Here is a 144,179-nt window from a genome sequence, read left to right on the forward strand (position 1 = left end):
CTCACATAAGGAATGCCCCAGGAAAGGAAGACCAAGAGTCACCTCTGCTTCTGAGGATAAGTTTATCCGAGTCACCAGCGTCAGAAATCGCAGGTTAACAGCAGCTCAGATTAGAGACCAGGTCAATACCACACAGAGTTCTAGCAGCAGACACATCTCTTCAACAACTGTTAAGAGGAGACTTTGTGCAGCAGGCCTTCATGGTAAAATAGCGGCTAGGAAACCACTGCTAAGGACAGGCAACAAGCAGAAGAGACTTGTTTGGGCTAAAGAACACAAGGAATGGACATTAGACCAGTGGAAATCTGTGCTTTGGTCTGATGAGTCCAAATTTGAGATCTTTGGTTCCAACCACCGAGTCTTTGTGCGAGGCAGAAAAGGTGAACGGATGGACTCTACATGCCTAGTTCCCACCGTAAAGCATGGAGGAGGAGGTGTGATGGTGGGGGGTGCTTTGCTGGTGACACTGTTGGGGATTTATTCAAAATTGAAGGCATACTGAACCAGCATGGCTACTACAGCATCTTGCAGCGGCATGCTATTCCATCCGGTTTGCGTTTAATTGGACCATCATTTATTTTTCAACAGGACAATGACCCCAAACACACCTCCAGGCTGTGTAAGGGCTATTTGACCAAGAAGGAGAGTGATGGGGTGCTACGCCAGATGACCTGGGCTCCACAGTCACCAGACCTGAACCCAATCGACATGGTTTGGGGTGAACTGGACCGCAGAGTGAAGGCAAAAGGGCCAACAAGTGCTAAGCATCTCTGGGAACTCCTTCAAGATTGTTGGAAGACCATTTCCGGTGACTACCTCTTGAAGCTCATCAAGAGAATGTCAAGAATGTGCAAAGCAGTCATCAAAGCAAAAGGTGGCTACTTTGAAGAACCTAGAATATAAGACATATTTTCAGTTGTTTCACACTTTTTTGTTAAGTATATAATTCCACATGTGTTAATTCATAGTTTTGGTGCCTTCAGTGTGAATGTACAACTTTCATAGTCATGAAAATACAGAAAAATCTTTAAATGAGAAGGTGTGTCCAAACTTTTGGTCTGTACTGTATATATATATACTAGATGGTGGCCCGATTCTAACGCATCGGGTATTCTAGCATATGTCTCCTGACCCTCCTTTATAATGCCCCATGCAGGAAGTCACATCACCCGTATATAATACCCCATGCAGGATGTCACATACCCCGCATATAATGCCCCATGCAGGAAGTCACATCCCCCGTATATAATACCCCATGCAGAATGTCACATCCCCCGCATATAATGCCCCATGCAGGAAGTCACATCCCCCGTATATAATACCCCATGCAGGAAGTCACATCCCCCGCATATAATGCCCCATGCAGGATGTCACCTCTCCCCCATATAATGCCCCATGCAGGAAGTCACATCCCCCGCATATAATACCCCATGCAGGAAGTCACATCCCCCATATATAATACCCCATGCAGGAAGTCACATCCCCCGTATATAATGCCCCATGTAGGATGTGACCTCTCCCCCCTTATAATGCCCCATGCAGAATGTTACCTCTCCCCCCATATAATGCCCCATGCAGGATGCCACCTCTCCCCCATATAATGCCCCATGTAGGATGTCACCTCTCCCCCCCATATAATGCCCCATGTAGGCTGTCACCTCTCCCCCCCATATAATGCCCCATGCAGGAAGTCATATCCCCTGTATATCCATCCCCCCATAGTGCCCCATGCAGGTCCCCTATGGCCCCATACAAAAAAAAATAATCAAATACTCACCTCCCTTCTCAGCTGCTTCTCTGGACTCCAGCGTAGCCGGCATGTTGACGTTGTGCGCTGTGACCAGTCAGGAGAGAGCGCGGTGTACAGACGTCACCGCGCCCTCTGACCTGAGACGTCACAGAGCATCAGCGGAAGACACAGGAGCTGCTGCGGAGGCACGGGGAGGGGTAAGTATGACGCCGGTGCCGGGGTCCTGATCGAGCGGGGGGAGGGACGGGAGGAGAGGGGAGGGACGGGAGGAGAGGAGAGGGGAGGGGAGAGGAGGTGAGAGGAGGGGAGGGGTAAGTATGACGCCGGGTGCCGGGGTCCTGATCGAGCGGGGGGAGGGACGGGAGGGGAGAGGAGAGGAGGGGAGGGGTAAGTATGACGCCGAGTGCCGGGGTCCCGATCGAGCGGGTGGAGGGGAGAGGAGAGGAGGGGAGGGGAGGGGCGTCACACTTGTCCTCGGGAGATAAGCGGCCGTAGCCGCTGATATCCCGATGATAGCCGCATGTAGGTCAGCGTCGCCTGCGGTCGGGAACTTATGCTGCGAGTAGCCGGCTGCATCTCCCGGCTGCATCGCCGCTAACTTCCGTGCTGCACATGAGCCGCTAACGGCCGCCATGTTTTTCAGAAATGCCGCATCGCTGATTGGCCGCGGCCGGACCAATCAGCGACCCGGGATTTCCAGGACAGACAGACAGACAGAAAGACAGACAGACAGACGGGATAAGACAATTATATAGTAGATATATACATATATATATATATGTATATATGTATATGTCCTCCATTCTGATATATATGACATCCATCCTGGTATATATGTTCAACACCCTGGGCCTCATTCTGTTATATACAGTTATATGAAAAAGTTTGGGCACCCCTATTAATCTTAAGCTTAATGTTTTATAAAAATTGGTGTTTTTGCAACAGCTATTTCAGTTTGATATATGTAATAACTGTTGGACACAGTAATGTTTCTGCCTTGAAATGAGGTTTATTGTGCTAACAGAAAATGTGCAATCTGCATTCAAACAAAATTTGACAGGTGCATAAGTATGGGCACCTCACCAGAAAAGTGACATTAATATTTAGTAGATCCTCCTTTTGCAAAAATAACAGCCTCTAGTCGCTTCCTGTAGCTTTTAATGAGTTCCTGGATCCTGGATGAAGGTATTTTTGACCATTCCTCTTTACAAAACAATTCCAGTTCAATTAAGTTTGATGGTCGCCGAGCATGGACAGCCCTCTTCAAATGATCCCACAGATGTTCAATGATATTCAGGTCTGGGGACTGGGATGGCCATACCAGAACATTGTAATTGTTCCTCTGCATGAATGCCTGAGTAGATTTGGAGCGGTGTTTTGGATCATTGTCTTGCTGAAAGATCCATCCCCTGCGTAACTTCAACTTTGTCACTGATTCTTGAACATTATTGTCAAGAATCTGCTCATACTGAGTGGAATCCATGCGTCCCTCAACTTTAACAAGATTCCCGGTGCCGGCATTGGCCACACAGCCCCAAAGCATGATGGAACCTTCACCAAATTTTACTGTGGGTAGCAAGTGTTTTTCTTGGAATGCTGTGTTTTTTTGCCGCCATGCATAACGCCTTTTTGCATGACCAAACAACTCAATCTTGGTTTTATTAGTCCACAGGACCTTCTTCCAAAAAGAAATTGGCTTCTCCAAATGTGCTTTTGCATACCTCAGCCGACTCTGTTTGTGGCGTGCTTGCAGAAACGGCTTCTTTTGCATCACTCTCTCATACAGCTTCTCCTTGTGCAAAGTGCTTTGTATAGTTGACCGATGCACAGTGACACCATCTGCAGCAAGTTGATGCTGCTGCTCTCTGGAGGTGGTCTGAGGATTGTCCTTGACTGATCTCACTATTCTTCTTCTCTGCCTTTCTGATGTTTTTCTTGGCCTGCCACTTCTGGCCTTAACAAGAACTGTCCCTGTGTTCTTCCATTTCCTTACTATGTTCCTCACAGTGGAAACTGACAGGTTAAATCTCTGAGACAGCTTTTTGTATCCTTCCGCTGAACAACTATGTTGAATAATCTTTGTTTTCAGATCATTTGACAGTTGTTTTGAGGAGCCCATGATGCCACTCTTCAGAGGAGATTCAAACAGGAGAACAACTTGCAAGTGGCCACTTTAAGTAGCTTTTCTCCTGATTGCATACACCTGGCTATGAAGTTCAAAGCTCAATGAGGTTACAAAACCAAAAAAAGTGCTTTAGTAAGTCAGTAAAAAGTAGGTAGGAGTATTTAAAACAAGAAAATGATAAGGGTGCCCATGCTTATGCACCTGTCAAATTTTGTTTGAATGCAGATTGCACATTTTCTGTTAGTACAATAATCCTCATTTCAAGGTAGAAACATTACTGTGTCCAACAGTTATTACATACATCAAACTGAAATAGCTGTTGCAAAAACACCAATTTTTATAAAACATTAAGCTTAAGATTAATAGGGGTGCCCAAACTTTTTCATATAACTGTAGTTATGTATGTTTCCCATCCTGGGCCCATTCTGGTATATATATGTCCCCCATCCTGGTAAATATGTTCCCCATCCTGGTATGTATGCCCCTTTTAGTGGGCCACACCCTGGTACATACAGTACAGACCAAAAGTTTGGACACACCTTCTCATTTAAATATTTTTTTGCATTTTCTTGACTATGAAAATTGTACAATCACACTGAAGGCATCAAAACTATGAATTAACACATGTGGAATTATATACTTAACAAAAAAGTGTGAAACAACTGAAAATATGTCTTATATTCTAGGTTCTTCAAAGTAGCCACCTTTTGCTTTGATGACTGCTTTGCACACTCTTGGCATTTTCTTGATAAGCTTCTAGAGGTAGTCACTGGAAATGGTCTTCCAACAATCTTGAAGGAGTTCCCAGAGATGCTTAGCACTTGTTGGCCCTTTTGCCTTCACTCTGCGGTCCAGCTCACCCCAAACCATCTCGATTGGGTTGAGGTCTGGTGACTGTGGAGGCCAGATCATCTGGCGTAGCACCCCATCACTCTCCCTCTTGGTCAAATAGCCCTTACACAGCCTGGAGGTGTGTTTGGGGTCATTGTCCTGTTGAAAAATAAATGATGGGCCAACTAAACGAAAACCGAAAGGAATAGCATGCCTCTGCAAGATGCTGTGGTAGCCATGCTGGTTGAGTATGCCTTCAATTTTGAATAAATCCCCAACAGTGTCACCAGCAAAGCACCTCCACACCATCACACCTCCTCCTCCATGCTTCACGGTGGGAACCAGGCATGTAGAGTCCATCCGTTCACCTTTTCTGCGTCGCACAAAGACACGGTGGTTGGAACCAAAGATCTCAAATTTGGACTCATCAGACCAAAGCACAGATTTCCACTGGTCTAATGTCCATTTCTTGTGTTCTTTAGCCCAAACAAGTCTCTTCTGCTTGTTGCCTGTCCTTAGCAGTGGTTTCCTAGCAGCTATTTTACCATGAAGGCCTGCTGCACAAAGTCTCCTCTTAACAGTTGTTGTAGAGATGTGTCTGCTGCTAGAACTCTGTGTGGCATTGACCTGGTCTCTAATCTGAGCTGCTGTTAACCTGCGATTTCTGAGGCTGGTGACTCGGATAAACTTATCCTCAGAAGCAGAGGTGACTCTTGGTCTTCCTTTCCTGGGGTGGTCCTCATGTGAGACAGTTTCTTTGTAGCGATTGATGGTTTTTGCAACTGCACTTGGGGACACTTTCAAAGTTTTCCCAATTTTTCGGACTGACTGACCTTCATTTCTTAAAGTAATGATGGCCACTCGTTTTTCTTTACTTAGCTGCTTTTTTTCTTGCCATAATACAAATTTTAACAGCCTATTCAGTAGGACTATCGGCTGTGTATCCACCAGAGTTCTGCACAACACAACTGACTACCTCTTGAAGCTCATCAAGAGAATGCCAAGAGTGTGCAAAGCAGTCATCAAAGCAAAAGGTGACCACTTTGAAGAACCTAGAATATAAGACATATTTTCAGTTGTTTCACACTTTTTTGTTAAGTATATAATTCCACATGTGTTATTTCATAGTTTTGATGCCTTCAGTGTGAATGTACAATTTTCATAGTCATGAAAATACAGAAAAATCTTTAAATGAGAAGGTGTGTCCAAACTTTTGGTCTGTACTGTATGTCCTTTATCCGGGGCCACATCCTGGTATATTTATCCCGTATCCTGGTTCCTTTCCTAGTATATTTATGCCCCATCCTGCTAGATATGTCACTTATCCTGGTCCCCATCCTGGTGTATATATTCCCCATCCTGGTATATATATCCCCCTTCATGGTATATAAATCCCCCCATCCTGGTATATATCCCTCATCCTGGTATATGTCCCACATTCTGCCGCTGTTCTTTAATGAATAGAAAAAAATAAATTATTCTTTTCACCTTCCCGCTGCTCCCCCGCCGTGCGGCATCCTCTTCTGAAGCCGGCAGCTGACTTCAGCGTGCAAGCGACGGGAGCTCATGACATCACTGCCACACACCCCCCGGTCACGTACACGCCAACGTCAGCTTTTGGCCTCTGATTGGATGGCAGCGTATATTGCCGCGCACGGATTCCTGAATAGCAATTCACTTCATGTGAAAGTGTGTCTGAGGACGCACATCCAGTTGAAGATTGTGCTGGCGTCGGCGGGCCCCTCACTTGCACGGACCCGGTCGTGGCCTCTGTGACCGCGATCATTATGCCCCTGCCTAGCGCAATCCATCCCATTGTTGTAATTAAGAAATCCATTATGGTGTTCATATGGTCGCAGATTTGAAAACCGCTCATACAAGTAATGTCACTTATTTCGGTGGTTTCCAAGTGGATTTTGTCTGGAAATCGTGGCAGGGAGCCACAGGTAGATCAGTTCCTTTGCATGGAGCTAATCCCGGTACAGACTTAGAGTGGAACAGACAGAGAAAAACTATACTTGAAAGATTGACACCTGTCCTGTGTTTAGGAGACACTCCTGGTTTTGATATAGAAATGCTGATGAAAAACTGATCAAAAATACTGATGTGTGAATAAAGTCTTAGGGCCCTTCAATCTGGAAAATGCACAACAGAACCAAGTGGGTCGGTCTCGGATTTCTGACAATGATTCCATTGCAAATACATGTCTGATTTTTCCCACGCAAAATATTCACCATGTAAATAGACATTAAAGACTAAGTTCACTAGTTGAGTATTAAGTGCAGATGTTCTATGTGGATTTGCATACGGAAAATCCACAGTATTATATCCCATTCACAATGCGTCTTTTTTTTTTCCTTGCATTTTTTGACCTGCGGTTCTATTTTTCTTGCTTAGTAGTACGTTAATTCTTTCAGTGTTTTTCCTGCAGTTTTTGTGTGGCGCCCCTGAGGGTTCAGTCGCCACATAGGTACTGCATCTCACCCAGAGGTGTGGTATCTCACGCTCAGGTAAGGAAGGAGTACTGCCCGGGACTCAAACAACTGCATCCAACACTACACTACTCCAGACCAGCAGGAGGGGCAAGATGCGCTGCTCCTCTGCTGAGCCCTGTCCCTGGCTGGAGTGGAGGGAACCATGTAGTGGGTGTGGGTGGAAGAAGCAGCTCAGGGGAGCACTGAAAGGAGGATATAAAAAGAGAAGCCATCTTGGGAGTTCAGTCCAGTCTGGGAGAACAGTGAAAGAAGCAGGAGCTCTGCAGGAGCTCTGCTCAGGAGGAGGGCCTAGTGAGAGAGGCCCAGGACAGACTGAAGAGAGGAGAGGAGTGAGAAGAAAGGCTCCAGTAAAGCAGAAAGGATCCTAGGGGCACGGGCAGTGCAGATGCCACCCGTGTGCCCGAACCCACCAGGAGTGGAAGGATCAGGCCGCAGAGAGGGGACCGGCCCCTAAACTAGCAGAGTTCTTCAAGTCTCAACTATATAACCGGAGGGTGCAGCATTTCAGGTGCTGCAGCCAAAAGCCACATCTAAATCTCCAAAAAGGTGGCCATAGAGGACCCAGGGGACACAGAAAATGTCGCCCGACAAGGTCCGCGGTCACTTTCTTTTGATACTGGGTGTGAGGTGCAGGGAGACGGCCAGAAGGAACACACAGAAGGGGGTCCCGTTACGTACTCCGGAGGTACCTGCGGGTTTGCTGAACCCCTCCCTGAGTAAGCACAGGACAACTTGGGAAGTTACCCTGGCCCTGGTAACTTGGAGTCTAAAAATCGTGAGTAAAACCCTGAAGACTGCACCCCACTGTCTCTGCGAATTATTACTGCGCCATCATCCCCTGCACCCCTTGCACAACCTTAAACACCTACTTCATCTATAACATCCCTGCAACGCCCTGGAGCTAAGCTCTACCTGTGGAGAGCTAAACCAACTCTGCTGCACTAACAACAGCTCCAGAGGACCTGCTCCGCAGCAGCGGCCACCTATAGCCGCATACCACAGGTGGCGTCACGAACATTTCATAAAAACTATAATTCCCTTACTATAAAATCCCCTTTTATTGACCGCCCTGGGTCACGGATCGGGTCACCGCCACTGTGACATCTCCCCTAGCAACGACCGGCCCGGCTACTGAGTACCCCACGGCCCAGGGAGCGCGTCATTTGCCTATTGGGATTATAAAAGCCGAGCAGGAAAATCACACAGAATTTCTGCTGCCTTTTCTGTTCATAGTTTGCCTTTTTCATTCATAAAAAAAAAAATCAAAACCACTATGGAGGCGATTCATTAAAGTGCTTACTCCAGGAGTCTGGTAAACACCTTTAATCAGTCGCAAAATTTTTGCACAACTCGGCAGTTACACAAAAATATAGGGACTTTTGGTGTTTACAAGCCAGCCCGGACTAGCGGTATGGGGCGTGGTCATGAATATTAATCATCATTATCAGCATATTTGAATATGAATATATGAATATTTATATTAAAATTCAATGTATGCAGTGATTACATAACAAATGGGCAATCTGTACAGGGGCCATGTCCCATACAAGGCTATGTGCTTAGTTTATACTGTCAGCTTGGGCTAAATGGAGAGATCTCCACGTGTTTTTGTGGGTTTCCTCCGGGTTCTCCGGTTTCCTCCCACATAGCAAAGACATCCTGATAGGGAATGTAGATTGTGAGCCCCAATGGAGACAGTGCCGATAACGTATGTAAATTGTCTGAATTGTAAAGCGCCGCGGAATATGTTGGCGCTATATAAATAAAAAGATTATTATTATTATGGGTCACAATGAATTGTCAGAGGCTTTTTGAGGTATTCATGTGTTTGTCTATAACTGATTTGACTATTATAACATCCGTGTTTGAACATGCTCCTACTACATCTGAATTTGTGACTATGGCCACATTCACACCTTCAGTATTTGGTCAGTATCTTACATCAGTATTTATAAGCCAAAACCAGGAGTGGGTGATAAATACAGAAGTGGTGACGTGTTTCTATTATACTTTTCCTCTGATTGTTCCACTCCTGGTTTTGGCTTACAAATACTGATGTAAAATACTGATCAAATACTGAACGTGTGCTGAGCGACCTTAGCATGTTTCAGTTTAACTTTCGTATAGCTGGGACTTGTTCATTCCCCCTAATCATCTGTGTTTTGCAGCAGAGGGCTGGTTAGTGTAAATAGCTCATGAGTGGTGCTCCTCCCTACTTACACCCCCAGCAGTCAGTCTTTGGCTGCCAGTTATAGGTTTCACTTACTCTGGTTCACTCATGCTACACTTCTCTGACTGTTTATTCCAATTAGCCTTGGCTTGTGTTTTGAATACCCGACTGCCTCTCAAATTAGTTTGTGACCTTGACCTCCTGTTTTTGACCCTTCATTCTGACTATCCTCTACCAGCCCACTCCCCTAGTTAGCAGTTATTCCATGAACACAACCCAGGGGTCCTTGCGTAAGTCCAGATTCCGGCACATGGGCTGAAGTGTGAAGGCCAAGGTTCCCCTGGGACCTGCCAGAGTGGCTTAGGCAAACCTGACGGTGAAAGCCCTTTTTAAGAGCTGCCAGACTTACACTGACATTGCTCCATTACAACTATCATGGGCCTAAACTATGATGGACCTAAGTAAGGGGGTGATGTAGCTTAGTTCAAAATGGTGTAAATAGTTGGTCCACCATCTGACCAAACATAGAAGACATGTCCTGGTAATACAGCATTAATGTCTGTCCTGACGCAACTCATTCAGCTCCGTTACATGAAGATATAAGAAGGTATTGAGAGAGCATGCAAATGGATGTCAGGGTTAATTTTTTTTTTTTAGATGTAAGAAGATGGAAGTTTTGCCCACATTCCCCCTTGAAGACGTGTATCAATGTAATGTGTTTAGTAATATGCATTATTAGTGATAGAGTATGTTCTGCAGAACCCCAGATAGTTGATAAGGATGGGTAGAGTTGATGTTTGGGACTAGCCCAAAGTGAAGAGACAGAGAGAGTTTCCTGTCAGGAAGGCAGATAGGGCCTAGCGTGCAGGAGAAGCAGACCCATGGTCTGACCATCGAGCAGATCGGCATGAAGTGGGTGTTCCTGAAGTGAGAGGAGACAGAGGCAATGGATAGCATGATCCAGAGTCGAGACGAGGAAAAGTGATAGAATGAGTCAGTGATTCTCTGGAGACGGGATCTGGGGCAGGAAGCCTAGCGGGATGGTCCTGAGTTCACAAGCCAAGGAGGCAACGGGACAAACCAGAGCAGGGAATGCGAGAGGAAGAGAGTGCCCCATTTGGTAGTTCCAAAGTATCAGCAAACAGAGAAGCTAAGTAACAGCCATAGTGGCACAAGTAGGTCCCCTAAGGGGAAAAGGACGGAGAACCGCGGGTTGAGAAATAGGACTCTTGTTTACTGGAATGTAATGCCGTTATAGGCTACAAGGGGCAGCATTGAGTTGGGTTGTGGTGAAGGCAGAGAAACCAATTGAGTCAAAACCGAGTGAGTTTAGGATGGAAAGAAAGAATGTGTATGAAGATGTTCTTTGTGTTAAGAGAAAAGTCTGTGAAGTTTTGAACCCACTATCCACTGTACATACTCTTCCCTACGTTTTTGTTCAGTAAAAGACAGTTTATTTTTAAGTGGTGGTCTCCCTCATTGAACTTTACAACACCTGGTCCTGGACAGCTGAAGTCACGGGCATCATGAGGTCTGCAAGGGCGTAGCGCCCCTACAGCTGAAGCCCACACACCCAGCCAGGACCCCCATTTTCCTGTAGTGTGCCGGGGCGTAGAACACAAGTACCTCGCCCACCGCTGCCGCCCGTTGCCACGTTACATAAAACCCAAAAATCGTGTTTATACTTTGCTTTGTAGATGCTGATTACCTCCATGACTAACCAAGGACCAGCAATGTTGTGGAAGTTGTATGGTTGGATTCTGATTTTTTTTCGCGTATTTCTGCTCCTTTCACCACCCCGGACAAGATTTGAAGAGGATAAGTTGATATCTCTTTTAGTTCAGGAGATAATTGAAAACATTTATGATATGTGCAAAACTGGCTCCCAATGGCAAGAATGAATGGAAAAATTCATATATATATATAGGAGGTCTTTTTGCTTTTTTTTCTAGGCGTTAGTCGCACTTAGGTTCTTGCAAAATATGTAATAGGCCCCAAACTATGACATTTCATTGATGGTACTAGTCTCCTCTTATGGGGGAGAAGGATCCTTGGGCCCATCCACTGCCTTGGGTGCAATACACAACCTATGGTTACACCCCTGATGGCCACTTTTGGACAAGAAAACAAGTTTTGGAATATATAGTCTTAAAAAAAAGTTATTTGTGGGCCTCAATAAGAAAATCAAGTGAAAATTGAACTAAATCTTGAGGATTGGTCTTTGACAAGTTAATGTGTTGATTTACGAGAGGTTGTTACGTCAATGATGAGACTAATTTTGTAAGTTCCATAAAATCCTCATACTATTAGCTTCCATTGATGAGTGACTAAACTGGAGCTTACCTCCTTAGCTTTACACAGCACTTTTACAGACTTCCATATTCTCCTGAGTCAGCTGCTTTAAAGGAGTGATGTATTTCATAACCGCATCAAGAAGAACAGGAATATCTTGAATTTGGTAAATCCGCCTTCCTGCAGCAATTTCTAGGACTGGCTCTTCTAAAGAGATATATGACAGGTGTAGTAAAACAGTTTCTTGTTTGTTTTCTCTGTGTCATGTGTAGAGATCTGTAAAAGATATGGTTTAATTAAAGCCCCCCCACCCACCCTGTTCGCGCCGCACTCTCAGATCTCAGCTTTAAAGTGGTTTTCAAACATTATCGTTCCGTGCCGTCCATTAAAGAACAATGATCGGTTCTGTGAAGTTCAGAGATGACCTTCCTAACCATGCCCATTGTGGATTCATCGCGTGGATCAGTGGTTAACTCAAGGATTGCAGGTTTTCGATCCCACCATAATTCATATACAGCCCGAGCCAGCTTTATTAATTCATCCTCAGCTTTCTCATGGTGGTGATTCTCGTAGGCCTTGCTACGATCAGCCTTTCCTCAGTCTCAGAGAATTAAGATTAATCTCACTTTTTTTTAAGGACGCTCTTAAACTGGCTCCAAATGAGCCTAATTCTACAGCTCCAGATGGATGGATGAAGTGGGATATTATAAACCTGTGCCAGTTCCAGCACCGAATGCCACATTGTGTCCCCTTCTTCGGGTTATTGTGGCAACCCAATGGGTACCGATAACAGGCTCTGCTGCATCAGTGATCACTCTGCTACACTAGTTTGGCATCTCCTCTACAGCCTGTTACATCTTGAACACCCCTTCACCCCGTCTGTGCCATCCTGGTGCACCATAGCCACCTGTCTGTGTTGCCGAACAGCTGCTCTCCTGGACCAGGGGCTTCGAGGGTCCACCACACCACATGAGACATAACTACCGAGGCACATGAAATCTTCACCATCCAACACCCAACATCTGTCGGCTACTTGTGGTTTTTTACAATTTATTGATTATCAGTTTGGTCAGTACTTCATTCATGGAACACTATAATTTACCACGAGACATGGGAACACAGCTTCTTCTCCACGCAGCTTCCCATATCTGTATTTTGGTGATCATGTGTCTTCTTCTAAGATGATGACCAGGCAAACATTTGTCTTATATTCACGTAGTACCATCGTAAAGTATTAGGCAATCAGAACTTTTCTGTTTCTGGGTTGCCTTCTGATGATTGCACCAACTAACGAGACGACATACAACATCTTCATTATTCAGCCTCGACATTAGCATTTTAGTGAAGGTTATTTGTGATTTGTGGTTTCTTCAAAATTGTGGGCAAGAAGAATTTTTTTTTTTTAGGTTGTCATAAATCTGAGGAAAGTAGGACTAACTTCCGAGGTTCGAGATTTAAAGGGGATCTGTCACCATGTTTTTGCTACCCCATCTGAGAGCAACATAATGTAGGGGCAGAGACACTGATTCCAGTGATGTGTCACTTACTGGGCAGCTTGATAAAATCACAGTTTTATCTGTTACAGATCTAGCAGTTCTTTGAATCCTGAGCTCTGTATAACCCCGCCCACACCAATGATTAGATACTAGCTATGTACACTGTGCATAGGTAGAAAGCTGCCTATCAGTGTTGGGGGCGGAGTTATACAGAGCTCATGAATATGGAGGACTACATGGCAGCAGGTTCACTAGTCCTTTAGTGATAATCTCCTGCTGATAACACAGGGATTTTATCAAAATTACTGCAAGCAGCCCAGTAAGTGACACATCGCGGGAATCAGGGTCTTTCCTCTTTCATTATGCTGCTCTCAGATTAGGTGGCAAAAACCTGCTGACAAATTCCCTTTAAGTATTCAACGTCTTCATCTTCCAGAAATATGACTCTTTTCTCTCTCGGTTGTCCTAAACCTTCTAGTGATGGGTCAACTACCCAGACATTGGTATACATCCTCACCATCCAGCATCTATATGTTATTGAGGGTTACATAAGGTATTTTCCAATTTAAAGATCATGAATGAGGTACCATATATCTTGTTTGCATGAATTGCTATCTGCGAAGTGGCTGAGAAGAAGGCCTCATCCATTGTTTTGGGTTGCTACAGTGGTGGCCAAAAGTATTGGCACCCCTGCAATTCTGTCAGATAATACTCAGTTTCTTCCTGAAAATGATTGCAATCACAAATTCTTTGGTATTATTATCTTCATTTAATTTGCTTGCAAGGAAAAAACACAAAAGAGAATGAAGCAAAAATCAAATCATTGATCATTTCACACAAAACTCCAAAAATGGGCCGGACAAAAGTATTGGCACCCTCAGCCTAATACTTGATTGCACAACCTTTAGCCAAAATAACTGCGAACAACCGCTTCCGGTAACCATCAATGCGTTTCTTACAATGCTCTGCTGGAATTGTAGACCATTCTTCTTTGGCAAACTGCTCCAGGTCCCTGATATTTGAAGGGTGTCTTCTCCAAACTGCCATTTTGAGATCTCTCCACAGGTGTTCTATGGGATTCAGGTCTGGACTCATTGCTGGCCACCTTAGAAGTCTCCAGTGCTTTCTCTCAAACCATTTTATAGTGCTTTTGGAAGTGTGTTTTGGGTCATTGTCCTGCTGGAAGACCCATGACCTCTGAGGGAGACCCAGCTTCCTCACACTGGGCCCTACATTATGCTGCAAAATTTGTTGGTAGTCTTCAGACTTCATAATGCCATGCACACGGTCAAGCAGTCCAGTGGCAGAGGCAGCAAAGCAACCCCAAAACATCAGGGAACCTCCGCCATGTTTGACTGTAGGGACCGTGTTCTTTTCTTTGAATGCCTCTTTTTTTTCCTGTACACTCTATGTTGATACTTTTTCCCAAAATGCTCTACTTTTGTCTCATCTGACCAGAGAACATTCTTCCAAAACGTTTTAGGCTTTTTCAGGTAAGTTTTGGCAAACTCCAGCCTGTTTTTTTTATGTCTCGGGGTAAGAAGTGGGATCTTCCTGGGTATCCTACCATACAGTCCCTTTTCATTCAGACGCCGACGGATAGTACAGGTTGACACTGTTGTACCCTCGGACTGCAGGGCAGCTTGAACTTGTTTGGATGTTAGTTGAGGTTCTTTATCCACCATCCGCACAATCTTGCGTTGAAATCTCTCGTCAATTTTTCTTTTCCGTCCACATCTAGGGAGGTTAGCCACAGTGCCATGGGCTTTACACTTCTTGATGACACTGCGCACGGAAGACACAGGAACATTCAGGTCTTTGGAGATGGACTTGTAGCCTTGAGATTGCTCATGCTTCCTCACAATTTGGTTTCTCAAGTTCTCAGACAGTTCTTTGATCTTCTTTCTTTTCTCCATGCTCAATGTGGTACACACAAGGACACAGGACAGAGGTTGAGTCAACTTTAATCCATGTTAACTGGCTGCAAGTGTGATTTAGTTATTGCCAACACCTGTTAGGTGCCACAGGTAAGTTACAGGTGCTGTTAATTACACGAATTAGAGAAGCATCACATGATTTTTCAAACAGTGCCAATACTTTTGTCCACCCCCTTTTTTAGGTTTGGTGTGGAATTATATCCAATTTGGCTTTAGGACAATTCTTTTTGTGTTTTTTCATTGAAGACAAATTAAATGAAGATAATAATACCAAAGAATTTGTGATTGCAATCATTTTCAGGAAGAAACTGACATTTATCTGACAGAATTGCAGGGGTGCCAATACTTTTGGCCACCACTGTATAAACCTTATGAAGGTCCAACTTATATGGCCCTATATATCATCCAGCACTAAACATCTGTGATTTTTACATGTCGTTTCTTCCAAACTGATGTCCATCCAAGAGGTCTATTATCCATGTCCATGTAGACTACATTGACTTTCTTTTGCTGGGTTTATTGCAATAAAAATTATGAAGGTTGGGCAAAGTTTCCGGGCAAACGTCTTAACCACCCAGCAACTAACGCACTTATTTTATTAAAAGGGGTTATCAGGGCCTTTTTTTCTCTAGGGCGCTAAGCACTTATCGGCAGGTAGTTACTAACTACTTGCCTGTGCTGCCCTGCAACGATCTCTCCCTGCTCAGAGTGGTCATGGACCACTCCATCCTGGAAGTTCTCCTTCCTGTGATGTTACACCTACAGGGCAGTGCCTTCTCTTTTACTCTGCTCTATCAACGGGGCTTCACTATCTTCGTTATGTAAATTTACACATGGCTCCTTGCTGCGTTAGGCTGAGCTGGCAGTCCATCAATATGTGGTCGGCAAAGATGCCCTGTGAACAGAGCAGAGCAGAAGAGAAGGAATTGCTTTGGTGACGTGACATCAGAGGAAGTAGGAAAATCACCGGCAGAGGAGATCAATGACTGCTCTAAGCCGGGAGACATCATTGGAGGGCAGAATCTGCATGTAGTTAGCAACTACGTGCCAATAAGTGCTTAGCCCTATAGGAAAAAAAGGCTGGATAACCCGTTTAAGTGTTGTAAATTGTTTTTGTCTTTATTCTTGAGGTCTATCTTTTTATCCATGAATTACTAACTATCAGTAAAGTTGTAGGGCGACATTTTCATCTGATCTGGTACGGTTCTGTGGGCAGCATCTTTGTTTTTGGTGTGATACAGTGGAAACATTTTATCTCTTATACAGTTATATGAAAAAGTTTGGGCACCCCTATTAATCTTAAGCTTAACGTTTTATAAAAATTGGTGTTTTTGCAACAGCTATTTCAGTTTGATATATGTAATAACTGTTGGACACAGTAATGTTTCTGCCTTGAAATGAGGTTTATTGTACTAACAGAAAATGTGCAATCTGCATTCAAACAAAATTTGACAAGTGCATAAGTATGGGCACCCCACCAGAAAAGTGACATTAATAGTTAGTAGATCCTCCTTTTGCAAAAATAACAGCCTCTAGTCGCTTCCTGTAGCTTTTAATGAGTTCCTGGATCCTGGATGAAGGTATTTTTGACCATTCCTCTTTACAAAACAATTCCAGTTCAGTTAAGTTTGATGGTCGCCGAGCATGGACAGCCCTCTTCAAATGATCCCACAGATGTTCAATGATATTCAGGTCTGGGGACTGGGATGGCCATTCCAGAACATTGTAATTGTTCCTCTGCATGAATGCCTGAGTAGATTTGGAGCAGTGTTTTGGATCATTGTCTTGCTGAAAGATCCATCCCATGCATAACTTCAACTTTGTCACTGATTCTTGAACATTATTGTCAAGAATCTGCTGATACTGAGTGGAATCCATGCGTCCCTCAACTTTAACAAGATTCCCGGTGCCTGCATTGGCCACACAGCCCCAAAGCATGATGGAACCTCCACCAAATTTTACTGTGGGTAGCAAGTGTTTTTCTTGGACTGCTGTGTTTTTTTGCCGCCATGCATAACGCCTTTTTGTATGACCAAACAACTCAATCTTGGTTTCATCAGTCCACAGGACCTTCTTCCAAAAATAAATTGGCTTCTCCAAATGTGCTTTTGCATACCTCAGCCGACTCTGTTTGTGGCGTGCTTGCAGAAACGGCTTCTTTCGCATCACTCTCCCATACAGCTTCTCCTTGTGCAAAGTGCATTGTATAGTTGACCGATGCACAGTGACACCATCTGCAGCAAGTTGATGCTGCAGCTCTCTGGAGGTGGTCTGAGGATTGTCCTTGACTGATCTCACCATTCTTCTTCTCTGCCTTTCTGATGTTTTTCTTGGCCTGCCACTTCTGGCCTTAACAAGAACTGTCCCTGTGTTCTTCCATTTCCTTACTATGTTCCTCACAGTGGAAACTGACAGGTTAAATCTCTGAGACAGCTTTTTGTATCCTTCCGCTGAACAACTATGTTGAATAATCTTTGTTTTCAGATCATTTGACAGTTATTTTGAGGAGCCCATGATGCCACTCTTCAGAGGAGATTCAAACAGGAGAACAACTTGCAAGTGGCCACTTTAAGTAGCTTTTCTCATGATTGCATACACCTGCCTATGAAGTTCAAAGCTCAATGAGGTTACAAAACAAAAAAAAGTGCTTTAGTAAGTCAGTAAAAAGTAGGTAGGAGTATTTAAAACAAGAAAATGATAAGGGTGCCCATACTTATGCACCTGTCAAATTTTGTTTGAATGCAGATTGCACATTTTCTGTTAGTACAATAAACCTCATTTCAAGGCAGAAACATTACTGTGTCCAACAGTTATTACATATATCAAACTGAAATAGCTGTTGCAAAAACACCAATTTTTATAAAACATTAAGCTTAAGATTAATAGGGGTGCCCAAACTTTTTCATATAACTGTATTTGCAAATTAGGACATTAAGAAGTCACTTTGAAGTCCATGTCTTAGGAGTCTGTTAGCTAGTGCCTGAGTCCGGGGTTACACCTTTTCTTTAGGAACTCAGAGCCACCATGTTTCTGGATGTGAACTGAGTGACTGTTAGAACCTTGCTCTTAGGTTTTTTCCTTTGCTGGTCACATGACCTTGTTGGCCTATTTAATCCTGCTCCGCCCTTCTGGCTTTGCTGGACTTCATTGTATAACTACTTTCTAGCTAGCCTGTGCTCTGTATCTAACTCTGTTAGTTTGCTTGGTCTACGGACCTCAGTGTTCTATATATTTTGTTTGTTTGTCTGTCTGCTACTATTTCTGTTAGGAGGTGTCCCATTTTCCTCCCAGTCCTTAGTACTTGTAGGGATTCCTTCCCAACATCTATAGGTCTCCGTACAGACTAGCTTAGGACTTTAGCAGGTCTGATCGCAGGATCAGGTCCCCTGTTACATCGTAGGGATAAAGCTGAGTTCTATCGTAGGGACAGATCTCCTCTCTTTCCTTAGCTCTGGTAGCAGAACATAACAGTAAGTCCAGCCTGCAAATTCTCTAAGGAAAGATTTTTCTGTTCCATCATGGTGTCGGTTCAGGGTTTGGCTCATCGCCTGCAGGGACTCTCTCTGGAGGTGGCCGAGCTCCGTCAGCACGTGAGTAACTGTCCTGGAGCACATTTCTTGGAGCCTAAGGTATGTTTGCCGGATTTATTTTTTGGTGAACACCGAGAATTTTTTTCATTTAAAAATGCTTGCTTATTGTATTTTCGTTTGAGACCCAAGTCCTCTGGGGATGAATCCCAGCGCATAGGGTTCATAATGTCACTTTTGCGCAAAGAGCCTCAGGAGTGGGCCTTTTCTTTGCAACCTAGTGATACATGCTTCAGATCAGTGGATAGTTTTTTTTCTGCTTTGGGGCTATTATATGATGATCCTGACCGTGTCGCATCAGCTGAGACTGAGTTAAGACGTTTGAGACAGGGATCAGGTAATGTGGAAAAATATTGTACTCATTTCCGTCGATGGTCTACTCAATCAGGGTGGAACGATTCTGCTCTGAAAAGTCTATTTCTTGCTGGGCTCAATGAAAGGGTTAAAGACCTGCTAATTGCTTATCCTACACCTGAAGATTTGCAACAGGCTATGCAATTAGCTATACGGGTGGATAGGAGACTGCGTGCAAGGGTTAATGAGAGCAAATCCTCTGCTATGTCAGTTTCTGGTTATGAGAATGTGTGTACTAACAGTGGTGAACCAATGGAGATTGGATCGGTGGCACCTCGCTCTCAAGAAAAAGACCGTAGATTTTTTGAAGGCTTGTGTTTCTATTGCGGAAAATCTGGTCATTTGATTAAAGGCTGTGAGCTTCGTATGAAGAAAGAAAAAAAAATGGTCAGTCATGCCCGTATTGCCTGTTTAAATTCCAAGGGTGTATTTTTAGCTGCTTCCACGATTGCTCAGGAAAAATTAATGGAATTTCGGGTGTTTGTCGATTGTGGGTCTACTCTGAATGTAATTGATGGGGGATTCTTGGAAAGACTCAATTTAAAACCCGAACCTTTATCATCCCCCATTGCTGTGGTTTCTGTGGATGGTTCCCCTTTGAAGAATATTACTCTCAAGGTCTGTGAATTTCCTCTCACTATTAATGGTGTTCACCATGAGAAATTGGATTTGGTAGTGTTGAATAACTTGCCTTCTCCAGTAATATTGGGATTGCCCTGGTTAAAATTTCACAATCCTGTACTGGATTGGTCTACCAGTGAAATTAAATCCTGGAGCCATAAATGTTATGACAAGTGTTGTAACGGGCGTATTGCAGCTTTGGATAGGGGAGAATTGCCTGTTCCTATTCAGGATTTTTGGAGAGTTTTTTCTGAGAAGGAATCGCAGGTTTTGCCTCCCCATAGAGACTATGATTGTTCTATTGAATTTGTCCCTGGAGCGACTCTTCCTAAAAGTCGTTTATTTAACCTTACTATTCCTGAGAGAAAGGCTTTGGAGGAATACATACAGACAAGTTTGGCCGCCGGTCACATTAGGCCTTCTAAGTCTCCTGTGGCGGTTGGATTTTTTTTTTGTAAAAAAAAAGGACGGCGGTTTACGTCCTTGTCTGGATTTTCGTGAGATTAACAAAATTACTGTACGCAATCCTTACCCACTGCCATTGATTCCTGATCTGTTTAACCAGTTATTGGGGGCCAAGTGGTTCTCTAAAATTGACCTTAAGGGGGCATACAATCTGTTGTGCATGAAGGAGGGTGACGAATGGAAGACTGCTTTTAACACTCCTGTGGGTCATTTTGAGAATCTGGTGATGCCTTTTGGTCTTACTAATGCTCCTGCATTTTTTCAGAATCTTATTAATGACATCCTTAGACCTTTGATCGGCAAAAATCTGGTTGTGTATTTGGATGACATTTTGATTTATTCGCCGGATCTGGAGTCTCATTGGCGGAGCGTACGTGAGGTGTTACAGTTATTAATGGACAATTCGCTTTTTGCTAAGCTGGAGAAATGTGAGTTCGCTGTACAGAGAATTAGTTTTTTGGGTTACATTATCTCCAGCGAAGGTTTTGAGATGGACCCGGTTAAAGTTCAAGCTGTACAGGAATGGCCTAGGCCTATTGGTTTGAAATCGATACAGAGGTTTTTAGGTTTCGCCAATTATTACAGAAAATTCATAAAAAATTTTTCTAGTATTGTCAAACCTCTGACCGATCTCACCAGGAAAGGTGCTGATGCGGTTCAGTGGTCTTCTGAGGCCATTGAAGCTTTTGTGTATCTCAAGGAGAGGTTCACCTCTGCTCCCATCCTTATGCAGCCTGATGTGACTAAGCCGTTTTTGGTTGAGGTTGATGCTTCCTCTGTGGGGGTTGGCGCAGTATTGTCTCAGGATAACGGGGATGGATTACATCCCTGTGCCTTTTTTTCAAAAAAATTTTCGGAGACTGAACTGAATTACGATATTGGTAATCGGGAATTATTGGCTATTAAACTCGCATTTGAACACTGGCGCCACTTCTTGGAAGGTGCGGAATTTCCCGTTCAGGTTCTTACGGATCATAAAAATCTGATATATCTTGATGCTGCCAAGCGCCTGAATGCCCGTCAGGCTAGGTGGGCACTGTTTTTCTCGCGGTTTAATTTCTCCGTTACTTACATCCCTGGTACTAAGAATGTTAAGGCGGATGCCTTGTCTCGCAGTTTTTCTCCCATAGTCGGTGCTGAGAAAGAGGAGAACATTTTACAAGAAGGTGTTGTGATAGCTGCTTTGGACCCCGTTTTGGAAGATGAGATTCTTAAAGCACAGGAGAATGCCCCATCTAACACTCCTCATGGGAGGTTGTTTGTGCCTGGGACCTTTAGGAGAGATTTGTTTGTTGAGTGTCACGAATCTCGGTTGGCAGGTCATCCCGGAATCTCTGAGACCAAGAGACTGGTGGGTCGCAGTTTTTGGTGGCCTGGATGGCAGAAGGAAGTCATTAAGTGGGTGCGTCAATGTACTATATGTGCTAGATCTAAGTCCTCACATACTCCTGCTGCGGGGTTGCTTTGTCCTTTGGAGGTTCCCAGTGCTCCTTGGACACATTTGGCTATGGACTTTATAACTGACCTTCCCCCCTCTGAGGGTTTTACTGTCATCTGGGTGGTCGTGGACCGTTTTAGCAAGATGTGTCACTTGGTTCCCTTCGTCAAACTGCCCTGCGCTAAAACTCTCGCTAAGGCCTTTGTCAAGGAAATTGTCAGACTTCATGGCGTTCCTACTGACATTGTTTCTGATAGGGGTCCTCAGTTCGTGGCTCGTTTTTGGCGTGCCTTTTGTGACATGTTGGGAGTTCATTTATCGTTCTCGTCCGGATATCATCCTGAATCTAATGGCCAGACAGAAAGGAAAAACCAGGATGTTGAGCAGTTCTTGCGTTGTTTTGTGGCAGACAATCAAGAGGGGTGGTCTGAGTTTCTGCCACTTGCTGAATTTGCTCTGAACAATCATACATCTTCTTCTGCTGGTTGTTCGCCTTTTTTTTTGTTGTTCTGGGAGACATCCGTCGTTTGGGTCGTTATCCAAGTTGGGATCTGCCGTGCCTGAGGAGGAGAATTTTTCCGGTGATTTGGAGAGAGTTTGGACGGATGTGCGTGGTAATCTTCAGGAGGCCAACAGAAAATCTAAAGACTACTTTGATAGGAAACGACAGGAGGTTTTGTTCGCTGTTGGTGACATGGTTTGGTTGTCCTCTAGGAATCTGCGGTTGAGGATTCCTTCTAAGAAATTGGGTCCCAAGTTTGTAGGGCCCTTTAAGGTGCTTCAGGTTGTCAACCAATCTGCTGTTAGGTTGGAGGTTCCTACCTCCTGGAGAATTAATCCGGTATTTCATGTCTCTCTGTTAAAAAAAGCTGTTGTGTCGGATGGTGACGCCTCTGCCTCTGTTCCTCCGGTGGTGGAGGACGGGGAATATGAAATTTCTCGCATCCTTAACTCTAGACGGTATAGAGGTAGTTTGCAGTATCTTGTGGCCTGGAAAGGTTTCGGACCCGAGGATAACTCTTGGGTGAGGTCAGATGATGTTTCCGCGTCCAGACTTATCAGAGCGTTTCACAGGAGATTTCCTGATAAGCCTGGTCCTAGGGGATCCGGAGGATCCTCTTAGAAGGGGGGGTACTGTTAGAACCTTGCTCTTAGGTTTTTTCCTTTGCTGGTCACATGACCTTGTTGGCCTATTTAATCCTGCTCCGCCCTTCTGGCTTTGCTGGACTTCATTGTATAACTACTTTCTAGCTAGCCTGTGCTCTGTATCTAACTCTGTTAGTTTGCTTGGTCTACGGACCTCAGTGTTCTATATATTTTGTTTGTTTGTCTGTCTGCTACTATTTCTGTTAGGAGGTGTCCCATTTTCCTCCCAGTCCTTAGTACTTGTAGGGATTCCTTCCCAACATCTATAGGTCTCCGTACAGACTAGCTTAGGACTTTAGCAGGTCTGATCGCAGGATCAGGTCCCCTGTTACATCGTAGGGATAAAGCTGAGTTCTATCGTAGGGACAGATCTCCTCTCTTTCCTTAGCTCTGGTAGCAGAACTTAACAGTGACCAGTCAAGGTAGGTGAAGTTAAGGTGGCTGAGAATGCATAGCTTTCTCCATAATTTGAGAATCCTTATATTTATTTTTTAAAAGAACATTTGTGTTAAATATCATTATATATGGATATTTGTGCGCAAAATTATGATACATGTGACAACATTTTTCCGTTGCTTATAAATTGTCGTAGCAGGAACATTCTTGGCTATCAATGCAACAATAATGACTACAGAAAACGAACATTTGGACCATTTTTATGAAAGTGTGGAGCACAAAAAGAAACCGTGAAACTTCATCCAAAGACCACCTCTTTTGGAAGACCCCTCCATCTATACTTCCTGGCCCTATTTGATGAGACCACCACTTTCTAACCAAACCATTTACTTTGCACTTTCTGACCCTCTTGGTACATCAAAACATAAGTGAGTCTTAAGATTTTGTTGTATTGAGTCCTAAATGTTTTTTTGGGGTTTCTGAAGCTCTGTACTCCAGCTGCAGTTTGCTTTATAAAACAAAATGCACTTTACTAACCCTCCCTTGGTCCAGCACCGAGTCTCCGCCTTCTATATATAACATATATTTCGCCTCCGCCTTCTATATAACAACTGTCGCGGCGATAACTCGCATGTCTCCTCAGTGCCCCTCTACTCACCGTGCGGTTTCCCCCCGCATCAGGCCGCCCCGCTACTCTGCTTCTTGCAGCACTGCTGCATGTGCAAGTGGAATTCATTAAAGGGGTTGTCCACTACTTTTACATTGATGCCCTATCCGTAGGATTCAATTGAATGGGAGGCGGATGTGCAGTATACCGCGGCGGCCACTACCACTTAACGGTGGAGCCCCGCAGGCGAGCACTTCCGGCCAGCGGCCGCCGCAGACACCAGTAACAGGTGATCGGTGGGGGTGCCGCGTGTGGGACCCCGGCCGATCATACATTGATGCCCTATCCTACGGATACAACGTAAAAGTAGTGGACAACTTCTTTAAGCCTTAAGGGGGTCTCTGCAGGAATTTAACCCTGCTGTGTCCTGTAGAAATTAGCTTCCCTGGCCTATCCCGTGCTAGCAGGTCCTTTATTAGGAAGCTCCTCCAACCACTCCCTGCCCTAACGTTGGTTCCTATCCTGATAGTACCTGTTCATGTGTTCCTCTGTATTCCGCTATCTGTTAATGACCCGGCTTGTTTACCCTTCCCGCCTGACCTCTCCGCTACTGACCTCGTCTACGTTTACTGATCCTGTGCTGCCTGCCTCGACTTCGGGCCATCTGACTATGCCTCTGTCTCGTCCTTCTGTACCTCGTACCTGCGCCTCTAACCTTCCAGTAAGCTGCTGCAAATCCGGGGACTGCCCTGGATTGGTACTGGCAGCAAAGCCTATCCTCACCACCAGAAGCTCTAGCGAATATCAGGTAGTCACGGCCCTCCAAGGTAAGCCCAGCCGGTGGCACAGTGGGTCCACACCCACCAGTGTTACAACAACATATGAACACTGCTTCTCCAGCCACACAGTGCCCCTATTAGTGCGAGCCACAGTTCCCCACCATTAATGCCAACCACTCGGTGGCGCAACCTTAACAGTGCCAGTGACTATAGTACCAGCCAATGATGTTTTTTTATAGCATATCTGTGCCCTGACAGCTTGGAAATTCACAAAAGTCCACCGATTAGTGAGATGCATAGAGCTCTGTGGAACTATTCATATGTAGTGAATGATTCGCAGGATAGCCCCACTTATCGGCACGTCTGTTTTTTGATGTGGATCCTTCCTTCGTCAGATGAAACCTCGTAGAAACTTCAGCTGTTAGCAGAATCTTCACCATTCCTGTTCTCCTCCAGTAATGTCATGACCTTTGTGGATGACGTTCTCTATATTTCTTTATTGACGTCAATCAAAAACTTAACCGGTGGAAGTTTTATGAAGGAAGCTAAACCCTGAGCAGTAACTTGTTCTGAAGGACTGGAGAATCAAAGAGCGTGCAGTGTGACTTTACTGGGGACAGATTGCTTTATTACCTAAATGACTGTGATGTCGAGTTAAACCCTAATCATTGTTTGCCTGGTGAGACGAGCGATATTTATAACCACCGATTATAACGAAGAGGCGGATTATAATGAAAGGCATAGGTTAGCAGTGTATGCCGGGCGCCGGCTTCTCCGGATGGTTCATAATGAGAACCCCCAGCTCCATTTAAATGAAACCAGAGAAGTTTAGGCTGGGGCTAAACGTCAACTTTGGCCACGACACCAGAACAGTGGCCCAACGTTCTTTAGGTGTCGCTGCTACATTGCAACGCAACTCAAGTGAATGAAGTTGCAGGGTCCTGTGAATACAACCAGCAAGTTGCCAAAAATCCGACCCAGTTGGATTTTTGCGACTTGCTTGTTGGGGGTTGCAGGACACTCAGGGTTGCAATTTTTCCCCATTTATTTATATTACGCTCTGATACAGTAGCGAGACCTTGCAAGCTTTGGCCGTGCGACTTGTGCTGTGGCCAAAATTGCAGTGTAGCCCCAGCCTATTATAAGGTAAGGCCCCTTTAGCATTGCGTTCTTGCCCACGTTCAGTGGTCCTGTCGGGGAATTGCGTCCTAACGCACCCCAAAACAGGATTCGGGGGGATGCGCCGACGGGGCCATTGACTATAATGGTGCCTACAGAGTCACCATGTAATTTGTCATGCATCATCTTCAGGCATATAAGCCTACTGGAGGCGGACACTTAGACATAGTAGACTGTGTCTACAGACTCAATCCGAGGAAAAAATCTTAGATGTGCACAGCCCTATAGCATAACATTGGTCTGAGTACGATCTGATATTTTGTTGGATCACATTAGGACTGAAAACGTCGCACGAGCCCTAAGGCAAGTGTGAAGAGCTGTGAGGGTGGGTGCATTTATATGTTTTGGTTAAAACATAGTTATCAGCAGCACGAGACATGCTGCCGAGATCAGGGACAGTCTATGAGTACTGAATCATCTATTACCAATTGTTTGTGCACATGGGAAGCATGGTCGGCCTGTTTAAACAGGCTAGTAAATGGCCGCCGATTGGCTTATGTAACATACCTGGCGGCGTCCTTGCATAGTGGTCCATCTCCCACTGTGCAAGAGCGCGCACTTGATCTCTAGTCCAGTCTGCTAGCCTGGCTTCCCTCCATGCTGTCTGCTTGCCTCTGCTTCTGCTGCTTAAGGGAGGCGCCCGATCACTTCCTGATTCTTGTACCTGCTGCGGGCACACCCCTTGTGCGTCCTCAGCCTATTGCAGTCTGTCACCTGGTATTTAACCCAGCTGCTCCAATGAATCCCTGCCTGAGCATTGTGTTTCATTCAGTGTGCTCTTTCACTCTGAATGTGCCAGGTCCCTTTCTGTGTTTGCTTGCCTGCCTTTCCTGGAGGCTGTATTTCCAGGCCTGTCTGAACATGCTCCTAGCCTGTTCGTTCTGCCTTCTAGGGGCCGCATACCTAGACCCGCTCCCGTATCTTGTCTGTCCTGTCTGAACACGCTCCTAGCCTGTTCCTCCCGCCTTCTAGGGGCTGCATACCTAGACCCGCTCCTGTATCTTGCTACTGTGTCAGTTCTTGTCTGTATACTCTTCTAGCCTGTTTCCTGTGTTTCTCTATGTCCGTACCTTTCCTTTTTCTGCAGAGTCTGAACTCGTACCTAACTCCTGTTCGTTGTCACTATACTTCCGTTTGGGAGTTTGTGGTCCACTCGCTACTTCACTGCAAGTATCCTGTGGGTATCTGGTTCTGCCTTTCCCTTCCTGTTTGTTCCGTGTGAACAGAGCCCTGTCCCCTCTGCCCTCCCTCGCTCTCCGCTCCTGCGGTTTTCGCCCTGCTCTGACCCTTTGCTCGCTGCTCTGGCAGTCTCGCTCTGCTCTGACCCTTTGCTCGCTGCTCCGGCAGTCTCGCTCTGCTCTGACCCTTTGCTCGCTGCTCCGGTAGTCTCGCTCTGCTCTGACCCTTTGCTCGCTGCTCCGGCAGTCTCGCTCTGCTCTGACCCTTTGCTCACTGCTCCGGCAGTCTCGCTCTGCTCTGACCCTTTGCTCGCTGCTCCGGCAGTCTCGCTCTGCTCTGACCCTTTGCTCGCTGCTCCGGCAGTCTCGCTCTGCTCTGACCCTTTGCTCGCCGCTCCGGCAGTCTCGTCCTGCTCTACTCTTGCTCGCCGCTCCAGGCGGCCTCGTCATGCTCTACTCTTGCTCGCCGCTCCAGGCGGCCTCGTCCTGCTCTACTCTTGCTCGCCGCTCCAGGCGGCCTCGTCCTGCTCTACTCTTGCTCGCCGCTCCAGGCGGCCTCGTCCTGCTCTACTCTTGCTCGCCGCTCCAGGCGGCCTCGTCCTGCTCTACTCTTGCTCGCCGCTCCAGGCGGCCTCGTCCTGCTCTACTCTTGCTCGCCGCTCCAGGCGGCCTCGTCCTGCTCTACTCTTGCTCGCCACTCCAGGCGGCCTCGTCCTGCTCTACTCTTACTCACCGCTCCAGGCGGCCTCGTCCTGCTCTACTCTTGCTCACCGCTCCAGGCGGCCTCGTCCTGCTCTACTCTTGCTCACCGCTCCAGGCGGCCTCGTCCTGCTCTACTCTCGCTCACCGCTCCAGGCGGCCTCGTCCTGCTCTACTCTCGCTCACCGCTCCAGGCGGCCTTGTCCTGCTCTACTCTCGCTCACCGCTCTAGGCGGCCTCGTCCTGCTCTACTCTCGCTCACCGCTCTAGGCGGTCTCGTCTTGCCCTGCTCTCGCTCACCACTCTGGGCGGCCTCACTCTGCTGTGTTTGTCCGCCACATCTGTGGTTCTGTTCCTGAGTCCCAGTGTGTACTGGGTCCTATCCCGCCAGTGTTCCAACCTGCTAGTGCCTCCCTGTCTGCACTCTAGCCGTGCTTGCCTGTACCCCCCTGCCTGCATACCCGCCTGCCTGCATACCAGTCGTGCCTGCCTATACCCACCAGTCTGTGTGCCAGCCTAACCCGTCTGTTCCTGTATTCCCCTGTGTGGGTCAACAGCCGTGTCCGGGGTCTGTCCTGGAGTAGCACCTGGTCCCTCTGCTCGGTTCCTCCTTGGTGCACTGGCGTCGTATGCCGTCGTGCGACCCTGGTCGGATCGGGTGAATACTTAGTTACGCCCCTCCAGGCATTCACTCTCTGGCACGGTCAAGTGGAATCACTACATATACACGCACACGCCGCTCAGCCCGGGCGTGTGCATTACAGCTTACATGCAACCACCAGGTGGTCGTTTAATGGCCACAGGTCGTGCAGCTTTAAAGTGCCTCCTTCATAACATTAGGATGTGAGGGAGCAGAAGCAAATGCTATCATGGGGAGTCTGGGGAGTTCTTGAAGTTAATGGGGACTATTCATGATGACTGGCGGATTGCAAGATTGCACTACGCCAGTCTTGACAAAGTGCACGGCGCCAAGTTATTTAAGAGGCGTATGACACTTAATGAATTCAGAGCCTCTAGTAAGTGGCGTGTGCCTCCATGCGCTGCGCCAGAAATGCTACTCTAGTCACGAACTGGAGTAGCATTTCTGGTGTAGAAAACGCGGGCAGATTTGATGAATTTGACGGGGACAAAGCCACGTCCCCTTCTGGCTCCACACCCGCTTTGCACATTTCAGCAAAGCTGATCGAAAGTAGTGTGAAAACGCCAAAAGTAACAAAATTTTTGCGCAACTCCACATTGCGCAAAAATATTGTGACTCTTCAAAGATTTTAAGCCACTCTTAAGACGTAAAAGCTTTGATGAATTTGATGAATTGGCCACAATGTGTTGTAAGCAGGAAAAGCAGACAAGTGTAAGGATTTTAGCGACTTTGACAAATTGTGATAGCTAGACATGTGGCTCTGAGCATCTGTAAAACGGCATGGAGTGATCCTGACGAGAATCTACCAAAACTAGTCCAAGGAAGGTCAACCAGGGCTCTGGTGATAGGGGTATGGGCTCATAGCCACAGACTGGTCAGAGTTCAGGTGCTGATTCCTGTCTATTGCTGAAATTGACAACATTGGGCTCATGGGAATCAGAACGGGACCAGGGAGGAATGGAAGCAAGTGAGCTGGTATGGGGAATATTGGGTCTTGGCATCATGTGGATATGACGCGTACCATCTACCTAACACTGTAAAGAACAAGTACCCCATTCATGGCAGCAGTATCCCCTTTTAGCAGTACCTCTTTCAGCAAGCTAATGCCACAAGGTAGAAATTTTAAGTAATGGTTTTAGGAGCATGACGACGAGTTCAAGGTGATGACTTATCTCCACACTGTCCACATCTCATTCTGATCGAGCATCTGTGGGATGTGCTGGAAAAACCTAAACGATCCATAGATGCCACACAGAGAAACCTTTAGAGATCTTGAGGAGTCAATTCACCGATGGATCAAAGCTGGAAACACAAGAAGAACCGCCACAATATTAGGCAGGTGGTTTTATTGTTATAGCTGGTGCATATATGACTTTAAGCCATTTTTTGGCTATTTTTACCATTACTCATGTTCTGCTATTTCTCAAAAAGTTGTAATAACAGTAATAATCACCAACTGGATTTTTACCCAAGCTATGTACTTGGTGGGTCTAATGAAAGTCTTAGAACTTCGATGTGTGAAGGGTCTTATGCCAGTCCCAGGATTTTAGCACAAGAGGACAATATCACGTTCAATGGGCTGTGCTGCGGTAAGCCTTTTGTGTTCCAAAATGGTTCTTTATTGTTACAACACGTTTCGGTACTTTTATCGAGGTAAAAAAAAAAACAAATATCTCAGCATTTTGTCATGTCTTGTATTCCAGTCCCAGATTGGGTTGTGGTGGGTCTTATGCCAGTCCTAGGACCAGGGCCGACTCCAGGTTTTTCTGGGCCCCGGGCGAAAGAGTCTCAGTGGGCCCCTTTAACACATACCACGATTCATGATGCACAGATACCACAGAGAAATATATATATAGTACAATGCAAAGATTTCACTTCTTACATTACATGAGTGATATCTATTGTAAATTCCACAATAGCTCCATACAGAATACTGGCCCCCATATAAGGCTCCATATGGAATACTGGCCCCCATATAAGGCTCCATACGGAATACTGGCCCCCATATAAGGCTCCATACGGAATACTGGCCCCCATATAAGGCTCCATACGCAATACTGGCCCCCATATAAGGCTCCATACGGAATACTGGCCCCCATATAAGGCTCCATACGGAATACTGGCCCCCATATAAGGCTCCATACGGAATACTGGCCCCCATATAAGGCCCCATACGGAATACTGGCCCCCATATAATGCTCCATACGGAATACTGGCCCCCATATAAGGCTCCATACGGAATACTGGCCCCCATATAAGGCCCCATATGGAATACTGGCCCCCATATAAGGCCCCATACGGAATACTGGCCCCCATATTAGGCCCCATACGGAATACTGGCCCCCATATAAGGTCCCATACGGAATACTGGCCCCCATATTAGGCCCCATACGGAATACTGGCCCCCATATAAGGCTCCATACGGAATACTGACCTCCATATAAGGCTCCATACGGAATACTGGCCCTCATATAAGGCTCCATACAGAATACTGGCCCCCATATAACGCTCCATACAGGATACTGGTCCCCTTATAAAGCTCCATACAGGATACTGGCCCCCATATAACGCTCCATACAGGATACTGGTCCCCTTATAAAACTCCATACAGGATACTGGCCCCCATATAACGCTCCATACAGGATACCGGTCCCCTTATAACGCTCCATACAGGATACTGGCCCCCATATAATGCTGCATGCAGGCTGTTACCCCCCACATAATGCCCCATACAGGTTCCCCCCCTTTTAATGCTCCATGCAGGCTGTTCCCCCCCACATAATGCCCCATATAGGCTGCCCCCCCCCTTATAATGCTCCATGCAGGCTGTTCCCCCCCACATAATGCACTATGCAGGCTGCCCCCCCTTTATAATGCCCCATGCAGGCTGTTCCCCACCTTATAATGCCCCATGCAGGATGTCACCCCCCCCTCTTTATAATGCCCCATGCAGGATGTCCCCCCCTCTCTTTATAATGCCCCATGCAGGATGTCACCTCCCTATATAATGCCCCATGCAGGATGTCCCCCCCTCTCTTTATAATGCCCCATGCAGGATGTCACCCCCCCCCTCTTTATAATGCCCCATGCAGGATGTCACCCCCCCCCTCTTTATAATGCCCCATGCAGGATGTCCCCCCCTCTCTTTATAATGCCCCATGCAGGATGTCTCCCTCTCTCTTTATAATGCCCCATGCAGGATGTCCCCCCCTCTCTTTATAATGCCCCATGCAGGATGTCCCCCCCTCTCTTTATACTGCCCCATGCCTCCATACATTAAAAAAAAAAATCAAATACTCACCTCCCTTCTCTTCACCTGCTACCTGCTGCCCGCTGCTCGGGTCCGAACTCCAGCGTTGTCGGCGTCTTCCCGCTCAGCGCTCCCTGTGACGGCTCAGGGGAGGGCGCGGTGTAAAGACGTCACCGCGCCCTCTGACCTGAGACGTCACAGGGAGCGCAGAGCAGGAAGACAGCTGATCTGCGGAGGCACGGGGAGAGGTAAGTATCCAGCTGCCGGGGCCCTGAGCAAGCGGGAGAGAAGGGCGGGCGCTGACACCGCTCTCCTCCGTCCATAGCTCAGGGGGGTGTGCGACCGCCAGTGGGCCCCTCTGCCTGCTCAGGGCCCCGGCACTTGCCCGGGTGCGCCGGGTGCTGACGCCGGCCCTGCCTAGGACCTTGGTGTGTAGTGGGCCTTATGCTAGTCTCAAGGCTCTAGCTGGTGGATGGACCTATGCCAGTCCCGGGACCCCTTTGTGCGGTGGTTCTTTTGCAGGTCTCAGAACTTCACTCACAAACTATCAGAGGCAAGAGAAAAGTCAGAAGTAATAGCGCAAACAGTAAAGGTTTAGAAAAACATGAACGCTACAGTTAAGAATTACCCACTTTAATGAGTCCCAGATAGGGGGTATCCAAAATCTGGCGCCTAGATAATAGTGACAGCTCTATGCCATGACTGGTTTGGTATCGAGTAAACTTGCATGCGGAGTCTAAGAAGCCATCTCGTTCTTCACTGGTAACCCATCTCGTTCTTCACTGGTGGTAACCCATCTCGTTCTTCACTGGTAAGCCCTTCGCTGAGTTTTGCATGTTCTTGGAGAAGGTTGTAGCTTCCAAAAAGTCACACATTTATGACAGGAACATCTTGTAGATTGGATGCTGAGGTCAGGGCAGGAAGGATGGACCACTGCAGAGAGGTATGTAAGATTGGCTTGACTTTCCTTGGTCTAGCAGCTGCCATGCCTAGTCCTGCCCCACCACGAATGAAGCACAAGGAGGTCTATCATTACTACAGACAAATAGTAGGGCAGTAACCTATTGTTTGACCACCTCAAGTTCAGATGCAAGATTGAAGCGAAGCCTTCGATTTAGCATAACGATTGTGTCCCACACTAGACCTGTCAGGTCCCAGCCCAGGTCTGATGTGAAGACACCAAAGATTCCAATTTTGATATTGTGGCGTTTTACATGAGTTGTTTTCTATTTTGCTGTTACACAAGACGATACAATTAGTACGTTCACTGTTATTCCGCATCATCTGTTTGCTTTTAAGTCGGATCAAATCGCCCTCGTCGGCTTTGAGACTCTATAAACAAGAGGAGATTCATGGAGGAGAGATCCAGTTACCACATCGGATGTCGTAATCACAGCCCTCGACCATTCTCTGGCAGATCTGGAATTAGTTATAAATGTCATTGACTTATGTAGACGAGGCGAGATGTTTACAAACGTTCTCTGGCGGCGGTCCACCCGAACAGCTGGCGGCGGTCCACCCGAACAGCTGGCGGCAGGCGCTCTCTGTAACACTGGGATTCCTCATCCACAGGCCGTCCACCTCTGTCCTACAGTCACCTAGAACTGCAGGAGCGGCAGCCTGCACCTCACGTGATAGGAACCGCAGCCGGGGAACAGATCAGGGATGTACCGCTGACAGCTCTAGGCCATGTGTCATCTAGGCTTTATTTCTGAGCTGTTTATGGGGTACATTGTCGCCGTCGGTACAGGATTCAGGGGGTGGCCTTCTTGCTTGAGCAAATGTTATAATAGTCTGGAGATTGCTTGTTCTTTTGTTGGGGACTGTTGTGCGCATGCTCTGTGCAGAGGTCATTGTGTTAGGAGGAGGAGGTGAGCTGTGCCATCAGCTATTGTGAATGATGGGACCTGTGTAATCTACTGTATATAGAGGTGTTATCACTCATTGTACAGGAGGAGGAGGAGGTGAGCTGTGACATCACCTATTGTGAATGGTGGATCCTGTGTTAACTACTGTATATAGAGGTGTTATCAGTCATTGTACAGGAGGAGGAGGTGAGCTGTGATATCACCTATTGTGAATGGTGGATCCTGTGTTATCTACTGTATATAGAGGTGTTATCAGTCATTGTACAGGAGGAAGAGGTGAGCTGTGACATCACCTATTGTGAATGGTGGATCCTGTGTTATCTACTGTATATAGAGGTGTTATCACTCATTGTACAGGAGGAGGAGGGGGTGAACTGTGACATCACCTATTGTGAATGGTGGATCCTGTGTTATCTACTGTATATAGAGGTGTTCTCAGTCATTGTACAGGAGGAGGAGGAGGTGAGCTGTGACATCACCTATTGTGAATGGTGGATCCTGTGTTATCTACAGTATATAGAGGTGTTATCACTCATTCTACAGGAGGAGGAGGTGAGCTGTGACATCACCTATTGTGAATGGTGGATCCTGTGTTATCTACTGTATATAGAGGTGTTCTCAGTCATTGTACAGGAGGAGGAGGTGAGCTGTGACATCACCTATTGTGAATGGTGGATCCTGTGAGATCTGCTGTATATAGAGATGTTATCACTCATTGTACAGGAGGAGGAGGGGGTGAACTGTGACATCACCTATTGTGAATGGTGGATCCTGTGAGATCTGCTGTATATAGAGGTGTTATCAGTCATTGTACAGGAGGAGGAGGAGGTGAGCTGTGACATCATATATTGTGAATGGTGGATCCTGTGTTATCTACTGTATATAGTGGTGTTACCAGTCATTGTACAGGAGGGGAGGAGGTGAGCTGTGACATCACCTAATGTGAATGGTGAATCCTGTGTTATCTACTGTATATAGAGGTGTTATCAGTCATTGTACAGGAGGAGGAGGTGAGCTGTGACATCACCTATTGTGAATGGTGGATCCTGTGAGATCTGCTGTATACAGAGGTGTTATCACTCATTGTACGGGAGGAGGCGGGGGTGAGCTGTGACATCACCTATTGTGAATGGTGGATTCTGTGTTTGCTACTGTATATAGGGGAGCTATCTGTCATTATACAGGAGGAGGAGGTGAGCTGTGACATCACCTATTGTGAATGGTGAATCCTGTGTTATCTACTGTATATAGAGATGTTATCACTCATTGTACAGGAGGAGGAGGGAGTGAGCTGTGACATCACCTATTGTGAATGGTGGATTCTGTGTTTGCTACTGTATATAGGGGAGCTATCTGTCATTGTATAGGGGAAGAGGAGGCGAGGGGTGACATCACTTATTGTGATTGTTGGATCCTGTGTTATCTACTGCATATAGAGGTGTCATCCATCGTTGTACAAGAAGGAGAGGAGGTGAGCTGTGATATTAACGGCTGTGAATTGTGCATCCTGTTATCAGCTGTATATAGAGGTGTTATCTGTCATTGTAATCATGTTGGAGTTGATAATAAGATGACTGCTGAGAAGTGATCTGTACAAAACAGCAAGTGTCAGCCTATTTTGAGGCTCAATGTGAAAATCTGCAAGATGTCAGGATGATTTTTTTTTAAATCAATAATTCGGAAAAGTACAAGTTTAACATAAAAGCTTGATTGAAACAATAGGCTGTTTTGTAATGACACATTCCTTTCATGGTATATCCACAGATGAACTACCGTAGTAGGTTTATACAAAAGGTGTCAGAGGGGTAACATGAAGCTCTAGGACCCAAAATATGTGACAAAGTTCCTCAAGTGTGATATATTTTAGTACTGGCATCCTCCTACAGGGCAGTGGATACTTTTGTACCTCTTCGGGCTCTAGGGCCTGGGTACATCCCTCAACACCTCCACTGGAAGACTCCTGAAATAGAGGAGATCTAGCCCAAACTGCTGGTTCCGACATCACCAGGCCTCATTTTTTCTTCCAGACACTTAATAACGTACAGATAATATGATGAAATATGAACCACTTTGTTGCATTTTATAAAATCAAACATTATGGGGTTTATTTCTCTTATCACTACATCTCTGATTGTCCAAGGTCGTAATTGTAAAAAATGCTTTCAGACGAAAGTTAAAGGGGTTGTTGAGGCTTGTGGTTCAAGTATGCAGTGATTCTATGTGACACATACAGTAACTGCAGACTTGTACCCCCAGCCTGGACAACCCCTTTAAGTACTGATCAAGGAGCCATGGCATAATTATAGTTAGTGCAGGAGTTGCAGTCGCACCTGGGTCCAGGAGCCTAGGGGGGCCCAAAGGTCCTTTTGGCGCATATGAAAAGACCACACTATTAAAGGCTCATGATTGTTAGGGAACCTGTTGGAAATTTTGCTTTAAGGCCAACAAGCTTCAAGTTATCACATATCTATCTATCTATCTATATATTTCTTTACGGTAAGAGCAGTGAGAATATGGAATTCACTGAGTGAGGAGACGGTAATGTCAGATTCACTACACCAGTTCAAGCGGGGACTGGATGCATTTCTAGATACCAGGCAGATTTCAGCATATACTTAAAAATAAAATAAAATAGTAGGTTGATACAGGGATTTATTCTGACTGCTGGTTTCAGAGTCGGGAGGGAATTTTTCCTCAGGTGAAGATTGGCCAAATCATTTGGGGTTTTTGCCCTCCTCTGGATCAACTTTAGCAATTACAGAACTAACAGGTCGAACTTGATGGACGCAAGTCTTTATTCGGCTTTACTAACTATGACCTATCCCATATCTATCTATCTATCTATCTATCTATCTATCTATCTATTATCTATCTATCCCATATCTATCTATCTATTATCTATCTATCCCATATCTATCTATCTATCTATCTATTATCTATCTATCCCATATCTATCTATCTATCTATCTATCTCATATCTATCTATCCATCTATCCCATATCTATCTATCTATCTATCTATCTATCTATCCCATATCTATCTATCTATCTCATATCTATCTCATATCTATCTATCTATCCATCCATCTATCTATTATCTATCTATCATCTATCCCATATCTATCTATCTATCTTCTATCTATCTATCTATCTATTTATCCCATATCTATCTATCTATCTCTATCCCATATCTATCTATCTATCCTATATCTATCTATCTATCTCATATCTATCTATCTATCTATCCCATATCTATCTATCTATCTATCTCTATCCCATATCTATCTATCTATCTATCTATCCCATATCTATCTATCTATCTATCTATCTCTATCCCATATCTATCTATCTATCTATCTATCTATCCCATATCTATCTATCTATCCCATATCTATCCATCTATCCCATATCTATCTATCCATCTATCTATCCCATATCTATCTATCTATCTATCTATCTATCTCTATCCCATATCTATCTATCTATCTATCTATCTATCTATCTATCTATCTATCTATCTATCTATCCCATATCTATCTATCTATCTATCTATCTATCTATCCCATATCTATCTATCTATCCCATATCTATCCATCTATCCCATATCTATCTATCCATCTATCTATCTATCTATCCCATATCTATCTATCTATCTATCTATCTATCTATCTATCTATCCCATATCTATCTATCTATCCCATATCTATCTATCTATCTATCAATCCCATATCTATCTATCTATCCCATATCTATCTATCTATCTCATATCTATCTATCTATCTATCCCATATCTATCTATCTATCTATCCCATATCTATCTATCTATCTCATATCTATCTATCCCATATCTATCTCATATCTATCTATCTATCTATCCCATATCTATCTATCCCATATCTATCTATCTATCTATCTATCCCATATCTATCTATCTATCTATCTATCCCATATCTATCTCATATCTATCTATCCATCCATCTATCTATTATCTATCTATCTATCTATCATCTATCCCATATCTATCTATCTATCTTTTATCCATCTATCCATCTATCTATCTATCCCATATCTATCTATCTATCTATCGGAGTTACTCATCAATGAAAAAAATATAAAATGTGAAAACATGCTTGTATAAAGTGAATACATACACTGAAGTAAAACAAGATTTTTACCATTTTATTTTGGATATTAAAATAATTATATTTATTTTTTCTATCAAACAGAAATCTTAAATTAACATTCACTCAAAAAGAATGAGGTATATTCAGATATAAAAAAATAGAATAATCTAATAAAGTGCATTATGGTAGTTACAAATCTCTAAAGTACATAGTACAGCATCTATAACAATCTGCTACTGTTCACACCTTTATAACATATGTATATATATATATAGAACAAACAATATATTATAGAAAACCTGAGGCCCTTACACAAGTCTTATACAGAAGATAAAAAAGTGTTATACTGCCCCCTGCTGATACAAATCATATCACACCAACAGTTTTTCACATATACTTCAGTGTAAATTGAAAAATTTGTGATCAATCCATCCCTCAGAAAATGATCCATACAATTAGAATGTGATTTAAAAAAAATGTTTAAAATCTAAAAATCTACAAAGTTGTATGTATAGTGTACGTATCCATAATTGTAAAATCCCATCCGTTTTGTAGTATTATTATTATTATTTATTTTTACAGTGGGGGTCTCATCTATTACTCTGATCCACTGAAAAGAGAAGCTCCTGCTCTGGAGGACTCAACGCGACCATCTATCACAGGGTTCCCTAACTCCAGTCCTCCAGGCCCACCAACAGGTCATGTTTTCAGGATTTCCTTAGTATTGCAATAATTCCATCACCTGTGTAATAGTAAGGAAATCCTGAAAACATGACCTGTTTGTGGGCCTTGAGGACTGGAGTTGGGGAACACTGATCTATCAGGTATCGTTTAGTCCATATGAATGGGCAGCCTGCAATACCATATTTCTCCTGAAGTGGCCACTGCAAGAGATCTGCGTGGCTGCTTGCAGCTTGATCTGGTGATCGCAGCTGAGCCGATCTCCTCGCAGACAAGAGTGATCGAGAAAATTCAATGCTAACCCAATAAGTCTACCTTTCAGCTTTCATTCTAAAACCCCACAGGTTAGACAATAAATGTCTAGAGGGGCATTGGTAGGACCCCCATTGATCATTAGAGCGGAGTACTGATGACACGTACTTCATCACTGTGGTCGGGATTTAATAGATCACCAGGATCGCACTTTACGCTGCCGCTCATTCATTGTCTCATACGGCGGGGCACAGAGTATCGCCGTCTCCATCAGTCCCATAGACAATGAGTGAAGCGGTAGCACATGCAGATTGCAGGATACTCCCTATATAGTGATCGCTGAAGGTCCAGTGATACATAGGTGAAGACTTTATTTTAAGGGAACACCCCTTTAAACCCGCCACCCGCCACTATTGATGAAAGCTGCCACTCATATGGTTGAAATTTCTTCTGCATATATTCACATTATAAGATCTCTATCGTGTGGCTCTCCAGGTACTGCAAAACTACAACTCCCAGAATGCACAGCTTACAGTTAAGGAGCCTCCTATTGGAGACTATTTGACTCAAAGGGGTTTTCCACCTTTGGGGACATTTTTTTTTTTTTAACTTAAATGCATGCAAATCATATTTGCAATTGTTTCTTTAAAAATTTCCACCGTTTGGCCTCTTTAGCTGCAGTGTTGTCAATGGCTGTCTCCAGAATGAGTTAACTGAGAATCCGTCAGCGAGCTCGTTCTGACAAGAGAGATTGTAATTGTCTTTTTCTGAGCTCCTCTCAGCTGATTTATGGCCTCAGTTGAATGTGCAGAAAAAAAGAGCCTGTAAGGGCTAAACGGTGGAAAATGTTTTAATCAAACCCAATTGCATAGATGACTTTTAGCCTGAAATACATGCATTTCAGTAAAAAAAAATAATTGTCCCCAAAGAGGCACAACCCCTTTAAAAGGTTCCAGTGTGGATAGTACTTATGAAAAACTAAAGAATATTACTAGTGCAAACTTGTCGTAGAAACATAGAAAAATAAAAACATTACAATATATTACATCGCAACAAACATGGAAAGCAAGTCTTACATCTGTACCTATTTATATGTATATACAATCAGGAGCAGAGAGCGCAGTACCGTGGTGATACAATGGGAGGCGCTACATTATCAGCTACCTACAGGGCTGTCAGTATCTTCTTTGCAGCCGGGTGCGAGGGTCCGCTGACAGACTACGGTGTTTTTGCGCCTGTGTCATGTGTTCGGTGGGCTGGGGTGGGAACTGCTGGACCTTCTGAAAGATACAGTAGAGGACATGCAAACATTTGCATTAGTTTTTTTTACATATAACTTATTGATTACATTTTATTGTTTTTTTTTTGGGGGGGGGGGAGAAAGAAAAAAAACTAAAAAACTGCAAAATTAAGACATTTTTTTTTATTTAAAATATTGGTCTTGTTTTTTTTGTTACTGTTAACATTTTAAGGGGTTCTCCACTCCTAGGACAACTCTTTCTGAATCCCTGTTTTCCCCCCAGTAAAATAATAACACCGGTACTTCCCCACCAGTGTCGGTGCCGTTCCGGCTGGGTCGGCACTGGCTCTCACGGGATCCCTGCGACAAATCAACGCTGGCTTCACGCTCTCATCCTTTGAACAAATCAAGACATCTAGAGGAAGTTAGAGAGCAGCCGCAGCTCTCACTTCCTCCAGATTACGTACGAAGGAGGGGAGAGAGACAGCATGGATTGGCAGCAGGGATTGCGTGACATAATAATGTCACGTAATCCCCGGGAGAGTCAGTGCCGACACAGCTGGAATGGCACTCGCACTGGAAGCGAGTATAGGTATTATTATTTTACTGGGGGAAACATTGGGATTGGGTTGTCTGAGTAATGGACAACCCCTTTAAAGTCAGTCACACCCAAAACTCAATTTAAATCATATTAATACAGGGAACTTAGCCCCTATAAATATCATACCTGTTGTACAGATTTCACTACTATTGTTTTATATAAAAAACGTTGCCTTACATATGTAAATGAGGGCTCCTCGGTGCACCTTTGGTGTGGCCAAGGGCTCAGCGCACCATTCTGCTCACTCAATAACCATCCTCCCTCTTAGTGTGATTGACAGTGCTCGCCTTAAAGTGCTGCCTGAATTGTATCCACGGCTCTGCACACAATGACACTGCAGGGGCCGGGAGCGCACACACCTCTTCCCTCTTCTGTCAGCATTAGCCACACACTACTGTGTGCAGTGAGCATCCGCAGCAGACAGGAGAGAAGGATGAGAGTGCACTTGCACTGACACAGTAAGAATCGAGCGCCCACACATGCAGTGTCAGTGTGGGCGCGCTCTCATCCCTCTCTCCTGTCTGCAGCAGATACTCGTAGTACATAGGGTCACACAGTAGTAGGCAGCTGATGCAGACAGGAGAGAGCGCACACACACTGACACGACAGGAGCCGCGTGCACACACAGTGTTAGTGTGGGCGCGCACTCATCCCTCTCTCCTGTCTGCAGCAGATACTCGTAGTACATAGGGTCACACAGTAGTAGACAGCTGATGCAGACAGGAGAGAGCGCACACACACACACACTGACATGACAGGAGCAGTGTGCACGCACAGTGTTAGTGTGGGCGCGCTCTCATCCCTCTCTCCTGTCTGCAGCGGATGCTTGCTGGGCATAGGGTCACACAGTAGTAGGCAGCTGATGCACACTGGGAAGGGGATGAGCGCGTGCACACATTGATTCAGTGTGTGCTCGGCCCCTGCAGTGTCAGTGTGTACACGCTCTCATCCAGCAGCAAATAGTTATCTTAGCAGGACAAAAAAAGTTGCAGACAACTTTTTTGTCCAGCTTAATAAATCGGATTGCACCTGGATCTGTTTATTTTTTTTTACATTGAAGTCTATGGAAAACGGATCCGTTAAATAAACAGTCACCATTTTTTTTTTCTTTCATTGAAAACGGATCAGTTTTGATGCTTACTGGATCATTTTCAAACAGATGATTACTGGACGTGGGAACCAATAGAGAGGGTCCTTTATAACTTATGGCTATATGTGGGCAATCCCTTTAATACCATTGGTTAGAGTGATCAAATGATCGCCGACTCAGGACGCCGCTAATCTAACTCAACAAGTGATCAGATGATCTGATTGGGCACCTGATCATTAATCTTTTATAATGTACGAGGTTCCTTGGATTTAATAGTTGTTAGAACTTCATACAGAATCTGATACGTAACACTATTTCCGTCCTGCGTGTTCATGAAAAGACAGACATGGGAATGGATCCTCACCAGCGGCGACTTGGGCTGGAATCCATTTGTAGTCGCTGAGGGTTTGATCGCGGTTTCTTGAACATCTAAAATAGGAAGAAAAAACAATGAGGAGATCAATCGGTTGAAGAGGACCTGCTGTGTTGTGTGAAGAAGTTGGTTTATTGTTTTCCTTGCTAATTGGGGGGGGGGGTGTCTACCTACAAACTTGGACCCAATCAGGGCTGAAGTGTCAGTTTTAGGACACCCCCATACTGACAAGAGTAATGGCAATTTTTTTACATAAATTTTCAGGAACAGTAACAGAAGAATGCGGAGTCCTATGAAAAGATAATGAAGATTTTTTTTGTCTATGAGGAACACAAGTATTTAATAAAACAGAAGTGTCCTGATGGAGAATCTTTGGTCAGGTCCAAAGAAATTGTCATAGGGAATTAGTGCTGTGCCCACCTACATGGGGCGATGATCACGTGACCGGTCGTTTGTACGAAAGTAGGGAAAATAATGACTTATTTCACCAAAGTTGTTATAAGCATTCATAGTCCGGGAACTTTTCCACATTTGTTCATGTTACGCCCACAAATTTAAATGCATTGTATTGGGATTTTATATTATATACAAAGTAGCAAATATTTGTGAAGTGTAAAGGAAATGATACATTGATTTCTAAATATTTAAAAAAAAAATACATCTGAATATTGTGAATTGCATTTCTATTCAGCCCCCTGTAGTCTCATACCCCTAAATAAAACCCCGAGTGACCAATCACCTCCAGAAGTCACAGGATTAGTAAACTGAGTCCACCTGTGTGTAATTTATTCTCAGTATAACTACAACTGTTCTGTGAAAGCCTCAAGAGGTTTGTGTGAGAACATTAGGGATAAAATAGAATCATGAAAGTCAAGGAGCCCACCAGACAGGTCAGGGATAAAGTTGTGGAGAAGAAGAGAGCAGGGTTAGGTTATAAAAAAAATAGCCTAAGCTCTGAACATCTCACAGAGCACTATTCAATCCATCATCCAAATATGAAAGGAGTATGGGACAAATGCAAACCTACCAAGACATGGCCGTCCACCTAAACTAATATCTCAAGAAAGGAGAGCACTAATTAGAGAAGCAGCCCAGAGGCCAATAGTCACTCTGAAGGAGCTGCAGAGATCCACAGCTCAGGTGGGAGAATCTGTCCACAGGACAACTATTACTTATATACTGCACAAATCTGGCCTTTATGGAGAAGTGGCAAGAAGAAAGAGATTTTTGAAAGCAATCTGTAAGAAGTCCAGTTTGCAAATTGCTATGTAGGGGACACAGTGAGCATGTGGAGGAAGGGCCTCTGGTCAGAAGAGACCAAACTAGAACGTTTTGGGCTAAATGCAAAATGCTCTGTATGGTGGAAAACTAACACTGCACATCACCCTGAAAACACCTATCCTCCATCAGACATGGTGGTGGCAGCATCATGCTGTGGGGAGGCTTTTCTTTAGCAGGGGCAGGGAAGCTGATCAGAGTTGATGGGAAGATGGATGGCGTGAAATACAGGGCAATTCTGGAGAAAAGCCTGTTAAAGGCAGAAAAAGACTTGAGACTGGGGTGTAGGTTCACCTTCCAGCAGGACGACCATAAACATCCTGCCAGAGCTACAATGGAGGGTTTAGATCAAAGCGTATTCACATGAGTGAACGGCCCAGTCACAGTCCAGACCTAAGTCCTATTCAGACTTGAAAATTGCTGTTCACAGACGCCTCCATCCAATCTCACAGAGCGAGTGAGCAAAGAACAAGGGGCAGAAATGTCACCTCTAGATGTGCAAAACTGGTAGAGAAGGACCCCAAAAGACTGCAGCAGTAATTGCAGTGAAAGGTGGTCCTACAAAGTATTGATTCGGGGGGGCTGAATACAAACGGATGTCACAATTTTCAGATTGATATTTTTAAAATATTTAGAACACCATGTATCATTTCCTTTACACAAATACTTGTTACTCAGACTTGGTATTTCACATAAAATCCCAATAAAATACATTTAGGTTTGTGAGTTTAACGTGACAAAATGTGGAAAAGTTCACGGGGTATGAATACTTTTTCAAGGCACTGTATGAGGAGTTACATCATCGATCGACCAAAAAGCACCAATTGAATGAGGCCTTAGACACATTCCAAATCTTTAACATAGGAAACTGCACTTGGTCTTGTAAATTGTATTTACTGCTGATGTATAAATACGGATGGCGATACAGATGAAAAATCATGTTTATTCTGGATGAAAATGGTATGACTGGTGTGAATTTAGGGGAGATATGTCTGGGCTGGCACAGCGGCCCCCGGAGCAGGGTATGTACTGAGTGTTCGCCTACCCGCTGCACTTACTCTGCAATCTCTGATTGAGGCGATTGAGTGACTGCAGGAGCCTTTGTTCCTCTATAGAGAGGGCCGTGTGCGGAGCTCTGTGCGTGACGGCGCTCTGCTTGTTTGCTTGCATCGCTTGCATGGCAGCTAGAATTTCTCCATCTGTTGCGGATGTTTCCGCCAGATTCTCCGCCAGCATAAACTGAGCCGTGCTTTCTGAGACTATGTAAAAAAAACATTGCAATTAGCCACGAAGAACGTCCCTCCGGCATAATACATTGTATATTGCCAAAGAGCAAGTAACTACTCTGTCCGAGGACGGGACACACGCCGCAGCGTTCATCATCTCCATTCACTTACAATGGGACGGTTACAGATTATTCCGAGATTTCTCACAGTGACTCCTTCTCTAGTCTGTTCTGTCCCCTATAGAAAAAGCAAAAAGCTAAAAAAGTCCCGGGGAGAAGTGTAGTCGGCTGCTTCAGACGTCCGTGCAAGTCGGTCTGGGCACGCGACGCACTGCAGGGACTGGCCGTGGATCTCATAGACATATAAGAAGCTGTCGGACCTGGGTCGACAATCCTGCGGCCAGTCAGTACTGAAACTGATTTGCACCGACGTCAGAAGCAGCCTTAAAGGGGTATTCCCATATCCAAGATCTTATCCCAATATGTAGTAGGTGTGATAATAATATTAGCAAATACCTCCAATTAGAAATGTAGTATAGTTCTGCTGATTTGCCATGTCACTTACCCCATGTGCAGGGCATTGCAGTAGCTTAGGTATCCATGGTTACAACCACTAGCAACTAACTGTCACTGTATCAGTGGTTGTAACCATGCATACCTAAGCTACTGCAATGCCCTGCACATGGGGTAAGTGACACCACTTATCAGAAAAACTATACTACATTTCTAATTGGAGGTATTTGCTAATATTATTACACCTACTACTTATTGAGATAGGATCTTCGAAATGGAAATACCCTTTTAACTGTGAGGCAACTTGATGCAACATCAGCCCTTCCCCCGTCTGAAAGCTTTTTAAAAAGACAACAAAATGGTTTCTTCCACAATGTATTTTAAGAAGATCACTGCTCCCCATCCTCCTGCTAATCGGGGTCAGTGCGCTCCTGCTTGATTGACAGCTCGAATCAGCAGCATCATAGCGCCACTGCAAAGAGCTTGTAAGCACTGTACATGCTCTGCTGCTGCTGGTAGACAGCAAAGTTGGGCAATAACTAAGGTAACGAGCCATAAAAAAATTGTTAAAAAAATCAGTTCTTGAGAAAAGCAAATAAACCACAAAGCTGCTTGTTTTTACAAAGAATTTACAATTTTACCCAAGAAGATGGGAATAACCCATCTGACCATGTAGGAACATACTCTGATCATATCACATCTCCTGGGCAGGTGGGGAAGCAAAAGAGTATACAGACAGGACAGCAGGGGAACGCATGAGAGTATACAGACTGTACAGCATGGGATCTCAGCTGATTCTTTCGGTAAGAAAAAACATTTTCCTGCCAGTTTAAAAACTTATTTTACCTCCCAGAAAGAATCAGCTGTGATCCCTGGTTGTCCTGTCTGTATACTCTCATGCGTTCCCCGGCTGTCCTGTCTGTATACTCTCATGCGTTCTCCTTCTATCCTGTCTGTATACTCTCATGCGTTCCCGGCTGTCCTGTCTGTATACTCTCATGTGTTCCCTGGGTGTCCTGTCTGTATACTCTCATGCGCTCCCCGGCTGTCCTGTCTGTATACTCTCATGTGTTCCACTGCTATCCTGTCTGTATACTCTCATGCGTTCCCCTGCTGTTCTGTCTGTATACTCTCATGCGTTCCCCTGCTGTTCTGTCTGTATACTCTCATGCGTTCCCCTGCTGTCCTGTCTGTATACTCTCATGCGTTCCCCTGCTGTCCTGTCTGTATACTCTCATGCGTTCCCCGGCTGTCCTGTCTCTATCCTCTCTCGCATTCCCAGCTGTCCTGTCTGTATTCTCTCATGCGATCCCCTGCTGTCCTGCCTGTATACTCTCTTTAGCTTCCTCCCCCGCCCAGGACACCCAGGAGCTGTGGTATGATCAGACCATGTTCCTGCATGGTCAGAGAAAGCCATTACACAGTACACAGCAGAGGCAAATTTATAAGATTATTTCAGCACAGGAACATTTTTTGAAATGCAACCAATTGTAGAACTTATTATTATTACAAAATATATTAATTAAAATGTACTTTGTTCTTGAAAAAACTCATTTAAGCATTACTTACATGGATCCGTTAAACTCAGTAGTAAAGAAGTATGGCTGCGAGTGAGGTCTGACACGGTACGTACCTTCAGCAGGATGTGTGGCGCTGTGCGTGTGCCCGGGCTCGTGTGCACTTGGGAATGGATTTATCTTCATGGCGTTCATGTTCTGTTCATGGAAAAATATTGTGAAAATTATTCTAGCTGCCAAATAAAAAATACTTAAACGATATCCCTGAGGATCACACAAGCACCATCCACAACCTATTTTAGGAGAACCTCACTGTTTTATATCATGATGGATCTGTATGAAGAGGCCACCATCCGACGCCAGGAAGTACTGGCCACGGGTCCTATTCTATGTGATATACTAATTAGATACTTGCTGGACGTCAGATGGTTGCCGTATCAATTGTACCACTAAGTGGCATGTGCGTCTGTCCACGTCTGAGGTCAGATCAGGTAGAAAATACAGATGTACTAGCCAATTAAATGGAATCTGTCACCAGGTTTTTACTATGTAATCTGGGAGCAGTATAATGTAGAGGCAGAGCCCTGATTCCAGCGATGTGTCACTTACTGGGCTACTTGCTTTAGTTTTGATAAAATCACTGTTTTATCTGCTGCAGATCTATCAGTTCTCTGAATGCTGAGCTCTGTATAGCCCCGCCCACACCACTGATTGGCAGTTTTCTGTGTACACTGTGCATAGGCAGAAAGCTGCCAATCAGTGTGGGGGGGTGGGGTTATACAGAGCTCATGAATATGGAGGACTACATGGCAGCAGGTTTATTAGTCCTCTAGTGATAATCTCCTGCTAATAAAACGGATTTGTATCAAAACTACAGCAAGCAGCCCAGTAAGTGACACATTGCTGGAATCAGGGTCTCTGCCCCTACATCATGTTGCTCTCAGATTAAGTGGCAAAAACAGATTCCCTTTCACATCATGGCAGAGCTATGGGTAGGAGGGTATAATAAAAAACAGGGATAACGCCTGGGCAGCATATATATATATATATATATATATATATATATATATAAAATTCTTTACTTGAATACATGTATTTTGGGCTACAGATAATTTTTTAACTGAGGTTTCATTGTACATTTTGTACCGTTTGGCATTTACAAGCTATTTTTTCTCTCTGCATATTTGCTGCAGAATGAGTTAACTCAGAATCCATCAGAGAGTTTAATAGGTCTTAATCTGTCTTTTTATGAGCTCATCTCCGCTGATTTATGACCATAAATCACACTACTACCTCTACACCTTCATGGTGGGGCTGAGAAACACATGTGACTCCTGAGCCAGTGACTGACAAAAAGCAGTGATGCTTTGTCCCCGCCAGCCTCCCTTTATATTATGACATACGTTATTGATTACCTTTAGTTAATAAAATTGCATTTTTCAATCTGTAATCTTAATTCCTTCATTCACTTTCAGACCCCCTTATATGCAATTTGCATCCTGATCCAAGTTTCAGATTTTTCTCCTGTGGGAGTTTCTCTTCCAGTAATATAGGCTGGATATGAGCTCTGTGTAACTGTCTTCATTAGTTTATATATCAGCACAGCTTCTATCCTGCACTTATTTCCTCCAGACTATTTTCTCCACCATTGTTATGATCTGCAAACAAGAACTAAGGAAAGAAAGGGAAAGCTTTCCCTACAGTAAGACTAAGCTGAATCCCTACGATGAAGCGGGCTGGCTGTTCCTAGCGAACAGACCCTCCTTAGTCCTAGGCTAGTCTGAACGAAGACCTATAGAATAAAGGGAAGGGGTCCCTAAAAGAACTAAGGACTGGAACAAAAATGGGACATCTCCTAAACAGAGAAAGTTGTTGCAGAAAACAAAAGATAGACTGACAAAAAGGTACTAGAGGTCGCAAAGAACCAAGCGAACTGAGAGATATAGACACCGAAGCACCTGGCTAGCTAAACAGTCAAACACTGAAGTCCAGCACAGCCAAATAGGCGGAGCTGGAATATAAAGGCAGATGGTCATGTGACCGCAAAACACAAGATGGAAAAAACAAACAGGAGGGTTCTAACAACCATCCTTGAGACTTTAGATACTTTCTCCCCTGTCCATACTGTGGAGGTATGTGTACAAACCCCTCTCTCTCCTTCTTTTCCAATTTCTAAGAGTAAGAAAACGGAGTGGAAAAGTAGAGAAAAGACATTAAAACCAGGAGTAGGAGCTCTGATGGATTTTGTAAAAGCAAACGAAAAAGGACTAATAGGCAGTATGCAGCCTGGTAGACTTAAAGGGCTAGGACATTTTTTTTACACTGAAGTAAATGAAATGATCTATAACTGATCCTGACACTTGCCCCATACGTAGGACCACCGCACATGACCCCTGAATACATTTACATATTATGGCGACGACATATGAAACTCTTGGAGGGAAAAGGTTAAATAAGCAGACGTTGTGTAAGCGCTTTCCTACAGACATATGAGTGATGTAATGTCGCTGCCGAGTTTGCACAACCGTGATGATAAGCTGCAGATTTCAGCTCCAAATAAACAATACTGATAAATGGTGCAAAACAGCTGGATTTCCACCGTTCTCATGTGTTGTGTACGCAGCATGTACGGTATTAACTCGTGTCATCCACCTAAACATACTGAATGATGAAACAATCTCACCGTCTGGATCCAACCACAAACATGTCAAAGGCACAAGCATTGTAACATCAAATTGCTTTAAAGGGGTTGTCCACCTTTGGGATCATTCTTTTTTCTTACTTAAAAACATGTATTTTTGTCTAAAATTAATTTTTACTATTGGATTCCATTCAAAATGTTGCACCGTTTGCTTTCTGTAACCTCTGTGCTGCACTGTTTACTGCTCGCTGCAGAATGAGTTAACGGAGAATCTATCAGTGAGCTCATTTAGATGGTTGTTATTTTTTTCTTAGCTTAGCTCAGTACATTTATGCCAGCAGACCACATTGGAGTTGAGTATGCAGGGAAACCAAGAGCTTGTAAAAGCCAAATGGGGCAAAACATTTTTTTGGAACCAAATTGCAAGTATGATTTTTAGCACCGAATGCATGCATGTAAATTACAAAAACAAAACAAAAATTCCTTAGCTGTAGACAACCCCTTTTATAAGAACCTGGCATCGCTCCTGATGGTTCAACGGTCATGTCAGTAATCTGGAACCACTGGACAGGAGGGCTGCGCAATACTGCTGGACGGGAGGGCTGCGGAAAGCCGCTGGACGGGAGGGCTCTGCAAAGCCGCTTAGCTCCTGCCTCTTCTTTTGAGTAGCTGTGCTGGCGCTATGTCACCATGATGCACCAGCCTGGCTAAGCAAAAGAAGAGCCAGGATGCCAGGAGGTAAGCAACGATTCTCGGGCCTCCCGTCCAGCGGTCGCAGATTACCGATATGCGGAGTCCTGTAAGTCGATTCTCCCATCTCTAACAGCGGCCATGATGGTCTATCGTGACATGTCCCATCAATCACCATATTACAGAGCAGCATGCAGGACTGTCCACATAGCTGCAGGGACACTGGATGCCTCTGAACACTTAAAGGGGTATTCCCATCTCCAAGATCTTATCCCAATATGTAGTAGGTGTAATAATAATAATATCAGCAAATCCCTCCAATTAGAAATGTGGTATAGTTCTTCTGATTCACTATGCCGCTTACTCAATATGCAGGGCATTACAGTAGCTTAGATATCCATGGCTACGACCATGAGGAAATAACTGTTACTATATGAGTGGTCATAACCATGGATACCTAAGCTATTGCAATGCCCTACATGGTGAAAGCGACATAGTGAATCAGAAGAACTATACTATATTTCTAATTGGAGGTATTTGCTGCTATTATTATTATTACACCTACTACATATTGGGATAAGATCATGGAGATGGGAATACCCCTTTAAAGAGGATCTATCACCAGGTCGACCAGTTTTTGCTCTTATTTTATTCCCCTGATTCCCTGTTTATTCACCATAGGGGTCCAGATATATGGGTCTTTTTATTTGGTGCTAATGTATACACTGTGTGCAGAATTATTAGGCAAGATGTATTTTAGAGGATTATTTTTATTATTGATCAACAACTATGTTCTCAATCAACCCAAAGACTCATGAATATCCAAGCTTAATATTTTTGGAAGTTGGAGTGTTTTTTTTTTAGATTTGGCTATCTTAGGAGGATATCTGTTTGTGCAGGTAACTATTACTGTGCAGAATTATTAGGCAACTTAATAAAAACCAAATATAATCCCATCTCACTTGTTTATTTTCACCAGGTAAACCAATATCAGTGCACAAAATTTAGAAATAAACATTTCTGACATGCAAAAACAAAAACCAAAAAAATTAGTGATGAATATAGCCACCTTTCTTTATGATGACACTCAACAGCCTTCCATCCATAGATTCTGTCAGTTGCTTGATCTGTTTTCGATCAACATTGCGTGCAGCAGCCACCACAGCCTCCCAGACACTGTTTCGAGAGGTGTACTGTTTTCCCTTCCTGTAGATCTCACATTTTATGATGGACCACAGGTTCTCTATGGGGTTCAGATCAGGTGAACAAGGGGGCCATGTCATTATTTTTTCTTCTTTTAGACCTTTACTGGCCATGTCCCTGAGTATCGCACACCTTGTGCTTTTTGATACTCCAGTAACGTTGCAGCTCTGAAATATGGCGAAACTGGTGGTGAATGGCATCTTGGCAGCTTCACGCTTGATTTTCCTCAATTCATGGGCAGTTATTTTGCGCCTTTTTTGGCCAACACTCTTCTTGCGACCCTGTTGTCTATTTGCATGAAACACTTGATTGTTCGGTGATCACGCTTCAAAAGTTTGGAAATTTCAAGACTGCTGCATCCCTCTGCAAGACATCTCACAATTTTGGACTTTTCAGAGGCCGTCAAATCTCTCTTCTGACCCATTTTGCCAAAGGAAAGGAAGCTGCCTAATAATTAAGCACACCTTATATAGGGTGTTGATGTCATTAGTCAACACCCCTCCTCATTACAGAGATGCACATCACCAGATTTACTTAATTGGTAGTTGGCTCTCAAGCCTATGCAGCTTGGAGTAGGACAACATGTATAAAAAGTATCATGTGAGCAAAATACTCATTTGCCTAATAATTCTGCGCACAGTGTATGGTCCTTACCAAAGGGGCGTTGCTCATGCAGAGCAGCCTAAAGACACGCCCCAGAGGAGCCGGTGTGCCACTGCCCCTCAGTAAAAAGGTATTCTGGTTATAACAAGCTATCATCCATCCACAGTGCATAGATCGCCATATGTACCCCGAGTGAGCGGAGCTGCGGTTGTGCATGAATACGATTGCTCCATTCAAAGTCTATGGTCCAGAAGAGAAAGCCGTGTGCAGCACTTGTCAATCTCAGGCTGCCCCATAGAGAATGAATGGGGGAGCAATACACATGTATGACCAATGCTCAGCTCAAGCGGGAGGATCAGTGGTGCTCTCAGTGATTAGACCACCACAGATCTAGTACTTATGAGCGGAGAAAATCCTTCGCACACGACCGACCGCACATAATGTATATACTACTTAGTACCTGAGTGTGTGATGGCCTCCAGCCGGCGGACGCGGGTCGTCCTTTCCTCTGCTCCAGCAATGCTCTGCGCTTGGTCTCACTGCTGTCTAGGATCTGCTTCCGTCTTGTCAGCGTGACGTAACCTTCCAAAAGACGAAAAACACAGAATGAGAATCCAGAAAACTATGGTAAAGTTTATATACTCTCATGCGTTCCCCGGCTGTCCTGTCTGTATACTCTCATGCGTTCCCCGGCTGTCCTGTCTGTATACTCTCATGCGTTCCCCGGCTGTCCTGTCTGTATACTCTCATGCGTTCCCCGGCTGTCCTGTCTGTATACTCTCATGTGTTCCCCTACTGTCCTGTCTGTATACTCTCAGGCGTTCCCCGGCTGTCCTGTCTGTATACTCCCATGCATTCCCGTGCAGTCCTGTCTGTATACTCTCATGCGTTCCCTGGCTGTCCTGTCTGTATACTGTAATGCGTTTCCCTGCTGTCCTGTCTGTATACTCACATGCTTCCCCCGCTGTCCTGTCTGTATACTCTCATGCTTCCCCCGCTGTCCTGTCTGTATACTCTCATGCCTTCACCGGCTGTCCTGTCTGTATACTCTCATGTGTTCCCCTGCTGTCCTGTCTCTATACTCTCATGCGTTCCCCCGCTGTCCTGTCTATATACTCTCATGCGTTCCCCGGCAGTCCTGTCTGTATACTCTCATGCGTTTCCCGGCTGTCCTGTCTGTATTCTCTCATGCGTTCCCCGGCTGTCCTGTCAGTATTCTATAATGCGTTCCTCTGCTGCCCTGTCTGTATACTCTCATGCGTTCCCCTGCTGTCCTCTCTGTATACTCTCAGGCGTTCCCCGGCTGTCATTTCTGTATACTCTCAGGCGTTCCCCGGCTGTCCTGTCTGTATACTCTCAGGCGTTCCCCGGCTGTCCTGTCTGTATACTCTCAGGCGTTCCCCGGCTGTCCTGTCTGTATACTCTCAGGCGTTCCCCGGCTGTCCTGTCTGTATACTCTCAGGCGTTCCCCGGCTGTCCTGTCTGTATACTCTCAGGCGTTCCCCGGCTGTCCTGTCTGTATACTCTCAGGCGTTCCCCGGCTGTCCTGTCTGTATACTCTCAGGCGTTCCCCGGCTGTCCTGTCTGTATACTCTCAGGCGTTCCCCGGCTGTCCTGTCTGTATACTCTCAGGCGTTCCCCGGCTGTCCTGTCTGTATACTCTCAGGCGTTCCCCGGCTGTCCTGTCTGTATACTCTCAGACATTCCCCAGCTGTCCTGTCTGTATACTCTCAGGCATTCCCCGGCTGTCCTGTCTGTATACTCTCAGGTGTTCCCCGGCTGTCCTGTCTGTATACTCTCAGGTGTTCCCCAGCTGTCCTGTCTGTATACTCTCAGGTGCTCCCCAGTCTGTATACTCTCAGGCGTTCCCCTGCTGTCCTGTCTGTATCGTCTCATGCGTTCCCCGGCTGTCCTGTCTGTATATTCTCATGTGTTCCCCTGCTGTCCTGTCTGTATACTCTCATGCGTTCCCCGGCTGTCCTGTCTGTATATTCTCATGTGTTCCCCTGCTGTACTGTCTGTATACTCTCATGCGTTCCCCTGCTGTCCTGTCTGTATACTCTCTTTTGCTTCCTCCCCTGCCCAGGACCTGTGGTATAATCAGACCATGTTCCTGCATGGTCAGACACAGCCATTACACAGTACACCACAGGGGCATATTCTAGACATGAATTGATATAGGAAACAGAGAATTTAATTAATCTGGTATCCGTGAGACCCGATAGGAGCAGGATAATCAGATTATCTGGATTACTGGATACTTTATGCTTTGGTATGGCACACATCCATGATACGGCCCCCCCATGCCCGCTTTGTGCCCATACTGCACGTTTGTGTGATCTAATTTCAGAAAGCCATAATATGTATCATAGAGATCATGTGGGGGAGAATATGGCGCCTGATGGACCATGTCCTGGTCCGTGGCTTGGATCTGTAAGGACTTAATGTCCCATACAGCGGGGTCTTTGTGCAGGGGTCCCCTACCTTAAGAGCTACATTCATCGTTGTGAGCCAATTTCTATGTGGAGGAATCATCACTTTGTAAGGGACCACTCTGGAAATTAAAACGCCCCTTTTATAGAGAAAGAAAGCCCCCAGTGCCCACTTATACGGTAAGAATTCCCTGAGCATCCCCCATAGAAAGTAATAATGGCCCGAAAGCCCCTAATACACTGTGTTCCAAATTATTATGCAAATAATATTTTCTCAGATTTTCCCAAATTACCTATATGAATTGCAGTCATTGTAATTTTCCAGTCAAATAACTATTAGAGTACAATTGAAAGGTTTTTGTACAAACTGCCTATGATAACAGTATATTTAAAAAAAATAAAACACTCAAACTGCACTCAAAATGCATGTTCCAAATTATTATGCACAGCAGAGTTTTCAACCTTTTCATTTTAATAAAGAACAAAAAATGGTCATTTTTGAAATTATAAGCATTAGCAGGTTATTACAAACTGAAATCAAACAGTTTTCAACTCAAAACTTTATTCTAGGTGATGTTACATTTGCACATAGGACCGCTTGTTCGAAAGGAGCTTCTGAACTCTCTCGTCCATTGAATTTGTCAGGTTTTGGATGGTTTCTGCTTCAATTGTTTTGCATGAGGACAGAATACCCTCCCAGAGCTGTTGCTTAGATGTGAACTGCCTCCCGCCATCATAGACACTCCTTTTGATGATGCTCCAGAGGTTCTCATTGGGGTTGAGGTCAGGGGAGCATGGGTGCCACACCATAAGTTTGTCCCCTTTTATGCCCATAGCAGCCAGAGATGCAGATGTGTTATGTGCAGCATGAGACGGGGCATTATCATGCATGAAAATGATCTTGCTGAGGAATACACGGTTCTTCTTCTTGAACCATGGAAGGAAGTGCTGTTTGAGAAACTCAACATACATTATGGAGTTCATCTTTACTCCTTCAGGGATCCTAAAAGGGCCGACAATCTCTCTCCCCATAATTCCAGCCCAAAACATTACTCCACCTCCTCCTTGCTAGCGCCGCAGCCGTGTTTGCATGGGGTGTCCATCAACCAGCCATCCTCCACTCCATCCATCTGGACCATCGAGATCATTTCATGCATGATAATGCCCCGTCTAATGCTGCACATAACACATCTGCATCTCTGGCTGCTATGGGCATAAAAGGGGACAAACTTATGGTGTGACCCCCATGCTCCCCTGACCTCAACCCCATTGAGAACCTCTGGAGCATCATCAAAAGGAGTGTCTATGATGGCGGGAGGCAGTTCACATCTAAGCAACAGCTCTGGGAGGGTATTCTGTCCTCATGCAAAACAATTGAAGCAGAAACCATCCAAAACCTGACAAATTCAATGGACGAGAGAGTTCAGAAGCTCCTTTCGAACAAGCGGTCCTATGTGCAAATGTAACATCACCTAGAATAAAGTTTTTAGTTGAAAACTGTTTGATTTCAGTTTGTAATTACCTGCTAATGCTTATAATTTCAAAAATGACAATTTTTTTGTTCTTTATTAAAATGAAAAGGTTGAAAATTCTGCTGTGCATAATAATTTGGAACATGCATTTTGAGTGCAGTTTGAGTGTTTTATTTTCTTAAAAAATATACTGTTATCATAGGCAGTTTGTACAAAAACCTTTCAATTGTACTCTAATAGGTATTTGACTGGAAAATTACAATGACTGCAATTCATATAGGTAATTTGGGAAAATCTGAGAAAATATTATTTGCATAATAATTTGGAACACCGTGTATATTAATAATGCCCCTTAACATGTAATATTGTGTTGAGTGCCCCTTGTACAGTAATACTGCCCAGAGGTGTTTCTTAACAATTGCCCACCTAAAAAGTAATAATGCTCCCTAAGTACTCCTTAACAATTATTAATGTCCGGGGTGCCCCTGTAAAGTTGACTGAAGAAGCCATTTTTTGGAGCGGGTAAGGCTGCGTTCACACAGGATGGATATCAGTCGGATTCCTGGATGGAAAATCCATTATGTACAATGATCGGTGCTGCAGATTTGACAGGACCTATCAATTTATGCCACAGATTTTCACCAGGTAAAACCTGCAGAATTTGCACCATTTGTCTGGGATTTTGCTGTAGATTTTCAGCTGCAGAAAACATCTGAACACTAAAAAATTGCTATGAAACTTCTGCTGCCGCAGAAAAGAGGAGGGTCAATCTTCATCCCATTTTGGCTGTGTTCACATGTTGCAAAAAGCCATTAAAATCCGAAACAGAGCAAAAACTGTTCGGTTTTGCCCCAATTTTGCAAGTTGTGGACACGTCCTTACAAAATGAGATGACTCCGCTACTAGCCCAGCATGAAAAGTTCGGATCAGAGGGATCCCTGGTACTGCAGAATCCAAATCTCACCATTATTAAGTGGAGAGAAAAATCCATTTAATCTGGAAAGTGTCTTCCAGTTATTCAGTGCTGCGCCGTCGATGACGATGTGGGACAGGTTGGGTTGTGTGTGCTGTAGATGAGACGGCAGATCGCTGGCACGGAAGTCACCTACAATACAAGAGCTGACGATTAGTCACAGCAGCTTCAATGATGAAAACATAATAAGTGAATACTCTGCAGTAAATAAATAAATAGCAAAAGTGCATAAAAATATTATATGGTGCATGGTTAACATAATTTTGATTAAAAAAAATGTAAAAGCCATCCCACCACGTCAAGGTGACCCTATTCGGGATGGTACTAATCGCAAGTATTAAAACCTTACCATGTGATGTAAATGTGGATAAAGGCTGAGGAGGACTGAGACCTGGATAATGGACACCCAGCAAAGGGGGAACCAGATGAATAATGTTCAGCTCAAAGAAAAGGAAGGCCATACCCTTACTTGCACAGAGTCCATGGTTACGACCACTCAAATAGTGACAGTTAGAAATTTAGTATAGTTCTAACAACTAACTGTCACTTACCCCATGTGCAGGGCATTGTAGTAGCTTAGGTATCCATGGTTACGACCACTCATATAGTGACAGTAAGTTGTTAGTGGTCGTAACCATAGATACCTGAGCTTCTGCAATGCCCTGCACATGGGGTAAGTGACAATTAGAAATGTAGTATAGTTCTAACAACTAACTAACTGTCACTATATGAGTGGTCGTAACTAGACACCTAAGCTACTGCAATGCGCTCCAAATGGGGTAAGCAACATAGCTTATCAGAAGAACTATACTACATTTCTAATTGGAGGTATTTGCTAATATTATGATCATTACTACACCTACTACATAATGGGATAGGATGTTGGAGATGGGAAAACCCCTTTAAATGCGGACAAGCTCCAAAAAACACATTCTAATGGTATGTTCATGTGGAGCTTTTTCACGTGGATTATTCTGAAATAAACAAGTTTTTGGTACGTTCTGTGTTTTCTATACGCTTTTTTTTTAATTTGGGGACCTTGATTCTTGTACAGAAGTCAAATTTGGAGCATATTATCTTTTTCATGCAGAAGCGTCTGAAGAGTTGAGATGTTACTTCATTTTCCACATACAAAAAAACAACACCGTGTGCACTACAAAAATATTTTCCTGATTGAAATGAATAGGAATCTTATTGAAAGTTTATTCAAAGCATTTTTTCATCTACATTTTGGAGCAGAAGCGGTCCAAACTTCATGTCGCAATAACATGAACATATCCTGAGATTTTCTAGTGACTTCAACAGATAATCTTGCCCATAGTGCACACGGCGATGCTTTGTTTCATGAGTTTTGTCCACATGGAGTTTTTTTTGCTTTAAAATCCACATGAAAAACCTCTTCAAATACATGTGGTTTTCACATCTGAACAAAGAACCGACAGGTGAATTCTTGAATGATTTCTGTGTTATGACTACTGAATCAATGAAAAAAATGACCCATATACAAAAAAAGCATAAAAAAAGCAAAAAGAAGTGCAAAAAAATTGTTCTTTTTTTTTCACGTGGATTTTTCAGCCAGAGAAACCGTGTAAAAATTCTCCAAATTTGAGTGCTGACAAACCAAACCAAAAACTTGTGGTTTTGAAAAAACTTTGCACACAAACCCTTAGATCACAAAAGAGGTAAGAATTTGCAAATGTGTATCAAAACACTACGTGAATTGTTTTTTGGGATTGTCATGGGATCTTTAAGGGCTTATTTACACTGCTTGATCCCAGCCATAAAACGAATGCTAATTGGCTACCGGCAATTCGATCAGTGGTCATTTAATGGCCTGGTAAATCCGGCTGACGGTAAATCTATGCGCACAGAACGATCGGTAATATGATTGTTCTCTGTGCACAGATTATAGTTGTTCTCAGCGGCATATGTCCTGTTCACATGTCCTGTTCATGTGCTGCCAATAATGATGATTTTTAAGTCTGTTCATTTGTCGGGTGTTTACCGGCTGGTTTAGATTGGCCAATAGTTGAGAACAAGAGGTCCTGAGAACACTTGTTTCTGATTCCCGGCATGTCTAAACATGTACAAGAGTTAGCTGCTTTACATAATGTCTGTAGTACCAGGATATGGTGATTATTTTTTTTTAAATTATTACATATTTTTAATTAATTTTAATTATAAAAAAACCTTAGTGATAAGTGGTCTTTAATGAAACACTTCAGGCAATACTTATGCTAGGTCTGAGGGGCGATCAAGGCACATTTCAAGTTTTGCTTCTTTAGTATGTTGCTTCCTCAGGGGGTCTCAGATTCCCTGAGGAAGTAACATACTAAAGATGCGAAACGCGCGTTGGGGACTTTTTTTTCTGTATGGTGACCTCACAGTTTGCGCTTTTTTGCCATATACCTATGATACCTGTATGGCTGCATATACATTTATTACCACTGTGTCTTTTACATTTATATAAAAACTACGCTTTTGCACTCATATTTTCCTTTATTGTTGCAAGTGTGCCTACTCTACTTGGTTACCTATGTACTGTTTTGTTGACCTTTGTACTCTTTTTTTTGTCTTTTTTTATGATATGTTGACAATAAACTAAGAGTGTTTTATAACTTAAAAAACTCAGTTTTTCTCCTTTCTGCAAGAAATTAATATAATAAATAACTATAGTGACATATCTGCAAAAGCCCCCACTCCTTTTAGGTCCATTTCACAAAACAATCCTGCACAGCTGAGATGGCAGCGGCGGACATTACTGATAAAAAATTACACCCACCTGTAGTGGCATTTTTGTGCGTTAAGGCACTTCGAACTCCTTGCCACAGGAGCGCAATTTCCTCATCGGTGGGCGTGTGGTCCAAACGCAATCCATTCTCCCCGAACACTGGGTGCCGCTTTACAGGGACAGGCAAGGCTTCCTGCAGTGCCAATACCCGTTCACTATTGAAAGTCAGAGCAGCCTTTGAAGCACTGTCCGAATCTGGAGCATATACCTGAGTGTTCTGGGCAACACCTGAAGAATGAGGCATGGTTTGATATGCCATATTGTCCTTCTTTATTACGTGGTTGTTGGAGGACACAACATTGTTCAAGATATTGACCGTAGAAATGGCCGTGTTGACCGGCAAAGCCTTGGTCTTGAGCTCTCTATTGTCTGATCCTGGCCTCGGAGGAGGATGTGGAGTCACGATCTTTCCATGAGACCTTGCAATCTTGTTGGCCTCAGTCGCCGACTGTGGTCGGATGATAATGCCCTTTCTAGTCCGGTGCACCATTGATGATGGGTTTCTAGCTGATTTTGGACGTCTTACTACCCTAGTCTTTGTTTTTGGAGGGCTCCTGACCGCGTGCATATGACCTATAGAGTTCAATTCCTCATCTTTAGACCCCATCCATGCCTGCTTAGAGAAATGGTAACCAGTAGAGAAGACAGTGCCATTTTGTGAAGTTATATGGGCTAGATCATTCTCTTTGCAATACGCCACTGATAGGGATTCATCGGGAGACATTTTGGTAGCCTGCGTTGTCCTGTTCATACCTCGGACATCTTGATCATCCATAATTTTCTCAATTTCATCTAACCATCTCAGTTTTTTATTGTTGGTCCTCTTATGCTCTTTTTCTTTTAGGAGTTCAACACTATCTCGAATGCCAGAGGAGCCTCTATCCCCGATAAGGACCATTTTGCTCACACCCATTGCCTTGTGGAACCCATTCTCAGACGTGGAGCCCTTCTTTAATATGCTCTTCAATAACTTCTTCCCTTCTTTTCCGGCACTATTTATTTTCACTTGTCTATAGAAAGTAGACAAGGCCAGGTCGGGATCATCTACAGGAAACGTTGTCCCATTTTGCTGACCCTTCAAATCCTGTATTGGTGCCGATTCAGTTTTGGAGTTTTGGGTTGGTGAAGACCTTTTTTGATGCAACAGACTCTCTCGACTATTGGGTTCTAAAGGTTTATGGTGGCCAATTTTCATGGTGTGAAACTGTGTGTTGTATAAATTTGTAAGGACCTCAAGGTCGGGAATTGAGCTCACGGAACGGCTTTTACTTAGTTTTAAGTCTGTGCTTATACCAGAAGAACTGTTGGTAAATGGAACAACCACTGGGGTTGCCAAGGGTTGTGTCATTGTGGGTTTTACTGATAGTCCTGGGTGTTGTGGAGTTTCTTTAATATCATGAGGCATGGTACTCTGAATTGCGTCTTTAGGAGTGAGGTCGGGAGTGGACCAGGCTCTGCTTGGTCTAACTACAACATTGTAAGCAGTTGAGTCTCGAGACCCCTGATCTTGATTTGGTAATGAGGCGTTGTATGTGCTTACGGCATGGATTTTGCCATTTCTTGCTAACGTGTCCATCATTATTTGCTGAAATCCATTTTGGGGGAAACCATCTTCATCTCCCATCGCAAAGCGCTTTTCTACGATCATCTCTTCAGGTAGGAAAGGTTCAAGAAGGCTTGTGTGACTGTTTAAGCCACTGGCACCATCATCAGTGTTATGATATCCTATAGTCACAGAGGAAGAAGAGATTTCTGCAAGCGCTTGGTGTAATGGGTCAGAAGAGAACGCCGAGCTGTTTTCTTCTTTTACAGTCTCTAAATTTTCTTCTAGGCTGTCCAAGCTTGACAAGCTGTCGACACGCGCGAGCTGCTCAACTTCTTGGTGAAAATTCTGTAAAAAGAATCGTAGCTATAAGATCAATGGTGGATTATCATCTCTCATGAACTTAAAAGGTGGTTGTCTCAATGAAGACAGCCCCTGTCCGTATACCCTATTCTGGCATATAGCCGTCATAGAGACGGGGGGGGGGTCAATTATAAACATTTCATACGTTTTACACTTTTATTGATAAATACATCAAGTTTATGAAAAGACTCAAAATGTACAGTGTTGTCCCTTAATTTTAAGGATTTCTGCCCATCGCCCCGGCAGCTGGATATCAGCTTCTGGGCCAAATCCTGACTGATGGCCGCCCATTCTTACCTAATCAGTGCTTGGAATTTCTCACAGCTTCATCCCCCTCCCATCTAATCTGAGAATTCACTGTGCTGGAAGTCCGGTTTGCTTCGCCCAAGACAGAGTTAAGAAGCTTTTTCAGAGTGGATGACGAATTTAGGAGAAATAGTGGTTTCTTATATTCGCGTATGCTACTGATTTATGCAACAATGGAGCAGTGGTCGCACATTCTCACTAGAGACTTTGCCGTCCCTGTTGCTGTGATCAGCGGGAGTGCGGACCCACAGCGATCATCCACTTGTCACATCTCCAGTGTAGAGATTCCCACATGTAACCCAAATCATTACAGGGCTGTGATCTCTCTTACAGGAGTACTTTACAGAAGGGCAAGCATGCGCAGACTTAACATTCAGTGCCGGCCATGGTGCCTCTAAAGCACAGGGCATGCATGTGCAGACTCAACGTTCAGTGCCAGCCATGGTGTCGCTAAAGCACAGGGCACGCATGTGCAATGCAACGTTCAGTGCCGGCCATGGTGTCTCTACAGCACAGGGCACGCATGTGCAGATGCAACGTTCAGTGCCGGCCATGGTGTCTCTAAAGCACAGGGCACGCATGTGCAGACTCAACGTTCAGTGCCGGCCATGGTGTCTCTAAAGCACAGGGCACGCATGTGCAGATGCAACGTTCATTTCCGGCCATGGTGTCTCTAAAGCACAGGGCACGCATGTGCAATGCAACGTTCAGTGCCGGCCATGGTGTCTCTACAGCACAGGGCACGCATGTGCAGATGCAACGTTCAGTGCCGGCCATGGTGTCTCTACAGCACAGGGCACGCATGTGCAGATGCAACGTTCAGTGCCGGCCATGGTGTCTCTACAGCACAGGGCACGCATGTGCAGATGCAACGTTCATTTCCGGCCATGGTGTCTCTAAAGCACAGGGCACGCATGTGCAGATGCAACGTTCATTTCCGGCCATGGTGTCTCTAAAGCACAGGGCACGCATGTGCAGACTCAATGTGTGCCGGCCATGATGTCTCTAAAGCACAGGGCACGCATGTGCAGACTCAATGTGTGCCGGCCATGGTGTCTCTAAAGCACAGGGCACGCATGTGCAGACTTAACGTTCAGTGCCGGCCATGGTGTCTCTAAAGCACAGGGCACTCATGTGCAGACTCAATGTTCAGTGCTGGCCATGGTGTCTCTAAAGCACAGGGCACTCATGTGCAGACTCAATGTTCAGTGCTGGCCATGGTGTCTCTAAAGCACAGGGCACGCATGTGCAGACTCAATGTGTGCCGGCTATGGTGTCTCTAAAGCACAGGGCACGCATGTGCAGACTCAATGTTCAGTGCTGGCCATGGTGTCTCTAAAGCACAGGGCACTCATGTGCAGACTCAATGTTCAGTGCTGGCCATGGTGTCTCTAAAGCACAGGGCACTCATGTGCAGACTCAATGTGTGCCGGCTATGGTGTCTCTAAAGCACAGGGCACGCATGTGCAGACTCAATGTGTGCCGGCTATGGTGTCTCTAAAGCACAGGGCACGCATGTGCAGACTCAATGTGTGCCGGCTATGGGGTCTCTAAAGCACGGGGCACGCATGCGCATGGAAGCCTTCAGCATCATTTTTCTTGTCCATTAGTATCTAATCAACAATGTGTTTTCATCGGTTGTAAATGGAATTATATACCTGTCATAAATGTTTTACTGTGCAACTTAATCGTTCTATATGACTAATAAAAAAAATTCTAGTAATTATTTCTACTGAGTATATATTAATATTCCGAAGTGGATCAGCTTGAAGATGTCAATAAGGTTAGGGGTTAAAATCAAGAGTAAAAAGCTACATGACTGTAATAAAAAAGCAAAACAGTATATGCCAAGGTTGGCTTAAAAGTCATGGACTTTAAAAAATGTTTAAATAAATTTTCTATTTTTATTAATTACCACCAGAAGCTGGATTACCTTTTCTCGTACTTAGTTAACACTATTTTTTATATAAAAAAAAAAAAAACGTAAACGTCATCCCACCACGACAAGGTGTGCCCAATCGGGACAGTCCTATCTCTTGTAGATCATTATGTGTCATCAGACGTCCATATAGATAAGCGCGAAGCAGGACCGGGTCCCAACTGTGCAGCCACCCGTCCGTGGTAAGCTATATAAACAAAATGGACGGCCCAAAAAGGGGGGAGCCCCACCGCAGTTTGTACATGGTACAAAAAATTGAAACAATACAAAAAAAATTAGCACATGTTGGTATAAGTGCTGGAACGGCGCCGGCCCGGGAGGTCAGTATAGAGTGTTTTTTATTTTAACGAGGGCAAGCCTTCAGAGGGGACAACCCCTTTAAATGTATTTTAAGTTTGTGCTAATTTTTTTTAAATACATTTTTCCATGTTACTGTCTATATTAATAAAAGGAAATCTAACGATTGTCATATTGGTCACTAAGCCTAATAATAGAGTCACATTTCATCTTTGATATAGAAGACTTTTCAGAAGTCTCATTATCATCACAGGTAGGATTACAATGACAGGTAACACCTCTATATAAAGGATATAACGCAGGATGCACTATTCGCAATAGGTGATATCACAGCTCACCTTATCCTCCTGTATAATGACTGATAACACCTCTATATACAGTAGATAACACAGGATCCACCATTCACAATAGGCGATGTCACAGCTCACCTCCTCCTCCTGTACAATGACTGATAGCACCTCTATATACAGTAGATAACACAGGATCCACCATTCACAATAAGTGATGTCACAGCTCACCTTATCCTCCTGTACAATGACTGATAACAACTCTATATACAGTAGATAACACAGGATCCACCATTCACAATAGGTGATGTCACAGCTCACCCCCTCCTCCTGTACAATGACTGATAGCACCTCTATATACAGTAGATAACACAGGATCCACCATTCACAATAGGCGATGTCACAGCTCACCTCCTCCTCCTGTACAATGACTGATAGCACCTCTATATACAGTAGATAACACTGGATTCACCATTCACAATAGGTGATGTCACAGCTCACCTCCTCCTCCTGTACAATGACTGATAACACGTCTATATACAGTAGATAACACAGGATCCACCATTCACAATAGGTGATGTCACAGCTCACCTCCTCCTGTACAATGACTGATAGCACCTCTATATACAGTAGATAACACAGGATCCACCATTCACAATAGGTGATGTCACAGCTCACCCCCTCCCCCTCTTGTACAATAATTGATTGTACCTCTATATACAGTAGATAACACAAGATCCACCATTCACAATAGGTGATGTCACAGCTCACCTCCTCCTCCTGTACAATAATTGATAGCACCTCTATATACAGTAGATAACACAGGATCCACCAATCACAATAGGTGATGTCACAGCTCACCTCCTCCTCCTGTACAATGACTGATAACACCTCTATATAATGCAGATACCACAGGATCCACCATTCACAATAGGTGATGTCACAGCTCACCCCCTCCTCCCTGCACAGGGATTTTAGACTTCTATACAGACAAGTAGGGTCGGAGTACGGCTCTAGCTCCTAATGTCCATGTGAAGAACAGGAAGCAGAAGTCGAATACTAATATAGTGGTCAGAGTGAAAATTGTAAGATTTCTTTTTATATAGATGGTGAAATTAAAAATAAAAAAAACTATAAAAAAAAATACATTTAACATAAAAACTTGATGTAAATAATAAACAATAGGCCGTCACCGGATGACACATGAATTCAGCAGCACCGGGCAATGAGCCGCGTCTGTCTTCATTACTTATTGTCGCACACGTGTGATTACAGACTATTAGACTCTATTACACTAAGAGACGCCTTTTATTACCTAACTGTTAACTCTTACAGTCCCATGCCTGTGTGGCTGCACGCCACCATCCATCGCTCCTTTACCCTGACTCACCATCACTACGTGGTGACGCCATCCACCTAGCGCTGGCACACGTGGTACGACATGTTGTTAGAAATATCTTTAAAAAAAAAAAAATCCAACAGATGTTTTAATACAACTCAACCCCTTTAAAGTTAAAGGGCTTGTCCACTACTTAGATATTAATGGCCTATTCTTAGAACTGACATCAATATTAGATGAGGGTGGTGGTCAGACACCCGGCCCCCCCAACCAATCTGTTTCTAGCTCTGTCGGTGGCCGAGTGTACATCATATACATAGCTCCATACACCGTGTAGTGGCCGATCTTGGGTACTGCAGCTCAGATAACATTCACTTCAATAGGAGCTAAGCTGTAGTACCTGATAGTGGCCACTAAAAGGTGCTGTTATTCATAGAGTGTGTAGAGAAGTTACAGTGCCTCTCGCTCTGGAGGACCTGTCCTGCATTACACAGACATTACAGCCCATTGATATGAACGGACACTATGTAATCCTTACTTTCCCCAGGGAAGCGGAACATTTAAAGGGGTCATCTGGTCAATTACATAAAAAAAAACGTCGGACTGCTGTAAAACACTAAGTAATTATCCCCACCTCGTAGATCCCCGCTGCTGCCATTCCAAGGCACTCCGAGTCCCTCCTGGGTCTGGAAGGACGTGTGACTGCTGCAGCCAATCACAAGCAGGAGTGACCAATGTTTCACTGCTACAGCCAGTGATTGACTGCAGCAGTTACATGTCAGTCCAGAGCGAACAAAAAGTAGAGACTTGAAGGGGACCTGGGAAGCGTTGGAACAGGAGCAACGGGGATCTGAAAAGTGAGTATTAAAAAATTCATTGGGGGACACAGAGACCATGAGTGAAGTCTGCTGACACTGACGACACACTTCAACCACAAAAAAAAAAAAAAGTTTCCTCGCCAGCTGACTACATTTAGCCTACCGGCACCAGGTTTAGCTTAGTGTCACATAGGAGGCAGACACAGGTCTGAGTTTTCTGTCCTGTTTTGAGAAATAGTGACTCACCCCTATAGATTGTATTCTCAGTCGCTTAGTGGGGTGAAACGGTGTGGCCCACCCGTTCTGATACCCGGTCTAAAAGGGTACCAGAAAAGAGTAACATCACTTCCTTTTATCCTTTTAGACCTGGTATGAGAACAGGTGGGCCACTCCGTTTCACCCCACTAAGCGTCGCTGAATACAGTCTGTAGTGGTCAGTCTGTATCCTCTCTCGTCAGGTTGGCAGGATTATTGTACCTTAAAAGGGTTGTTGGGTCAAAAGTGATAAGTCTGCAGTCACTCTGTGTGACTGTTGACTTATGAATCCCCCCATCGCAGGCACTGTGCGCTGCTGGGATTTGCCGATTTCAGACCCGGTAACGGAGGGTATATACGAGTTATACATACCCCCGACCAGTGGGCGTGGCCTCGCACTCCATACACTTGTATTTAGCGAGGCCGCACCTTCTAGTCAGACGCGCCCACTGACCGTCTGCATCACTAGGCGGGGCGTGGTCTCGCTCAATACATGGGGAGAACATACAAACTCCTTGCAGATATTGTCCTTGGTGGGATTTGAACCCTGGAACCCAGCACTGCAAATAAACCGTGCTAACCACTGAGCCACCGTGCTGCTAACTAACATATTGTCCGCCAGAAATCTACCCCCAAAGTGCTGATCTTTTCCCATAACTCCCACCTCTCCTGTTCTCCCACCTATCGGGCATTTACGGCACACACTTCTACGCCCCTTGAAGTTCGCCTTCTCGCTGATACATGACGAGGGTTTACTAATTAGATTAAAGTTCACGTCTGGCGTAATTCAGCGCGTGAATAAAGGCTTCACAATGCGATTGTATTATGGAGGGATTGTAACGGGAGAAATCTGAAGCGTGCAGACATGTCATTATGTGTGACCAGGGTGAAGGATGACAGGGGGCCGGCGGTGACGTCCTTGCGGCATTCCGGCAGTGACGGGACATGTTGGAGCAATACGAGTCCAGAGCTGTTTGTTTTCTCACTGTCTGGATTGTAATAAATCAGTTCTATGACTGTATTGTATATGGAAACGTTCAGGAGTTCACCTGCCACCAGGCGTCCCCAGGGTCTTTTATATATTAGTCGTGGTCTCTACGTATCCGATTCAATCCACATGTCAGTGCACGTGAAGGAATATTTCAGGGATATTCCAAAGTTAAAATGGTTGTCGACTACTTAATGGCTCCACTGCTCATCGTAAGATAAAAACATCCCGGACCGGACGTCTGCTCTGAAGGAATATTGAAGACTGCAGCCTATCAGCAGCCACCGACTGGCTACAGTGGTCACGTGAAAAAACAATGCCATGTGACACAGGAGGAACGGTGCTGGTTTGGTAGGGGAGTATACCTGTCACAGGTGTGTCACAAGTGACAGACAGTCGCTCGGCAGTTAGTTGCAGGAGGTCTCTACGTTTACCATTACAGACATCTTCTTAGAGGCTAGCTGTCTCTAGGACCCAGCGGCTACCTCCCTCTGGCTAATTAACTCCCTGGCCAGGGTGTATAAATATCTGCGGTGTTCTAGAGGGAGGTGCCGGCGATATTCATTACTCCTTGTGAAGGCTTTAGCAAGAGCAGTATTTTGTCCTCTCTGGAGCTTGAGGACGTATGCGCATTTGTCTGGAGTTTGTCTAAAGCTGAGCTATTTCCCCCTCTTTGTCCTTCCTTGTTTTCTATAGTGTTTAGTGGAGATCGACTAGTGCTCATCTCCTCCCTTCCCTAGCCTGAGCCAAACGCCAGGGAAAGACAGGGCGAGGTACGCGTGCTGCGATTGGTGAAGAGCCAATACAGGGACGTTAGGGAAGACAGGGTGAGACTAGATCAACCTAGAAGGTCTCCACTCCCTCCCCCTTTCCCTAGTGTCTGGGCTCCCTTTCCCTCTTCCCTTTGTGTTGCACTTAGTCTTTCCCACACCTTGCGTTACAATACAGTGATTTTATTGTCTGATGGCAGTCGACAACCCTTTAATAGAGGGGACGCCTCTCCTCAGGTTCCATATTTTTTGGCCAGCGTGGACTGAAGTTATAAAGAGCACCTCTCGCTCTGGAGGAGCAGTCCTGACAGACATCTCACTGATATGAATGGGGCAGTGTAATAATTAATTCCCCCTGTGGAGGTGCTGCAGGGAAACTGAGCAAAAAAGTAGGTCCCCATCTTGCTTTTTTGCTGCATTTTTTTCTGCATGAAAAACACAGGCTATGACCAGGAAATTGCAGTGAAAATTATGTGCATTTTTTTTTTTTTGCTGCAAACCCATTTTGACCACCACAGAGGAAAAACTGCAGTAAAGCACTAAAAGAATTGACATGATGCACCACAGGTCAAAAAAAGCAAGGAGAAAAAAGGGATTTCATTCATTTTGTTGTTAATGGTGAATGCTGTATTTTTTACTAGGAACAAAAAAAAACACATAAAAAAATGCAACGTGTGAACAAGCCCTTACTTTCAGGATTTGCTATAGATTACAGCTGATGTTTGAGGGACCCAAAAGGAGGATAATTTGGGATCAGCTTATTATGGATGGACCCTTAGGCTATGGTCACACATTGCCATTTTGCAGAGTTTTTTCCCACAACTAAAACCTCCTTTCTTGGCAGTAAAAACGCTGCGTTCAAAATGCTGTTTATCACCATTTTTGCTGCTGTTTTTGCTGCGTATTTGGTGTGGATTACTTGTGTGATTTGTCTACAATATATGGTTAAAAAAACTTGGTTTAATTCACCAACAACGTTGCAACAATGCTTAGTTGCGTTTTTGCACTTTCTCATTCCTTTCTATGGGTGAAGAAATGCTGCAAAAAACGCTGAAAGAATTGACATGCTGTAGACACAAAAAAAAACGCAGCAGTCTTCCAATTCAGTCAGGAAAATAAAAGAAAAATGTGTGCAGGAAATTTCTGAAAAAATGCAGTGTGTGAACACAGCCTTACGATATTAGACAGGTGGGGTCTGGTATGGTGTTGTCGGCTCCAGTTGTGGCTAGATGTACAAAGTGTAGAGAACAGCACAGCGCCGTTCAGTGGTCGTTCCTTGGTACAGCAGCTCAGTATAGAAATATGAATCGAGCTGCAGTACCTGGAATGGCCACTACACACTAAACGGCGCTGTGCTGTTCTGTACCCAGTGTGCATCCCGATGATCAGTGCAGGGGCCATGTTGGACACCCACCAATCTGATCCTCATGACCCATCGATGTAAAAAAAATGTTATAGTTTTTTTTTTTTTACAAATTAGAAAAAAAATTTAACCACGTCATTTGGCGTTGCCCTAATCGTACTGACCTGAAGAATCGCGCTGCCGCAATATTTCACCGCACAAAGAACGCCGTAAAAAAACAAAACCCACAACGCAATGGAGGAGTTGTGTTTTTTTTTCACCATTTCACTACACCTAAAAATTTTTTTTTGTTGTTTTCCAGTAAATTCAACGGTGTCATTTAAAAACAAGCTGTCGTACTGTGTGGATGAAAAAATAATTTAAAAAAAGTTATCGCTCTTGGAAGAAGAGGACCACAAAAAAAACGAAGATATAAAAACAAATATTGGCTGTAGCGGGAAGGAGTTAAAGGGGTTGTTCAGCCTTTGGGTACAAGTCTGCGGTCTCAATATGTGACTGCAGACTTGTTATTCCTCACACTGCACGCACTGCCTGCTGTGAGAATTCTCCAGGAGCTAGTATGTGATTTGCATATTCCCGGCAACATTCCCACTAGACTGTTTGCAGCCTTGATCAATGCACTTGTATTGAGTGAGGTCATGCACGTCTAGTCGGCAGGTGACCGCATGTATGGAAATCACATACTTGCAGTCATGCGCCCGTCGCCAAAGAATCCTCAAAACATGCAGTGCGTGCAATGTGAGGATTCACAAGTCTGCAGTCACATAGAGGGACTGCAGACATGTACCTTAAGGCCGGACAACCCCATTAAGGTCGACCTATAATCTATTGTGTGTGAATGTCTGGCATCGGACTTGCATGCAGTGCGTGCAATGTGAGGATTCACAAGTCTGCAGTCACATAGAGGGACTGCAGACATGTACCTTAAGGCCGGACAACCCCATTAAGGTCGACCTATAATCTATTGTGTGTGAATGTCTGGCATCGGACTTGCATGTACACAGCCCAGTTACATAATCGTACAGATACTGTGCCTTAGTATCCAACCAAGAATCAGAATGCCACCTAGTGGTTTCATATCAAACTGCTAAGTAATAAGCAAATCACACCCCATATCTACATATTATACATTAGTGTGAAACGATCAGTGTGACTTACAGATGGTTTGTGCAGGGAGCGGGGGGTCCGCTATAGCTGACACACTAAGTATTAGTGGTGGTGGGTGCCCAGGATTTGCACTTTTTCCTTGGTGGGCATGCCAGGGGCCGACAATGCAACTCCTGAATATTGAGGGGTCCTGAGCACTCACAGATAATGGGGAGGGCTCAAGTGCTCGGCTCTGAATCTGTCTCCTTGTCCCTACATTATGCTGCCATCAGGCAGGAAGCCGCACTCCGCACTTTGTGGTCTCCGGCGGTCCTGCAGACGTAACACTGACAGTACATCCATTCAATGAGGGGCACAGGACTCACCCCCCCAACCTATGGATAGGTGATAAGTTGTGATTGCAGGACAAACTGCAGAATATTTAGAGCTTTTTCCATTTCCCTTGTCTTTGGGATCTGTCTATCATTAAAGGGGTTGTCCACTTTTGGGTTTGTATTAAAAAATCATTGTGCCCTTTTGCTTTTATAAGCTCTTCCCCGCACATTCAACTTTGATGTGGTCTGTGGTCATAAATCAGCGGAAAGGAGATCAGAAAAAGTAAGCTAAAAGACTTACAAACCGTAATAATGAGTCGACTGACAGATTCTCAGTTAACTCATTCTGCAGTGAGAAGTACAAAATATTGTATGAAAACTGATTGCAAACATTTTTTTTTAAGCCCAAAATACATGCATTTAAGTTAAAAAAAAAAAAAAAATAAGAATCAATGTCCCAATACGGGGGAAACGCAGCTGTCATTTTAGTCCGATATTTCCAGGAAGAACAACAGAGGATCAAAAAAGCAGAATTGTAAAAGATGCCCCAGAATATGGTACAATGGAGTTGACAGGTCCTCTTTAAGTCCAGAATAATAAATATATATATATGAATTGAGTTAGACGGTGAAATCCGGGTGTCGCCCGTGTCGGTGTGTGACAAGCTCCGTACCTGCAGGTTGCTGAGATGCTGCTCCTCCAGAAGCCGCTGCGCCTCCTCCAGTCGATGCTGGAAGTAGAGCTGGTTACTGTCTACCTGGACTGCAGATCGCTCCTGAAAGATCCTTTCGAGGTCCAATTTTGCAGCAGCTTGTTGCTTTCTGGGCCACGTGGAGTGTCCTAACGATGAGACGCTGGACGGTGCGTCTGTGGTTCTGAGAAATAAAGACCATTTATAGGAAAAGCTTTTATAAAACATACTGTATATATATAAAAAAAACAAAGGTCCATTTTCTGAACAGGACTCAACTATTCAAGTGAATGGATCAGTGATAAAAAAAAAAATGAACATCATGAGGATGAATCCTAGTTCCATCCGTGTGCTGTCCGCTTGTCACAGACTGGTGACAAGGAAAAATCTGAGAAACCTCCACTAGTGTTTTGTTGCATATGAGAAAAATAGATGACACATGGATGGTAAAAATGGACACGTGGACCAAAAATGGATTGAGCACACTACTTGGTCTGATTTTTTTTCACAGCAAGGTATTAATGAACCCAAGTTTCAGTCTGCAATTTTCATTCCGTCATTCATTTTCAGACCCATGATACGCAGTTTGTAGCCTGGTCCAAGTTTCAGATTTTTCTGTTGTGGGAGTGTCCCCCTCCCAGTAATATAGGCTGGATGTGAGTTCTGTGTGTAACCAGGGTGCTGCTGACTTTATTAGCTCAAATATCAGCACAGCTTCTATCCTGCATTTATTTCCTCTTCATGCGCTTTCCTCCTTTTCTACAGCCTTTCTCTGCCCCCCTGATGCTGTGCATGCTTTCATCCCTCTCTATACTATGTATATCTGTGTACAACACATGAGTAGGAGCTCTGATGAATTTGTATCTTTTTGCAGAGTAATCAGGTGGATGAAAGCCTTACAGAGAGTCTGCAGCAGCAAAATGGTAGCGCATTTTAATGAAGGCTATTCGCTTTGCATTTGGGAGACAGAAAAAAAAACAACTAATATAAATAAACAGACAGATAGATAGATAGATAGATATGGGATAAATGATAGATAGATAGATAGATAGATATGGGATAAATAATAGATAGATAGATAGATATGGGATAGATAATAGATGATAGATAGATAGATAGATAGATAGATAGACAGATGAAAAATCCATCCAAATAGGGACAGATCAGTTCAAATAAATAAAAAAAATCCAAAATTTGCATTAGTAATGGCAGTCCAACCGCATCTACAATATGTATATAAGCACATATATAACGTACCTTGTGCTGTTAGGGCTCCGGTGATTGGAGAAGTAGTAATACGTGGAGGGGATGGATCCCTGAATCTGGTCAAGTGCATTTTCAAGACTCGGCGTGGGCCTTTTGTGAATGGTATATGCTAGAAAATAAATGGATAAAATGAGCGATAAACACAACACACGGACATATTTCCATTAGGGCTTATGAGATGGATAGAGTAGGTGCGGCGGTGCAGAACACCTTCTAGTCTGGGTGTTAGCTGTGAAACCTGAGATGTCCTACTTCACAGCTGGGTGTTCCCCTCCGTTCACAGCATGACAGCCTGAACCTCGCTGATAGATGATGTTCCCCTTTAATAAAGACCTGCCCATACATAATGCAGACATGACCTTATGTGTGGAAACATCACTATATGATGCATGCAGATTGTGGATGTATGGATCAAGTAAGGGGTTGAGCTCACTCCATACCAAGTAAAAATGCCAGCTGTGCTATACAGTTGGCTTCTGCTTGTCACACCAGCAACTGGGGCTAGCAGAGATCTGACCGAGCTCTGATTGCTGCTATTTAACCCATGACAGCGGTATTTAACTGATGCAATCAGTGTGACAATGCGATCGCGATGTGGTGATGAGTTGTCCTGACAGCTGAATACCCTCATGGCAGCCGTCTTTGTGTACCTATGAATCCCAGCTGGGGACTCTAGTATTGCAATATATAAGACAAGCAGGGTAAAGTCCCCTGGGGAGTAGGGTTAGAAAAAAAGAAAAAAAAAAGGTTTATTAAAAAACCCCATAAAAGTCTAAATCCCACTTCTGCCTGGTGAGGAATAAAAAGATAAAACATATTCGGCATTGCCACAAAGTGTCCAATCTACCAAAATATACAATTAATTAACCTAAATAGTAAACGGCACAAAGTATTATATATATATATATATATATATATATATATATATATATATATATATATATATATACAGTTAGGTCCATATATATTTGGAAGGGGACAACATTTTTCTAATTTTGGTTCTAGACATTACCACAATGAATTTTAAACAAAACAATTCAGATGCAGTTGAAGTTCAGACTTTCTGCTTTCATTTGAGGGTATCCAAATTAAAAATGGATGAAGGGTTTAGGAGTTTCAGCTCTTTAACATGTGACACCCTGTTTTTAAAGGGACCAAAAGTAATTGGACAGATTAAATAATTGTAAATAAAATGTTCATTTCTAGTACTTGGTTGAAAACCCTTTGTTGGCAATGACTGCCTGAAGTCTTGAACTCATGGACATCACCAGACGCTGTGTTTCCTCCTTTTTGATGCTCTGCCAGGCCTTCACTGCGGTGGTTTTCAGTTGCTGTTTGTTTGTGGGCCTTTCTGCCTGAAGTTTAGTCTTTAACAAGTGAAATGCATGCTGAATTGGGTTGAGATCAGGTGGCTGACTTGGCCATTCAAGAATATTCCACTTCTTTGCTTTAATAAACTCCTGGGTTGCTTTGGCTTTATGTTTTGGTTCATTGTCCATCTGTAGTATGAAACGACGACCAATCAGTTTGGCTGCATTGGGCTGGATCTGAGCACACAGTATGGCTCTGAATACATCAGAATTCATTCGGCTGCTTCTGTCCTGTGTCACATCATCAATAAACAATAGTGACCCAGTGCCACTGGCAGCCATGCATGCCCAAGCCATCACACTGCCTCCGCCGTGTTTTACAGATGATGTGGTATGCTTTGGATCATGAGCTGTACCACGCCTTCGCCATACTTTTCTCTTTCCATCATTCTGGTAGAGGTTGATCTTGGTTTCATCTGTCCAAAGAATGTTCTTCCAGAACTGTGCTGGCTTTTTTAGATGTTTTTTAGCAAAGTCCAGTCTAGCCTTTTTCTTCTTGATGCTTATGAGTGGCTTGCACCGTGCAGTGAACCCTCTGTAGTTACTTTCATGCAGTCTTCTCTTTATGGTAGATTTGGATATTGATACGCCTACCTCCTGGAGAGTGTTGTTCACTTGGTTGGCTGTTGTGAAGGGGTTTCTCTTCACCATGGAGATTATTCTGCGATCATCCACCACTGTTGTCTTCCGTGGGCGCCCAGGTCTTTTTGCATTGATGAGTTCACCAGTGCTTTCTTTCTTTCTCAGGATGTACCAAACTGTAGATTTTGCCACTCCTAATATTGTAGCAATTTCTCGGATGGGTTTTTTCTGTTTTTGCAGCTTAAGGATGGCTTGTTTCACCAGCATGGTGAGCTCCTTTGACCGCATGTTTACTTCACAGCAAAACCTTCCAAATGCAAGCACCACACCTCAAATCAACTCCAGGCCTTTTATCTGCTTAATTGAGAATGACATAACGAAGGGATTGCCCACACCTGTCCATGAAATAGCCTTGGAGTCAGTTGTCCAATTACTTTTGGTCCCTTTAAAAACAGGGTGGCACATGTTAAGGAGCTGAAACTCCTAAACCCTTCATCCAATTTTAATGTGGATACCCTCAAATGAAAGCTGAAAGTCTGAACTTCAACTGCATCTGAATTGTTTTGTTTAAAATTCATTGTGGTAATGTCTAGAACCAAAATTAGAAAAATGTTGTCTCTGTCCAAATATATATGGACCTGACTGTACATATATACAGTACAGACCAAAAGTTTGGACACACCTTCTCATTTAGAGATTTTTCTATATTTTCATGACTATGAAAATTGTACATTCACACTGAAGGCATCAAAACTATGAATTAACACATGTGGAATTATATACTTCACAAAAAAGTGTGAAACAACTGAAAATATGTCTTATATTCTAGGTTCTTCAAAGTAGCCACCTTTTGCTTTGATGACTGCTTTGCACACTCTTGGCATTCTCTTGATGAGCTTCAAGAGGTAGTCACCGGAAATGGTCTTCCAACAATCTTGAAGGAGTTCCCAGAGATGCTTAGCACTTGTTGGCCCGTTTGCCTTCACTCTGCGGTCCAGCTCACCCCAAACCATCTCGATTGGGTTCAGGTCTGGTGACTGTGGAGGCCAGGTCATCTGGCGTAGCACCCCATCACTCTCCCTCTTGGTCAAATAGCCCTTACACAGCCTGGAGGTGTGTTTGGGGTCATTGTCCTGTTGAAAAATAAATGATGGTCCAACTAAATGCAAACCGGATGAAATAACATGCCACTGCAAGATGCTGTGGTAGCCATGCTGGTTCAGTATGCCTTCAATTTTAAATAAATCCCCAACAGTGTCACCAGCAAAGCACCCCCACACCATCACACCTCCTCCTCCATGCTTCACGGTGGGAACCAGCCATGTAGAGTCCATCCGTTCACCTTTTCTGTGTTGCACAAAGACACGGTAGTTGGAACCAAAGATCTCAAATTTGGACTCATCAGACCAAAGCACAGATTTCCACTGGTCTAATGTCCATTCCTTGTGTTCTTTAGCCCAAACAAGTCTCTTCTGCTTGTTGCCTGTCCTTAGCAGTGGTTTCCTAGCTGCTATTTTACCATGAAGGCCTGCTGCACAAAGTCTCCTCTTAACAGTTGTTGTAGAGATGTGTCTGCTGCTAGAACTCTGTGTGGCTTTGACCTGGTCTCTAATCTGAGCTGCTGTTAACCTGCGATTTCTGAGACTGGTGACTCGGATAAACTTATCCTCAGAAGCAGAGGTGACTCTTGGTCTTCCTTTCCTGGGGCGGTCCTCATGTGAGCCAGTTTCTTTGTAGCGCTTGATGGTTTTTGCAACTGCACTTGGGGACACTTTCAAAGTTTGCCCAATTTTTCGGACTGACTGACCTTCATTTCTTAAAGTAATGATGGCCACTCGTTTTTCTTTACGTAGCTGCTTTTTTCTTGCCATAATACAAATTCTAACAGTCTATTCAGTAGGACTATCAGCTGTGTATCCACCAGATTTCTGCACAACACAACTGATGGTCCCAACCCCATTTATAAGGCAAGAAATCCCACTTATTAAACCTGACAGGGCACACCTGTGAAGTGAAAACCATTTCCGGTGACTACCTCTTGAAGCTCATCAAGAGAATGCCAAGAGTGTGCAAAGCAGTCATCAAAGCAAAAGGTGGCCACTTTGAAGAACCTACAATATAAGACATATTTTCAGTTGTTTCACACTTTTTTGTTAAGTATATAATTCCACATGTGTTAATTCATAGTTTTGATGCCTTCAGTGTGAATGTACAATTATCAAAGTCATGAAAATACAGAAAAATCTTTAAATGAGGTGTGTCCAAACTTTTGGTCTGTACTATATATATATATATATATATATATATATATATATATATATATGCTGTAATGCAGCGGCTTGCTTGGCATTACTGTAATGATCCAGTGTGTGTGTTTTGGCTGAACATGAACCTCCCCCTCAAGTGACTGGTCACATGACTGTGACATCACACAGGTCCTTTTGCACACAGAAGGTCTGAACACATGACTGTGACATCAGCTCAGGTCCTGTGGGTGTTCTCTAGAGGATATAAAAACCCTGGTAGTTTTAAAATAGGAGTGTGTAAGGCATGAGGCCTGTACCCGTGTGGGACACCATTAGTGTGAGGCCTAGTGAAGAGTCCTGAAAGGCAGAGGCTGGATGTCAAGTGTGAAGACATACCAGTGGCCTTTGAGGGTACGAGGGCTGGAGACCCCCACCTGGGAAAGCCGGCTTGGAAGGCAAGAGTCCTGGAGGGCGAAGGCTGGATGTTGTGTGTGTGAAACATACCAGTAGCCTTGGACAGGACGACGGCTGGAGACCCCACTCTGGGAAGCCGTAAAGCCACAGTGGTGGCAAACCAAATGGACTGAAGCAGCTGTAACCCGTCAAAGGTAAAGACACTGCTTATTGTGGACATTTATGTTAGTACCTTGCTGAAGGCTGTACCTGGAGCCAAGTGGGCGTAGCTGCCACTGGAAAGGCTCGTGGACATTATATGTGTGATAAGCGGTTTATGATAAAATAATAAACTGCTGCATTGTGCAATACCGGAAAGACATGGCATGTGTGCTTTAATTAACCTGTTGCAGCGAGTGTCCCCCAGTATGATGACTAGCGCTGCCTTACAATGCACACACACACACACACACACACACACACACACACACACACACACACACACACACACACACACATACAGTTGAAACCAGAAGTTTACATACACTATATAAACAGACACATCTGCATGTTTTTCTCAATATCTGACATGAAATCAGAATAAACCTTTCCCGTTTTAGGTCAGTTAGGATTACCATCATTTGTAATATTTGCCAAATGCCAGAATAATGAGAGCGAGCACGTTTTAAGGCATTTTTGTTACTTACTGCAAAGTCAAAAGTTTACATACATTTCATTAGTATTTGGTACCATTGCCCTTAAACTGAATGACTTCGGACACACGTTTGGGATATCCTTCCACAAGCTTCTCACAATAGTTGGTGGGATTTGGGCCCATTGCTCCTGACAAAACTGGTGTAACTGATCCAGGTTTGTAGGTCGCCTTGCTCGCAGCCTTTTCAGCTGTGCCCATAAATTTTCAATAGGATTGAGATCAGGGCTTTGTGATGGCCACTCCAAAACATTGACTTTGTTATCCTTAAGCCACTTCGTTACCATTTTGGCAGTATGCTCCGGGTCATTGTCCATTTGGAAGACCCATTTCGGCCCAAGCTTTAACTTCCTGGCTCATGTCTTGAGATGTTGCTTCAGTATTGCCACATAATCTTCTTTTCTCATGATGCCATCAAATTTCTGAAGCAGTCCCTCCTGCAGCAGAACAACCCCACAACATGATGCTGCCACCCCCGTGTTTCACAGTTGGGATGGTGTTCTTAGGTTTCCAAGCTTCTCCCTTTTTCCTCAAAACGTAACAATGGTAATTATGCCCCAAAAAAGTTCAATTTTAGTTTCATCAGACCACAGGAAATGTCTCCAAAAATTAAGGTCTTTGTTCCTGTGTGCATTTGCAAACAATAATCTGGCTTTTTTATGTTTCTTTTGGAGTAATGGCTTCTCCCTGGCAGAGTGGCCTTTCAGCCCATGTTCATACAGTATTTATTTCACTGTGGATACTGACACAATCTTACCAGCTTCCGCCATCATCTTCACAAGTTCTTTTTCTTTTGTCCTTGGGTTGATATGCACATGTCAGACCAAAGCACGTTCATCTCTGGGACACAGAACCCGTCTCCTTCCTGAGTGGTATGATGGCTGGACATTCCCATCGTGTTTGTACTTGCGTATAATTATTTGTACAGATGAACGAGGCACCTTCAGGTATCTTGAAATTGCACCTAAGGATGAGCCAGACTTGTGCAAGTCCACAATTCTCTTCCTGATATCTTGGCTGATTTCTTTAGACTTTCCCATGATGCTACACAAAGAAGCAGTGTGTTTCAGGTGTGCATTAAAATACATCCACAGGTGTATCTCTAATTAACTCAGATATTGCCAAAAAATCAGAAGCTTCCAAACACATGACATCATCATATGGGCCGTCCAGAATTGTTTAAAGACATAGTAATCTTAGTGTATGTAAACTTTTGGCTTTGTGGTAAGTGATAAAAAAGCCTTAAAACATTCTCTCTCATTATTCTGGCATTTGACAAATATTAAAAATTATGGTAATCCTAATTGTTCTAAAACGGGAAAGGTTTATTCTGATTTCATGTCAGATATTGAGAACAATATGCATATCTGTCTTTTTGTATATATATATATGCATTAAAGACAGCTGTCTTACATAGTCACCTGTATAAACGACTCCTGTCCACAGACTCAATTAATCAGTCAGACTCTAACCTCTACAACATGGGCAAGACCAAAGAGCTTTCTAAGGATGTCAGGGACAAGATCATAGACCTGCACAAAGCTGGAATGGGCTACAAAACCATAAGTAAGACGCTGGGTGAGAAGGAGACAACTGTCGGTGCAATAGTAAGAAAATGGAAGAAATACAAAATGACTGTCAATCGACATCAATCTGGGACACCATGCAAAATCTCACCTCATGGGGTATCCTTCGTTATGAGGAAGGTGAGAGATCAGCCTAAAACTACACGGGGGGGAACTTGTTAATGATCTCAAGGCAGCTGGGACCACAGTCACTAAGAAAACCATTGGTAACACATTACGCCTTAAAGGTTTAAAATCCTGCAGTGCCTGCAAGGTTCCCCTGCTCAAGAAGGCACATGTGAAGGCCCGTCTGAAGTTTGCCATTGAACACCTGGATGATTCTGTGAGTTATTGGGAGAAGGTGCTGTGGTCAGATGAGACAAAAATTGAGTTCTTTGCCATTAACTCAACTTGCCGTGTTTGGAGGAAGAAGACGGATGAGTACAACCCTAAGAACATCGTCCCAACTGTGAAGCATGGTGGGGGAAACATTATACTTTGGGGGTGCTTTTCTGCAAAAGGGACAAGACGACTGCACCGTACTGGAGGGAAGATGAATAGGGTCATGTATCGTGAGATTTTGGCGAACAACCTCCTTCCTTCAGTAAGAGCATTGAAGATGGGTCGTGGCTGGGTCTTCCAGCAAGACAATGACTCAAAGCATACAGCCAAAGCAACTAAGGAGTGGCTCAAAAAGAAGCACAGTAAGGTCATTGAGTGGCCTAGCCAGTCTCCAGATCTTAATCCCATAGAAAACTTATGGAGGGAGTTGAAGCTCCGAGTTGCCAAGCGACAGCCTCAAAATCTGAATGATTTAGAGATGATCTGCAAAGAGGTGTGGACCAAAATTCCTCCTGACATGTGCACAACCCTCATCATCAACTACAAAAATCGTCTGACTGCTGTGCTTGCCAGAGGGATGAAATACTTATTTCTCACTGCAAAATGCAAATAAAATTATCTAATTTATACAATGTGATTTTCTTGATTTTTTTCGGAAATTCTATCTCTCAATGTTAAAATTAACCTACCCTTAAAATTATAGACTGTTCACGTCTTTGTCAGTGGGCAAACTTACAAAAACAGCAAGGGATACGCATATGTAATGCCAGAATTGCTGTTTTTCAAGTCATTGCACCCCGCTAGAAAATGCAATAACAAAGTAATCAAAACATTGTATGCACCCCATAGTGGAATCACTAAACACATCTGCTCGCCTTTCAAAAAAACTAAAAAAAAAAACAAGCCCTCACAAAGAGCCATAGAGGGAACAATAAAAAATTGTCAGGTCTCAGAATATGGCGACACAATTTTGAATTTTTTTTTTATTTTTTTTTAACCACGAATAAATATATAAATACACACACATGTATACGATAAAAAAACCTATACAAGTTTGGTATCGCCAAAACCGTACTAACCTGAAGAATAACGCTGCCAGGTTATTTTTATCGCATAACGAGCGCAGTAAAAATAAAATCTCACTAGGAATTTTTTTATGCAGTAAATGAATGGAGTCATTCTAAACTACAACTTGTCCTGCAAAAATATAAATAATCAAGCCCTCATATGACTATGTCGAAGGGAAAATAAAAAAAAAGAATGAAGGGAAGGGGTTGGGGGGATACAATGCAAAAATGAAAAAATAGCAACAGCAGAAAAGGGGTTAAACAGAACTATTAATGTGGCAGGTGTGCTGCATACAACATACGAGGGATTGTATGTATTTTGCCCAACGAGCGCGGACCCCTCCTATCATGGACGGAAGAGAAATTTTTTATACAAATAACACCTACGGGAACATGATTTGTCCAAAACGAGATAATTATTTAATACCAACCTAATGAGTATAATGCTAATATTTGATATAATAATCATCTGCCATACACAGAGAATTGAGAGCAGTCACTGACCAGGCCTCCGGCGCTGTGATGGAGGGAGGTGAGCTCGCTGGAACTTTTCTGTAGCTTCTTGAAGCTTTAATTTTCTTTGATGCAGAACTTCTTCCCGGAACTTCTGCTCCTTTTGTTCTTCTTCTCTTTGTTTTTCCTCGAGTGCTCTGATAAAAAAATATATATATGATGAAAAAAGTGTACTAATAAATCAGCAAAGCGATCATCTATAAAAAAAAAACAATCCGAAAAGTAGTAATAAAAAAAAAGCAAGACCTGATAGTAAAATGTAACATTACACACCGGGGGATTAATTGAGAAAGACGCTGTCTCGGCTCGTCCAGGACTATAAAGTATGCGGATCACGCCCTGCTCGCAGCTCACACTGTTGTAAACACCTTGTAAAATAAAAAAAGCCCTAGATAAAATGTGGCGTGAATTGACGGAGGTGTCTCGGGGCTGACATTCCAGCTCACGTCGCCGGCAGAGGTACAATGACAGCTGGGAGGGTTGTGCCGTGTAGAGAAATACATGAATGGTCGCTATGGAGAAAGAGAAAAATAAATAAAAACACATGTGAATCTTACTGTACCTTCCGAAATAATGGACACAGATCGCCTCTGCAACTGACGTGTCGGGACTGGAGGAGCAGCGCAGCGCGGAGGATAATTAATTGTCATTGTACATACAGTACTTACAGGTTATAACATCACCATGTAGACACGTGCGCGGCACAGACACTACTACCTGGGCATCTGCCAGCGCAGGCGTCCTACAGAAGGCATGCCAACAACAGCCGGTGATATACACAGCAAGACGCCACCACTCTCTATTGTACCCAGCATTGGCTTCTTCAGGTCACTCCTTAATGGGCTTTGGTCACCTAGTTGTCCTTCCTTGGGGCACTTTTGGTAGGTACTGACCACTGTACACCGGGAACACGTACCAGACCTGCCATTTAGGAGATGCTCTGACCCAGTCATCTAGCCATTGCAATTACCGCGGCTCGCTCACACCCCTATACTTGCCCATTTTCCTGCTTCCGATGGATCAGGTACAAAAACTGACTGTTCACTTATTGTCTAATTTATCCCACCCTTTGCTAAGGTGTTATTGCTCTTAAAGGGGTTTTCCGCTCCGCTATTAAAACAGGATTTTTGATAACTCAACGTAAAATCTGTTTCTCTATCGCTTCATTGGGGGGGGGGGGGGGGACACAAGAAGCCATGGGTGTATGCTGCTGCCACTAGGTGGCTGGCACTATGCACAAAAAAAGCGACAAGACAGAGCTGCCAGCTCCAAAACACGCCTGATGTAAGTGATGGCCACAAGGAAAACCACCTTCCAAGAAAGCAGAGACAGAGAGACTACTCGTAGTGGTTCAAAAGGAGAACTCCTGAGGGCCTCCAGAACAAGGTTCAGGTCCCACGGATCAATTGGCATTCGATACGGAGGAACTGCGTGAGCCACTTCCTGAAGAAAAAATTCTGACCTGAGAGCGAGAAACTAAATTCTTCTGGAAGAGAATAGATAGCGCAGAAACTTGACCCTTTAGAGAGCTGAGAGCAAGGATAGTCAAATCGAAATATCGAAGATGATGGATTTGGAAAAACAGATATAGAAGTTTCCAAGAGGAGACTGTGAGAAAGTTGACTACCTCCCTGCTAAAAGAAGAAGGGAGGAAGGAAAATACATATCCACTTTGTCTCCCTTCTGTGATCGGTTCTTCCCGGGAATCAAACTCGCATCTCAGTGTTTGCAAACTGTTGCTCTACCAAGGAGCCACGTCTCACAATGGGAGGATTCCAGCGTATGCAACTGTAAAAGTGTTGGAGAACAACGATGAGTTGGAGAATCTGGAAGTGGGCTGAAAACCCTAGTGGAGCACCCTGGATCTCTTCGGGACGATGTAGGGTATGCGCCGCCATAAACTACTATGGACAAGAACCGTCTGATGAGACTACCCTTCTCCTCTTGAAGGCCTTTCAGAGGTTGGAAAGTCAGTAGAACTTAGTTTACTGTGGATGAATCAGTAGACATTGATCCGTCCCATGAACAGATACCTACGTCGAGGCTGACCAGGATAGCATTATTCCTTGGAAGGAAAAAGAATCCTGGCTTCCGCCATGGAAGGAAAAGAGAGAATACCTACCCTCCAGGTTCCAGATGAAGAAGGAGAGGACCTACCCTCCAGGTTCCAGATGAAGAAGGAGAGGAGGCTTAATTAGCCTAAGGGCGATCCAGAGAGCTGAGCGACACTAGACTAAAGTTCCTAGCGGAGAAGAGGGGAGCCGCCAGTCATCACAAACTTACTTCAGTCTGAAGGATCTTTTGCGAAGAATGAGGGTAGAAACCCGCCAGTAGGCCAAGACTAAGAGTATGCTCAGAAGAGAGAAAACCGGAAGGAAATTCAGAGAGACTGAGTTCCGAGAAGGAGAGTAGAGAACCCTTCTGGACGAAAAAAAAATGACCTGATGAAGGTTGAGCCCCAGCCGAAGTGTGCTCTGAGAAAAGTGATTAACTTGTTGCCAGTCGGTGGGGTGTACACTGCTGGGGAGGAGATAACTTTTTTGTGCATATTATCAGCCTCCACCCATGGTTTCCTATGTTCCCCAATGAAGCGATAGAGAAAGAGGTTTTCGCATAATCATAAAATGGTAAAAGAGCAAAGAGCTTGTAAAAAAAACAACTTCACTATTAACCCAAGAACAGAGGGATTTTAAATTCTACAGATTACCTCTCATTGACTAGTTTACCGGCCACGACTGCAGTCTATCAGCAAGGTCCAGCACCCCTCCACTGCTCGGCTGCTGCAGGGGTAAAGCTGCTTCTGGTTGCACCATAGGAGAATGCACAGTTCAGGCCGGCAGTGCAGCCATGCCACGGTCCAAACTATAAATCATCAGGAACACACGCCCCCCAGCCAGCAGGAAGCCAAACGGCAGAGGAGCGCTGCACTCCAGAAGAGAATTCATGACACTATCCCTTTAAAGCGAACCTGACAGCTGAAACATCACTAATTCCAGGAGATCATCCAAGCAGCAGCACTGGAGGAGGAGGGGAGAGCACGACGGCAGCAAGTATGTTTTTTTCTTCTTTTATAGACATAGACATGCTGGAGAAGGGTGTTATCAATACAGTGGATGGCAAGAATTCAATTTTGGAACAAATCAAGCCAGACAAGTCACTCGAAGCAAGGATCACCAAGCTACGACTTGTCTAGTTTGGAAACATCATAAGAAGAGAGAAATCACTGGAGAAGGACATCATGGAATAGAAGAAACTAGGTGAAGAGGAAGACCTGCAAGCTAATCAAGATAATGTTGGACCTGACCCAGGTGGACCTACTGTATCTAGGTTTGCAAAAGATCCATCTTCCTACAGATCGTTCATCCATCAAGTCGCCATGGATCAAGACTGAGCCAAAGTGGAAAGTGACAGCTGATACCTGATGCACAAACCGCGGGCCGCACACATCAGACCCCAGCTGCATGATTCAGACATATATGTGTAACTCTGACATGCTGAGGCCGCGGGCTGTAGCAGGTCTCTTCCTGGGTGCTTGTATAGGGACAGACCTGTCACTCCAGGGCAGCAGGTGGGGAGCAGCAGCTGGGGACCTGCCAGTCCTGCCAGTCTCCTGTGCGGCTATTAAACTAGGTTTTTCATTGAACTTCCGCAGTGTCTCAGCGTTACACATATATGTTTTCTCCGACCCCCAGCTGTACGCAGCACACGTTTGCTCCCGATTTCCCTGCTTTGATAAATAATCTAATCCAATGAGAGGGAGAATGATGTTGTGATAACACACTGGCACTATGAGCGTGCTGGGTACATAGTGTACAGACCGGTGCTGCCGGCATCAGACAGGGACGTCCCTGGATGTAGGTGGTTATCAGCGATATACCACAGAGCAGCCGGAGACACGGTAACACAGCATTCTGCTGGATAATGAGGCGTAATAAGCCCTATTATGTTACCAGACGAGCACTCACTCATCACAATGAACATTCACTTGTCCTTACTCAGATTCCTAGATCTCTGCTCCAACACAGTTTCATCACCGACATTACCTCTATTATTATTCACGTGATTTTATTACATTTGTTTGTTTCTCAAATATGATTATATATATATTATAGCTAACTCTGTGATAACCTTCTCTGAAGGGAATCTGTCAACAAGTTTTTGCTCCCCCAATCTGAGATCAGCATAAGGCCCCCTTCACACGTCTGTATAAAACCGGTACCGGTGACAGTGTTTGGCCATGTTCACACATTCAGTATTTTACATCAGTATTTGTAAGCCAAAACCAGGAGTGGGTGATAAATACAGAAGTGGTGACGTGTTACTGTTATACTTTTCCTCTGATTGTTCCACTCCTGGTATTGGCTTATAAATACCTGATGTAAAATACTGAACATGTGAACATGGCCTTTGCTATCAGTGTGCCATCAGTGTTCCATCAGTGTGTCATCATTGTGCCATCACTGTCCCATCAGTGTGCCATCACTGTGTGATTAGTGTGCCATCAGCATGCCATCACTGTGTCAGTAGTGTGCCATCACGGTGTCATTAGTGTGCCATCAATGGGCCATCAGTGGGCCATCACGGTGTCATCAGTGTGCCATCACTGTGTCATCAGTGTGCCATCAGTGTTTGCCATCAGTGTGCTATCAATGTTTTTCATCAGTGTGTCAACAGTGTTTTTCATTAGTGTGCCATCAGTGTGCCATCACTGTGTCATCAGTGTGCCATCAGTGTTTGCCATCAGTGTGCCATCAATGTTTTTCATCAGTGTGCCTTCCGTTTTTCTCCAGTATTGCTTAAGAAATATCAATTCCATAGCTTTTCCTATACTTTGCAATGTTAGGGCTCTTTCACAGGTCAGTATTTCCGGTAGGTGTGGTGACAGTTTCCACACGTACGGGAGACACTGACACACGCAGACCCATTCAAATCTATGGGTCTGTGCACATGTCAGTGTGTTTCCACGTACCGCATATCTGTGTGCTCCATACAAAGACATGTCCATTTTTGGCTGGCAGCACAGGTCACACGGATCAATTCAAGTCAATGAGTCCGTGTAAACACGTACCGCACACGGATGCCATCCATGTGACACGTACCAGTGCTTGGGAATCAGTGTACAGTTAGCGCTGTTCCCAAGCGTCGGGTGCTGAATGCTGCTCTCATCATAGTTCCCTGCCGGTGCTGCAATCAGCACCAGCAGGGGATAATGATAAGAGTAGTAGTCTGCTCCTGGTGTATCCACCTGTAAAAATAAGAATAAAATTAAAAAAAATCCATATACTCACCTGTCCTAAGTGTCCCTCACTGTAATCCATCTGACCCCTCAACAGAGGAGCCGGGGAGAATGACGCACTGCAGCAAATGGGCCCGGAGCTGCGCTGTGCTCAGTGAGTGACAGGACACCGCTCACTGAGCGCAGTTCCGGGGCTCGCTCGCTGAAGCGAGTCATTCTCTCCAGCGCGAGCAGCGGCATGGATTACAGCAGGGGACTCTTAGGACAGGTGAGTATATGGATTTTTTTATTCTTATTTTTACAGTTGGACACTGCGGGAGCAGAGTACTACTCTCATCATGGTCCCGTGCTGGTGCTGATCGCAGCACAAGCAGGGGACAATGATGAGGGCAGCATTCAGAACTCGACGCTTGGGAACAGCGCTAATTGTACTGGCGATTCTGAGGCGCCGGTACGTGTGCTCCTGATGCGACACACGGGAGACACACGGTTGCCACAAGTGTGCCACACAGGTGTACACGGAGACGGATATCTCCAGTACTGTTTTTTCCAGGACGTGTGAAAGAGGCCTTAAACACGTAAAGCACACAGACGGCACACGGACTGTACTGGTGACATCATTGTGCTGTACGTGTATTACACTGACCCATAGACTTGTATTGGCCCTTGTCATCCGTGCTGTTGGTAAAAAGCGGACATGTGGGCAGCACCATAGATTATAATGGGTACAGATGCCACACGTACCGGAAACATGGACATGTGATGAAGGCCTAAAGTAGGGGCAGAGACCCTGATTGGAGCGATGTGCCACTTACTGGGCTTCTTACTGATTTATCTGCTGCATATGTAAAGGTATTGCTGGAGTTGTCCATGAAAGAGCTACACGCACATATAAATATACTGGGTGGTGAAATCCTGCTGACAGATTCCCTTTAAGTCCACAAGCCTAGGAAACAGAAAACAAAATGAATGGAAAACCCTCTTAAGTTTCTTCATTCTCGTACCATTGTCACTATTGTTTGCTGCGGAGACAGCTCATCACTGTGTTATATAATATCCGTGCTTCATATTGTGACACATTCAGTTAGAATCTGGTGGTGCAATGAGTAACGCTGAGCCCGGAGAAGCCAAAGCCCAAGACGCTGCACCGCACACTGCGTACATCACTAGTAAGGTGCGGTGCTTGCCACAAACAACTGCGACGTGACTCAGGAAAAGTGATGACAAAATATTTCTCCTGTAATTAGGTCTCTGTAATTGTGTTTACAGGGACGGCTTATTTCAGAACTGACCGCCTTAAGTGATCATTGCATGAAATCCGGCAGCCTGCAGTGACTGACAGCCGTGATCACACATGCCTTACACAACACCACAATTATCACGAGCCTGGATTACAGCAGGCTCCGTCACGTAAAGGCGCACATGGCAGCCAATGCTCTGGGACTGTGTGACTCATCTGTGTCCTAGCCGTCCATACATAAAGACAATGCGTCCGGGAAATGTGGTTTTGTAGGTGATAACATTGTGAATGTGACAGACAAAATACTGAAATGGTTTTAGCAATTTAAAGAAACTTTGCATAAATCAAAAAGAAGAAACTTTGTATCATAAGTTATCAGTGAAATATTCTTCTTTCTCCACTTATGAGCCACTTCTTCTCATCCCTCTGCTACTTGAACTCATCAAAAACTCTGCAAGACAATGCAGGATTCACAGCTACACTGCTCAGTACTGCTGTATATTGTCCTCCATGCGGCTTCTGAACATGTGTTACATAGACACAGGAGAGCAGAAATCCCTCATGTCTCTGTGTGCTGCATTTGAGAGACATCCTATCAGCTAGTCTCTACTCACTAGCTCAGAGACAACTGAAAATTAGAGATAGATCCTGCAAAGGGGAAAACTGGTGAAAATGCAGGATGCAAATTATATAAGAGCCTGATGCAGTGTTATTCCTCATGGACATACACAGGTAACTTACAGATATATCAACCAAAAAGTAAAGTGCAGTGCAGAACAAATCTCAAAAGGAGACAGCTAAGGAATCAAAGGTAGAAGAACAAAATTAAAGCCATAGGTTATCCTGCCAATAGCAAGTATTCCCAATCCGCAGAATTACCACCGTAATCATATAGGGGACCTGGGATAGTCGTTTTGATCCCCACTGATTGATTGCCTCTCTTATGTAATACACAACATTGGGGATGTGGTTGTGCTCAGAATTAGCCAGTCACATTTACACTCATGTTACATAGTAGTCAGTGCACAGCTGCCATCATTTACAGCGATTCTGATTAACCCCATAGAAAGTTTCCTGACATTTTCTGAGTTGCATTTTAAAGTATAAGCTATGGTCTGTACAACAGCTTACAACACAGCAAAGGGATCTCATTGTAGAAAGTTATCAGTCAGGAGAAGGGTGTAAAAAACTTCCAAGGCATTAGATAACCTTCTTCACAGTGCTCCGTGGTTTATGAAGAAGGGGTGTAAATTTGGCACAACAGTGACATTAACTAGAACTGGACATCCCTCAAATATTGAGGAAAAGACAAAAAGAAAATTGGTCCGGGAGGCTGCAAAGACACCAACAGCAACAATAAAGGAGCTGCAGGAATTTCTGGCAAGTATTAGTTGTGTACTGCATATGACAACAATGTCCCGTATTCTTCATATGTCTGATATGTGGGGTGGGGTGCCAGACGGAAGTCTCTTCTTCCAAAGAAAAACATCCAAGTCTGCCAAAAGCATGTGGGAAATGTGTTATGGTCAGATGTGACCAAGATGGAACTTTTTGGCCATAATTCCAAAACATATGTTTGGTACAAAGCCAACATTGCGCATCACCAAAAGAACACCATACCCACAGTGAAGCATTGTGGAGGTACCACTATCCTTTGCGGCTGTTTTTCAGCAGCTGTAACTGGAGATTTAGTCAAGGTGGGGGGGGGGGGGGGATCTATGAACAGTTCCAGGTATCAGTCAATTTTGCATCATAACTTTTTGATAAAAAGCTGAAATGAAGAGGAAATTCAGCCAGACAATGACCCTAAACATCTCTCCAAATCAACAAAACAATGGCTCGACCAGAAGAAGATCAATGGAGTTCCGAGTTACGCCTCCCTTTAAGAGGACCTGTCCTGCCACGCATGTTTTAGCAAACAATTGTATTTACCATGAACTATCAAATCTGAATCACCTTTTCTTAAAACCTTGTTTTTCCTCCTGGAAATAATGAGTGATTATCATTTCCCTTGTCAAAAAGGATGTGTCTAATGATGTCAGCAGTGATTGGAGAGTTTTACAGGGTGAAGGGTCATTCTCCTAACTGGTAACACCCATTTGTCAATTTATTCATACATTTCTAGGCAGAATAACAGAACGATAAAATGCAGAGATGTAAAAAAAAAGATGTTCCAGAATTATTATTTCATGGCAAATGTAATAATTTACTAAAACAGATACGTCAGGAGCGGCGCCAGGTGCCCTTTAAGTACATGTAAAGTCAATATACTACATATAATTTTTTGGTCATGGCACCAGTGTATATAATATATGTAATAAACTCCAGCAATTTGTTATCTGGTCTCTTATTAATCCCTGTAAATCCACCTTGATTTATACTTTAAGCCGTTTGCATGGGAGCTGATGGCAGCGTATTAATAATTTCTGCGTTATCTTCACCAGAGCGTCGGCGACATAGCGTTACATTAATAGCAAATGAGTGACGAGATGGAATTGTAAAAAGGTGATTGTTATGTTACAGTGTAGGTTTCAGCATCTCTCGGCTAATGAATGGTTTATACTTTCTAAAAGCATTAGTGTAACAATAGGCCGTACAAGATACTTTATCTTCCTGGAGTAACTCTTCACCGGCACATGCCCCGGCCGCGCCAACCGGAGACTCACAGCAGCAAAATCATTGCAAGCACAATGATCCGCTACTCCCCGGAGGCTGCCTGGGTGTGTACGTGGCTTTAATATTGACTCTTTTCTGGCATCCGCAGTATAAGGTAGATATTGGACTTAACCATCCTAGCACTGTACCTGTTACTGGCACAGTGCCTGAGAAAATAATTAATATGCAAATGAGGAAGCTTTGGTGCACCCTTGGTGTGGCCGAGAGTTTGGTGCACCATTACGCCTCCTCCACACACACGACGAAGCGAGCACTGTCAATCAGAAGTGGAGGATGGGCCCCAATATGCAAATGAGGAGGTGTAACAGTGCACCAAACTTTTGGCCACACTAAGGGTGCAAAGTCACACCTCCTCATTTGCATATTGGACCCTTCCCCCACTTCCAATTGATAGTGCTCGCTTCGCAGAGTGAGCGCTTTCTGAATACTGCCAGCATGTGCGCGCTCGGAGCACTTTCCGGGTGTAGTAGTGCAGCGAGCGGCGTCAGAAGAAAGGAGACAGGGAGAAGGACGCGCGCGACCACACACGTGCTGTCAGCATTTGATAAAGTATTGCCAATCAGAAGTGGAGGAAGGGCCCCAATATGCGAATAAGGAGGAGTAACGGTGCACCAAACTCTGGGCCACACTAAGAGTGCACTGAAGCCTCCTCATTTGCATATGAATAATAAGTTATTTTCTCAGGCACTGTCCCAGTAACAGGTACAGTGATCGTACGGTTGTTATAGGGGCTAAGTTCCCCACAGCACTGTATAGACCATTTACAATGCATTGAAATCCCTTTAAATACAACGGTGCCAATGCAAAAGAGAAACACCACAGTCACCTCCTGTCGGTCTCATTTCAGCGTTGTTGGTGTTGTGTCTGGCGGTGCTCACTGACACTGTTATGCCACATGAGCGCTGCAGCCTATCAACAGATGCTGATGGGCTGCAGAGGTCACGGGACATAACCGTGTCACATGAGCACTGGCAGACGCAGCGCCGACACTGCTGGGATGGCTCCAGAACAGGAGGTGAGTATACGTTGTTTTTATTTTACATGGGGCACAGTTGTAATTAAGGGGTTGTTCAAAACAGCGGACAACCCCTTTAAGCTGTGCATTAAGGCTGCCACGTTGGGTGTCTCAGAATAAAGTGATAAAAAAGTAATAATACATATTTGGTTTATAAGTTATTTTTATTTTAAAGTAGAAAAACACAAAAAAACTATAGTCATGATCACACTGACCTGTAGTGGGCACCGTAACATGAAAACTGGCAATGGGAAGCGGTAAACGGAGTCTCCAAAATTTAAAGTGACTCTGTCAGCAGTTTTTTGGTGTTTAATCAGAGAACAGCATGATGTAGGGGCTCAGACCCTGATTTCAGGGTTGTGACACTTCCTCAGCAGCTTGCTGTAGTTTACATGCAATCATTGTTTTATTATTAGGAGATTATCACTGCAGGACTAGGTGTTGTGTGCCTGGCAGTCCAGCTAATCTGTGTAACCCCGCCCACCACAAGTGATTGGTAGCTGTCTACCAATAAGGGGTGTGGGCGGGGTTATACAGAGCTCAGCAGTCATAGCTCTGCTACATCTACAGCAGAGAAAACAGGGATTCTAACAAGATCATGCCGAGCAGCCCAGTAAATGATACATCGCTGGAATCAGGGTCTCTGACCCTACATTATGCTGCTCTCAGATTCTATAGAAAAAATCTGCTGACAGAATCCCTTTAATATTATCCTTCAAATAAGCCATCATTGTGTGATAGCTGGTGGTCACACCCTGAGCAATTGACAATACACAGAGTTGTCCATGGGATGTGGCTATGTCTGGTACTGTAATTCAGCTATAGCTCAACACTATTATCTGAATAGGGCTGGGCTGTAGTACCAGGTATGGCCACACATTTTTTATTTTCATTTGTTAAATCGGTCACTTAGGGGTCAAATTACAAATGCCTTTTGAGGTCAATGCATAGATTAGAGGAAGAGGAAGTATCAAAAGTGAGAGATCAGACAGAGAGGCAGACACAGACTACTGCTGCTTTCAAGTACGTGTTTTATCTCACCGAAGATCTGGATTCACAGCTACACTGCTGAGTGCTGGAGCATAGATAGGAGAGCAGAACTGTCTCATGTCTGTGTGTGCTATGCATAGGTATCAGTATATCGACTAGTCTCCATCCACTAGCTCAGAGTTAACTGACAAATAGAAATACAGCCTGGTGAAAAATTTACGATACAAGTCACGTAATGTCACATTCCTCGTGTACACACACGGCGGCTTATTCTGAAAAGTCACCTGAAGTGACGGTATGCTTTATATTATTATATTCTACATATAAATGCAATAAAATCTTCCTCTTTCTCATCCTGTAGGTCCGGCACAATATAACCGTGATCTGACTTTTCAGGACATCGAAGTGGATAATTTACATCAGATTTGTCCACAGAAATGACTCAGTCTGGCTCCAGTCCAGGCTTTGGCATACGCTGCCATCTTGGTGCCAATACTTTGTGAGCGGCTAATGAGCGGTCTGTGGATTAATGATTCGTCATGGGAGGTAGGTCACCGTGAATAAACACCGGGGATCGGTACAAGACAAGCGGTAAACAATGCTTCCCGCCAGGGCGTAATTGTCACAGACGAGCGGGTGACACTCGCCAGCAATCAAGCAAATAAAGGAACTGTTATTGTTATAGGGCAGGGAAATAGCCAGAAACATGGCAGACAGATGAGCACCATCCGCTATGTAAGAAGCCGAAATTCTCAGGTTACAAAGCTGTACAGCGCATCCCTCCTGGACTGGAAGGGAATCCAACATTAATATATTAACCCCTTAATCCAAGAAGGGTTGCCCCATAAACAACAAATATAAGCTATCCACACTTTGTGTGAATGAAGCGATTGTGAGCATGAGCAACTGCTGCTCCATTCACTGGTTGCACATGCTCACTACCTCTCCAGCAAAAATCCCTGATAATCAGATTATTTCGGAGGGAACAGCAGTACGAAAAAGACAATACTTTGAAGGCAGTTGAGCTGACCACATGCATTACATATTCGGTATTTTGGTGGGATCACTTGAGTTTACTTCCGCCTTTACCATTGTTTCTATGGCCAAACTAATGGACTAGACGTTATCTTATTCCTGTCCACATCACAATTATCTTATTGCACAAACACAACTAGATGTGTGGACAGGTCACTGCTTCTCACAAGATCAACACCCTCTTCCCCTGCTGCTGTTTTCATTCCAAGTATCTGATTCATTGTAAGATTTCCTATTCCTGTCCATATCTGTGCCATACAGGCCTGGAGTTAAGGTTTCCTATTCCTGTCCATATCTGTGCCATACAGGCCTGGAGTTAAAATCATCAATTTAGTAAATAAGTCACTGTCGCCTCCAAAATCAACACACTCTTATTCTTCTGGTTGCAGATCATTCTATTGATTGGATTCTGAAATATTTCATTTTTTACGCTTTACTCATTTTTGTAGGGTCAAATAATCACTTTCATTGAAGACCATATAACCATATGGATACATAATGTGATGAGAAGACAACCTGCAAATCACATTGTCCAAAAATTATGTTGTCTTTCAGCTTGAAAGTCACTTTGAAATGCTAACAACCAGGTGTCTCCCTTGTGTGTTATTTGCTGTTCTCTGCTTATTGTCAAGTGTAATCCGTCTATAGCGGCGGAGACGATAAGGCGGATTGGAGGAAGAGGGGGCAGTGCTATGTGTCTGGGCGGGAAGAGGGGGTCCGGCCTCTGTCCTCCCTCTATGGGAAGAGGGGTCCGGCCTCTGTCCTCCCTCTACGGGAAGAGGGGGTCCGGCCTCTGTCCTCCCTCTACGGGAAGAGGGGGTCCGGCCTCTGTCCTCCCTCTACGGGAAGAGGGGGTTCGGCCTCTGTCCTCCCTCTACGGGAAGAGGGGGTCGGGCCTCTGTCCTCCCTCTACGGGAAGAGGGGGTCGGGCCTCTGTCCTCCCTCTACGGGAAGAGGGGGTCGGGCCTCTGTCCTCCCTCTACGGGAAGAGGGGGTCGGGCCTCTGTCCTCCCTCTACGGGAAGAGGGGGTCGGGCCTCTGTCCTCCCTCTACGGGAAGAGGGAGTCCGGCCTCTGTCCTCCCTCTATGGGAAGAGGGGGTCCGGCCTCTGTCCTCCCTCTATGGGAAGAGGGGGTCCGGCCTCTGTCCTCCCTCTACGGGAAGAGGGGGTCCGGCCTCTGTCCTCCCTCTACGGGAAGAGGGGGTCCGGCCTCTGTCCTCCCTCTACGGGAAGAGGGGGTCCGGCCTCTGTCCTCCCTCTATGGGAAGAGGGAGTCCGGCCTCTGTCCCTCTACAGGAAGAGGGGGTCCGTCCTCTGTCCCTCTATGGGAAGAGGGGGTCCGGTCTTTGTCCCTCTACTGGAAGAGGGGATCCGGTCTTCGTTACTGTTAGTGGGGAGCATCTTTGTCTCTCTGCAGGTTTCCTATGTGACAAATTGCATACAAGCATAACAGAGAGGCAGGCTTTCAGTACATGAAAACAAGCCATTGGTATGAGCAATGTATTCATGAAAGTGAGGGAAAAGAAGTTCTAGCACCTATAGTTCTATCAGAATGACAGTGAAGAGGAACCGCCCTCTGAAGAATAATGAATAGCAAGTTACAAAACAGCAGGATTGAGACAACACCTGAACTTTATAGCACAAGAAATAAAAAAAATAACTACTTACTTTCTTCTCCGATTTGTCTCCACTGATAATTTATGCGCCCGCTGTCTGATGACCTTTTGATCTTCCAGTAGAGCCTGCCGCTCTTCCTCTAGATCGACCTCATGCGGGGTTTTATGATTTCTTATAGTAAATGAGGTTAAGGTCTTGTCACGCACAAGTAATCATTATACACATTGACATCGGTGCTGACCGTGCAGAGACACTAATGGCAAAAGTCACTGTCAACGTGAGTAATGACTGAGGAGCGGCACAAGGAGGCATCTAAGAAAAAACTGCTATGTCGTGAAAATTCTACCACAAAGGTGTGAGGAGGGTGGACGGGACGTCTGTATCTGGTCAACAATGTGCAGAGGTTGGTGCTGCTTTATATGTACAGTAGGCATCATGATACGCCCCAGGGTGGTGGATCACCGGAGATCTGGGGCGATGAAAGTGTTGACAGCACTCTTGGAAGAAAGATCTATCTGTGGCCACATGTCCTTTCTACAGGACAGAGCAAGTACTTATGGATACCGCACCCACTAATTAAAAAGCTACCCATCTACTTGTATCTAAAATGCTGCTGCCCCATGATGGCGGCACTTTAAGCCGTCCATGCACATGAGATAGAGGAGTCCAGCATGGGAAGAGACTAAAAGCACTTTTTGACCTATAATTGCTTAAACACGTTCCTGATCATTGGCCCAACAATATGCAAAGGTTAAAAGGACAAAACGTTCATATTATATGTAGGGGTTTTTTATGTCAAAAGAGGGTAGGTTAGAGTAAAAAAGAAAAAAGACAAGCCATGAACATCTGCTGCAGCTCTGGTGGTCTCTGGTCGAGAAGAAACGACGACGTCACGACCACCAGTCAACTGACTGCTGAGGCCACTGATTAGCTGAAGGTCAGGTGACTGGTGGCCAGGACCTCACTGCTTGCTCCGCTAAGGATCTTCTGTAGATAAAACTTGCAGGGCATGTCCTCTATAGTAAGTTATCACTAGTTATCCCTCGGAAAACTCTAGAATGAAGGAGCCAGAGCAGCCTCTAAAACAACGAGTTCACCCGGGAAATAACTGCAGCATGCTCTAGTATGGTCCGATTTATGGAGGCTAGTGCATATACATACCAGGCAGCTCCTGGTCCGATTTATGGAGGCTAATGCATATACATACCAGGCAGCTCCTGGTCCGATTTATGGAGGCTAGTGTATATACATACCAGGCAGCTCCTGGTCCGATTTATGGAGGCTGATGCATATACATACCAGGCAGCTCCTGGTCCGATTTATGGAGGCTAGTGTATATACATACCAGGCAGCTCCTGGTCCGATTTATGGAGGCTAGTGCATATACATACCAGGCAGCTCCTGGTCCAATTTATGGAGGCTAGTGCATATACATACCAGGCAGTTCCTGCACCATCCGCTATGCGGGCGAGTGCACAGAACAAGTCACATCCGAAATATACATACGTCGCTGGTTCAATAAATTCAGCCACCGTGTGAATTTAGCTTTTCTGTTTATGATCACTGCAGTCAGTCACTGGTCGGATCAGTGACGCTTGTATGTATGGTTCCCACAGCAATACAGCCAGTGATTGTCTGCAGCAGTCAGGTGACTGATTGATGGCTCAGCATCACTGCAGGACTGGTAATAGATTCAGCAGGTAACTAATGCTTATTTTTTCTTTTTTTTCCACTAACATTTCCTACTCTTAAGCAAATTTTTTAAAAAAATCCTGGAAAACCCCTTTAATTTTACAAATTTTAAGGGCCCCCATTGCCATCATTTTGGTACGCCAAAGGCCGCAGGCTGGGCTTCAGAAGAGATTGTGACTTTTCTTATATATTGCAATACTTAAAAAAGGTAAAATTTATTTTTAAAAAGAGAAAAAAGAAAAAACTTGAATCATTTTCTACCCATAAGAAATAAAAAAAAAGAAATATGTTGGCTATTGCCATGTCCATAAAAATAGGCTCTATAAAAATATTAAATAAAATTAAACCATAATGGTAAATGCTATAAAGAAAAAAAAATGAAATCCAGAATTGCTGTATTTCCACCACCACAAAAAAATGCAACAAAAAAAAAGTGATCACAACACGTTACCATTAAAAACTGCATGCGAAAAAACACACAGCTCTATCGATGGAAATATAAAAGTTACGGGTCACAAAATGGGAACACAAGAAATTTACAAAGTTCTGATTTGCAAAATACAAGAAAAATTATATACGTTTTTTATCTCATAAATCGTACTGACTAGTAGGATCGTGTTGCCAAGTCATTTTTATCGCACAATGAACGCCGTAAAGAAAAAAACAAACAATGGTGCGATTGCATTTTTTTGGCATTTTACCGCACTTAGATTTTGGTGCACTGTATGGTGAAATAAATAATGTCATTCAACACTAAGGCTCGGCCTCGAAGGGGTTAACAGTCAACCCTCACTAGGAAGAGATGGGGAGTCTATAGCTTTGTATGAGGAAAAGTTCTCTTGTGTTTATCCACTTGTGTTTTATTGTTTGCAATAAATGTATCCAGGCAATGCTCTGTGAGCTCCGGCCTGATACATCACCCCCGCACCGACACATTGTAACAATCCGGGCAGACAAGTTATGTGCAGGATAGGTGATAACCTGCTGATCGGTGGGGGTCCGACTGCTGGGATCTGCACAGATGGGCAAATTGGGGGAATTTTTATCCGTTACAAAATGGAGCGGTGGGTCAGACGCCCGACTGTTACATTCATTCTCAATGGGGCTGCCGGAAAAAAGCGCAGGACGGTGAATGAATGGTTCGCAGGTTGAGCATGTGCTAATCAGTGGGGGGTCCCAGCAGTTAGCCCACCCCATCCACTGATCAACAAGTCATTGCAAATCCTATGTTTTTGCCAGAAAACCCTTTAGGCTATGTTCACACACACATCATGGTTTCTTCAGCATTATTTTTCTGCAGCAAAACCTGATCTCTTGCCAGGAGGTTTGTTCAGGATTTTTGCTGCTGTATTTTTGTGTGTGTTTTTTCACTGTCCTTTGTCTCCGTTATGCATGGTGACAGAAAAAATATCATTCTGGTTTAGGTACAAAAAAATGCAGAAAAAAAGCTGAAAACTTAACACCTGAGTTTTTGGTGCATTTTTTTTTTCACCACCCATTACTTCCAATGGGTGAAAAAAATGCTGAAAGAAGCGACGTGCTCTATTTTGCAAAAAAAAAACATGCAAAGCACAAAATCCTGAACAATAAACAAAAAACCATGATGTGGGCATGAGATTTCTGGAATCTCATAGACTTTGCTGGTGCTGCAAAACACAGCTGAAAATTTACTTAAAAAAAAAAACGCATAAAAAAAGCGCTGAAAAAAAAAAAAGATGTGTGAACATAACCTAAGACCACGTTCACATGTTCAGTATTTGGTCAGTGCTTTACATCAGGAGAGGAAAAGTATAATAGCAACACATCACCATGTCTGTATTTATCACCCACTCCTGGTTTTGGCTTATAAATACTGGTAGAAAATACTGACTAAAAACTGAACATGTGAATGTGGCCTAAGGTTCTGTTTCCATGGACCATATGACTGCTGATGAAAGGAGCGTTATTACTCCTTCATGATTATCTCTCAGTGTGAATGCAGCTCAAGGCTCTTTTCACACTTAGGTGGCAGATTCCATCAGATTGACAGCATTGGTCTTGCTGTCAGAACGGCTGCCATTTAATGACAGCGCCAATTAAGAGGTTGAAAATGGGGGAAGGATCTCTTCCAACACGCACGGCCCTTGTGGAGCATGATTGTGGGGTGTCATGGCGGTCACAAGTCTCCTGATGACCCCCTGTCTGCCATGTTCATACACCTATCGAGGGGCTTCATATGAGATCAGTCATCTGATAATACACCGTAATAGTACAGTCGTGTAAAGTACAATATATGATTGCGGGTTCAAGGGGAACCAATAAAAAATATAGAATAATAAGAATATACTGTATATCATTTCATATCAACACCTTCTGGCTGAAATGTCAATAAAATCTAAATAAAAAGTCAGATATTTGGGATGTAAACGATCCGGACTAATAAAACATTGGGATATTTCTCCCGCACAGCGAACGTCGAAACTACAAAAGAACAATAGAAACGGAAAAAAAAAATCGCATTTTTTGGTCTCTTCAATCTCTCCATAAAAAATGGAATAAAAAGAGGTAAAAAAAAGTTGTACGGACCCCAGTGTGACGATGATGATGAAGAACGCGGGGTGTGAAGTAAAATAACAAGTCCTGATACAACTCTATGGACCATAAAGAAGTTACAGCCCCGGGAGGGGAAATCAGGAGTACAGAGGGGTCCGCTGCGACTGTTGCTCCAGGGGGCTGTGAGCGGCTCCCACCCTCCAGGACTCAGGGGTACACCGTTAATTATATGGGGGGACGCCGTGTATTATATGGGGGCCGGACCATCGCCCCCCTCCCCCATCACCCCCAAATCTGCAGTGACCTCCTTTATTTCCATGCAATGGACAAACACAACACATAGAAGTGATCCCCCCAAATCGCAGCAGATGACGTCATCACTGCACTATTATAACACGGAAAGGATACGAGTAGCTCCTGCTCCGCTGGCTCAGCATGGCGCCCTCCGTGCCGCCCCGGTCACACATTGCTCACAGTGGGGACATCTCCGAGCAGGAGCACAGCAGCCACTCATGGGTTAATAAGGATTGCTGGCGGCGGGTATCGGCCATCGGTAGGTAGTCAGTATCAGCGTCCGCACGGAGGACATCAGCCCCCGGGACTGACAGTGTCCGCAGCGCTTGACGTGTGTCCTGGCTTCCCGGTTACCATGGAGCCGGAGCTCTTCTCAGAGTACTAGGGTGGCGAAAGAAGGCTACTGCGCATGTACAGTCTGAGAGGAGGGCGGGGATTACTATAAATTCTAACTGCGCATGCTCCAGTACGAAGGTTTGGGAGACTGGTGCGCATGCTCCGTTAGCATTCGGAGTCGGAGAATCAGTAGCGCATGCGTATTTGCACTGACCAATACCCTAACGGTAAAGCCTCAAACTAAAAGTAGTGGACGCTCCCTTCAAGGTCCACAAGGATCAAAATATGGAGCTGAAGCCTCCAAATTCTTCCATGCACTCAGGGCCCAATTCGTTATTACATCTGCTCTTTTATTTTGTCCAGTTTTTGCTGCTTTTCACCTGTTTTCTATTTGCGGTTTATTCTTTTAATTTACGCCTTTTTTAAAGACTTTTTTATGTTTCTGCCTTTTTTCCATATGTTTTGTTTTTTCCGATTTTTCCATAGGTTTAGGGTTTTTCCATTTTTCCAATTTGTTTTTCATTTTTGTGGGGGGTTTCCTTTTTTCCAAAGGTTTGGGGGTTTTTCCATTTTTACAATTTTCCATTTTTCAACATTTTTCCATTATTTGGGGAGTTTCCTTTTTTTCCATAGGTTTTGGGTTTTTACATTTCTCCCATTTTTCCAATTTTTTGGGGGGTGGACGTTTCCTTTGTTTCCCATAGGTTTGGGGTTTCCCCAATTCATCAAAGGTGACTTTTTCAAAAAGTTTTACATTTTTGGAACAAATCTCCTCCAGTTCCTCCGGGAGGTGTTCTTTTATATACGCTTGCATTGTGGAGCAAGTTTTGCGACATTTTAATTGAACGTTTGACTTTTTTTTGCTCTAAAAATCTGCGAAACAGGTTAAAGCCCAAATGAATAAAGACAAGAAACAGTTTTGATTTCATGCAAAATCCGTCGGACGCAGACGACATTTTGAATAATTTGGCTCAAATAACATCAATGAACAAAAAAAAAGTGAACCCCGACATGTCACATGACAGCAATTTTTAGACAAGTCGTGGGGCTAAAAACATTTGTGGAACTATTTTAGGATGGGGCTACATGGTGACTTTGGCCGTGAAACAGGTCATGCGGAAAAAGATCGTTCAGTGCAGCTGCTAAATTGCAGTGTAATGCACGTGCATAGGGTTGTGATGCGACCTCTAAGGCCACGGCCCCACTATCAGTATTTGGTCAGTATTCGGTCAGTATTTTTTCTCAGGAGTGGGAGCCAAAACCAGATGAGGAACAATCAGAGAAAAGGTATAATAGAAACAAGTCACCAATTCTGCATTTATCACCCACTCCTGGTTTTGGCTCCCACTCCTGAGAAAATATACTGACCAAATACTGATAGTGGGGCCGTGGTCTTAGAGCTGCGATTTTACTGTAAAAATAAAAAACAGCCAAATTGCAGACCAGTCGCATGGAAGTCACATTGTAGTCTACTGCAAGAGAGCTGCGACCAGCAACAGAATATCCAACATATTTGGATAAATTTGCAACTCTGTGTAGCAGTTGCTTTAGGTTGCAAGACACAGTGTAACACCATAGGAAATCATTAGATACAATGTTGCAATGTGACACCACAATTTTGATGGATAACGTTTCTCCTTGTGTAGAGTGACAAGCCAGGCCTGGCATGTCAGAATGAAGAGACTTATAGGCCATGCATAATCCTCTGGGAAATTAGGAGGAAGAGATGAAGAGGACTAAAACTCTAGCGCCACCTATTGGAAGTAGCAATCCTAAAAAGCAATATCAACCCTTTAACGAGCCTTGTCACATGACTTGGGATAAAAGCCAAACCAGAATCTCAATTTGCAGACATGGTGTTTCGGGCAATTTGCATACTGCGATTGTGATGTCACGCGACATACTGTATGTTGGCATGTTTTGCTATCCAAAAATGATGAATGAGTGGGCAGCACAGTGGCTCAGTGGTTAGCACTGCAGCCTTGCAGTGCTGGGGTCCTGGGTTCATATCCCACCAAGGACAACATATGCAAGGAGTTTGTATGTTCTCCCTGTGTTTGCATGGGTTTCCCCTGAGTTCTCCAGTTTCCTCCCACACTCCAAAGACATATTGTTAGGGAATGTAGATTGTGAGCCCCAATGGGGACAGAGATAATGTCTGTAAAGCACTGTGGAATTAATGGCTCTATATAAGTGAGTAAAATAAATATATACTATACAAGATAACATAGTATCAGGTGGTCATTACACCTATACAGCAGGTTTGAAAAGGCATGTAGCTTTCTTAATGTGTCAGAGGCACTTTAATGAGGTGTCAATGTGATGAATAAAACTACTATGAATGTGTTAGGCTACATTCACACTTACAGTTTGACATTCTGTTGTCTATTCCATTTTTAGGAAATGAAAAACTGAATAATGTAAAAAAAACGGATCAGTTCCAAAACGAATGCAATCGGAAGCAAAGATATCCCTATAACTAAAATTCAGCTTTTTCCTGAAAATGAAATAGACAAACATAATTTCAAAACGCAAGTGTGAACACAGTCTTAATTTAATTATTTATTTAATGGCGCAATATATTTATATAGCGCCATTAATCCCACAGCAATTTCCAGACATTATCATCATGTCCCCATCGGGGTTCGCAATCTAAATTCCCTACCAATATGTCTTTGGAGTATAGAAGGAACCTGGAGGAAACCCTCACAAACCCCTTGCAGGAATCTGTAATTGATAAAAAAAAATCGTATTTTGGGTGCACCACCATTTTCTCAGACCCATAACTTCTATTTTTTTCCATTCTTGGAGCTGGGTGACGACTTATTTATTACTTGCGGAGCTGCCATTTTGGGGTAAATATGATGGCTTTTTTATTGTTCACACAACTCTGCTGCAACAGTGTGTAATCTCTGCAACAAAGTATCCAGTTTTCCTGTTCATCACTGCTATTTTGCTGTTAAACACTTTTCTGCTGATTGCATAATTCTCTGCCATTGACCATCTATCTGCTGACAGCATACAACTGCTCCTTTAACCATTTGTCTATTCATCTTTAGTTCCTATGTATTTTCACACTCCTGCCTCTGTGTCTTCTGGTGTTTTCTGCTCCATTTGTCTGCCACCAGTCTGCATACTCCACTGGTCTGGTCGTTGATGATCCACATGCCATCTGGTTAATCTGTGCCACCGCCTTTGGTCCATGTTGTTCACCCGGAACTAGAACACCAGGTGAGCCCTTACAGACACTGTAGGTTACTTACACACTGCATATTTTACACAGAGACCACACTGTATGTTACTATGTGTATTATCCCTGTACTGTGACATCACTCTGTGCATTATCCCTGGACACTGATATCACTATGTGTATTATCCCTGTACTGTGACATCACTGTGTGTATTATCCCTGTACTGTGACATCACTGTGTGTATTATCCCTGTACTGTGACATCATTGTGTGTATTATCCCTGTACTGTGACATCACTGTGTATTATCCGTGTACTGTGACTTCACTGTGTGTATTATCCCTGTACTGTGACGTCGCTGTGTGTATTATCCCTGTACTGTGACATCGCTGTGTGTATTATCCGTGTACTGTGACTTCACTGTGTGTATTATCCCTGTACTGTGACATCACTGTGTGTATTATTCCTGTACTGTGACATCGCTGTGTGTATTATTCCTGTACTGTGACATCACTGTGTGTATTATCCCTGTACTGTGACATCACTGTGTGTATGATCCCTGTACTGTGACATCACTCTGTGTATTATCCATGTACTGTGACATCACTGTGTGTATTATCCCTGTACTTGTGACATCACTGTGTGTATTATCCCTGTACTGTGACATCACTGTGTGTATTATCCCTGTACTGTGACATCACTCTGTGTATTATTCCTGTACTGTGACATCACTGTGTGTATAATCCCTGTACTGTGACATCACTGTGTGTATGATCCCTGTACTGTGACATCACTGTGTGTATTATCCCTGTACTGTGACGTCGCTGTGTGTATTATCCCTGTACTGTGACATCACTGTGTGTATTATCCCTGTACTATGACATCGCTGTGTGTATTATCCCTGTACTGTGAAATCGCTGTGTGTATTATCCCTCTACTGTGATAACGCTGTGTGTATTATCCCTGTACTGTGACATCGCTGTGTGTATTATCCCTGTACTGTGACATCGCTATGTGTATTATCCCTGTACTGTGACATCAATGTGTATTATCCCTGTACTGTGACATCGCAGTGTGTATTATCCCTGTACTGTGACATCACTGTGTGTATGATCCCTGTACTTTGACATCACTGTGTGTATTATACCTATACTGTGACATCACTGTGTGTATTATCCCTGTACTGTGATATCTCTGTGTGTATTATCCCTGTACTGTGACATCACTGTGTGTATTATCCCTGTACTGTGACATCACTGTGTGTATTATTCCTGTACTGTGACATCACTGTGTGTATTATCCCTGTACTGTGACATCACTGTGTGTATGATCCCTGTACTGTGACATCACTCTGTGTATTATCCGTGTACTGTGACATCACTGTGTGTATTATCCCTGTACTTGTGACATCACTGTGTGTATTATCCCTGTACTGTGACATCACTGTGTGTATTATCCCTGTACTGTGACATCACTCTGTGTATTATTCCTGTACTGTGACATCACTGTGTGTATAATCCCTGTACTGTGACATCACTGTGTGTATGATCCCTGTACTGTGACATCACTGTGTGTATTATCTCTGTACTGTAACAACACTGTGTGTATTATCCCTGCACTGTGACATCACTGTGTATTATCCCTGTACTGTGACATCACTGTGTGTATTATCCCTGTACTGTGACATCACTGTGTGTATTATCCCTGTACTGTGACATCACTGTGTGTATTATTCCTGTACTGTGACATCACTGTGTGTATAATCCCTGTACTGTGACATCACTGTGTGTATGATCCCTGTACTGTGACATCACTGTGTGTATTATCTCTGTACTATAACAACACTGTGTGTATTATCCCTGCACTGTGACATCGCTGTGTGTATTATCCCTGTACTGTGACATCACTGTGTGTATTATCCCTGTACTATGACATCGCTGTGTGTATTATCCCTGTACTGTGACATCGCTGTGTGTATTATCCCTGTACTGTGATAACGCTGTGTGTATTATCCCTGTACTGTGACATCGCTGTGTGTATTATCCCTGTACTGTGACATCGCTATGTGTATTATCCCTGTACTGTGACATCGCTATGTGTATTATCCCTGTACTGTGACATCACTGTGTGTATTATCCCTGTACTGTGACACCATTGTGTGTATTATGCCTGTACTGTGACATCACTGTGTGTATGATCCCTGTACTGTGACATCACTGTGTGTATTATACCTATACTGTGACATCACTGTGTGTATTATCCCTGTACTGTGACACCATTGTGTGTATTATGCCTGTACTGTGACATCACTGTGTGTATGATCCCTGTACTGTGACATCACTGTGTGTATTATACCTGTACTGTGACATCACTGTGTGTATTATCCCTGTACTGTGACATCACTGTGTGTATCATCTCTGTACTGTGATATCTCTGTGTGTATTATTCCTGTACTGTGACATCACTGTGTGTATTATTCCTGTACTGTGACATCACTGTCTGTATTATCCCTGTACTGTGACACCATTGTGTGTATTATGCCTGTACTGTGACATCACTGTGTGTATTATCCCTGTACTGTGACATCACTGTATATTATCCCTGTACTGTGACATCGCTGAGTGTATTATCCCTGTACTGTGACACCATTATGTGTATTATCCCTGTACTGTGACATCACTGTGTGTATTGTCCCTGTACAGTGACATCACTGTGTGTATTATCCCTGTACTGTGACACCATTGTGTGTATTATCCCTGTACTGTGACATCACTGTGTGTATTGTCCCTGTACTGTGACATCACTGTGTGTATTATCCCTGTACTGTGACATCACTGTGTGTATTATTCCTGTACTGTGACATCACTGTCTGTATTATCCCTGTACTGTGACATCATTGTGTATTAACCCTGTACTGTGACATCACTGTGTGTATTATCCCTGTACTGTGACATCACTGTGTGTATTATTCCTGTACTGTGACATCACTCTGTGTATTATCCTTGCACTGTGACATCATTGTGTATTAACCCTGTACTGTGACATCGCTGTGTGTATTATCCGTGTACAGTGAAATCGCTGTGTGTATTATCCCTGTACTGTGACACCATTGTGTGTATTATGCCTGTACTGTGACATCACTGTGTGTATTATCCCTGCACTGTGACATCACTGTGTGTATTATCCCTGTACTGTGACATCACTGTGTGAATGATCCCTGTACTGTGATATCACTGTGTGTATTATCCCTATACTATGACATCACTGTGTGTATTATCCCTATACTGTGACATCATTGTGTTTATTATCCCTTTACTGTGACATCGCTATGTGTATTATCCCTGTACTGTGAAATCACTGTGTGTATTATTCCTGTACTGTGAAATCACTGTGTGTATTATTCCTGTACTATGACATCACTGTGTATATTATCCCTGCACTGTGACATCACTATGTATTATCCCTATACTGTGACATCGCTGTGTGTATTATCCCTGTACTGTGACATCACTGTGTGTATTATCCCTGTACTGTGACATTACTGTGTGTATGATCCCTGTACTGTGACATCACTGTGTGTATTATCCCTGTGCTGTGACATCACTGTGTATTATCCCTGTACTGTGACATCACTGTGTGTATTATCCCAGTACTGTGACATCACTGTGTGTATTATCCCTGTACTGTGATATAACTGTGTGTATTCTTCCTGTACTGTGACATCACTGTCTGTATTATCCCTGTACTGTGACACCATTGTGTGTATTATGCCTGTATTGTGACATCACTGTGTGTATTATCCTTGCACTGTGACATCACTGTGTATTATCCCTGTACTGTGACATCGCTGTGTGTATTATCCCTGTACTGTGACATCGCTGTGGGTATTATCTCTGTACTGTGACATCACTGTGTGTATTATCTCTTTACTGTAACATCGCTGTGTGTATTATCCCTGTACTGTGACATCGCTGTGTGTATTATCCCTGTACTGTGACATCACTGTGTGTATTATCCCTGTACTGTGACATCACTGTGTGTATTATACCTATACTGTGACATCACTGTGTGTATTATCCCTGTACTGTGACACCATTGTGTGTATTATGCCTGTACTGTGACATCACTGTGTGTATGATCCCTGTACTGTGACATCACTGTGTGTATTATACCTGTACTGTGACATCACTGTGTGTATTATCCCTGTACTGTGACATCACTGTGTGTATCATCTCTGTACTGTGATATCTCTGTGTGTATTATTCCTGTACTGTGACATCACTGTGTGTATTATTCCTGTACTGTGACATCACTGTCTGTATTATCCCTGTACTGTGACACCATTGTGTGTATTATGCCTGTACTGTGACATCACTGTGTGTATTATCCCTGTACTGTGACATCACTGTATATTATCCCTGTACTGTGACATCGCTGAGTGTATTATCCCTGTACTGTGACACCATTATGTGTATTATCCCTGTACTGTGACATCACTGTGTGTATTGTCCCTGTACAGTGACATCACTGTGTGTATTATCCCTGTACTGTGACACCATTGTGTGTATTATCCCTGTACTGTGACATCACTGTGTGTATTGTCCCTGTACTGTGACATCACTGTGTGTATTATCCCTGTACTGTGACATCACTGTGTGTATTATTCCTGTACTGTGACATCACTGTCTGTATTATCCCTGTACTGTGACATCATTGTGTATTAACCCTGTACTGTGACATCACTGTGTGTATTATCCCTGTACTGTGACATCACTGTGTGTATTATTCCTGTACTGTGACATCACTCTGTGTATTATCCTTGCACTGTGACATCATTGTGTATTAACCCTGTACTGTGACATCGCTGTGTGTATTATCCGTGTACAGTGAAATCGCTGTGTGTATTATCCCTGTACTGTGACACCATTGTGTGTATTATGCCTGTACTGTGACATCACTGTGTGTATTATCCCTGCACTGTGACATCACTGTGTGTATTATCCCTGTACTGTGACATCACTGTGTGAATGATCCCTGTACTGTGATATCACTGTGTGTATTATCCCTATACTATGACATCACTGTGTGTATTATCCCTATACTGTGACATCATTGTGTTTATTATCCCTTTACTGTGACATCGCTATGTGTATTATCCCTGTACTGTGAAATCACTGTGTGTATTATTCCTGTACTGTGAAATCACTGTGTGTATTATTCCTGTACTATGACATCACTGTGTATATTATCCCTGCACTGTGACATCACTATGTATTATCCCTATACTGTGACATCGCTGTGTGTATTATCCCTGTACTGTGACATCACTGTGTGTATTATCCCTGTACTGTGACATTACTGTGTGTATGATCCCTGTACTGTGACATCACTGTGTGTATTATCCCTGTGCTGTGACATCACTGTGTATTATCCCTGTACTGTGACATCACTGTGTGTATTATCCCAGTACTGTGACATCACTGTGTGTATTATCCCTGTACTGTGATATAACTGTGTGTATTCTTCCTGTACTGTGACATCACTGTCTGTATTATCCCTGTACTGTGACACCATTGTGTGTATTATGCCTGTATTGTGACATCACTGTGTGTATTATCCTTGCACTGTGACATCACTGTGTATTATCCCTGTACTGTGACATCGCTGTGTGTATTATCCCTGTACTGTGACATCGCTGTGGGTATTATCTCTGTACTGTGACATCACTGTGTGTATTATCTCTTTACTGTAACATCGCTGTGTGTATTATCCCTGTACTGTGACATCGCTGTGTGTATTATCCCTGTACTGTGACATCACTGTGTGTATTATCCCTGTACTGTGACATCACTGTGTGTATTATTCCTGTAGTGTGACATCACTGTGTGTATTATCCCTGTACTGTGACATCACTGTGTGTATTACCCCTGTACTGTGACATCACTGTGTGCATTATCCCATTACTGTGACATCACTGTGTGTGTTATCTCTGTACTGTGACATCACTATGTGTATTATCTCTGTACTGTGACATCACTGTGTGTATTATCCCTGTACTGTGACATCACTGTGTGTATTATCCCTGTACTCTGACATCGCTGTGTGTATTATCCCTGTACTGTGACATCGCTGTGTTTTATCCCTGTACTGTGACATCACTGTGTGTATTATCCCTGTACTGTGACATCACTGTGTGTATTATTCCTGTACTGTGACATCACTGTGTGTATTATCCCTGTACTGTGACATCACTGTGTGTATTCTTCCTGTACTGACAGCACTGTCTGTATTATCCCTGTACTGTGACACCATTGTGTGTATTATGCCTGTACTGTGACATCACTGTGTGTATTATCCTTGCACTGTGACATCACTGTGTATTAACCCTGTACTGTGACATCACTGTGTGTATTATCCTTGTACTGTAACATCGCTGTGTGTATTATCCATGTACTGTAACATCGCTGTGTGTATTATCCCTGTACTGTGACATCTCTGTGTGTATTATGCCTGTACTGTGACATCACTGTGTGTATTATCCCTGTACTGTGACATCACTGTGTGTATTAATCCTGTACTGTGACATCACTGTGTGTATTATCCCTGTACTGTGACATCACTGTGTGTATTATCCCTGTACTGTGACATCACTGTGTGTATTATCCCTATACTATGACATCACTGTGTGTATTATCCCTATACTGTGACATCATTGTGTTTATTATCCCTTTACTGTGACATCGCTATGTGTATTATCCCTGTACTGTGAAATCACTGTGTGTATTATTCCTGTACTGTGAAATCACTGTGTGTATTATTCCTGTACTATGACATCACTGTGTATATTATCCCTGCACTGTGACATCACTATGTATTATCCCTATACTGTGACATCGCTGTGTGTATTATCCCTGTACTGTGACATCACTGTGTGTATTATCCCTGTACTGTGACATTACTGTGTGTATGATCCCTGTACTGTGACATCACTGTGTGTATTATCCCTGTGCTGTGACATCACTGTGTATTATCCCTGTACTGTGACATCACTGTGTGTATTATCCCAGTACTGTGACATCACTGTGTGTATTATCCCTGTACTGTGATATAACTGTGTGTATTCTTCCTGTACTGTGACATCACTGTCTGTATTATCCCTGTACTGTGACACCATTGTGTGTATTATGCCTGTATTGTGACATCACTGTGTGTATTATCCTTGCACTGTGACATCACTGTGTATTATCCCTGTACTGTGACATCGCTGTGTGTATTATCCCTGTACTGTGACATCGCTGTGGGTATTATCTCTGTACTGTGACATCACTGTGTGTATTATCTCTTTACTGTAACATCGCTGTGTGTATTATCCCTGTACTGTGACATCGCTGTGTGTATTATCCCTGTACTGTGACATCACTGTGTGTATTATCCCTGTACTGTGACATCACTGTGTATTATTCCTGTAGTGTGACATCACTGTGTGTATTATCCCTGTACTGTGACATCACTGTGTGTATTACCCCTGTACTGTGACATCACTGTGTGCATTATCCCATTACTGTGACATCACTGTGTGTGTTATCTCTGTACTGTGACATCACTATGTGTATTATCTCTGTACTGTGACATCACTGTGTGTATTATCCCTGTACTGTGACATCACTGTGTGTATTATCCCTGTACTCTGACATCGCTGTGTGTATTATCCCTGTACTGTGACATCGCTGTGTTTTATCCCTGTACTGTGACATCACTGTGTGTATTATCCCTGTACTGTGACATCACTGTGTGTATTATTCCTGTACTGTGACATCACTGTGTGTATTATCCCTGTACTGTGACATCACTGTGTGTATTCTTCCTGTACTGACAGCACTGTCTGTATTATCCCTGTACTGTGACACCATTGTGTGTATTATGCCTGTACTGTGACATCACTGTGTGTATTATCCGTGCACTGTGACATCACTGTGTATTAACCCTGTACTGTGACATCACTGTGTGTATTATCCTTGTACTGTAACATCGCTGTGTGTATTATCCATGTACTGTAACATCGCTGTGTGTATTATCCCTGTACTGTGACATCTCTGTGTGTATTATGCCTGTACTGTGACATCACTGTGTGTATTATCCCTGTACTGTGACATCACTGTGTGTATTAATCCTGTACTGTGACATCACTGTGTGTATTATCCCTGTACTGTGACATCACTGTGTGTATTATCCCTGTACTTTGACATCACTGTGTGCATTATCCCTGTACTGTGACATCACTATGTGTATTATCCCTGTACTGTGACATCGCTGTGTGTATTATCCCTGTACTGTGACATCGCTATGTGTATTATCCCTGTACTGTGACATCAATGTGTATTATCACTGTACTGTGACATCGCAGTGTGTATTATCCCTGTACTGTGACATCACTGTGTGTATGATCCCTGTACTGTGACATCACTGTGTGTATTATACCTATACTGTGACATCACTGTGTGTATTATCCCTGTACTGTGATATCTCTGTGTGTATTATCCCTGTACTGTGACATCGCTATGTGTATTATCCCTGTACTGTGACATCACTGTGTGTATTATCCCTGTACTGTGACACCATTGTGTGTATTATGCCTGTACTGTGACATCACTGTGTGTATGATCCCTGTACTGTGACATCACTGTGTGTATTATACCTATACTGTGACATCACGGTGTGTATTATCCCTGTACTGTGATATCTCTGTGTGTATTATCCCTGTACTGTGACATCACTGTGTGTATTATTCCTGTACTGTGACATCACTGTCTGTATTATCCCTGTACTGTGACACCATTGTGTGTATTATGCCTGTACTGTGACATCACTGTGTGTATGATCCCTGTACTGTGACATCACTGTGTGTATTATACCTATACTGTGACATCACTGTGTGTATTATCCCTGTACTGTGATATCTCTGTGTGTATTATCCCTGTACTGTGACATCACTGTGTGTATTATTCCTGTACTGTGACATCACTGTCTGTATTATCCCTGTACTGTGACACCATTGTGTGTATTATGCCTGTACTGTGACATCACTGTTTGTATTATCCCTGTACTGTGACATCACTGTATATTATCCCTGTACTGTGACATCGCTGAGTGTATTATCCCTGTACTGTGACATCACTGTGTGTATTATCCCTGTACTGTGACATCACTGTGTGTATTCTTCCTGTACTGACAGCACTGTCTGTATTATCCCTGTACTGTGACAACACTGTGTGTATTATCCCTGTACTGTGACATCACTGTGTGTATTGTCCCTGTACAGTGACATCACTGTGTGTATTATCCCTGTACTGTGACACCATTGTGTGTATTATCCCTGTACTGTGACATCACTGTGTGTATTGTCCCTGTACTGTGACATCACTGTGTGTATTATCCCTGTACTGTGACATCACTGTGTGTATTATTCCTGTACTGTGACATCACTGTCTGTATTATCCCTGTACTGTGACACCATTGTGTGTATTATGCCTGTACTGTGACATCACTCTGTGTATTATCCTTGCACTGTGACATCATTGTGTATTAACCCTGTACTGTGACATCGCTGTGTGTATTATCCGTGTACAGTGACATCGCTGTGTGTATTATCCCTGTACTGTGACACCATTGTGTGTATTATGCCTGTACTGTGACATCACTGTGTGAATGATCCCTGTACTGTGATATCACTGTGTGTATTATCCCTATACTATGACATCACTGTGTGTATTATCCCTATACTGTGACATCATTGTGTTTATTATCCCTTTACTGTGACATCGCTATGTGTATTATCCCTGTACTGTGAAATCACTGTGTGTATTATTCCTGTACTGTGAAATCACTGTGTGTATTATTCCTGTACTATGACATCACTGTGTATATTATCCCTGCACTGTGACATCACTATGTATTATCCCTATACTGTGACATCGCTGTGTGTATTATCCCTGTACTGTGACATCACTGTGTGTATTATCCCTGTACTGTGACATTACTGTGTGTATGATCCCTGTACTGTGACATCACTGTGTGTATTATCCCTGTGCTGTGACATCACTGTGTATTATCCCTGTACTGTGACATCAATGTGTGTATTATCCCAGTACTGTGACATCACTGTGTGTATTATCCCTGTACTGTGATATAACTGTGTGTATTCTTCCTGTACTGTGACATCACTGTCTGTATTATCCCTGTACTGTGACACCATTGTGTGTATTATGCCTGTATTGTGACATCACTGTGTGTATTATCCTTGCACTGTGACATCACTGTGTATTATCCCTGTACTGTGACATCGCTGTGTGTATTATCCCTGTACTGTGACATCGCTGTGTGTATTATCCCTGTACTGTGACATCGCTGTGGGTATTATCTCTGTACTGTGACATCACTGTGTGTATTATCTCTGTACTGTAACATCGCTGTGTGTATTATCCCTGTACTGTGACATCGCTGTGTGTATTATCCCTGTACTGTGACATCACTGTGTGTATTATCCCTGTACTGTGACATCACTGTGTGTATTATCCCTGTACTGTGACATTACTGTGTGTATGATCCCTGTACTGTGACATCACTGTGTGTATTATCCCTGTGCTGTGACATCACTGTGTATTATCCCTGTACTGTGACATCAATGTGTGTATTATCCCAGTACTGTGACATCACTGTGTGTATTATCCCTGTACTGTGATATAACTGTGTGTATTCTTCCTGTACTGTGACATCACTGTCTGTATTATCCCTGTACTGTGACACCATTGTGTGTATTATGCCTGTATTGTGACATCACTGTGTGTATTATCCTTGCACTGTGACATCACTGTGTATTATCCCTGTACTGTGACATCGCTGTGTGTATTATCCCTGTACTGTGACATCGCTGTGTGTATTATCCCTGTACTGTGACATCGCTGTGGGTATTATCTCTGTACTGTGACATCACTGTGTGTATTATCTCTGTACTGTAACATCGCTGTGTGTATTATCCCTGTACTGTGACATCGCTGTGTGTATTATCCCTGTACTGTGACATCACTGTGTGTATTATCCCTGTACTGTGACATCACTGTGTGTATTATTCCTGTAGTGTGACATCACTGTGTGTATTATCCCTGTACTGTGACATCACTGTGTGTATTACCCCTGTACTGTGACATCACTGTGTGCATTATCCCATTACTGTGACATCACTGTGTGTGTTATCTCTGTACTGTGACATCACTATGTGTATTATCTCTGTACTGTGACATCACTGTGTGTATTATCCCTGTACTGTGACATCACTGTGTGTATTATCCCTGTACTCTGACATCGCTGTGTGTATTATCCCTATACTGTGACATCGCTGTGTTTTATCCCTGTACTGTGACATCACTGTGTGTATTATCCCTGTACTGTGACATCACTGTGTGTATTATTCCTGTACTGTGACATCACTGTGTGTATTATCCCAGTACTGTGACATCACTGTGTGTATTATGCCTTTACTGTGACATCACTGTGTGTATTATCCTTGCACTGTGACATCACTGTGTATTAACCCTGTACTGTGACATCACTGTGTGTATTATCCTTGTACTGTAACATCGCTGTGTGTATTATCCATGTACTGTAACATCGCTGTGTGTATTATCCCTGTACTGTGACATCACTGTGTGTATTATCCCTGTACTGTGACATCACTGTGTGTATTAATCCTGTTCTGTGACATCACTGTGTGTATTATCCCTGTACTGTGACATCACTGTGTGTATTATCCCTGTACTTTGACATCACTGTGTGCATTATCCCTGTACTGTGACATCACTATGTGTATTATCCCTGTACTGTGACATCGCTGTGTGTATTATCTCTGTACTGTGACATCACTGTGTGTATTATCTCTGTACTGTAACATCGCTGTGTGTATTATCTCTGTACTGTGACATCACTGTGTGTATTATCCCTGTACTGTGACATCAATGTGTGTATTCTTCCTGTACTGTGACATCACTGTCTGTATTATCCCTGTACTGTGACACCATTGTGTGTATTATGCCTGTACTGTGACATGACTGTGTGTATTATCCTTGCACTGTGACATCACTGTGTATTATCCCTGTACTGTGACATCCGTGTGTGTATTATCCCTGTACTGTGACAACGCTGTGTGTATTATCCCTGTACTGTGACATCGCTGTGTGTATTAACTCTGTACTGTAACATCACTGTGTGTATTATCCCTGTACTGTAACATCGCTGTGTGTATTATCCCTGTACTGTGACATCGCTGTGTGTATTATCCCTGTACTGTGACATCGCTGTGTGTATCATCCCTATACTGTGACATCACTGTGTTTTATCCCTGTACTGTGACATCACTGTGTGTATTATCCCTGTACTGTGATATCGCTGTGTGTATTATTCCTGTACTGTGACATCGCTGTGTGTATGATCCCTGTACTGTGACATCACTGTGTGTATTATCCCTGTACTGTGACATCACTGTGTGTATTATTCCTGTACTGTGACATCACTGTGTGTATTATCCCTGTACTGTGACATCACTGTGTGTATTATCCCTGTACTGTGACATCACTGTGTGTTTTCTTCCTGTACTGTGACATCACTGTGTGTATTCTTCCTGTACTGTGACATCACTGTCTGTATTATCCCTGTACTGTGACACCATTGTGTGTATTATGCCTATGCTGTGACATCACTGTGTGTATTATCCTTGCACTGTGACATCTCTGTGTATTATCCCTGTACTGTGACATCACTGTGTGTATTACCCCTGTACTGTGACATCACTGTGTGCATTATCCCATTACTGTGACATCACTGTGTGTGTTATCTCTGTACTGTGACATCACTATGTGTATTATCTCTGTACTGTGACATCACTGTGTGTATTATCCCTGTACTGTGACATCGCTGTGTGTATTATACCTGTACTGTGACATCGCTGTGTTTTATCCCTGTACTGTGACATCACTGTGTGTATTATCCCTGTACTGTGACATCACTGTGTGTATTATTCCTGTACTGTGACATCACTGTGTGTATTATCCCTGTACTGTGACATCACTGTGTGTATTATCCCAGTACTGTGACATCACTGTGTGTATTATCCCTGTACTGTGACATCACTGTGTGTATTCTTCCTGTACTGACAGCACTGTCTGTATTATCCCTGTACTGTGACACCATTGTGTGTATTATGCCTGTACTGTGACATCACTGTGTGTATTATCCTTGCACTGTGACATCACTGTGTATTATCCCTGTACTGTGACATCACTGTGTGTATTATCCATGTACTGTAACATCGCTGTGTGTATTATCCCTGTACTGTGACATCTCTGTGTGTATTATGCCTGTACTGTGACATAACTGTGTGTATTATCCCTGTACTGTGACATCACTGTGTGTATTAATCCTGTACTGTGACATCACTGTGTGTATTATCCCTGTACTGTGACATCACTGTGTGTATTATCCCTGTACTTTGACATCACTGTGTGCATTATCCCTGTACTGTGACATAACTGTGTGTATTATCCCTGTACTGTGACATCGCTGTGTGTATTATCTCTGTACTGTGACATCACTGTGTGTATTATCTCTGTACTGTGACATCACTGTGTGTATTATCCCTGTACTGTGACATCAATGTGTGTATTCTTCCTGTACTGTGACATCACTGTCTGTATTATCCCTGTACTGTGACACCATTGTGTGTATTATGCCTGTACTGTGACATGACTGTGTGTATTATCCTTGCACTGTGACATCACTGTGTATTATCCCTGTACTGTGACATCCGTGTGTGTATTATCCCTGTACTGTGACAACGCTGTGTGTATTATCCCTGTACTGTGACATCGCTGTGTGTATTAACTCTGTACTGTAACATCGCTGTGTGTACTATCCCTGTACTGTAACATCGCTGTGTATATTATCCCTGTACTGTGACATCGCTGTGTGTATTATCCTTGTACTGTGACATCACTGTGTGTATTATCTCTGTACTGTGACATCACTGTGTGTATTAATCCTGTACTGTGACATCACTGTGTGTACTATCCCTGTACTGTGACATCACTGTGTGTATTATCCCTGTACTGTGACATCACTGTGTGCATTATCCCTGTACTGTGACATCACTGTGTGTATTATCCCTGTACTGTGACATCATTGTGTGTGTTATCTCTGTACTATGACATCACTATGTGTATTATCTCTGTACTGTGACATCACTGTGTGTATTATCCCTGTGCTGTGACATCACTGTGTGTTTTATCCCTGTACTGTGACATCACTGTGTGTATTATCTCAGTACTGTGACATCACTGTGTGTATTATCCCTGTACTGTGACATCACTGTGTGTATTCTTCCTGTACTGTGACATCACTGTCTGTATTATCCCTGTACTGTGACACCATTGTGTGTATTATGCCTGTACTGTGACATCACTGTGTGTATTATCCTTGCACTCTGACATCACTGTGTATTATCCCTGTACTGTGACATCGCTGTGTGTATTATCCCTGTACTGTGACATCGCTGTGTGTATTATCCCTGTACTGTGACATCGCTGTGTGTATTATCTCTGTACTGTGACGTCACTGTGTGTATTATCTCTGTACTGTAACATCGCTGTGTGTATTATCCCTGTACTGTGACATCGCTGTGTGTATTATCCCTCTACTGTGACATCGCTGTGTGTATTATCCCTGTACTGTGACATCACTGTGTGTATTATCCCTGTACTGTGACATCACTGTGTGCATTATCCCTGTACTGTGACATCACTGTGTGTATTATCCCTGTACTGTGACATCACTGTGTGTGTTATCTTTGCACTGTGACATCACTATGTGTATTATCTCTGTACTGTGACATCACTGTGTGTATTATCCCTGTACTGTGACATCGCTGTGTGTATCATCCCTGTACTGTGACACCACTGTGTTTTATCCCTGTACTGTGACATCACTGTGTGTATTATCCCTGTACTGTGACATCGCTGTGTGTATTATTCCTGTAATGTGACATCACTGTGTGTATGATCCCTGTACTGTGACATCACTGTGTGTATTATCCCTGTACTGTGACATCACTGTGTGTATTATTCCTGTACTGTGACATCACTGTGTGTATTATCCCTGTACTGTGACATTACTGTGTGTATTATCCCTGTACTGTGACATCACTGTGTGTTTTCTTCCTGTACTGTGACATCACTGTGTTTATTCTTCCTGTACTGTGACATCACTGTCTGTATTATCCCTGTACTGTGACACCATTGTGTGTATCATGCCTGTACTGTGACATCACTGTGTGTATTATCCTTGCACTGTGACATCTCTGTGTATTATCCCTGTACTGTGACATCGCTGTGTGTATTATCCCTGTACTGTGACATCGCTGTGTGTATTATCTCTGTACTGTGACATCACTGTGTGTATTATCTCTGTACTGTAACATCGCTGTGTGTATTATCCCTGTACTGTGACATCGCTGTGTGTATTATCCCTGTACTGTGACATCACTGTGTGTATTATCTCTGTATTGTGACATCACTGTGTGTATTATCCCTGTACTGTGACATCGCTGTGTGTATTATTCCTGTACTGTGACATCACTGTGTGTATTATCCCTGTACTGTGACATCACTGTGTGTATTATCCTTGTACTGTGACATCACTGTGTGCATTATCCCTGTACTGTGACATCACTTTGTGTATTATCCCTGTACTGTGACATCACTGTGTATTATCCCTGTACTGTGACATCACTGAGTGCATTATCCCTGTACTGTGACATCACTGTGTGGGTTATCTCTGTACTGTGACATCACTATGTGTATTATCTCTGTACTTTGACACCACTGTGTGTATTATCCCTGCACTGTGACATCACTGTGTATTATCCCTGTACTTTGACATCGCTGTATGTATTATCCCTGTACTGTGACATCACTGTGTGTATGATCCCTGTACTGTGACATCGCTGTGTGTATTATCCCTGTACTGTGACATCGCTGTGTGTATTATCCCTGTACTGTGACATCACTGTGTGTATTATCCCTGTACTGTGACATCGCTGTGTGTATGATCCCTGTACTGTGACATCACTGTGTATATTATCTTTGTACTGTGGCATCAATGTGTGTATTATCCCTGTACTATGACATCACTGCGTATTATCCCTGTACTGTGACATCACTCTGTGTATTATCCCTGTACTGAGACGTTACTGTGTATTACCCTTGTACTGTGACATCACTGTGTATTATCCTTGTACTGTGACATCACTGTGTGTATTATCCCAGTACTGTGACATCACTGTGTGTATTATCCCTGTACTGTGACATCACTGTGTGTATTCTTCCTGTACTGTGACATCACTGTCTGTATTATCCCTGTACTGTGACACTATTGTGTGTATTATGCCTGTACTGTGACATCACTGTGTGTATTAACCTTGCACTGTGACATCACTGTGTCTTATCCCTGTACTGTGACATCGCTGTGTGTATTATCCCTGTACTGTGACATCGCTGTTTGTATTATCTCTGTACTGTGACATCACTGTGTATTATCCCTGTTCTGTGACATCGCTGTGTGTATTATCTCTGTACTGTGACATCACTGTGTCTTATCCCTGTACTGTGACATCGCTGTGTGTATTATCTCTGTACTGTAACATCGCTGTGTGTATTATCCCTGTACTGTGACATCGCTGTGTGTATTATCCCTGTACTGTGACATCACTGTGTGTATTATTCTTGTACTGTGACATCACTGTGTGTATTATCCCTGTACTGTGACATCACTGTGTGTATTACCCCTGTACTGTGACATCACTGTGTGTGTTATCTCTGTACTGTGACATCACTGTGTATATTATCTCTGTACTGTGACATCACTGTGTGTATTATCCCTGCACTGTGACATCTCTGTGTATTATCCCTGTACTGTGACATCACTGTGTGTATTACCCCTGTACTGTGACATCACTGTGTGCATTATCCCATTACTGTGACATCACTGTGTGTGTTATCTCTGTACTGTGACATCACTATGTGTATTATCTCTGTACTGTGACATCACTGTGTGTATTATCCCTGTACTGTGACATCGCTGTGTGTATTATCCCTGTACTGTGACATCGCTGTGTTTTATCCCTGTACTGTGACATCACTGTGTGTATTATCCCTGTACTGTGACATCACTGTGTGTATTATTCCTGTACTGTGACATCACTGTGTGTATTATCCCTGTACTGTGACATCACTGTGTGTATTATCCCAGTACTGTGACATCACTGTGTGTATTATCCCTGTACTGTGACATCACTGTGTGTATTCTTCCTGTACTGACAGCACTGTCTGTATTATCCCTGTACTGTGACACCATTGTGTGTATTATGCCTGTACTGTGACATCACTGTGTGTATTATCCTTGCACTGTGACATCACTGTGTATTATCCCTGTACTGTGACATCACTGTGTGTATTATCCTTGTACTGTAACATCGCTGTGTGTATTATCCATGTACTGTAACATCGCTGTGTGTATTATCCCTGTACTGTGACATCTCTGTGTGTATTATGCCTGTACTGTGACATAACTGTGTGTATTATCCCTGTACTGTGACATCACTGTGTGTATTAATCCTGTACTGTGACATCACTGTGTGTATTATCCCTGTACTGTGACATCACTGTGTGTATTATCCCTGTACTTTGACATCACTGTGTGCATTATCCCTGTACTGTGACATAACTGTGTGTATTATCCCTGTACTGTGACATCGCTGTGTGTATTATCTCTGTACTGTGACATCACTGTGTGTGACGCGCCCCTGGGCCTGTGTCGCGCTGCGGTGCGCACGCGGGAGCTTACCCGGAGCCGGATCCGTGGAGGGTTGTAATCTCGTGGCGGTGACCCGGTCCGTGCCCAGGGAGTCAAACTAGACGGCAGTCTATTAGTAGTAAATAGTTGATGACTACGCCACCCGTTGAGTGCAGCCAGGAAGCTGCTGCTGCAGGGCAGACCGCTGAGGCCGGTGGTAGGATTGTGCAGCGTGATAGTATAACCCCCAACGGGAGGGGTATGGCCTCAGGGCAGCCGACGTGGATGATGGGGGTAGCAGGAACCACTCAGAGACGGTACGGTGTAGTTCAGGGTCTTTACTGGTAACAACGACAGACCCTCCCGGAGTACTTGCTAGCAAACGGGGCCTGGTCAGTCTTTGAGCAGATGGGATCTCCCCTGGCCAGGCGTAGTTGTAGGCCTCCCAAACTGACTGTACTCTTCTGGCTACCTTGCTAGAAGCTGATGTAAGTAGCCCACGTCCCTGAGTGTACCGTGTGGTGCTCACCCGTATGGCCGGTGACTCGGGGCCTTCTAATGGCTTCCGCTCCACGATGGCGGTGCTGGTCCCACGCGTGTGACCGTGCCTTCGGGCTTCTGGGCCAGAGGACCTGAAATCCCCTGCCCGACGGATTCTGCTGCTGGGTAGGAGTTAGTCCCCACAGCCTCGGACTCCGGGTCCGGTAAAGAATCTTCTTAGTCAGGGCGAGCTCTGTAGCTGCCAGCCCCTGACTCCTTGTAACTCTGCTGTTTCCTATGCTGCTTCTCTTCTCCACTCTCCTTGTCTGACTCACCCTGCCTCAGCCCCGGGTTTTTACAGGGGAAGTTCTTCCCCTCCCAAGACTGGGCAGGAGGTGTGGCATGCACAGGATCCCTGACCAAAGGACCTCCCACCTGCTCTCAGACATAATATCTCTATCACTGTGGCAACCAGACCCCTGGGGTGTCACATTCCCCCCTAGTGAAATTTAGTACTCCGGGACTAAACACATTTAGAAAAACATAACAAAGTATAACAATAACAATACTATAAGAAAAACACATAAGATGGTTACGGCGTGTCCGCAACCGGATGCAGTCTTTGAAGAAAAGCAAAGGTGTCCATTTCACCAACACAGGGAGACGTAACCAGGTAGGGGTCTGTCCTACCCCGAGTCCTTAACAGTCTCTAGTCCATCCTGGGTTACGCTCCAACTATATACAAGGATTCCCGGTAAATCCACCAAGGTTTCCTAAAAATAACTAGAAACACAAAATTATACACAAGCAACAAGACACAGAAAAACATAAATAAAACAATTTATACACTTTAAATTCTCCAGCGTGCGGGTAACTGGCCTCTAGTGGCCCGAGTGGACCTACGGAGCTGACTGTCTGGCCCTGAACTACAGGGTGTAGGAGCTGTCAAGGGTAAACTGGGCAGCTGTCTACCGGCTCTTTGTCTCACTAGGGGTACGGCAGGCTCACTATAAGCAGAGGGTTGATTCTCCTGTTCTGCTTGTGTGGAGTCTTCTGCCTCCTGGACCGGCTGTTCTTCCAGCTCTACCCGTTGCTCTGTAGGTTCTTGGGATGATGGTTGGAGGAAGGTGAGTACGGGTACCACAACTGCACCATTGACTTGAGTCCACGACTGAGGAAAGTCCCCGAGCACGGTACTAACCATATCTTCCCTTTCTTCCACGGGTCGATGGTCTTCTTGTTCCTCTTCAGGGTTCCTCAGTTGTTCGGGACACTTCTTCAGGTGGTCCCGGGATACAATGGCTGTGGTTTCCCCTCCGTCTTTACTGATGGTACAGACCTTCGGGTTCTCGTGGCTTGAGGGCAGTACGGTGTACGGGTCCTTCTCCCACTGGTCGTCCAACTTGTGGAGCCGTCTCTTCCTCTTCAAGACCTGCTCTCCGGGTACCAGGGGAACAGCGGGAGCATACTGGTTGTAAGTTTTCTCTTGTCTTTCCCTAGCCTGACAGAGACTTCGCTCCACGCTCTCCTGTACTCTCCGGTACTGCTGCTGCCTCTCTGTGTCCCAGTCTGTTTCTGGTGAAGTGTCCTCGGGGGTCAGGACTCCCATTTCCAGGTCAACAGGTAACTTACCAGGTCTTGCCCTCATTAGGTAAGCCGGGGTACAGTTGGTGGAACCTACCGGGATGTGGTTGTATAGGTCCACCAGATCGGGCAACTTTTCAGGCCACAGACTGCGTTCTTCCAGGGGCAACGTTTTTAGAAGATCCATTACCACCTGGTTCATTTTTTCACAAAGTCCATTAGTCTGCGGATGGTAGGGTGTCGTCCTTATCTTCCGGCAGCCATACAGATTGCAGAATTCCTGAAAGACCTCCGCTTCAAAGGCAGGTCCCTGGTCCGTCAGCACTTGGTCCGGGTACCCGTGTGGACGGCAGAAGTGCTGCTGGAAGGCTCTAGCTGCTGTTTGAGCCGTTAAGTCCTTGACGGGGACGACAACCAAGAACCGGGAGTAATGATCCACGATGGTTAACGCGTAGACGTAGCCACTTCTGCTTGGGGTCAGTTTTACATGATCCAAGGCTACCAGTTCCAACGGTTGCCGGGTGACGATGGACTGCAGGGGAGTCTTCTGGCTGGCTCGGTCCTTCCTTCTCAGGTTGCACGGGCCACAATCTCTGCACCACTTCTCGATGGTTCCCCTCATGCCTACCCAGTGGAACCGCTCGCGCAGCAGGAACTCCAGCTTTTTCCACCCAAAGTGTCCAGCTCCGTCGTGGTATGCCTCCATCACCATGGCTGCGTCTCTTCGTGGCACCACTACTTGCCAGAGTAATTCATGCGTCCGGGAGTTAACCATTCTGCGGCACAACTTCCCTTTGTAAAGGAACAGTCGACTCTTCTCTGCCCATAGTTGTTTGGCTTCCTCCGGAGCGTCTGGTTCAAGGCGAGCCTCCGGCCGAGTCAGCATCTCCTTCACCAGTCGGACGGCAGGGTCGCTGTCTTGCGTTTCCGCCCAGTTGTAGTGGGGTAAGGGGTTCAACGTAGCAGCCTGCTTACTCCTTACCCGGTGGGAATACTGAATAGTCCCATGACGGTGGAACGCAGGGAGTTCAACTTCTTCCAGTCCCTCCGGATCTTCTCCTCCGTCCGGCAGGTTGGGCATCCTGGACAGGGCGTCCGCGTTGGTATTGGAGCGTCCTGCCCGGTATTTAATTGTGAACTCGTAGTTGGACAGACGGGCCATCCACCTCTGCTCCAGGGCACCGAGTCTTGCCGTGTCCAGGTGTGTCAGCGGGTTGTTATCCGTGTACACGGTGAACCGGGAAGAAGCGAGGTAATGCTTAAAGCGCTCAGTGATTGCCCATACTACGGCCAAGAACTCTAACTTAAATGAGCTGTAATTCTCGGGGTTCCTTTCGGTGGGTCGCAGTTTTCGGCTGGCGTAGGCGATTACTCGTTCCTTCCCCTGCTGGATCTGGGACAGTACGGCTCCTAGCCCGATGTTACTGGCGTCGGTGTAGAGGATAAAGGGCTGGCTATAATCCGGGTACGCCAGGATTTCGTCCCCCGTGAGGGCCATCTTCAGCTGGCGGAAGGACTCTTCTTCCAGCTCTTCCCATTTGAAGGGCGGCTTCTGGTTCTTGGCCTTCCGGGACTGGCCTATCAGGAGGTCCTGCATAGGTGCTGCCTTTTTGGTGAAACCGGGAATAAACCTTCGGTAGTAGCCTACCAACCCGAGGAACTGCCGCACTTCTTTTACGCTGGAGGGGCTTGGCCATCCCTTAATTGCGGTGATCTTATCGGGGTCGGGAGCCACTCCGTCAGCGCTCACCACGTGTCCCAGGTACTGCACCTTTGGTTTCAGGAGGTGACACTTGGAGGGTTTCACCTTTAGGCCGTAACTCGCCAGAGCCTCGAACACTTCCGCCAGGTGTTTCAGGTGGTCCTCATACGTCTTGGAATATACGATGACATCGTCCAGGTACAACAGGACCGTCTCGAAGTTTCTGTGGCCCAGACAACACTCCATTAGGCGTTGGAAGGTTCCTGGTGTGTTGCAGAGTCCGAACGGCATGCAGGTGAACTCGCTAAGTCCCATCGGGGTGGTGAATGCGGTCTTCTCCCGGTCCGCCTCTGCTACAGGAACCTGCCAGTACCCGCTAGTGAGATCCAAGGTAGAGAAGAAGTTAGCAGATCTTAAAGCAGCCAATGACTCCTCTATCCTTGGTAAGGGGTACGCATCCTTGTGTGTGATACGGTTGATTTTCCGGTAATCTACACACATCCTCATGGTGTTGTCTTTCTTTTTGACTAAAACTAATGGGGCTGCCCAGGGGCTACAACTATCCCGGATTACCCCAGCCTCCTTCATATCTCTAAGCATCCCCTTGGCGTGTTGGTAATGTGCAGGGGGTACGGGTCGATACCTCTCTTTTATGGGAGGATGATCTCCCGTGGGGATGCGATGTTCTACCCCCTTGACTCGCCCGAAGTCTAACGGGTGTTTACTAAACACTCTCTCATACTCTTGAACCACCCGATAGACTCCTTGTTTCTGATGTGAGGGAGTGGAGTCAGTACCCAAATGTAGTTGCTGACACCAGTCCTCCATGTCTTTCTTAGAGCCGTTACCTTCCTCCGGGTGAGATGGAGGCAAGGGTTCCACAGATTGTATAGAACTTTGATTAGTGGTATATAATTTGGCTAGCGTGGCATACCGGGGCAGGTACACTTCCCTCTCCCCGATATTTATTATGCGAATGGGCACCCTCCCATGGCGTACATTGACCACCCCCCGTGCTGTCAAAATGGTGGGCCTACTGTCTGAGTAAACTGGTTCTACCATTGCCTGGTAATCTCTACCTCTCAGACCAATAGCTGCCCGGCACCAAATCATCATTTCACTTTTTGGGGGCATGGCAATAGGAAAAGGGTCACACATTCTTACGCTACCAATCTCACCGCCGGAGAGTTCCACTTGTTGCCGTTGCATCAGTGCCCGGATCTCTTTCTGGAGCACCCGCTGCTCGCCGGAGCTGGCATTCTTGGCAACCTGCTGTAAAAGGAAAATCACCTCTGCAAGACAATTTTCAATTACATTAGTTCCTAGAGTTATTTTTGGGTGACTCTCATGTTTATCGATATCTACAATGATCAGTCCCTGTGCGGCCAGTTCGACTCTACCAATTTTGATGGTCACCTCTTTAAATCCGATCTGTGGCACGGGCTGACCATTGCTGGCGATGATACTCAAGTCGTCGTCGGGGTAGCGGGTAATATCCGAGTCATTCCAGTACTGCTTGAAGAGCACGTACGGGATGGTGGTGACCTGTGACCCGGTGTCCAGTAGGGCACTCATGGGAATGCCATCCAGTACCACAGGCAAGACTGGACGTCCTCCCACATATCTGTCGCGCCAGTTCGATGGGCCTGGTGATCTTTTTCCTGGGGGTTGGCCCTCTACCCCAGGTTGTGCCCGTTTAAAGAACAGTACCTTGCCATATGTCCGGGTTGATTGCAGCGGCGGCAGATGGGTCGTCCGTCCTCACTGTATCGGTCACTGGGTCTTCCTCTGGCCGGTGGGGTCCTCCTTGGTCGACGCCACGGGATGTCCTCCGGTCCGGATGCCAGCTGGATCTTCCCTGGGGTGGAAACCTGTAAAGACTGCACAGTTCGGGTTAGCGCAGCAACGCTCTTAGCTAGCTCTTGGACCTGATGGTGTAGGTCTGGAGCCGGGTCATTGTCCAAAGCCTGCGCATCAGCTCCCACAGGCCCTGCTGACAAGGGCGCCGCCTCCTGGTAGTAAGTGGTAGTGGGGCGTCTGTGGGTCACAACGCCACCTGGTGCCGGTTCTCGGAGCACCCGGATGGCTCTGTCCTTGAACTGTGCAAAGTCCAGATGGGGATCCTGTAAGGCCATTGCCCGCAACTGGGTTCGGTGGGCATTGCAATATAAACCCTCTATAAATTGTTCAGTCAACAGCCTGTCCTCGTTTCCCACCCCATCAGGGTCGGTCTGCTTTATGGCCCTCAGGGCCTCTTGTAGGTTTAGTGCATAGTCCCTTATACTCTCATGCGCTCGCTGCTTGCACCCGTAGAATCTAAGCTTAATCTCGGCTGAGGTGCGGGTATCAAAGGTGTCCTTCAGCCGGGTTAGTATCCCTGCGACAGTCTTCCTCCCAGGTGGCCAGGATTTTACTTCCCTTTTGGCTGCCCCGGTTAGTTGGGCCACCAGGATGCTCACTTTTTGCTCTTCTGTGAGGGGGTACACCTGGAAGAGGCTATCCAGCTTTTCTCTAAAGTCATGCAGGGTATGTGACTCCCCTGAGTACTGGGGTAGCCAAGCTGCTCCCGGGATATAGGGCATGGTGAAGGGCATAACTGCAGCAGCGGTAGCGCTGGCGGGGGTTGAGGCAGTGAAGCTCTCCTCCGTATCCGACATCTTCCTCCCCCCTAGTGGACCGTGGCCTACCTTGCGATGATCCTCTTCCGTAGGCCGCGGCTCCGCAGTGGATCGTCAGGGTTGAGGACCTTCCGTCGCGCTCCTGTGACGTCGGCGTCTGCTGGGCTCCTTCCAGGACCTTACGCAACGTCCGGACGTGAGGCGGGGCTTCAGTTCTCGCGCGCTTTCGGAGTCCACGCCCCTCTTCTTCCCGCGCGGCGTCCTCAAGATGGCGTCCAATGGCGGGAAAACTCCACGGATGGCGGGAAGAAGGTCGAAGATGGCGCCGGATGGCGGGAAAACTTCGCGGATGGCGGGAAGAAGGTAGAAGATGGCGCCGGATGGCGGGAAACCTTCACCACTGGTAAGTTTGAACAGTCTTTGCTTTTCAGGCACGCAGTACCCGGTGGTTGCGGGCACGAAATCCTGCCGACTACGCCAAAGTTGACGCGCCCCTGGGCCTGTGTCGCGCTGCGGTGCGCACGCGGGAGCTTACCCGGAGCCGGATCCGTGGAGGGTTGTAATCTCGTGGCGGTGACCCGGTCCGTGCCCAGGGAGTCAAACTAGACGGCAGTCTATTAGTAGTAAATAGTTGATGACTACGCCACCCGTTGAGTGCAGCCAGGAAGCTGCTGCTGCAGGGCAGACCGCTGAGGCCGGTGGTAGGATTGTGCAGCGTGATAGTATAACCCCCAACGGGAGGGGTATGGCCTCAGGGCAGCCGACGTGGATGATGGGGGTAGCAGGAACCACTCAGAGACGGTACGGTGTAGTTCAGGGTCTTTACTGGTAACAACGACAGACCCTCCCGGAGTACTTGCTAGCAAACGGGGCCTGGTCAGTCTTTGAGCAGATGGGATCTCCCCTGGCCAGGCGTAGTTGTAGGCCTCCCAAACTGACTGTACTCTTCTGGCTACCTTGCTAGAAGCTGATGTAAGTAGCCCACGTCCCTGAGTGTACCGTGTGGTGCTCACCCGTATGGCCGGTGACTCGGGGCCTTCTAATGGCTTCCGCTCCACGATGGCGGTGCTGGTCCCACGCGTGTGACCGTGCCTTCGGGCTTCTGGGCCAGAGGACCTGAAATCCCCTGCCCGACGGATTCTGCTGCTGGGTAGGAGTTAGTCCCCACAGCCTCGGACTCCGGGTCCGGTAAAGAATCTTCTTAGTCAGGGCGAGCTCTGTAGCTGCCAGCCCCTGACTCCTTGTAACTCTGCTGTTTCCTATGCTGCTTCTCTTCTCCACTCTCCTTGTCTGACTCACCCTGCCTCAGCCCCGGGTTTTTACAGGGGAAGTTCTTCCCCTCCCAAGACTGGGCAGGAGGTGTGGCATGCACAGGATCCCTGACCAAAGGACCTCCCACCTGCTCTCAGACATAATATCTCTATCACTGTGGCAACCAGACCCCTGGGGTGTCACATGTGTATTATCTCTGTACTGTAACATCGCTGTGTGTATTATCTCTGTACTGTGACATCACTGTGTGTATTATCCCTGTACTGTGACATCAATGTGTGTATTCTTCCTGTACTGTGACATCACTGTCTGTATTATCCCTGTACTGTGACACCATTGTGTGTATTATGCCTGTACTGTGACATGACTGTGTGTATTATCCTTGCTCTGTGACATCACTGTGTATTATCCCTGTACTGTGACATCCGTGTGTGTATTATCCCTGTACTGTGATAACGCTGTGTGTATTATCCCTGTACTGTGACATCGCTGTGTGTATTAACGCTGTACTGTAACATCGCTGTGTGTACTATCCCTGTACTGTAACATCGCTGTGTATATTATCCCTGTACTGTGACATCGCTGTGTGTATTATCCTTGTACTGTGACATCACTGTGTGTATTATCTCTGTACTGTGACATCACTGTGTGTATTAATCCTGTACTGTGACATCACTGTGTGTACTATCCCTGTACTGTGACATCACTGTGTGTATTATCCCTGTACTGTGACATCACTGTGTGCATTATCCCTGTACTGTGACATCACTGTGTGTATTATCCCTGTACTGTGACATCATTGTGTGTGTTATCTCTGTACTATGACATCACTATGTGTATTATCTCTGTACTGTGACATCACTGTGTGTATTATCCCTGTGCTGTGACATCACTGTGTGTTTTATCCCTGTACTGTGACATCACTGTGTGTATTATCTCAGTACTGTGACATCACTGTGTGTATTATCCCTGTACTGTGACATCACTGTGTGTATTCTTCCTGTACTGTGACATCACTGTCTGTATTATCCCTGTACTGTGACACCATTGTGTGTATTATGCCTGTACTGTGACATCACTGTGTGTATTATCCTTGCACTGTGACATCACTGTGTATTATCCCTGTACTGTGACATCGCTGTGTGTATTATCCCTGTACTGTGACATCGCTGTGTGTATTATCCCTGTACTGTGACATCGCTGTGTGTATTATCTCTGTACTGTGACGTCACTGTGTGTATTATCTCTGTACTGTAACATCGCTGTGTGTATTATCCCTGTACTGTGACATCGCTGTGTGTATTATCCCTCTACTGTGACATCGCTGTGTGTATTATCCCTGTACTGTGACATCACTGTGTGTATTATCCCTGTACTGTGACATCACTGTGTGCATTATCCCTGTACTGTGACATCACTGTGTGTATTATCCCTGTACTGTGACATCACTGTGTGTGTTATCTTTGCACTGTGACATCACTATGTGTATTATCTCTGTACTGTGACATCACTGTGTGTATTATCCCTGTACTGTGACATCGCTGTGTGTATCATCCCTGTACTGTGACACCACTGTGTTTTATCCCTGTACTGTGACATCACTGTGTGTATTATCCCTGTACTGTGACATCGCTGTGTGTATTATTCCTGTAATGTGACATCACTGTGTGTATGATCCCTGTACTGTGACATCACTGTGTGTATTATCCCTGTACTGTGACATCACTGTGTGTATTATTCCTGTACTGTGACATCACTGTGTGTATTATCCCTGTACTGTGACATTACTGTGTGTATTATCCCTGTACTGTGACATCACTGTGTGTTTTCTTCCTGTACTGTGACATCACTGTGTTTATTCTTCCTGTACTGTGACATCACTGTCTGTATTATCCCTGTACTGTGACACCATTGTGTGTATCATGCCTGTACTGTGACATCACTGTGTGTATTATCCTTGCACTGTGACATCTCTGTGTATTATCCCTGTACTGTGACATCGCTGTGTGTATTATCCCTGTACTGTGACATCGCTGTGTGTATTATCTCTGTACTGTGACATCACTGTGTGTATTATCTCTGTACTGTAACATCGCTGTGTGTATTATCCCTGTACTGTGACATCGCTGTGTGTATTATCCCTGTACTGTGACATCACTGTGTGTATTATCTCTGTATTGTGACATCACTGTGTGTATTATCCCTGTACTGTGACATCGCTGTGTGTATTATTCCTGTACTGTGACATCACTGTGTGTATTATCCCTGTACTGTGACATCACTGTGTGTATTATCCTTGTACTGTGACATCACTGTGTGCATTATCCCTGTACTGTGACATCACTTTGTGTATTATCCCTGTACTGTGACATCACTGTGTATTATCCCTGTACTGTGACATCACTATGTGCATTATCCCTGTACTGTGACATCACTGTGTGGGTTATCTCTGTACTGTGACATCACTATGTGTATTATCTCTGTACTTTGACACCACTGTGTGTATTATCCCTGCACTGTGACATCACTGTGTATTATCCCTGTACTTTGACATCGCTGTATGTATTATCCCTGTACTGTGACATCACTGTGTGTATGATCCCTGTACTGTGACATCGCTGTGTGTATTATCCCTGTACTGTGACATCGCTGTGTGTATTATCCCTGTACTGTGACATCACTGTGTGTATTATCCCTGTACTGTGACATCGCTGTGTGTATGATCCCTGTACTGTGACATCACTGTGTATATTATCTTTGTACTGTGGCATCACTGTGTGCATTATCCCTGTACTATGACATCACTGCGTATTATCCCTGTAGTGTGACATCACTCTGTGTATTATCCCTGTACTGAGACGTCACTGTGTATTATCCTTGTACTGTGACATCACTGTGTATTATCCCTGTACTGTGACATCACTGTGTGTATTATCCCAGTACTGTGACATCACTGTGTGTGTTATCCCTGTACTGTGACATCACTGTGTGTATTCTTCCTGTACTGTGACATCACTGTCTGTATTATCCCTGTACTGTGACACTATTGTGTGTATTATGCCTGTACTGTGACATCACTGTGTGTATTAACCTTGCACTGTGACATCACTGTGTCTTATCCCTGTACTGTGACATCGCTGTGTGTATTATCCCTGTACTGTGACATCGCTGTTTGTATTATCTCTGTACTGTGACATCACTGTGTATTATCCCTGTTCTGTGACATCGCTGTGTGTATTATCTCTGTACTGTGACATCACTGTGTCTTATCCCTGTACTGTGACATCGCTGTGTGTATTATATCTGTACTGTAACATCGCTGTGTGTATTATCCCTGTACTGTGACATCGCTGTGTGTATTATCCCTGTACTGTGACATCACTGTGTGTATTATTCTTGTACTGTGACATCACTGTGTGTATTATCCCTGTACTGTGACATCACTGTGTGTATTACCCCTGTACTGTGACATCACTGTGTGCATTATCCCTGTACTGTGACATCACTGTGTGTGTTATCTCTGTACTGTGACATCACTGTGTATATTATCTCTGTACTGTGACATCACTGTGTGTATTATCCCTGTACTGTGACATCGCTGTGTGTATTATCTCTGTACTGTGACATCACTGTGTGTATTATCTTTGTACTGTAACATCGCTGTGTGTATTATCTCTGTACTGTGACATCACTGTGTGTAATATCCCTGTACTGTGACATCAATGTGTGTATTCTTCCTGTACTGTGACATCACTGTCTGTATTATCCCTGTACTGTGACACCATTGTGTGTATTATGCCTGTACTGTGACATGACTGTGTGTATTATCCTTGCACTGTGACATCACTGTGTATTATCCCTGTACTGTGACATCCGTGTGTGTATTATCCCTGTACTGTGACAATGCTGTGTGTATTATCCCTGTACTGTGACATCGCTGTGTGTATTAACTCTGTACTGTAACATCGCTGTGTGTATTATCCCTGTACTGTAACATCGCTGTGTGTATTATCCCTGTACTGTGACATCACTGTGTGTATTATCTCTGTACTGTGACATCACTGTGTGTATTAATCCTGTACTGTGACATCACTGTGTGTACTATCCCTGTACTGTGACATCACTGTGTGTATTATCCCTGTACTGTGACATCACTGTGTGCATTATCCCTGTACTGTGACATCACTGTGTGTATTATCCCTGTACTGTGACATCACTGTGTGTGTTATCTCTGTACTGTGACATCACTATGTGTATTAGCTCTGTACTGTGACATCACTGTGTGTATTATCCCTGTAGTGTGACATTACTGTGTGTATGATCCCTGTACTGTGACATCACTGTGTGTATTATCCCTGTGCTGTGACATCACTGTGTATTATCCCTGTACTGTGACATCACTGTGTGTATTATCCCAGTACTGTGACATCACTGTGTGTATTATCCCTGTACTGTGATATAACTGTGTGTATTCTTCCTGTACTGTGACATCACTGTCTGTATTTTCCCTGTACTGTGACACCATTGTGTGTATTATGGCTGTATTGTGACATCACTGTGTGTATTATCCTTGCACTGTGACATCACTGTGTATTATCCCTGTACTGTGACATCGCTGTGTGTATTATCCCTGTACTGTGACATCGCTGTGGGTATTATCTCTGTACTGTGACATCACTGTGTGTATTATCTCTGTACTGTAACATCGCTGTGTGTATTATCCCTGTACTGTGACATCGCTGTGTGTATTATCCCTGTACTGTGACATCACTGTGTGTATTATCCCTGTACTGTGACATCACTGTGTGTATTATTCCTGTACTGTGACATCACTGTGTGTATTATCCCTGTACTGTGACATCACTGTGTGTATTACCCCTGTACTGTGACATCACTGTGTGCATTATCCCATTACTGTGACATCACTGTGTGTGTTATCTCTGTACTGTGACATCACTATGTGTATTATCTCTGTACTGTGACATCACTGTGTGCATTATCCCTGTACTGTGACATCACTGTGTGTATTATCCCTGTACTCTGACATCGCTGTGTGTATTATCCCTGTACTGTGACATCGCTGTGTTTTATCCCTGTACTGTGACATCACTGTGTGTATTATCCCTGTACTGTGACATCACTGTGTGTATTATTCCTGTACTGTGACATCACTGTGTGTATTTTCCCTGTACTGTGACATCACTGTGTGTATTATCCCAGTTCTGTGACATCACTGTGTGTATTATCCCTGTACTGTGACATCACTGTGTGTATTCTTCCTGTACTGACAGCACTGTCTGTATTATCCCTGTACTGTGACACCATTGTGTGTATTATGCCTGTACTGTGACATCACTGTGTGTATTATGCTTGCACTGTGACATCACTGTGTATTAACCCTGTACTGTGACATCACTGTGAGTATTATCCTTGTACTGTAACATCGCTGTGTGTATTATCCATGTACTGTAACATCGCTGTGTGTATTATCCCTGTACTGTGACATCTCTGTGTGTATTATGCCTGTACTGTGACATCACTGTGTGTCTTATCCCTGTACTGTGACATCACTGTGTGTATTAATCCTGTACTGTGACATCACTGTGTGTATTATCCCTGTACTGTGACATCACTGTGTGTATTATCCCTGTACTTTGACATCACTGTGTGCATTATCCCTGTACTGTGACATCACTATGTGTATTATCCCTGTACTGTGACATCGCTGTGTGTATTATCTCTGTACTGTGACATCACTGTGTGTATTATCTCTGTACTGTAACATCGCTGTGTGTATTATCTCTGTACTGTGACATCACTGTGTGTATTATCCCTGTACTGTGACATCAATGTGTGTATTCTTCCTGTACTGTGACATCACTGTCTGTATTATCCCTGTACTGTGACACCATTGTGTGTATTATCCTTGCACTTTGACATCACTGTGTATTATCCCTGTACTGTAACATCCGTGTGTGTATTATCCCTGTACTGTGACAACGCTGTGTGTATTATCCCTGTACTGTGACATCGCTGTGTGTATTAACTCTGTACTGTAACATCGCTGTGTGTATTATCCCTGTACTGTAACATCGCTGTGTGTATTATCCCTGTACTGTGACATCGCTGTGTGTATTATCCCTGTACTGTGACATCACTGTGTGTATTATCTCTGTACTGTGACATCACTGTGTGTATTAATTCTGTACTGTGACATCACTGTGTGTATTATCCCTGTACTGTGACATCGCTGTGTGTATTATCCCTGTACTGTGACATCACTGTGTGTATTATCTCTGTACTGTGACATCACTGTGTGTATTAATCCTGTACTGTGACATCACTGTGTGTATTATCCCTGTACTGTGACATCACTGTGTGTATTATCCCTGTACTGTGACATCACTGTGTGTGTTATCTCTGTACTGTGACATCACTATGTGTATTATCTCTGTACTGTGACATCACTGTGTGTATTATCCCTGTGCTGTCACATCACTGTGTGTTTTATCCCTGTACTGTGACATCACTGTGTGTATTATCCCAGTACTGTGACATCACTGTGTGTATTATCCCTGTACTGTGACATCATTGTGTGTATTATCTCTGTACTGTGACATCACTGTGTGCATTATCCCTGTACTGTGACATCACTGTGTGTATTATCCCTGTACTCTGACATCGCTGTGTGTATTATCCCTGTACTGTGACATCGCTGTGTTTTATCCCTGTACTATGACATCACTGTGTGTATTATCCCTGTACTGTGACATCACTGTGTGTATTATTCCTGTACTGTGACATCACTGTGTGTATTTTCCCTGTACTGTGACATCACTGTGTGTATTATCCCAGTTCTGTGACATCACTGTGTGTATTATCCCTGTACTGTGACATCACTGTGTGTATTCTTCCTGTACTGACAGCACTGTCTGTATTATCCCTGTACTGTGACACCATTGTGTGTATTATGCCTGTACTGTGACATCACTGTGTGTATTATCCTTGCACTGTGACATCACTGTGTATTAACCCTGTACTGTGACATCACTGTGAGTATTATCCTTGTACTGTAACATCGCTGTGTGTATTATCCATGTACTGTAACATCGCTGTGTGTATTATCCCTGTACTGTGACATCTCTGTGTGTATTATGCCTGTACTGTGACATCACTGTGTGTATTATCCCTGTACTGTGACATCACTGTGTGTGTTATCTCTGTACTGTGACATCACTATGTGTATTATCTCTGTACTGTGACATCACTGTGTGTATTATCCCTGTGCTGTCACATCACTGTGTGTTTTATCCCTGTACTGTGACATCACTGTGTGTATTATCCCAGTACTGTGACATCACTGTGTGTATTATCCCTGTACTGTGACATCACTGTGTGTATTCTTCCTGTACTGTGACATCACTGTCTGTATTATCCCTGTACTGTGACACCATTGTGTGTATTATGCCTGTACTGTGACATCACTGTGTGTATTATCCCTGTACTGTGACATCGCTGTGTGTATTATCCCTGTACTGTGACATCAGTGTGTGTATTATCCCTGTACTGTGACATCACTGTGTGTATTATCCCTGTACTATGACATCACTGTGTGTATTATCCCTGTACTGTGACATCACTGTGTGTATTATCCCTGTACTGTGACATCACTGTGTGTATTATCCCTGTGCTGTGACATCACTGTGTATTATCCCTGTACTGTGACATCACTGTGTGTATTATCCCAGTACTGTGACATCACTGTGTGTATTATCCCTGTACTGTGATATAACTGTGTGTATTATCCCTGTGCTGTGACATCACTGTGTATTATCCCTGTACTGTGACATCACTGTGTGTATTATCCCAGTACTGTGACATCGCTGTGTGTATTATCCCTGTGCTGTGACATCGCTGTGTGTATTATCTCTGTACTGTGACATCACTGTGTGTATTATCCCTGTACTGTGACATCACTGTTTGTATTATCCCTGTACTGTGACACCATTGTGTGTATTATGCCTGTACTGTGACATGACTGTGTGTATTATCCTTGCACTGTGACATCACTGTGTATTATCCCTGCACTGTGACATCCGTGTGTGTATTATCCCTGTACTGTGACAACGCTGTGTGTATTATCCCTGTACTGTGACATCGCTGTGTGTATTAACTCTGTACTGTAACATCGCTGTGTGTATTATCCCTGTACTGTAACATCGCTGTGTATATTATCCCTATACTGTGACATCGCTGTGTGTATTATCCTTGTACTGTGACATCACTGTGTGTATTATCTCTGTACTGTTACATTACTGTGTGTATTAATCCTGTACTGTGACATCACTGTGTGTACTATCCCTGTACTGTGACATCACTGTGTGTATTATCCCTGTACTGTGACATCACTGTGTGCATTATCCCTGTACTGTGACATCACTGTGTGTATTATCCCTGTACTGTGACATCACTGTGTGTGTTATCTCTGTACTGTGACATCACTATGTGTATTATCTCTGTACTGTGACCTCACTGTGTGTATTATCCCTGTGCTGTGACATCACTGTGTGTTTTATCCCTGTACTGTGACATCACTGTGTGTATTATCTCAGTACTGTGACATCACTGTGTGTATTATCCCTGTTCTGTGACATCACTGTGTGTATTCTTCCTGTACTGTGACATCACTGTCTGTATTATCCCTGTACTGTGACACCATTGTGTGTATTATGCCTGTACTGTGACATGACTGTGTGTATTATCCTTGCACTGTGACATCACTGTGTATTATCCCTGCACTGTGACATCCGTGTGTGTATTATCCCTGTACTGTGACATCGCTGTGTGTATTATCCCTGTACTGTGACATCGCTGTGTGTATTATCTCTGTACTGTGACGTCACTGTGTGTATTATCTCTGTACTGTAACATCGCTGTGTGTATTATCCCTGTACTGTGACATCGCTGTGTGTATTATCCCTCTACTGTGATATCGCTGTGTGTATTATCCCTGTACTGTGACATCACTGTGTGTATTATCCCTGTACTGTGACATCACTGTGTGCATTATCCCTGTACTGTGACATCACTGTGTGTATTATCCCTGTACTGTGACATCACTGTGTGTGTTATCTTTGCACTGTGACATCACTATGTGTATTATCTCTGTACTGTGACATCACTGTGTGTATTATCCCTGTACTGTGACATCGCTGTGTGTATCATCCCTGTACTGTGACACCACTGTGTTTTATCCTTGTACTGTGACATCACTGTGTGTATTATCCCTGTACTGTGACATCGCTGTGTGTATTATTCCTGTACTGTGACATCACTGTGTATATGATCCCTGTACTGTGACAACACTGTGTGTATTATCCCTGTACTGTGACATCACTGTGTGTATTATTCCTGTACTGTGACATCACTGTGTGTATTATCCCTGTACTGTGACATTACTGTGTGTATTATCCCTGTACTGTGACATCACTGTGTGTTTTCTTCCTGTACTGTGACATCACTGTGTGTATTCTTCCTGTACTGTGACATCACTGTCTGTATTATCCCTGTACTGTGACACCATTGTGTGTATCATGCCTGTACTGTGACATCACTGTGTGTATTATCCTTGCACTGTGACATCTCTGTGTATTATCCCTGTACTGCGACATCGCTGTGTGTATTATCCCTGTACTGTGACATCGCTGTGTGTATTATCTCTGTACTGTGACATCACTGTGTGTATTATCTCTGTACTGTAACATCGCTGTGTGTATTATCCCTGTACTGTGACATCGCTGTGTGTATTATCCCTGTACTGTGACATCACTGTGTGTATTGTCCCTGTACTGTGACATCGCTGTGTGTATTATTCCTGTACTGTGACATCACTGTGTGTATTATCCCTGTACTGTGACATCACTGTGTGTATTATCCTTGTACTGTGACATCACTGTGTGCATTATCCCTGTACTGTGACATCACTTTGTGTATTATCCCTGTACTGTGACATCACTGTGTGCATTATCCTTGTACTGTGACATCACTGTGTGGGTTATCTCTGTACTGTGACATCACTATGTGTATTATCTCTGTACTTTGACACCACTGTGTGTATTATCCCTGCACTGTGACATCACTGTGTATTATCCCTGTACTTTGACATCGCTGTATGTATTATCCCTGTACTGTGACATCACTGTGTGTATGATCCCTGTACTGTGACATCGCTGTGTGTATTATCCCTGTACTGTGACATCACTGTGTGTATTATCCCTGTACTGTGACATCACTGTGTGTATTATCCCTGTACTGTGACATCGCTGTGTGTATGATCCCTGTACTGTGACATCACTGTGTATATTATCTTTGTACTGTGGCATCACTGTGTGTATTATCCCTGCACTGTGACATCACTGTGTATTATCTCTGTACTGTGACATCACTCTGTGTATTATCCCTGTACTGAGACGTCACTGTGTATTATCCTTGTACTGTGACATCACTGTGTATTATCCCTGTACTGTGACATCACTGTGTGTATTATCCCAGTACTGTGACATCACTGTGTGTATTATCCCTGTACTGTGACATCACTGTGTGTATTCTTCCTGTACTGTGACATCACTGTCTGTATTATCCCTGTACTGTGACACCATTGTGTGTATTATGCCTGTACTGTGACATCACTGTGTGTATTAACCTTGCACTGTGACATCACTGTGTCTTATCCCTGTACTGTGACATCGCTGTGTGTATTATCCCTGTACTGTGACATCGCTGTTTGTATTATCTCTGTACTGTGACATCACTGTGTATTATCCCTGTTCTGTGACATCGCTGTGTGTATTATCTCTGTACTGTGACATCACTGTGTCTTATCCCTGTACTGTGACATCGCTGTGTGTATTATCTCTGTACTGTAACATCGCTGTGTGTATTATCCCTGTACTGTGACATCGCTGTGTGTATTATCCCTGTACTGTGACATCACTGTGTGTATTATTCTTGTACTGTGACATCACTGTGTGTATTATCCCTGTACTGTGACATCACTGTGTGTATTACCCCTGTACTGTGACATCACTGTGTGCATTATCCCTGTACTGTGACATCACTGTGTGTGTTATCTCTGTACTGTGACATCACTGTGTATATTATCTCTGTACTGTGACATCACTGTGTGTATTATCCCTGTACTTTGACATCACTGTGTGCATTATCCCTGTACTGTGACATCACTGTGTGTATTATCCCTGTACTGTGACATCGCTGTGTGTATTATCTCTGTACTGTGACATCACTGTGTGTATTATCTTTGTACTGTAACATCACTGTGTGTATTATCTCTGTACTGTGACATCACTGTGTGTATTATCCCTGTACTGTGACATCAATGTCTGTATTATCCCTGTACTGTGACACCATTGTGTGTATTATACCTGTACTGTGACATGACTGTGTGTATTATCCTTGCACTGTGACATCACTGTGTATTATCCCTGTACTGTGACATCCGTGTGTGTATTATCCCTGTACTGTGACAACGCTGTGTGTATTATCCCTGTACTGTGACATCGCTGTGTGTATTAACTCTGTACTGTAACATCGCTGTGTGTATTATCCCTGTACTGTAACATCGCTGTGTGTATTATCCCTGTACTGTGACATCGCTGTGTGTATTATCCTTGTACTGTGACATCACTGTGTGTATTATCTCTGCACTGTGACATCAGTGTGTGTATTAATCCTGTACTGTGACATCACTGTGTGTACTATACCTGTACTGTGACATCACTGTGTGTATTATCCCTGTACTGTGACATCACTGTGTGCATTATCCCTGTACTGTGACATCACTGTGTGTATTATCCCTGTACTGTGACATCACTGTGTGTGTTATCTCTGTACTGTGACATCACTATGTGTATTATCTCTGTACTTTGACATCACTGTGTGTATTATCCCTGTGCTGTGACATCATTGTGTGTTGTATCCCTGTACTGTGACATCACTGTGTGTATTATCTCAGTAATGTGACATCACTGTGTGTATTATCCCTGTACTGTGACATCACTGTGTGTATTCTTCCTGTACTGTGACATCACTGTCTGTATTATCCCTGTACTGTGACACCATTGTGTGTATTATGCCTGTACTGTGACATGACTGTGTGTATTATCCTTGCACTGTGACATCACTGTGTATTATCCCTGTACTGTGACATCCGTGTGTGTATTATCCCTGTACTGTGACAACGCTGTGTGTATTATCCCTGTACTGTGACATCGCTGTGTGTATTAACTCTGTACTGTAACATCGCTGTGTGTATTATCCTTGTACTGTAACATCGCTGTGTGTATTATCCCTGTACTGTGACATCGCTGTGTGTATTATCCTTGTACTGTGACATCACTGTGTGTATTATCTCTGTACTGTGACATCACTGTGTGTATTAATCCTGTACTGTGACATCACTGTGTGTACTATCCCTGTACTGTGACATCACTGTGTGTATTATCCCTGTACTGTGACATCACTGTGTGCATTATCCCTGTACTGTGACATCACTGTGTGTATTATCCCTGTACTGTGACATCACTGTGTGTGTTATCTCTGTACTGTGACATCACTATGTGTATTATCTCTGTACTGTGACATCACTGTGTGTATTATCCCTGTGCTGTGACATCTTTGTGTGTTTTATCCCTGTACTGTGACATCACTGTGTGTATTATCTCAGTACTGTGACATCACTGTGTGTATTATCCCTGTACTGTGACATCACTGTGTGTATTCTTCCTGTACTGTGACATCACTGTCTGTATTATCCCTGTACTGTGACACCATTGTGTGTATTATGCCTGTACTGTGACATCACTGTGTGTATTATCCTTGCACTGTGACATCACTGTGTATTATCCCTGTACTGTGACATCGCTGTGTGTATTATCCCTGTACTGTGACATCGCTGTGTGTATTATCCCTGTACTGTGACATCGCTGTGTGTATTATCTCTGTACTGTGACGTCACTGTGTGTATTATCTCTGTACTGTAACATCGCTGTGTGTATTATCCCTGTACTGTGACATCGCTGTGTGTATTATCCCTCTACTGTGACATCGCTGTGTGTATTATCCCTGTACTGTGACATCACTGTGTGTATTATTCCTGTACTGTGACATCACTGTGTGTATTACCCCTGTACTGTGACATCACTGTGTGCATTATCCCTGTACTGTCACATCACTGTGTGTGTTATCTCTGTACTGTGACATCACTATGTGTATTATCTCTGTACTGTGACATCACTGTGTGTATTATCTCTGTACTGTGACATCACTGTGTGTATTATCCCTGTACTGTGACATCGCTGTGTGTATTATCCCTGTACTGTGACATCGCTGTGTTTTATCCCTGTACTGTGACATCACTGTGTGTATTATTCCTGTACTGTGACATCACTGTGTGTATTATTCCTGTACTGTGACATCACTGTGTGTATTATCCCTTTACTGTGACATCACTGTGTGTATTATCCCAGTACTGTGACATCACTGTGTGTATTATCCCTGTACTGTGACATCACTGTGTGTATTATGCCTGTACTGTGACATCACTGTGTGTATTATCCTTGCACTGTGACATCACTGTGTATTATCCCTGTACTGTGACATCGCTGTGTGTATTATCCCTGTACTGTAACATCGCTGTGTGTATTATCCCTGTACTCCGACATCTCTGTGTGTATTATGCCTGTACTGTGACATCACTCTGTGTATTATCCCTGTACTGTGACATCACTGTGTGTATTAATCCTGTATTGTGACATCACTGTGTGTATTATCCCTGTACTGTGACATCACTGTGTGTATTAATCCTGTACTGTGACATCACTGTGTGTATTATCCCTGTACTGTGACATCACTGTGTTTATTATCCCTGTACTGTGACATCACTGTGTGCATTATCCCTGTACTGTGACATCACTGTGTGTATTATCCCTGTACTGTGACATCGCTGTGTGTATTATCTCTGTACTGTGACATCGCTGTTTGTATTATCTCTGTACTGTAACATCGCTGTGTGTATTATCTCTGTACTGTGACATCACTGTGTGTATTATCCCTGTACTGTGACATCAATGTGTGTATTCTTCCTGTACTGTGACATCACTGTCTGTATTATCCCTGTACTGTGACACCATTGTGTGTATTATGCCTGTACTGTGACATCACTGTGTGTATTATCCTTGCACTGTGACATCACTGTGTATTATCCCTGTACTGTGACAACGCTGTGTGTATTATCCCTGTACTGTGACATCGCTGTGTGTATTAACTCTGTACTGTAACATCGCTGTGTGTATTATCCCTGTACTGTAACATCGCTGTGCGTATTATCCCTGTACTGTGATATCGCTGTGCGTATTATCCCTGTACTGTGACATCGCTGTTTGTATTATCCCTGTACTGTGACATCACTGTGTGCATTATCCCTGTACTGTGATATCACTGTGTGCATTATCCCTGTACTGTGACATCACTGTGTGTATTATCCCTGTACTGTGACATCACTGTGTATTATCCCTGTACTGTGACATCACTGTGTGTATTATCCCTGTACTGTGACATCACTGTGTGTGTTATCTCTGTACTGTGACATCACTATGTGTATTATCTCTGTACTGTGACATCACTGTGTGTATTATCCCTGTGCTGTGACATCACTGTGTGTATTATCCCTGTGCTGTGACATCACTGTGTGTATTATCCCAGTACTGTGACATCACTGTGTGTATTATCCCTGTACTGTGACATCACTGTGTGTATTCTTCCTGTACTGTGACATCACTGTCTGTATTATCCCTGTACTGTGACACCATTGTGTGTATTATGCCTGTACTGTGACATCACTGTGTGTATTATCCCTGTACTGTGACATCACTGTGTGCATTATCCCTGTACTGTGAGATCACTGTGTGTATTATCCCTGTACTGTGACATCACTGTGTATTATCCCAGTACTGTGACATCACTGTGTGTATTATCCCTGTACTGTGACATCGCTGTGTGTATGATCCCTGTACTGTGACATCACTGTGTATATTATCTTTGTACTGTGGCATCACTGTGTGTATTCTCCCTGCACTGTGACATCACTGTGTATTATCCCTGTACTGTGACATCACTCTGTGTATTATCCCTGTACGGAGACATCACTGTGTATTATCCCTGTACTGTGACATCACTGTGTATTATCCCTGTACTGTGACATCACTGTGTGTATTATCCCAGTACTGTGACATCACTGTGTGTATTATCCCTGTACTGTGACATCA

At 44.2% G+C, this 144,179-nt stretch overlaps 1 protein-coding gene across 3 annotated transcripts; it reads right to left on the bottom strand.

Moving 5' to 3' along the window:
• Positions 1 to 38,969: 38,969 nt before the first annotated feature.
• CEP126 (centrosomal protein 126) lies at positions 38,970 to 100,194 on the bottom strand. 3 transcript variants are annotated; one of them, XM_073662134.1, is made up of 12 exons: positions 99,880 to 100,194; positions 95,299 to 95,418; positions 81,429 to 81,574; positions 72,639 to 72,756; positions 71,364 to 71,565; positions 58,993 to 60,892; positions 56,202 to 56,342; positions 51,794 to 51,915; positions 46,313 to 46,394; positions 44,000 to 44,200; positions 41,655 to 41,719; positions 38,970 to 39,636 (listed from the first exon to the last, which is right to left on the bottom strand). In XM_073662134.1, exons 1-12 carry the CDS (start codon positions 99,936 to 99,938, stop codon positions 39,535 to 39,537), a joined length of 3,258 nt encoding a protein of 1,085 aa, XP_073518235.1. In that variant the 5' UTR covers positions 99,939 to 100,194; the 3' UTR covers positions 38,970 to 39,534. The 3 variants fall into 3 exon arrangements, with proteins under 3 accessions (XP_073518235.1, XP_073518234.1, XP_073518236.1); XM_073662133.1 differs by having other exon boundaries at positions 38,970 to 39,639; positions 99,880 to 100,193; XM_073662135.1 differs by lacking the exons at positions 95,299 to 95,418; positions 99,880 to 100,194 and adding an exon at positions 81,684 to 81,724 and having other exon boundaries at positions 38,970 to 39,639.
• Between the last annotated feature and the right edge of the window lie 43,985 nt (positions 100,195 to 144,179).

This window comes from Phyllobates terribilis, unplaced genomic scaffold, assembly GCF_046119375.1.
Source record: "Phyllobates terribilis strain yellow unplaced genomic scaffold, ASM4611937v1 Scaffold_2__4_contigs__length_985480577, whole genome shotgun sequence".
Taxonomy (NCBI): Eukaryota; Metazoa; Chordata; class Amphibia; order Anura; family Dendrobatidae; genus Phyllobates; species Phyllobates terribilis.

Bases quoted from the DNA above. Each gene is read 5' to 3' on its own strand.
- CEP126 (XM_073662133.1), bottom strand. From the start codon at position 99,938: ATGTGTGACCGGGGCGGCACGGAGGGCGCCATGCTGAGCCAGCGGAGC. The intron at 95,419-99,879 runs GTATCCTTTCCG...ATTTACTATAAG, and splicing joins CAGCGGAGCAGGAGCTACTC to AAATCATAAAACCCCGCATG. The intron at 44,201-46,312 runs GTACGTACCGTG...TTTTTTACATAG, and splicing joins CGCCACACATCCTGCTGAAG to TCTCAGAAAGCACGGCTCAG.